We start from the raw sequence: 118,471 nt of genomic DNA on the forward strand, positions 1-118,471 counted from the left end.
GTTGATTGTTAATTCCATTAGAAAGCTGGGATCCAGCTGTAATCATTCACTGAGACACAGGTAAGTTAGATTTTCTTGTTATAAAATACAGTTTCACTGAATGAGAAGTTGATTTTCTAATATTAAATAGGCTTGATAGTAGCCTCATGTAAGTGTCCCATTAGCCAACATAAGCCATGGATATAATCCTCTTTTTGTTGCACTATTGCAGCACTTAATAATATTGCAGAGTTAAAAGCTGTGATGTGGCAAGTGACAATTGCTTGCCCAAATGGAAATCTTTTGACTTTGTCAATTCTTTCTTATTTTACTAGTAGACTAAAGCATTACAACAGTAACAGTAGCCTGAATGGAGCAACAATACTTATTAATGTTGAAGATCATTTGCTGCAGAGGGAGTTTTTTTGTTTACATCAGGAGAGCATGGGAGAGATGGGTTATCTCTTTGGCATGAAGGTGATGAGAAATGCAGTTGTAGTCATGTAGGTGAGATATGGATATCATGACTTTAAACAAATTAAGTAATTTTGGCTACTTCTGAGCTTATTTTTTTTAATTACACAGTTTACCAAGTAACAAAGAAAACAGTGAACTGTTTCTGCCCTCTCAAAACCCATTCATTGCTGCAGAGAAGAGACCACAGCAATTAGCAGCTGGCAAAGCATCACACTCAGCAGCTGCTGGTTTTTTAAGTGGTGTTTGTGGTTTCCCTGAATACAAAACAAGAAGGGGTTTTGCCATAGTTTAGAAGTTGTATTTTCAGGGAAGTGAATGTTTGGCAACTAAGATCCTGAAGCCCAGAGAGAAGGGAGGTTTGTCCTAAGCCACTGCAGCAGCACATGTGAAAGTCAGATGTAAAAGCCAAATCAACCAACTCCAGTATTGTGCTAAATGACCAGCTGAGCCCTCTTCCATCTAGTGTTTTCTTTTCCTTCCTGTAGCTGGTTCACAAATAAATACCTAGGCTAATGTTTTTACACACCGCATGTATATTTTAAGCACTATTTATTTCTGCTTTTAATATCACAGTAATTAGAGGTTTGTCTATCAATAGACAAAAGGGCTTATTTCTTGCTCCAGGGAGTTAAAAGTTGATAATAGTTAATAACAGTGAGAGGTTAGAATCAGTAAGCTAAGGTGGGTGAAAGCAAGGGACTGGGCTAAGACAGACCATGGTTCTTTTCTTAGCTCTGCCTTTGATGTGCTGAGTGATGCTGGATAAACCACATCTGCCCCTTGACAGCACATGTTTGTCTAGGTTGACAATGTTTGTAGGAGAGGATGCCCCTTCCCGTTACATGTTAATGAAGGGTTCATATCAATGAATTTAATTCTAGAGTGTCTACAGTGTCTACTTTTTGTCTGCCCATAAGAGAAGAACAAGATTTTGCCAGTATGTTTACCTCTGCCCTTTGGGGGCCTCCACTTCTCCTGGAAGCATCTGAAGGATGAAATAGGTGGGAAAATTTTGGCTCACATCAGCCTGAGAACCATGGACTCTGCTGTAGTACCAACAACTAGCAGTGGTCATGGCAGAAGTGAACAACTTGGCCAGGACACAGACCCAAGAGGGCTGTGTTTGCTCATGGGCTGTCAGGCTCTACCTGGCTTGTTTTTGAAGAGCCTTAAAAGATGAGTGTCAATACTATATTAATGTTATAGCTATATGTTACTTATTTTATTAAAAGAGGTCAGTTGTCTGAAGAAGGCAAAGTTAATTTTTATGTCCTCTGTTTTCTCTTGCTGACTCTCTCATAAGGACCTGGAGATCACCTTGACACTCTCACCATTGAACAAGAAGCAAGTCATTGCAAGGTTAGTGACTTGTAGCAATAGTTTTTCAGCTCCCTTTGCAGATGTGCAACAGTTTGAACAGCTGGTGCATGTGCAGCTTGGTAATGTGGCTTTGAATCAAGTGATACTGTTCCTTGGTCTTCCCAGGAGGCTTCCTTATCCCTCCTCTAGCGGAGCACTGGAATAGATGCAGCATGCTGAGGGGACTAGTGGAGCTTCCATCAACTTAAGAACAGACTGAACTGCCAGGAACAGTTTCTGCACAACTAAGCCTTTTTTAGGGCCAAAGAACAAAGCAAATCAGTGTTTCTCAGCCTGTGGGCCTCACAGTTCTGGTAGTCAGTAAGGAAACAGTAGGGAGTCCATGAAACAGACTCAGCAACCATAAAGTGGATTCACACCTCCTTATATCAACAAACAGAAAAGATAAGGGGAAAAAGCACTTACTAAATGAACACCTGAAGTTAAGCTTCATTATTTGTTTGGTTGTTTGTGGAAACCGTTGTACCCATACTTGTTTTTTCTTTTCCTCATAACACTGGGAGGATCCTTGGTGTTTGGGAAAAAAAAGTGCTGAGATGATGTTTTGATTAAAGTGTAAAAAAAAAAAAAGGAGAGAAAGGACTCTAAAGATTGTTACCAGCTCTGCTTTTTTATGATCCTGTATCCTCTGTGATTTCTACTTCTGTTCTCTTCTTTGTCATTTTTGCCACTACTTACGGCTCTCTTTCTTCCTGTCATAAAAAAAAAAAAAAGAGGATAAGTTGTAGGTGCAGCAAATACTCCGCAGCAATGTTTAGATCAGAGAAAGGAGCTCTTCCATCTCTCAAACTGTGAGGATAATTTAGCTTGCTTATACAGAATTGATAGAGCCACTGTTCAGAGGCTTGTGTTCTTTCTCTTATTTCTCACTATTCCATCTCAATTTCCCAAAATACTGTGCCTTCTTCCTGTAACTTGCCAGCTTTTTGAGCTCCAGGTTGCCTGCCCTCCTTGTGCCTCTAATACTTAGGATGCTTCTCCACTTCCTCTCCAGTTATTCCATTTGTTCTTGCATTTTCTTACTTCCCTGCCACTGCCTTTCCCCCCACCCTTTTCTTCCACACAAAAATACCTTTTCTGCTTTTAATGTAATTAAATTAGCAGAGCTGATTGAAATCTAGGTGAAGTAATTCCCTGAGCACTGTGTTTTTCAATGGATGCATTACTCAATGCACATTAGCCAGCCTCCTGTAGGCCTCAGTGAATGACAGAAATGAATATTTGATGAATGTATTCAACAACAATAGCATTATTCAAACACTTTACTCAATAAAGTACATTCAGCACACTCAGAAGCTAATGGTGCAATCAGGTTACTCTGTTTGCTCAGCAGAACATGTGCCCAACCCCAAGAGGAAAAACCAAGTCACTGATACATGTGAGGGAAACAGGGGGTGGGAAGTCTCTCCTGTCTCTCTTTGTGCCCCTCATGAGCAGGACAAAGTGTATGTGTGTGCTGGTGGGGGGTGTCTAAATCCCACTAGGGAATAAATGATGTATGTGATGAGGAAGAGAGATTACTTGCTCTATTTCCTGACTGGCAGATTTTGTTTTCATGCTTATCACTTGTACTTCAGCTAGAAATGAGAAAAACAAATCAACATATTTCTCATCTTCAGCTTTTGTTCAGACTGGGCTGTGTATGTGTGTATTGAGCAGAGGGCTGAAGTAAGTCTAACCTCAAATCCCTGCTTTTCACTTCTTGCTCGATTCAGTGTTTCCTTGAGCACTTGGTGCAAATAATCCATCTTCTACTGTTAAAGACTCAAATGCCTTCTTTGTAATTTCCAGTAGAGGCCAAGTCTCTTTTGTGGTCTTTATGTCCACAGTGCCAAAGAGATCCCCCTTTAACACTTTTGTAACTTTTTTAAAATTTTGAGTGATTTCATTTTTAGCCTCAACAGTGGACATTACCCTGATGCAAATTGATGTCATCTACATTTCCCACAATCTACTCAATTTCTTTAGCCAGCTTCCCTTCTTGACTCCCTCTGTTTCTTTCTGCACAGAATGAACCTCCTCCAGATGCTAAGGCTGAAATCTCTCCTTGGCTACGGGGATTTGGATCACACTTTTCCTCTCTTGTCCTTAGATTAGCCAGAATATAATTTTGCTAAAGCATCATGCCCTGACACCACTCAGCCTCTGCTGCCATGTGTACTGCCATTTCTTGAAGTGTTACAAAACCTCATACCACTGCCATATTTTTCCTACTGCCCAGCTGTCTGCTCACTAGATGATTTCTCTTTTTTTTGTAGCCTGAATCCTCACCTTGCTCTGAATTTCATACAGCCCACTTAATATATGTCTTCTCTAGCCTCAGCTAACTTGACTCATCAGTCTGTGCCTGTGCTGTCACATGAGGTCAATTTTCTCTTGTTTACCTGTTGAGTAACTCCTCATCTTTGAAGTCCATTTTATTTTTTCCATTCCATATGTTCTTTGCAATGCTTCAGTGAATTAATTGTATATTCAAAGGATACAAAAGCATCACATCCACATCTATAGCAACAGTGGTGCATAAAGCAAACATAACCTTTCCAAAGCACATTTGCAGCTCCTTTGAGCAGGGGAGCTGTGCTGGTTACAACCCAAACAATACTACAAAACAGGCTCTGTAGCCCTTTAGGCTTGAAGGTGAAGGTTGTTCTCTACAGCCATTTCTCATTATCAAGTAAAGGCTGCAAGTATAAAAAATATAACCAAATTTCTGCAGACCTCTGGCTGCAGAAGCACTGCTGGCTGTAAGACCGGCCCTGCAGTCCTTTGATAAATTTCAGTTTCTCTTCAACAGAGCACATAGACCAGGAACCATTTTCAGTTCTGTGGAATCCCTGATGCCTCATTACTAAACATCTAGGCAGCAGAATGTGTTGCTCTCTTTCAAATCAGCTTTGAAGGAATTTCATCCATCCAGTCTTCTGTCTGGTTAGAATTTGCCCCTTGCGCAGGATCCGTTGGAGATTTTAGTCCAATTCTTGATCCCTATTTTCTTTGGTCAGGACTTGTTTTCCTCCTTCATACTGTTCTTCTCAATGTGGGATTGGCAAAGAAAGTGTAAAGTTGTTCTTTTCTAATCCCTCTTGCTGCTCAGTTAAGGAAATAGCAGCTCAGCTTTGGGAAAAAGAGACCTTGAGGTAAATTGCTGAATCTATATTTAGGTATAACCATGGCCTGATTTCCACCAGTGTTGGTTCCCACTGATTTTTGTGCCTTGCTGGTGACCCAGCATATATTTCATTTCTGAAATTCACGTGGAGGCTCAGAACTGGTGTAACTCCAACCATTGATTGATAGGTGACATCAGGCTTTTTACATTAGAAAGGGACGGTGCAGTTATAGTGGCCATCAGCAAAAGCCCCCTTGCAGCTGTATTTGCTTTCCATGGAACGACAAAATTCAAAATTCCCTCCAATAGTCCTTGTGCACATCTTAAAGCCTTAGGAGAGGCCTCTTGAGGTTTTCCTTCAAATCTCCAGAGGACAGCTCATCCAAAAGATGCACACACTCGTGCTAACATTCACTCTTGCTCAGTGAATGCTTTCTTTTCTTGACTGTGATTTATTACATAGTGGTGTCTTCATGCTTGCTGTTCAGCTCCTTTGAGACTGTTGTGACTGTGTGTTACTTATTTAGAAAGCATTAAAGCCCTGAAGCTCATGTCTTCAAAAGTTTGATTTAAACTTCTGCTTGAACTCTGTTTGCAGACATGGAAGACAGGAATAGCTCTTTAATGAAAAAGTAACCACCCTGCCAAACATATTTAAAAGCATAGCAGCATATGTCTGAAAGGATATAAGCTGGTATTTCCCTGTTATCTTTTTTATCTGCAGCATAAAGAAGTAGCTTGGTAACCATTCTTTGCAGTATAAATCAGGAATATATTAATTTCTGCAGCTGTCCCTCAGCTCCTCAAGCTAGTGCTCAACTCTAATAGTAGCAGTGCAGGAATATCCAAATAACCTTGCTTCCCAGCAGAAGTCTGGCCATAGGCTGAGGTCATGAAGGGCTGCAGAACTGAGGGACAGCAAAAGAAGTACTGAGCTTTCCATCTGTGTTGAGCTTGACAGAATCACAGAATCATTTAGGTTGAAAAAGACCTCCAAGATTGAGTCCAGCCTTTGACCAATGTCCACAGACTGAGGTCATGAAGGGCTGCAGAACTGAGGGACAGCAAAAGAAGTACTGAGCTTTCCATCTGTGTTGAGCTTGACAGAATCACAGAATCATTTAGGTTGAAAAAGACCTCCAAGATTGAGTCCAGCCTTTGACCAATGTCCACCTTGTCAACTAGACCATGGCACTAAGTGCCCCATCCAGTTGTTTCTTGAACACCTTAAGGGATGGTGACTCCACCATCTCCCTGGGCAGCCTATTCCAATGCCTGAAAACATTTTCCATGAAGCTTTGTGATGCTGTGGCCTGATTACTACTCCAACTTGCCAGTAGATGAACTTGTTCATTACATTAGCAGTACTCACAGCTACAGCAGTGTCAGTGGGATTTGCATGTCCCACTGCAGCCACAGAGGGGTACATTTTCTCTCCTGCTAGGCAGAGCTTGCAGAAGCAGAATATGGGATGAGGACATTAAATGACAGACCACAAAGATCTGGAAACTTCTGATTTTCCTCCTCACCTCGTCTCCCAGCCACTCTGTGTTCTGGGAATACATCCACTTTTTGCTCTTACAGAACAAAGCAGCTTGATACCCTAAAAGACCCACTCAGACCTGGAGATGGGGCCAGGTGCAAAGGTGTACACTCTTGGTGGATACCTCAGGTCTTTTTACCTCAGGTCACTGCCAGTGGCTCCTTAGGTACCGCTTCCAGAAGAAGTGTTCCAGAGTTAGGACAGGGGAAGACTTATGCGGATAAGAAACTGTAACACACACACACACACACACACACACACACACACACACACACACATATATTTTGGAGTAATGATAAGAAATACAACAAATAAAATCCAATGAAGCAGAAAAAGATTTAAAGTACTGCACAAGTTTACCCAAAAGTTAGACCACAGACAAAAAGAAATTAATTTGCATTTTTGTAGTCAACTTATTATGGGACACTTGGCTCCTATACATAAACTTGAAAGTGAAATCTGGCTTGACTGTGTGTAGTATTTGCATAACTGACAGGGCTAAGCTGAGTGTACTTCAGTGGTAGTGTCAGCCTGAACTTGTGAGAGAAAGCTCTACCTGACAGTCAGGAGACCCTTGGGAAGAACAGGCACATTTCTCACAGAGCACAGCTCAACAGAATGATTAGACTTCAGCCTAATTGACAAAATGTATTTAAACAGCAAATAAATTTTGTTCAATAGCCTCAGAATGTATCAGAATTATTAAATTATCAGAAATAAGAACAGCTTGTTGTTCTTATTTAAATGCTTAATAATATTAAATTGCTTCTAAATGCTTAATAATTTTAAATTGTTTCAGCTACTGGTTATATTTCATGTCGAATGAATGTCTCATTTTTCTTCACCCAAGAGGAAGCATCTCTCTGATCTTGTGTTTCTTTGATACAGCATTTCCTTCTTTCCTTGAAGAGAAAAATGAGCTGGGCATTCCTACGTGATCTGCTGAGCGGAGTGAATAAATACTCAACAGGAATTGGAAGAATTTGGGTAGCTGTTGTGTTCATGTTCCGCTTACTGGTTTATGTTGCTGCCGCAGAAAACATCTGGAAACATGAACATGATGAATTTGAGTGCAATATCAAGCAGCCTGGTTGTGAAAATGTCTGCTTTGACCATTTCTTCCCTGTCTCTCAGATCAGACTTTGGGCTTTGCAATTAATCATGGTCTCCACCCCTTCACTCTTGGTTGTCTTTCATGTTGCTTACAGAGAGAACAGAGAGAAACACCACAACCAGAAACTTTACAGAAATCCAGGAAAGATAGATGGTGGATTGCTGTGCACTTACCTAATCAGCCTCATTTTAAAAACAGGACTTGAAATAGTTTTTCTTGTTCTGTTTTATAAGTTGTACAATGGATTCAAAATACCACGTCTTGTGAAATGTGACATAAAACCATGTCCCAATACTGTAGACTGTTATATTTCCAAGCCCACAGAGAAGATGATTTTCCTCTATTTTCTGGTGGCAACTTCATGCCTGTGCATAGTGTTAAATCTAAGTGAACTGAGTTATCTGATTTTCAAATACTCCACAAAATGTTACCTGAAGAGACAGATGAAGAAACAGCAAGGCTCAAAAAGCGATTGCTGCGAATCAGAACTCATCAGGTACAACAGAGCAGCAGCTGCAGGACTATGCCACAACAGCTCATCATCTTTGCCTCTGAATACGCAAGATGAACATGAAAAACATTCCCCGCTGACTTGAAAGAAGGCTGGAGACCACCCTCCCATTACACAAGCTGTTTTTGACAAATTGCTTTTCCAATCAGTGCTTTGCAGAACTGCAAGGATAGTTACATAGGAAATGCTGTTTCTCTATTAGTTCTCCATTAATTGAGCTGATACAATCGGTTACATTATGTATGTCCTACGCAGAATCATCAAGACCTTTTCATGTTGAAACAAGAGATGTAGAAGTCTTGAGAATTCCATGAAGCTTTAACATAAACACAGATGTTTATGATAAATCATGCAGAAACAATTGCTCAAACAGGTGTGTACTGAGTATTACACAGAATTGCTTTGGTACAAGCAAAAAGAGGCTTTTTATATGCAGAGATAAGAACCTGGGATTGATTAAGGCGAACAGCAAGGGGGTGTACAGCATTTGTCAGGTGGGTGGATCAGATCTGGTAACTGCTGAAATGGTAATGGGAAAGTGCTGGCATAGAGTGCTGGTGCCTTGAAGTGAGCTGGACAGTCATGAGTCCATTCCACTGGAGTACCATAAAACATCTCATAAAAGGAAAAAAGAGGACACATCTACTTTAGCCCATGTGATAAAGACAGATTTGGTTATTTAGCTGTTTGTGGAGCACCTCCTTCTGGAATTATTTGAGCCCTTACAGTTGTTAGAGTATTAATCATCAAAACGCATCCTTTAAGAAAGGCACTTGCTCAAACTTGTGCAAGCAGCATGTACAAGGGTATAGAGTTAACTCCTTGTCACCTGCACCAAGCAGCTCCCGTGTCATTAGACTTGTCTTCTGCTCTGTGGTAGTGGCACTTAAGTGCGTTTAATTAACAGATCATTCCCACTTCCCTAGGATCTGAGTAGAGGAATGCAGACTGCATAATATGACGGAACAGTAGCCAGTAGTCCCTAGTATTAAATAGCCTAGAATCTGGTCCCTATAGTAAAGGCTGAAAATATGCTACTCCTTCAATAGATTTCTCTGCTGTAGATGAACACAGGAAATCTAAAAATATGAGGAGCCTCCAGTAGAAACAAAGTAAAAAGGAATCATCTATTCCTTCCTCCTGAATTTCAAATTGTGTCTTAAACACAACACACCTCTGCTCTTTGTTATGTTGTCTGGGCTAACATGAAAGGGACAGAAATTAGCTAAGACATGTATTCTGTTGAACCTAGGCTTCTAAGATAATGGAAGTAGTGCGTTAAAAAACCCCTTAGGGTAGTGTTCTCTTTCTGTTGCTGGAATGAAAGACCTTTGGACATACATCTGGTACTGAGCCTTACCAAATGCACTATTTAGAGAAATACAACTAAAGTGGAGCTGCCTGAATGCTGAACTAATTTTATTGTTCATGCCAGGATAAGGAGGAAGAAACAGTAGCAAAAGCAGGTTAACTATTTTTTTTCACTCAGACCCCCTCCGGCTCCTCAGCTTTGATTACAAAGCATTACCTTTATGAGCAGCAGGTACAGAGCGAACTTTAGCAACTAATGAACAAGCTGTGAACTTTGATGGTGGTTTTCAAGGTGGGGTTTGTTGTTTGGGAGTTTTTTTTCCCCCTAAAATAACCCTACTTTTGTAAAATATGGAAAGACATTTGCTGCTGCTGAATTTAGCAGCAACAGCAGTCCCTCAGATACCAGCTTGCGGCCAGTTAGTTTTAAATCTTGAGTGATGCCGAGTCAGTGCTTTATATATAGAGACAAGGCGCTTTATACAAGTCAGAACATTTTCTGTTAAACCTCTACATACACAGAATGTGGCTCATGACAGGAATGCAGTCTGAAAGTCTTTTGCAGCTACTGGACAAAACCCACCAAAGGGTGCATGAAGCAAAACCACTGCCCATGAACCCTGTGAAACTGCGACTGCCACAGCTTAAGTAACTGAGAACAAACCCCAAAATTATCTTGGCCCATCTGGACCTTCATGCATCATTTTATTAAGACGAGGGCGACACAATCAAAGAAAAAAAATGCTTCTGAAATATCTGGGGTTTAATAACTGAGGACAGATTTTTTAAGAGCACATAAATGAAAAAATATTTATTCATTGTTTTTAAAGTAAGGTTTATTTGAGAGAAAATGAAGAGAAGCAAACACAGTTTAGCCAACACAGGTTTCTGATAAAACTAGTGCATTAGCTGCTCTCTTAATAAAAAAGTATATTAAGTCAGAGCTTGAAGGGTTTTAGAGCACCCCCTAAAGCTCTGTGGCTGGTCAGAGATTACCACTCAGACCAAAAATTTTCCCATCAAACAAGAACTCTAATTCTTTGGAATGTATATTCAGAGTTTTATTTTTAATTCTATCTTCCAACAGCCAAGAAATGATAAATAAATTCCAAAATCAACATTTTGAGTCTTGGAGGATACTTCAGTTTTAACAAAGCGAGTACCTTACACGAGAAATATTCTGAAAAATTATTATGGACCAACTCCACGTAACCCGACTCACTCGCAGCAAATCACCAAGTAGCCTTCACATCATGTCCTGCAAAATTTGAGTGTTTGACAGGGCTACTATGAAAAGGAAATGAGCATCACTTAACCTGAGAGAACAGAAACAAATTCATCTGCTTTCTGATCCCTTGCTCTTGGCAACCATTTCATCTTTTACTGCCTCCTTCCCTTTCCCCGCTTTTATATGCCTTTGTTCTCCAGTTTAAGTTTCACTCATCCATGCACCCCTGATGGCATTTGCCGTTACATTTTTGGTTCAAATGAGTTTACAGGTTTGGTCCCTAAACTTCTGAGTCACTCAGACAACATTTAAAAAAATTGAACTCAAGTGCTATGTTCCACAAGGATTTAAGCAATTGATAGGAAGCTGATCTGAGCCCATACTGTAGTGGAGAAATAGCATGATCACCACATGGACATTAGTACAAAAATATTTACCTCATTCCTATTCCAAAACATCCCTGCAAACATCGAAAGATCTGTGTCTTACATAGACTCTCATTTTCTTTAAAACCCAAGTAAGCTTCTTGCCTTGGGACAGAAGAGGTTTGAAAAAAAAGACACAGATAAAATATTTCCCTCTGTGCTGATAGTTTCTTCCCTATACTCCCTTCTCCAGTAGCAGTGGCCCCATTTCCCAACCCTTTAATTGTATCATCTCCATACCAAGGCTCCAGGCAGGGCTGAGAAAGCCATGAGCAGGAGCTTCTCCAGCTCGGGAGCCTAAACCCCAGCATAGCCTGTCCCTGCCCCTGTCCCTCCCTCCTCTGCACACAGATGGGAGCCCCAACCACCTAATTCTTTGGCACAGAAACTAATTGCAACAATTAGCCAACTACTTTCCCCTCACAACAACTGCTTCCAGTGTTATTTGTACAAGCATTGCTCACTTTCTATCCAACAGCCATAGACCAAATGTCCCAGTGTAATGCTCTAGAACCCACAGTCCCCCCATCGTGCTGAGAAGGACCACCCTGAAACATGTGGGGACAAACCTACTACCCTTATTTACACTGAATTAGGGCTCAGAAAATAGCAGATTTCTTTATAAACATAGCTGAGCACCAGAGGCTGACTGTCAATTTAAAGGCGTCTTTCAATCACAAAACCGCCCATAACTCTGCACCCAGATAGACTCTTCAATTTGGTTGCTTCCCCATCAGCAAGAACTGCTGCTTTAGTCAGCACATTCCTGATGGCAACAAGGGGCTTAAAAGAAAGCGCCTTTGCCTGAAAGCTCCACAGTTAATGGGTGACAATTCTAGAAGGCAGAGACCCAGAGGAAGGAGAAAGAAAAGGCAGAAAACAGAGAAGGACTGGGCAGTGGGGCCGACGGCCCCTTGGGGCACCCCCCAGGCTCAAGTGCTGCTGGTGCAGCTGGGCCCGGCCACGTCGGAGCCCCATCCCCGCAGCCCCCAGGGCAGGGGGGTGGCTTCAGGCCCCAGAGAAGCTGCCTATCCAGGCATGCTACGGCTGCTAGGGTGGGAGGCCTTCCGTATTACCCAAGGTAAAACACCTAAATGCAAATACCAGACTCGTTTCCTCGGGAGTTTTTGTAGGTGGCTTCACAAAGCAGACTGCCCTCTGCAGTCTGTGACATTTTAAATCAGACCCTGTCTTTGGTTCCCCATTTTAAGTTCAAAATACCTTTGTTTGTTTTTAAAAAGGAAATAAACCCCATACAAGCTTACCTGTTGGACAGGCTGTCTGTAACCACCTAAAAGGAAGTGTACCGTGAAGTACTAACTATATGGGTACAGCATGTGCTTTAATTGGATTGATTGGAATGAGACAGCATTAAATATTTTATTCTCAGAAATTCAGATCCAAATCAGAAATTACTTCCTGGGTATTTAGGACATTGGATTTTTTAATCCTTTTCTCTTTTTAAAAATAGCATTCTAGTATAGCACTGCGTAGCTTAAATAGTTGTATGCTATTCTCAGTCCAAGAACTGCAAATGATACAGTATCAATCATTGGGAATGTTGAAACTATTCAACTTACACAACACAAATACTCTTCTAAAGACTAACAGTTGCGAGGTCTGTTGACAGGGACTGCAGTGGTTAGGTACAGCTGAAAACAAGAGAATTCAGGCGAGCTCTGTGGATCCTCTCCAGAGGATCTCTGCCCTCTTCTCCCCTGCAGAAGTTCCCTCTACAAGCACCGTGGCTGGTATCCAACAGCAGCTCCATCGAGGGGGACCAGCGGCCTCTGGCAGGTACAACATGGCACTGTGTACTTGTAATGATTAAAATGATCACTCCTAGAGTCAAAATGCAAGGGTTTGTTTTGGTTTTATCATTCTCAGACTGCACCTTTCATTTACTAACGTGGCATAATTACGAGTTTAGTCACTTGGGAGAGATGGAAAGCGAGAGGAGCCGACGGGCTCTGTTCAAATGGAAGCACAGGCTTTCTGCGAAGGTAAGCAATTTAGCACCATGTAGCAAACCAAGGGCTGTGCCCGAGGTGAAATGCTGTTGCCTTTCCGCTGTTTCACACATAATCCTCACTCTTGCAACAAGTCACTTCATTTGGTTGTAGGAAGGTGCCCTCTGCACTGATATTCAGGAAAACTGTCAGAGATTCCAGGTGAATAGCTTACGAGCAATCAAGTGTAGCATTTAATGCAAAGCTTTACACAGCAAGACAAGTTTATAGAAAAAAAAAAAAATCAAGCCAATCTCACCCAAGATAAAGACTGTTTTATATTACTGAAGGTAGGTCACATCCAGTAATGAGAATAATCCAAGAAAAGTTTTTGGTACCACACAATCCAGCTGGCTGAGTCAAACATAACCACGCATGAAAACCAACACTGAAGATTCCTGGGTACTGACAGCTCCCACCAATGCATTCACACTTTTGGTTACTCAACAAACGGGATACCTGTCATTTCAGTTAGCAGCATACAGAGGAATTGCTCCGATCCCGGGCACTATAAGCAGCACCGCTTCTGAGGCTCGTTCCAGTGTGGAAAAGAGAGGTTGTGAGAGTGGTGCCACGTACAGTCAGCAAGAGGCAGAGGAGCGCAAAGGGAGCCTATGCCACCAACAGAGCACAACCACCGAGTTTAGCTGTAAGATCACAATCTCACTTCCCTTTCAGAAAGTGCCTTGTTTATTTAGTTTTTAATGGTATGGCGTAAGGACTCGTGTATTTTATAGATAGATACCAAACTGGTATTATCAAAATAAACCATCTGTTTTATAAACCCACTATTTACAAAAACGGTTTCTGAAGTTTTTTTGTTTTGTTTTGTTTTTTTAACAAAAATTAAACTATACACCAATCTAAGTTACAGAAACAAAAATAACCTTTATAAGATCACATGTATAAAACAAGAAATGAAATGTGTTTTTATTTAAGGCAATACTGGGCTACTTCACAAATCACCACCTCAAATATATACACTGCTCCACACTACTAATTTTCTATCACATTCACAACGGATTCTTTAATACCAAATATTGTTTTAAATCTTCGATGTAGCAAACTATTTTTATTCACATTTCCATTTTTATTATGGAATCATAAATGCTTTGTATCCAATTAAAAGCAATGAAAAATGTAGCTATAAGAAAACTATTATATTTGTGTTAACTACATATGAATATCATCCATAGATACTGGATGTTAAAATTTACAAAAATGAGAGTGTGTCAGTATGTTTAACCTATGAAATGTGATCTTATCCAGCTTTTCTTCTGTAAATAAATGTCTTATGCAAAATAAACTGGATATGGCAGACTTAGCTAGCTTTAGTTCAAAAGTTCTTAATTTAAAATGATTAAAGGACAGTTTTAAAAACTTGCTCACTTAGTTACAAATTAAAATTCCGAATATAAATGTGTCATTTAATAGTTTAGACTTACAGACTGCTGGTGGCAGCAAATGATTTACAATAATAAATATATACAAAAAAATGTATCTACAAATAAAGAAAACTGTTATACATGAGAAGTAACCTGGTGAAAGATACCAATCACAGACAACTCACAAAGATTTAGTTTATGGAAAGGACAATCTGATAGAAAGTTGAGGTCTTGATCAAGTATTTACAAAACTGAAGCAATTACTCTGTTCTTTAAGTCCCATAGGGATAAAAAACAAATAAAACATTTACATGACTCATGTCATGTTTTTTGCTAGATTAAATCACTTCAAAATAAAAGAGCTCCACAGTTACTAGCATGCTTGATGGCTTCCTATTCAAAATAAATTCTATTACAGGTCACGGTTAAACACATTAGGTTTTCAGTATTTTGATTCCCCTTCCTCAGTACCCAAAACAATTACTTTTGCAGCTATAACCTCTGGATTATCCTCCCAACGTCCTTCAAGCTTTCTCAAACTGACAACAGGTTTCATTTCCTGAAGCTGCTTCAGCATACACTCAGTGCAGTCTTTAAGAGTCTTGTCTAACACGATCTTTACATTATCACCACATGGAAGCCGTGATGGGTTGGCAAACGGTACAAGGGTTTCAGTTTCAGAACATGACCAAGTGACGTTATCACTTGCTACAGGGGCCTTCTCACTGGCTTTCCGTGAGTTCGAATGGGATCCTTTTTTGGTTCCGCTGCTATGGTAGTCTCTCTCAGAGTTTTTCTTTTGCTTCACAGCAGATTCTTCAAGAAACTTGAGGAACGACACTTCAAAACCCATTGGCTTGAACGAGCTCCAGTCAAAAGTGGCAGGTTGCTCTTCGGCCGTTTGAATGGCGACAGCAGTCTCTTCCTCCTTGTGCAGGCTACTCACGTCACTGGGCAGTGCTTCCTCTGTTTTCTCGGCTCTCTTTCTCTTACTCTGAGATACATTTTTCTCTTTATTTGCTCTTTTCAGGTTGTTTGATTTTTGCTTCTCTGAGGGGCAGGAGCTAGTCTCCTGCAAATCACTATTTACACTGGAAGAGATTTTTGCTTGATTTTCAGGAGTTGAACAATCCTCATTAATTAGTTTAGTAATGAATAGTTCTGTCAGTTCATCCACTTCATCCTTCTCACCTTTTTCAGTTTCCTTTTGTGGTAAGGTAGTTGTGCTTGAATCATTATTGCTCGCTATCAAACTCGGTTCAGGCTCTTTCACATCAGTCTTTTTATCAGTTTCCTCTTGCTCAGAAGAGGCTTCCTTTACTTGGGAGACAGAGTGTTTTTTAGATACAATAAGAAGATTCCTGTGCTGGGAAGTAAATGCTTTGGACAGCTTGTGACATTTATAATGCCTTATTATGTTGCTTTCACTTGTGACTACGGAAGAACATCCCTTTATCATACATGGATACTGAGTTATGAACCTGCTCGTACATTCTGATAAGGCATCGTTTCTGGTCTTTATTAAATATACATACTTTCCGCGTTTTAGTGAATAAGCCTTATTTTCCTGAACCTGTATTCCTTTTGAGTTTTTGTTTTCCAAGTTCAAGTTTTTCTTTCGTTTTGTTTTCACTGACAGCCTGTTGCCTTCTTTTCCTGATCTGTTTTTGAGTCCTCTCTGTTTAGACTTCAATGGTTTCTCCTGATTTGCTTTGCTTGAAATGTTTTCCTGGCCTGGTGTCAGTCTCCTGGGTCTTATCAGATGATCTTTATGCCTGTCATTATGTTTGTTAAAAATATGCCTCAAGAGGTTAGACCTGGTAGCATAAATACGGTCACAGCCTTCACAATCACACTTGAACATGCCATCATCTTCTACTTTGTTTGGCTTTATCTTAACACTGTGATCCGTCTCAAGATGCACAACATAGTTTAGATATGCTGTAAACGAACACTTACACTGAGACTGGTCACAAAAAAACCTTCCCACCTCTGGGGCTGATTTCATGTTTCCTATTTGCTCTGGGGTCATGTCATGAAGCTTCATATAATGCTGTATCAAGCTGGTAACTTCCTGGAAGATACGAGAGCAGTCACTCACCTCACACCTGAACTCTCTGACAGCAGGTTTGGTTTCCACCTCCTCACGTTCCTCTTTGCCTTGCTCATTTTCCTCCTCCACTTCAGCAGAGAAGGCAGGGAGGTCTGATTTGTGCACAGCTTGGTAATGAAGAATTAGGTTTTGTTGTATTGTGAAAGCTGCAAAGCAGCCCTGATGGACACACCGGTAAGGTCTGTATGGGCTGTATCTAGTGGGAAACTCCAAAGATTTTGTTACGGGCTTCCTACCATTCCTCTCCTCTTTTTCCTTCCTGTGCTTCCTAGCCTTGCGTACTTTGGCTTGCTCCTGCATACTATCAAAAGATGCTGCATTATGCTGCTCCAGTGGAACAGAAACCACCTGGGGAGGTTTTTCCAGTATTTCAGGAATATTATTTTCTGGTAGAAGTTTTTCCAATACCTTTACAGGCTCTGCAACTTCCTTTATCTGAGTTTCTTTGACCAATGGAGCTACAGTTTTGTTTTCTATTACTAGTGTCTGCACAGTTTTTATTTCAACAGGCTGTGGGACTGTGTTTACAGTTTCATTTTGAGATCTTCTGCCATAAGGCCTCTTAATTTTTAATTTTACCATCTCCTCTGTTGTAAAATGATGTACAAGCTGACAGTGTGCTCGGAGATTGGAGTTTCTTGTGAATGTTTTTGGACAGGTAGCTACAACACATTTGAATGGGGCATACTTTAGTTGATGTTTCTTTATTTCTAGTATCATTTCTGCAGTGTACTGATGGATCTTGCCATAGTGTTTAAATAATGCATCTTTTGTCATAGCACTGTAATTGCAGCCAGGATTCTGACATACAAAAGGCTTATTAACTCTATCACTAAATTGAATGTTACTTGCCTCTGGAGATATCTGGATGAGGGGTTTGTTTTCAACTGATAAAACAGGAACAGCTGGCGCTGGCTTATCTGCTGGAGGACACTGAGAAACAGTCTCAGAGATGGGAACAAGAGAATCATCTTCTAGCTTCAGTTTTTGCAAGCCTTCCAAAATTTCTGATATTTGAGTATCATCCTTTTGAGACATCTCAGACTGAGCAGAGCTACCCTTTGCAGCAGTAACATTCCCTGCGTGCACAGCAAACTGTGTAGTAGTGGGTAGTTTTACACTGTGTGCAGAACTTTCTGAAGAAGCCTGTGCGTTAGTTACTTGCAAGTTCAGTCCTGAAGCAGCAACAGTATCCTGAATTTCAGTTTTCACCTCAAGCATCTGTGAATTCATAGCAGTTTTAATTATTTCCAGGGTTTTTTCAAAGTTCTGCATAACACTGTCTTGTGAAATCTGTTCTTCTGAATTTGCCTGCACACAAGAATTTACAGCCATCATTTGGGAATCCCCATTTTCAGTTTTTACTGTTAAAGGGGGCAGAACTGTATGAGCCTCAAGATTTGTTTTAAAATTCTCTTTGATACTGGCCATGAATAACTGATTGTCAACATTATTGAGTTTCTGCGCAAGGTTTTCCACCACCGTTTGAGAGCCACAATTTGCCAGCAAGTTGGACTGAAAACTTTCTCCCTGTATTTGCATGTTTCCTTCAGTGCTTTTCGTTACAAGTCCCATCACTGCTGCATTATTTACTGCTACTTTCTGTGATGTATTGGGCACAACCAGGGGTGTAGGTGTTTTTCTCTTCCTCTTTGAAGAGCTGGTTCCCTTCTTATTCAAGTTGCTTGATCCCGAATTCTTGGGACTACTTATAACTGAAGCTCGTGAACTGTTCCCTGCAAAGTTTTGTGCTGCTGCAACAGTGTTAGAATATGAGCTAGGACACAAGCCATTTTCAATGGTCTTTAGCATTAAGTCCTCTGTTGCAAAAACAGGCAAACTCTTGCATTCGTTTAGTGGAGGAATTTTGGCATTGAGGGTCCTGTTTTGGTCTGTCAGCAGGGTACTGGGGTTACAGACTGTCTGCAGCAGAGGGGGCGCAGCCGAGTTGGGGAGAACAGCTGTGTTTATCTGAGTTGTACCAGAGACACAACTTGTTGTAACCACACGTGGAAGTACTTCTGTGTTATCAAAGGTACTCGGGATGCCTGCAGTTTCCAAGGCTTGTTTTATAATTTGATTACCTTCCTCATTCCCACTGGTATTAAAGTTAGTCACATTTGCCCGTGGAAACATAGTCTGCAGTGTGGAACGATTTTCAGCTGCAAGTATCTGGAGGAACGATGGATCTTTAAAACACGTCTCTGGATTGAAGGCAGACTCCTGGGGTTGCTGCAAGTTCAATGAATTTGAAGAAAGAATCATACTGGCAAGCAAAGATTGTCCATTAGCCTGCAGAGCTTCTGGAGAAATTTCTGATCCTTCAAGAGGCTTACAATAAGACCTCTTTGATAAGTGACCACCAAGTGATCTAGGATTAGTAAAAACTCTGAAACACCTACTACAGATAAATTTGCCATCTCTAATTATTGCTGGCCACTTTGCCCGCTTGTTATGTTTTGGCTTCCTTTCTTTCCCATTTGAGCCCCTGCCACGATCTTTTTTCACCTTTTCTGAAGCTGGATGTTGAGAACTAGTTTCACTGAAGTTACTTTCATTACTCAATCGTGAGGGAAACATTTGATCAACACTTTCCTCTTTTGGGAAAGCAGAACTAGTGTTTCCTTCTAGTTGCAAAGAAAAGCTATTTGTGTTATTTTCCAGTTGTGAGAAGACTGAATTTGGAGGATTCTCTGCTGATGAAGGAAAGAGAGACATCGGACCATTTTCTGCAGGCAAAGGAAGAAAAGGATCTGAACCACCATCAATATTCAGAGGCATAACTGTTTTTGCCAGATCGTCCAACTGGGAAGGTAAGGTTGCAGCAGACAAATTTTCCATTTGTGAACATAAAACACTCTCAGGCTCACTTTTAATACGAGTAGACAAATTTGGATTTATGACACTTTCCACTATAGGCAACATAGGATTCGCCAAATTTTCTACGTGGGTTGGGAAAAGAGTACTTGAGACATGTTGCACTTGACTGGAACAGGTGGGATTCAAATTTGATTTGTTCTGTGCAGTAAAAGCAGCACCACTGGGATTGCCCACTTGTGATGGCATAAGATATACAATCTTCCCATCATTCGGCACATTTTGCAGATTGCTGGATTTTCGTGGTTTCTTATTTTTACGCTGCATTTTAAAAGCAGCATATTCATCAGGGTGTGCTGCCTTCATGTGTTTGCCAATGCTCTGTGATGAATTGTATGTTCGAGTACACCCCTCAACCTGACAATTAAATTTCTGAATTGGGGCTGCTGGTGACACAGCTGGAACTAAAGAGCTATTTATGTTAGGCTGTGATGGAATAAACGTAATACTTTCTAAAGTTTTTAAAGGCAGGTTATATAGATTAGCTGCAGCTTTAATACTGTCTTCAATTTCAAGTTTGGAAATGGGTACACCGTTTCGATACCCTGTCTGATTCTGCATGCTGAATGGATTTACAGTGCTCACTTGTCTTTCTAAGTTTTTTGATTCAAGGGCTTCTGGTTTTAATGTGTCTGAGGTCACAGAAACAGTTTGAATATTCTGAGTCTGACTGAGACAGTCTTCTTCCTTTCTCTCTTGGAAAACTGGAGGACAAGAGTCAACTGATGGGCACAACTGCTGGACCCCAGGTTTAGTAGTATCTGCTTTACTGGCAGTAGCAGCCAATTTACCTCTTTTTACAAAGTTATCTCGGATCTTCTGGTTAACAACAGACAGCTTAATGCTGCCTGCTGGAACTGTCTCTTCTGTCTTCACTGAACCCATAGGAGACTGCTCTGAACCAGCATTAGACAGGGAATTGCTTTGCTGCAGTACACTCACTGATGCATTTACACTTTCATTCCCAACTGGTTCTGCTTTGATTTGGGTCCAGACATTTTCTCCTTCAATGAAACTACTTCGGTTTTCAGCTGGAGATGTCAATTCCTCTTTAACTGCAACTCCATCAGTACTTTCATTAGTTTTAGAAGGCAGACTAAGATCAGGCTGATTAGTTTGGTTTTCAGGCTGCTCTTCTTTTTCAGGCTGCTTGTTGTGGTCCTCAACATGCTTTTCCAGTTCATTCTGTGAGCGGTACACCTTCCCACAGCCCGTGACTCTGCAGGTATAGGTATTATAGTGTTGTGCTTCGTGATCATAGAGTAAATAGGCTTCAGAAAACACTCTGCCACATTTGGGAAACATACACTTAGCTCTGAAGACTTGATGCTCTCTCCTATGGGTCAGCAGTTCAGCATAACTGTTAAAGCCAGCCTTACATTTCATCTGTATGCAGATATAAGGCTTGCTGCCACAGTGCATTTGTAAATGATCATTCAGGTGAGTAACACTTACAAAATGTCGTCTACAGTACTGGCAAATCACTTTTTTGCTCTGCATTTCAAGAAAACGTTTAGCTTCTTCATTATCTTTATGGCCCTTTGCATGTGCTATTAGATTTTTAAAATATTTAAAGCCTTTTTGACAAAGTGTTACAGGGCAGGTGAATTCATTAACAGGGGGTGGCTTTTGAACTGGCACTATCTCAGGTATGTAAGGTTTATCTTTGTCATCATTTTCATCATCTGAGCCATCGTTATCATTAAACACAATGAAGTCTGTTGAATAGAGACTGTTCTTCTTGATGGGTCGCTGCTCCTGTTTGGATACAGAATTAGTTTTCTGATTCTCATTGGCAGTTGCTATTTTAGGAGGTCTTCCCAGTCTCCTCAGTGGTTTCATAGCAGCCAATCTCTCTTTGCTAGATTTTTTCACATGCAAAGTTACATGGGGAACAAAGTTTTCTTTAGAATTAAAATTTTGGGCACAAATAGGGCAACTGTAAATTCCATCTTTATAATGTTTTTGTGCATGCCTAACTATTCTATGACCTAGGAATTCTTTGTCGCATAACACACAATACTGCATGTAAGCTTGCCAGTTCCTAAATCTAGCTGATATGAACCCCCTCTCTCTGAGTTTTTTGATTTCTCTCTTTTTCTGCTTTTCATCTCTGATACCCCTAAGAAGGCTCGTAGCCTCATCGATGCCAGCGAGCCCATTCAGAGAAGTGTCTTTACTATCTTCTTGGCCATCCTCAACCTTCTCATAAACTTCACTATCGTTTAGTTCATCTATGGATGACACGATGGATGCCTCCTCTCCCATAAGTGCCAGACACTGACGCTTTAGAGTTTTCCAGTCCCAGAACTCTGGATCAAAAGGCCACTGAGTTTTCAGTACAAGTAAGAGCTCACAGCGCAAAGAATTTGGTATTGGAAGATTTTCTTCATCATACTTCTGGTCAGGCTGATTATATAGCATTTCAACAGCATAATACGCATCCACAGTGGGTTCCAGAAGAAATTCGCTCAGCTGACAAGCACGTTTGACCTCCAAATCATCTGGGAGCAAGCAGGAGATAGTCTTGCAAATAGATATCTTGACATCCGCATTTTCACTGGATTCCAAGCGCAGTGCTTTCACACACAGTTCAATGCAGGTTGCAAGTCCAGCACCATCAATCTGTAAAGCAAGACTAATTTTAGTAAGTCAGCTTATCTAACTCTTTCTATACTTTTAAGTAAAATATGTCATTATTCAATCCTCACTGTCAGAAAAAATACACCTGGGGTTCACAGTAATACTTTTTACCTTAAGAAACATAATGGATTTTCTTCAGATGCTATTGCTTAAGTTGCATAATTTGTCTTCATGCTACTAAAAAAATGTGGAAGTTTACATACAACTAAAAAGACAAATTAATTGTCTGTTCTGTCTAGTTTGAGGACTGTGGGACTGTATGTTAGAGATGTTTGGTTTATATTAGAGCAATATTGAGCCTTTTCCTTGGAATAAAGCCTGTCAGTTGTGCCACAGGTATTTGAGATGAGCTCCTATGAAACATCAGCTTAACACTGGGTAGATTTCAAACAGTAAAAATTGCTGCAGTTAAAGAAAAACGTGATCTTCAGAAAGATCTGTAATTCGGAGATCAGTTAAGGTAAAAGGTTATTATTTAAAAACATGTCACCTCAAAGTCAACTGACGTCAACTGAACACACGGCTTCAGTCCAACTGAAAGCAGTAAGTATAGTTAAGTTTCGTTAAATGTTCCATCATTTGAATGTTCTAAAGGTCATGTGGTCTTTACTCATTCATACCCTAAGGCAACACCATTTACATTTACATCCACCTTACAAGCTCTTTGTGCTGCCAGGGATGCACAAGAGAGGCTGCGGCATACATGAGAATAAAGTCCAGCAAATTTATGAATGTACAAGTCTACTACCTGCATGGTCTCCAATTTCTGCCAACAATTACATGATCAAATGCTCACTGGAGAAAAATCAATATGGCATGGAGCAGGCAGAGATCTTAATGTCACAAGACTCTGTGAAAGTTATTTTCCTCCCCCTCTCTTAATTCCAATCCTATTTCAGGTCTTTCGGGGGGGATTGGAGTGAGGAAGAATCTTTAAATTTAGAAGCCCATGATGAGCCATACAAGAACATTGAAAAAGGAAAACAGGAATTTTTATGCTTAGAATGAATATCCCAACTTACAGAAATCTTCGTAAGAGCTCAATTTAGCTATCAGTATTAAATATTGCAACTCCTAAAGAAACTAACAAAATTAGATGACAAGGTTAGCTGGGAGAGATGAGCAGGGTTTTAAACAACATTGGATCTAAGCCCACAAATGACAAGTATTTCACTTATCAAAATAAACTACATTCCTAAGTGGCAATTCAAAAGGTTTTGGGTTATTATTTTGGGGTTTTTTTGGTATAGTTTCTTTTTTATTTTCTAAACTTCCTGTAATTTTCCTTTTCTTTTATATTAATATACACCTTTCATTTCCTTTCTTCATAAGCCTATCCTCTCAATTTCCTGTAATTTTTGAAATATGGAAAATAATGGCGAGGAATGTTAGGGCCTGCTTACAGAAAATACCACATTTAGAGGACATGGGCAAACCTAGAGGTTATAACCTCACCTTTAGTGTTTTCTTCATCTCAGTTGTGGCATCCAGCTTTTCTGTTTAACCCCACTCTTTTTTTCCAAAGGAACCAAAGTTTTAATGATTCAAAATGAATCAACTAATAATGTACCTGCAAGAAGGAAGTTGCTATCGCCTTTCCTAAAACCAGTCAGGATTGCCCCAAAACTGATGCTACACAGAAAGACAGGATGTCGAAGAAGCTTTCATAAATTTTCCTGATTACATTTCCATTAAAAGTGCCAAAAATATTCTTTCAGGAGTATCCTTACCTCTGAATTAATAACTTTAATCAAGAAGAAAATGTGATAAACAGTCTTAGTTAACACAGAAAGTTGACGACATCTCTCTAGATACACTTGAATAGAAGGCTCTACCCTTTGCTGCAGTTTACTCCAGAAAAGAGTCAGTTCCCTAGAACAAGAGAACAATATTTCAGGGCCATCAATGCAACCACTAATCTGATCATAAGAAATGCAAGGCTAAGAACAGTTTCCATTTTGTCTTTGGGAGAGGAAAAAATCTGAAATTTATTCACACCTTATCTTAGAGAGAAAAGCTTTTATTAAAATACCCACACTATTAAGTATCTAAATTTCAAAATTATGACAATGACTCAATTCCAGAAGGACAGTTCAGAATAAAACCAGTATTATCACAATTTATGCTACATATTTACTCACAATGCGGTCTTGGAAAAAACAAAGTCTTGCACAGTAGTTTACTATTCACAGACTGGAACTGTACACTTCTGAACTCTTAGTAATTACTAACAGCTATAGAAAATTGGCTTTTCTCTGTGGTAGATACCACTTTTTCTAAAGCTGCTCTGCTTTAAGAGCTGAATATGACTGTTATTTAGTGAGAAATTAACCCCCAAAGCCAAACAGTATCACAGTATCAACATTATCTCACTTGTTCATTTGTCCTTAGGTGAGAATAACCAAGAGTACTAGTACCTTGTGGAATGCTGTAACCCCCAAAACTTTAGCAGAATCTCTTAAAGCAAAATCCTGCATTACCAGTTTTCTCCTGCTGCTGCACATAAAACAGAGATGCACAAAGCAAATTCTTCAGGAATTGTACAGGTTTGCTAGTTAGCAGAAGGAAATTCAAACCCTAACAGCTCAAATATCTGCCAACAAAGACCAGTTATTTGTTCCCACATTAATGAAAGCAAGCCCTAAACAGTATCTTCATCTACCTTATTACTGTGGTTATAGTAGTAGTAGTAAAGAGCTGCTTCCTTTGTAAGTTTGTTAGAAAAAGAAACACTGTGTTATTCCAGGACAGAAGGAACAGTACTTACACATTAAATGCTGACATAATGCTGACCAGTTGCCTGCAGATATTAAATTTCTTATTTCTACAGAAAAATTATTGACCAGCTATTGGTATTTACCTCATCATACAAACAACCTTCAAATTCATGTAATGGATGCTTATCTTGCAAATTCCACTTCTTTTCATTTTTAGCTTTCCAAGAGTCTTATCTCCTTTCTGTTTAGCTCACAGATTTTATCAGCTAAAGAAAGTTAACTTACGGCTTATGTATCTTCCCCAGACTAAGTTTTTGTTCTCAGATGAGATTCAAACTCACCAGGCACAGTACATCTCCCCTTGCTGCAGCTGGCGAGACAGAAATGCTGCACACAGGATCAGAGCACTTTTTTCATCTCCATCAGATTCAAGGTTACAGATCATTTCTAGAGCATCTTTGCAATCTACTTCTGCAATCTAGAAGGGAAGAAAGAGAAGCAGAACCAGACTAAGAAAGTGGTTTCATTTTCAGACATACAGTCACATTAGCCTTTGCAAGAAGACAACAATTCAGAACTTTAATTTAACAGTTGGATAGAGATGAGCTTGAAAGCAAATCAGTACATTTCTAGGCAGCATCAAAACTCATTATGCCACCAGACTGTTTTATTAAAGTGAATATAAACTTGTTTCTTCGACATATGAGTTATTTGTATCTAGTGTCCCAGTCACCTAAGAATTTTATAGTACATTAATTATTCATATATATCACATACATATGATAATAGTGATATGCAGACTTACAACTTTAAATTACAGCTTAACACAAAAAAGAAAATTACCTGGAATTTTAATTCAGTTTTCTTGTCACTGATGTTACTACTGCTTTAATACAACAAGCTGGGTGCTTAATGAATCTGAGGTTTAACATGAATGTTCTAGTACTTTTTAAAAAATGGAAGATATGAAGAAAAGGAAAGCTGTACAGTAAGAAGCAGGTCACCTGAATGCTGTTCTAGAAGAACACTACAGTCTGTACAACAGAATTTATTTGTTCAAGTACCAATGGAAGTACTTAGTTTTGTGGCAAATCAAAGGAAAAATCAGTTGCTCAGTACTCCTAGACAGCTGTACTGAATCACTGCACTTGCTGTAACTACTACTGTCTACTTTGATTCTCAGCAGACTGGTTTGATTACATCAATTAGTGCATCTGGCAGGACATGCTGGTACTTATTCTTTGACACCAGCAGTTGAAGAATAGCTTGACTATGACAACAGCACTGTTGGAAGTCTCTCTTGAAGAATCACAAGACCACCCAAAGCAAGAGACAGAAGTGCTCACCCAAACACCCAGCTGGTCTGGCACTCCGGGTGAGGCGGCAGCACAGCTGGGTTGGGCACCACGGTCTCCAGCGATCAAACTACAATTCTGAATAGCACAACTACTTATTTTTACACCTCTAAATTGACACTTTGTAAATATACCAACAGCCTTTCACTGAATGTCATTTGAGGTTTAATAGCCTCAAAGTCATCTTCTAAAGAAAACTATACTTCTCAAACGTGGAACAGTGTAACTGTAATAGCAATTTAGACTGAAGTTCTCCTTTGCTCAGTGCCCCATCTCAGACAAGGACTATCAATTAAAAGCTTAAAGGGAACTTTTTTTCCATAAAAAGCTTTTCCAGCCTCTCCCACTTCCTAATGGACCCTGTTTCCAGCAAAGGTTTGTGTAAGTCCAGCCATCAAGTTTGTCAGTCTAGCATTTCACATACTGCAGGTCTGAATTCTTCATATTATTGAAGGAAACTATTAGACTAATCCAAGCTGAAAATGAGCTCAAATGTTACTTTCCTGCCTATTCTGAATGGATATAAAAATTTCCACGCCAATAATATACTTCTTTTTTTCCTCTATTTTCTTACTGTTCTCACACTACAAAATGACTGTCCTCCTCAGTTCCTAAGTCCACCTTGACATGCTAAAACTTACCTGCCTTCTCTTGGTAATACATCATCTTTCCAAAATGGTTAGCAATACTGCAAAGAGTGCTGCAGCTGAAGCTGCAAATCTAAGCAATCTGAAGCTCAGAAATACCTGAATTAGGTTCTCTCTGATAACCCAGTCTGAACTTATCTGTACGTTATGGCATCCAAAGAAACAAGCCTAACCCATTCCTTTTGTCCAGGGGATTCACGGTTCATTCATTGAATGAGCCCATTCTGTGGGGGGGCTGAGTAATGAAGGAAGCCTATTTGCAGGGTCATAAATTCCAAGTTCCATTGTATGTCTCCAGCAAACAAAGATAAGATTGCACAGCCCTGTCAGCCCCTCCTGAGCCTGTTCTGACAGGGTCTGCGGCAGCCAGAGCTGGGAAACCAAGACTGATCCAATTCTACTGAGTATCTGAAGAACATCCTTGGTGAGAAGCTGTCATCTTAGAATTTAGTCTACACCTAGGGTAGGAAACTTTTCCAGCTCTAACCAGTGCACAGCTCTTACCCTTTAGGTTCAATTGCAATAGGCTTAATATTTAACATAAAAAGATGACAGCAACAAAAAGACAGCAGAGAGACACAGGCAGACAAGAGAAGTGACATTTGCAGTTAGTTTTCCTTCAAGAAGGAAAAAAAGCTCAGCTAAAACTCTGGAGTGGGATGAGAAATTAAGATGCCACCTGAAAGAATACAAAAGAGCAAAGCTGCCATCTCCTCTCTGACTTCTGTATTTAAATTAGAAGGATTTTATATTACAAACCAGATCAAATACCTGATTTCACCTTCAGTTGCACCCAGGCATTTGGGTTAAGTTACATTTATTCTTTGAACTGCAAGTGGCATCTAAAGGGCCCCATTCTATGTACTAGGTATGCATGAAAAGCAATATAGTTAAAGTAATAAGAATGGGAAAATGATTAACTTCACTTTACTAATGAGATCTGAGGCAGAGTTTTAAAATACTTCACACAAAATCAAACACAAAGTTGTGGCACAGCCAGAAAATGCCCACTAATGACCTAGTAAGACACTTTCATCAGTGTTTTGAGTCATTACTACTCAGCTTAAAAGTAACTTGAATGAAAAGAAAAAAAAGAATACCAAAAATATTTTAGATCATATTTTAAAAGAAAAATCTCTTTTACAGAACACCAGCTTATGATTAGTGACTTTACTATCATTAAAGAAAAAAGTCTAAGAAAAAAAATTCTTCATTATTTACTTACTTCTTCCATTAGCTTTTCATTTGGTGATCCTGAACAAAGACAGACCAGGTAGGTTTGTTTGAAATTGCCTTTTGCACTGATTTCTGGATGGTCAGAGCAGAGTTTTGCCAGGGCAGTAGCTTGTGTTAATTCCTTTGCTTTCATTAGGTGCTTAATACGCATATCCAGCAGGACAGGGCCTTCTGATACTAAAAATTCATTCACTTCAAAAAAAAAAAAAGCCAAAACATTATATGCATGTTACAGAGCTAACAGATGGCATTTACTCAGTCATGGTTGACTCCTAAAATTTACACAAATCAAAATAGATACAAAAGATATGAAGCAAAGATGAGGAAAAGCTTCTTGGTGAACTGTACTTCTTTATCATAAAAGCTCCCTGTCACAGACCTTTTATATACTTGCAGGTTTTAATTAATTCTAATTTCTTGGCAAAACAGCTGCACACGAAACAGACTGAGAGACCATATAAATATTAAAATATTTAGATACCATTTAATTATAGTTCTACAGAAAGACAACACAAAGCCACTGCTCTCACATCCTTTGAACATTTGCGCTATGCCTTCGCTAACAGTTGCCTTTTAAAGATCTTGCTATTAAAAGATTTATGTGACAAGTACAGAAGTTTCTGAACCTGTTTTTATTGGTGTGAAATGTTTCGTATTATACACACATAGTATACAGTCAAACACTTTAAAGTTCTTCAACCAAATAAGTTTCCTTATTTGAAAAAAGAGGCTTATCTTGTATACATTTGACTGTGCATAGTCTAAAACTCAAAAGAGATGGGTATTGAACTGTATTTTTCAGATATGCTCCCACCAGAGTTAAACTGTGTAGTCTACACTAAGCACCCAACTCTAGGTGCCTCATTGGAAGGCATAAGAATCCTACAAAAAGGAGGAACATGGATTAATGTTCCGATTCTTAAATATATATCTCAGGTCTCATCCAGATCTTCAAGATCAAAATTGTTTCAGCTTTGAAGCATGAGGTTTAGTACTACCTACAGAATATTTAAAGTCAGTTATAAAAACTAGACACATAGACAATCAATTTTGTTTAATCCTTTTGACATTAACACCTCCCTGTTTCCACAAGATAGATATATACTGCATTAAAAAATAATTTGGTTTTCAATTACCCTCACTTTAATAATACATTCTCACATCTTTTAAAAACAGCAGACTTTTTCTACTGTTTTTTGTTTCTTTTGTGAAAACCAGCAGATACATTATATGCTTTCAGTGTTAAGAGTAAAATCTTGATCCTTTCTAAATGTGATTTTTTCCAGTTTTGAGTATTTTCATCACCCCTTCCCAAAACCTTGTGGTCATCTGCAGTGCTCACTTTCTGACACATCCTGGTAGGAACTTTCATTATATTCCTTTCAATTTACTTGTCCTGAATTTCACCTGAATCATGCTGCCCATTCACTTAATTTATATTTTCTTGACTTTTCAAGTCCTGATTCGTCTTGATGAAGTAAGTACTTTCAACATGTAAAAAATGAATTCTCTCTCTAATATCTGAACTATTAGAATATGAAACATGAGGTTTGATGGAAGAAAAAAGCTCATCTCATTTTATTTTTTGTGTCTTCCTATCCCATTTAGTTTGATTCACTACTGTCTTTATTTCATGATTTCTCCTTCTTCTAGCTGCTTATACGGAACATTACTAAAAGTCCATCTTGAAATAAATCAGGTCAACCATTTTCTTTACCACTTGAGTGCACAAGACTTTAGGGCAAAAAATACTGCCTTTTCCAGAAACTGGGACTGTTAGACCCCATCATTATCTTTCACGCATTTTCAGATTTATGGTTGAATTATCATTTCAACCAACTTCTCAGTTGTTTATTCATACATATCCTTGTACCTTGTTACACATGATCAGCAATGGCTAACTGATGTGTAAGAATATTCAAATCAAATGAGCTCCTTCTTCCTCTCCTCATGATGATGAAGCTATGACCAGATTTGTATTTATGTAGGAACAAAGGAAAACCAGAGCACAATAACCGACAATTGGTAGACAGTAAACATTTTTTGTATTTATTAGGGGACATTCTTAGCAGCACATAAATGTTCCTTTAATGTCATTACCCATGCATTATAAAAAACGTTCCTACTCCTGCCAACCCACAAATGACCCTGTGACTAACCACATTCAATAGTCTAGCCTTGCTCTTCCTCCACCAGGTACCAATAATCCTTCGCTCACATTTAGTCCTGGATATAACATCGGAACATTTTACCTTATTTCTGTAACAAGATACAGGAAGACCTTAGACTTTAAGATATATTGGTAACCCAAGATGTTTCACTCTGATTTATTACTGTAATTGCTGCATTTAATACTGTAAACACTATGTTCTATCTGCTAGTTCTCAGTAATCCCCTTCCTTTGGTGTTTACTGCTTCAGCCAGCCTACCTTGCATAAGCATCAGCACATTTTCTGTTATCTTCTCAACAAGACACAGGAAGACCTCAGGGTTAGAGCTACATATTAGCTCTTAAGCCTTTATTCTAATCCCAGTGATAATAACCATTACGTTTAGCATCTGAAAGCTCATTCAAAACATGAATTTAAATTACATTTATTTTGTAACTGAACTACAGCTGACATTTTAAGACAAAACCCAGCACTGAAATTACAGGAGTAAGTTTATGGTGGGGAACAGTCTTAAGGATAAGATTCTGAGGTTATTGAGGGAGATTTTGTTTGTTTTTAAATATTTTATAAATATATTTTATCATGCAATACCCATTTCAAAAGTTATTGTGGACAAATTGTTAGTTTACCATAACAATTGTAATTCATAAAAATGCTTTGAGACACAAGTGCTCATCTAGAACAAGTCACTTAACCCCTATGAGCATAAAACTTGACATATTTAATGGGAATGACTCTTGGAAAAATTACTAAATGTCATTTTTGTGCAATGCTCCCTCAGCCATTAAAATTCATAAACATGTTTGTGCAAGGCATGTGCAAAATTCATATGAAATTACAGAATATGAGAGAAAATAAAGACGTGCAGATAACATCTGACAGGTGGTACTACAATCTACTAAGGCTAGCAAATTAACTTGGACAGACTGGGATCTAACCTTTTCAGACAGTTTCCCTGTTATCCCCTTGAGTCCAACAGCTGGCATGTCAGGTCCTACTACCAAGTAATTCCATGCCAAGTTCACAAGAAGGACTAGGAACTTTTATTACAGGTATTGCTCATACCATACATTGATTAAACCAGAGAAAACATAATCCATAGATTAGCAGCACACAAGTGCAGGAATAAGCTCCAAGCAGTAACAGGTTCTCTGTGGAAGACAGTCCACATTAATGCCATGTTTTAGCTGACTAGAAGACTTGAAGAGCACAAAGAGTATTTGCCTTACAAAGCACTCATAATCCTACTACCAGACCCTTCATCAGATGTAGGGTAGGCACAGATTTATCTACCACAGACCTTTACATCTTATCAACCTTGCTTTGGCCAAGGAGGATGAAGCCAGGAGGTGAATATACACATGGACAAACCATCTCAAAGAACTTCAGTTGCTAGTCAGGAAACTACTGTACTGGGTCTGGCTGGGGTAGGGTTAATTCTCTTCACAGTGGCTGGTAGGGGGCTGTGTTTTGGATTTGTGCTGAACGCAGTGATGATAATGTGGAGATGTTTTTGTTATTGCTGAGCAGGGCTTACACAGAGCCAAGGCCTGTTCTGATTTTTGTGCTGCCATGCTGGGGAGGAGCCTGGGCGTGCTTGGGAGGTTGGGAGGAGACACAGCTGGGACAGGTGACCCAAACTGACCAAAGGGACATTCCAGACCATGTGGCATAATGCTCAGTATAGAAGGCAGGGGAAGAAGGAGGAATGGGGCCAACGTTTGCAGCGATGGTGTTTGTCTTCCCAAGCCACCGTTAGGTGTGATGGGGCCCTGCTCTCCTGGAGATGGCTGAACACCCGCCTGCCCAGGGGAAGCACTGAATTCATTCCTTGCTTTGCTTGTGTGCCTGGCTTTTGCTTTCCCTATGGAACTGTCTCTATCTCAACTTTTGAGTTTTCTACCTTTACCCTTCCTATTCTCTCCTCGATGCTGCAGGTGGGGGAGTGAGTGAGTGGCTGAGTGGGGCTTGGCTGCTGGCTGGGGTTGAACCATGACATCTCTTTAGTCATCTTCAAGTGTTAGTCTACATATGCATTCACACTATGGGTGACTCTGAACTGACTCGATGCTTTCCATATCTACCAGGAGCTGGGACTCAGAATCCTTCACGCAAACAACGTCTCAGCACAATTCTGCTGAATGCAGCATCAATCCTGGATGCTTCTGTAGTGGCATAGTGTCTGGAGAAAGGGTAAAAGAAGTTCCAGATGGCTGCTTTGAATATACCCAGGAGGAAAACACTATTTTTTTTTCTCCTCTCAAAACTGAGGCTGCTGGTATCACTCAGCTTCTGGTGACAGGTGCTCTAATTACTGAAAATAGTTCCACGTTGGCTGTTAAATTCTGCCTGTTATCCACCTTGACAATCTCTGGATAATGATGGCTGTATCTGGATCCTCTTTTCAGTGACATATTCTTTAGATGCCTCCCTACTACATTTAAACTTATGAAAAATGCAAGAACCTAACTCTTGGCATCCAGGTTTAAATCTCTAAGGATAATTAGAATTAGATACCAAAAAAGCAGCAACAGCCTGGCTTTTCGTAGGGTTATCCTTTTCCTCTAGACAGTTCCTCCACTCACCCTCAGTATCAACTGAGGAGATACCAGTGACCATTTGAAGGATTATACCATCACTACAAGAAAATAATAACCTCGAGGATGGAAAAGCAGGATCATGCTGAAGAGCACAAGCCACATTGACAGAAACTGAGGATGGAAGTGCAGTGTTTTAAGACTGTATAGGCTATTGCATAACCCCAAACACTTCAACTTTCAGGAAACTTAATTTTCAGTTGTCATTAATTCAGATCAGCTTCAATTCTAGATTAGTATCAGTCCTGATCTCACATTAAGCTATCTGGTAGTTCAGGAGGAGGCCAGTAAGACAGAAGACCCACTATGATGTGAGAAAATTAAGACAACCTTACTAAGGTTTCCTTCTGTAACCAATTAATGAAGTGGAGAAATGTGGAAAATTCCTCTCTCCAAATACAAGTGCTTCTTGTCTATCATATGCAATCTTGAGAAAAAAAGAAGTCATGCAGGTCACCATACAAATGCAATGCAATGCAGTGTCCAATAGCAGTATGGAAACAGCTGATGAGTGCTACAGCAGGTGAACCATTTACTTCCAGCCTAGTCAGCAATTACAGCTAATAGTGTTTTCTTGAATTTAATGGTGTGGATAGGAGACCTTATTTTCATATAATACCTTTCCAGACTTCTTTCTGCTTTAGTACTGACTAGTTGTCCCCAGTATTTGAGGTGATGGAAACTGGTAGAGCTGTGCTCCACAGCAAAGAATGACACCAGTGTATCTCTGAAATACTATTTGAGAACACTGGTACTTTGCTATCCTCACGACTCAATAAGATTACGTAATTTTGGGTGATCTTTCAAGTCTAAAATGTCCACAGTGATACACAGACAAAACTCCAAATTTGATAAGACATTCTTTAAAGACACAGGAAACAGGTTTAGGTGGAAAAAGAAGAAAATTGATGTGAACAAGCAAGTAGTTTACAGCTCCTGAGCACACTTGTAAGAGGAATACTGCTGAGGAACCAGAATTCGAATCTGGAAGTTCCAGACCTAGTCACATAATTGTTGTGTGTCCTGCTGAGTAAAGACAAGGGACAGAGGCAAGAAACAACAAGACACGAGGAGCTGGGGGAATGATCTGTCCTTTCAGCACTGAACTGCTTGAGTGGAAGATTGCCTGAGTGCTCTTAAATTAATGTAGATTGATCCAGACCCAGGAAACTCAAAAGGAGTTCCTCAAGAAACCTCTCAGATGGGAGTCATATATAATGCTATCAAATTCAGATGTTCACTGAGGAGGCCCAAAAATGACAACCAAAGATGATCCAGTTGCAGCAAATAAATTATCTTTGGAGTCGCCAGTCAAGAACAAACCACATTCCTCAGCTAATTAGGAATCCAAATACTCATTTCCAGGCTATTCTTCCATACAGACTAGCACTGTGGGAACAAGCACAGTCACAAACGACAACGCTTATGTTTCACTAGCAGAGGAAGAGAGATACATTGTCTTCAGAAACAACTCAAGTTGTAGGTTTCAGCATTAAATAGTTCCCAAGAGAAGATTCTCTTTTATTTTCTGCACAGAATTTGGTAACTTAAGCCAGGCTTCCCAACTTTTATGATCAGATATGGCAATGCCAATGTTTGTCACCCAAGCTGGTGACAAATCAAGGGGACGGAGAATATTTCCAACATGAAAAGATCTTGTATGTGCACACCAGCTCAAATTTGTATCTACTGCATGCATGTAGTTTCTGCAGTACAGTTCAAGACAAATTTTGCTGTTTTATATCATAGTACTGTATGAACATCTTGTAGTAATGCAGCAATACTCATCAGCAAGGAAATCCATGACAGGTATGCTGTTCTTAACACTGCTTCAAAGAACTGTATATCCACCCCCTACTTTTTTTGCACTTCTTAGTGCATGAATCCTTACTGAATCCTTACATTAAATTCATCAGAAAACTGAGCTGTGTCCAAAGCAGTCAGAAGTAAGGCAATTACTTTAATGACGTGGCACTCAAGAGAATAGTCTCCCTAACATCTTACGTAGTGAGTACTTCCTGCTCATATTTAGGTGGAACCCATGCAACAGACCATTCTCAAAACTAGGAGAGCAAGAGAATAACCCAGTTCAGACAAGCCTGCATTTCCTTGTCTGTAATCAGAAGCAAACAGCTGCGCTGTGTGGTCAGAAAACACAAACTTTTCTCACACTATGTCTGAAGTTTGTACAGTTTGAAAATAAAGGAATTCAAAAGGCTATTCTTCCCCAAGTGCAGGACCCTGCATTTGCCTCTGTTGAATTTCAGAAGGTTCTTCTCTGCCCCTCTCTTCAACCTGTCAAGGTCCTTCTGAAGGGCTGCACAGCCCTCTGGGGTACTGGCCACTCCTCCAGCTTTGTGTCACCAGCAAACTTGCTGGGGAGGCACTCTACTGGCTCTTGGATCAGAGATTCCCTGAGGGCTGATCTTTTCAGTGAAGACTGATGCAAAGAAGGCATTCAGTAATTCTGCCTTCTCTGCATCACCTGTTACCAGGGTCCTCCCTCTATTTAGTAACAGGCCCACATTACCCTTTGTTTACTTTTTGTAATTATGTATCTGAAAAACCCTTTCTTGTTGTTCTTGACATCCTTGGCCAGATTTAATTCCAGATGGGCCTTGGCCTTCCTTGTCTCCTTTCAATTTACTCTGACAACCTCCCTACATTCACTTCAAGTGGCCAAACCCTGCTTCCATCTCCTGTGTATTTCCTGCTTATGCTTGAGTAGTGACCAGAGTTCTTTATTCATCCATGCATGTTTCTTGCCCCCTCTGCCTGATTTCTTGCTCATCAGGATGTATCATTTTTGAGCCTGGAAGAAGTGATCCTTGAGTATCAACCAGTTCTACTGGACCCCTCCTCCCTGCAGGACCTGTTCCCATAGGATTCTTACAAGAAGTTCCTTAAGGATGCTAAAGTTAGCTCTCCTGAAGTCCATGGTCACAATCTTACTTATTGCCCTGTGTCCCCTCATCCAATACTGAACTCATGAGCAAGTTCTTAAAAGACTCAAATATAATGCAAATAAATATTAATTAAACCTCTCTCTTACAAGTACCTTACTGTTACAATGGCTGCAGGGTAGTTGAGAGTAAACTAGTAAAGGAGTACTCTGTGGGACTCTAAGGACTACATACAAATCCAAAGTCTGTATTAGGTGCATAATAAGTAATTAAAAGAAGGAATGAAATGCAAATCTTGTGGAAGAGTAAGCATAACTTTTGGGGGGGGGGGAAAAAAATCAATCACATTATACATTTACTGGACTTATCCAAGGGAGCTGTGGTAATTTGAAAAAAGGAGATCCAATTTATTTTCTAAAGAAGTCCATCAAATCCCTAAAGATGCCAAACTCTCTTGGCAGTAAAAAGAAGATCCTTGTACAGATAAATTATCAGTTAATAGAAAAAGAACAAAAAACCCCAAACAAACTCTCAGTGGGTTTCTTTAGGATCTGTACCAGGGACAGCCTATGTCCAGGACTTTTATAAACATTTGGAAAAGAGCAGAGAACCATGGCAAAATATGCTGACAAAAGCAGGGTAGTAAAACCATGCCAACAGTCCACAACACAGCATAACAGATAAAATTAAAATGTTGATTAACCCCCCAAAAGTATTTTCATGGGGGGAAAAAAATGCAAGCCTAACATGCAGGTGTGGTAGGGGGAAATCCTAACACTGAAATAGGTACTAGTCTTCAAGAAAATGTCTTGCTTAGTCCTGATTTAAGAAAACACTAGTTCAATGTGCAGTCAAGAAGCAAGGCTAATGTTAGGAAATACTGTGAAAGGAATGCAGAAAGAAGCAGAAAATCATATTGACTGCTGAATAAACCTTTGGTTCCCCATACAAAGAATGGGGTAGTAAAGCTTGAAGACATATGTAAGACACTACAGAAGAGTGAAGATGAGACATTTTCCTGGGTTGCAGTGTATTCTATTACCATCCTCATGAGCTGCTGAAACCAGGTGGGGCAGTGTTTCCTTGCCTCCTCCCTCTGGACTATCTTCTGTTAATGAGCCCATCAATGCCTGGCCTCATGCCTCATTACCCCATTGTGAGATGCTCCACCCAGAATGAGGAACCAAGCATCCCATCGTGGATATAATCTGAGATTCCGAAAACCACAGACACCCCTTCCACTGGATTCCCAGAGGACAGCAGCTACATAGCCACCACTGGACCTCCAAGGAAGAGCAGACCCTTCTACAGGATCACCACTTCGACAGAACCACATCCACCACTTCAGGAGGACTGCAGCCACCATCTTATCAGACTGCTACTGACACCCTAACAGGGTGTCAGGTTGTATCCTGACTCTGTCAGTTTAAACCAGTGTTTTCTGCCTTTATTTTTTTTAAAATTTCCTTATTAAATTGTTATTCTGACTTGGTGCCTCCTGCTGGTTTGTTTTCAAACTAGTATAGACATGATAGCAGTCTATCGAATCAGGTCTTGTGATGCATTCATTAAAAGACACTTGAATAGTTAACTTGTCAATAGATAGAAAATATCATATGAAATAAGCAGGAAAAGGAGGCAGACAGTAAGAGGAACTACTTCACTTGATGTAAGAACTGTGCAACTGCCACAGATGCTTACATGTAATGCTTTATACAGATTCTAAAACCATTTAGGCAAAGAATCAAAAAAACAACTAAAATTTATTCACACAAGGATACCACTTCTTTGGTGAATTGCAATCACCAAAACGAAAATAACATATCAGGGCACTATCCTTGTAAGCTTCTGCTGATCATATATTCTTCCCTATGCAACTACTGTTAGCCATTCTCAGAACTCAGGTCTAAATGAAACTTCAGTAAAGGCCCTCTTACCATTTGCATTTTGTAACTGAGTAAATGATATTCTCATTTAAAAAAAATATGCAGCTTTAATTTTTTTTATGTCAAATACATTTTGTATATTAGTATTGAACTTGCCCCATTGTAAATTAGCCTGTATGTAAACTCCCTTCACATGGCTTATAAAGAAAATGGCAAGAGAATTCAAGGCATTATTGCAATTTATGTAAAATACCAACATTAAATTATTTGTATGTTCCCATGAACATACTGTCTTATTAATTCAGAAAATGCCACAAGCACATTTATTTATATACTTCATAAATTATCACAAACTATATTGAACAAAAAACTTCCATATATCATAACACTATTTCAGTGTATGATAAAAATGAAGTATATATTATCCCAACCATAATGTTAAATTTTACCTTTATCTGGGTCCAACTGCTCCTGGGAAAGAATAGCACACAATACTGGGTTCTTCCACACTCCCTTCTCTTGTGTAAGTGTTGTTAAAATGTGCAGTTCCTGGCTGCCATTTTCCATCAAGTTTTTATGAGCCACCTGAACAATATATTTTACAAAACAAAGTATTGTTTAAACAAGACATAAGTAATGTGTCTTTCATACTCCTTTATACCTTATGTTGTCAAAATAACACCTGATCAAATAGAGAGTTAAATGTATAACAAAACAATCTTAAAATTCAGCCTATATAGGTTTTACTTCTGCCTCTGTTGCCTAAGATTTAAGATGAAAAACCAAAACAACTGAGTGCCTCAAACTCACCTTGAGATTTATTAACAGGCTACTTCTGAAATTTCTGAAACTAAATTTTGAAATAGGCCTCTCTTTTAAAAATGGATGAGTAATTTCTCTGGTCCACATATTGGCCTGGTATCAGGTGCCTAAACTTTATCTTCTCAAGCTCTTCAGCAGCTCAATTTCTATGTACTGGAGACACGGAAAAAAATACTTTTATAATGTCGAAAGATTTTAGCTGTTAAGATCTCACTGCACGGTTCTATGCAAATACGATGAAACAGGCTGGAGTCTTAAAATCCATTAAAATATCTTCCACTACATTTATATGCTAGAATAAATTCTGTGAGCAGATGTACACTTGGGAGCAAACTCAATACCTACAAAAATCTCGGGATTAAGTAGCAATACACAACTTACACTGGTCCTTAAAAAAAAAAAAATCAAGAAATGGCTCATTTTTCTTTTACTTTTCCACCTGCTCTCAAGGCTGTGGAATCTCTCAGCATCAAACACATCTCTTCAGAATTGATTTCTATAAGGCAATTGCTAGTCAAAATCCATTCTAAAATAATCAGCCTTTCATCTGCCTACATTATTTAGGCTGAGAATCCTGAGGTAACTGTATCTGGTCTTTTTCATTATTATTCTTTTCTCCTCCCCCCTCCTTTCTTTTTTTAAAACTGTGGATGGGACCTCCCACTACATATTTCTGATAAATACTGAGGAGCAGAACTTGTTCCAACACCCTCCTTTAAAGCAGAGCTCTAACCTTAACCAGCCAGTGCCCTGAGAGATCTAACAAACCTTCAGTATCAACTGGCCTTTCATTCATAACTTTCAAACATACAGCCATATATAGTAAAGAATGACTTATATGATAATATTTCATTTCTAAGAGTGTTAATAGTCAACTGTATTTTAAAACATGAATTTTCTTTCAATAATCTGTAAATTTTTTTTCTCCACAGCTGCTGCATGCAGAAAAATGATATTACCTTCAGCAATTACTGCAGAGTACATAGGATTCCCAGCTGAAGGCCTTGCTCCTTACAGACATGCTACATACTCAATATCCCTAGGTTTCCAAAACATTCTGAAAACTTATTAAGTCTTCATTTCATGAATCAAACTCACCTGTACAAAAGTCTGAAATTCTTCCCATTTATCTTCAGGTAAATCCAGAGGCAGACACAGTAGAAGTTCAATACAGCTTCTGGAAGTCAAAAAGGAGTATTATTTGAGGCAATTTTTGACTTCTAAATTATATAATCAACAATTCTTTATTCTAATATCAAAATAGTTGTTTGAAACATCAGCCATAAAACAGTTTGCTTCCTTGAACACATAAAGAAAAAGAGGTCATGAACACTCTTGGAGATACTGTAAAAGCAAATTCTCTAAAAGACACCATAAAAAAAAATTATCATTGAATCCAACCCTGTAAAAGCCTGTGCAAATTGATGCACTTTCAGATTGCATGCAGATCAAGAGTAGCAAAGTGCTTCAAGCCAGGAATGTTGGCTTGTCCTAGGTCAGGAATCCTTCTTGCCTCAATTCCAACAACCAGATATTCTCCTTACATACAACATCCACTGTGAGGAAGGTAGGTGCTGAGACCTGGACTCAGAAACCATTTAGGCAATGAAAAGTTAATAACATACAGACTGGTTTTAGTAACCAAAAAAACATACTCACAGTGCTAAACGTTCAAGCACAAAGGCTACGTTTTCACACTCAGAGGTAAGGTAAGGTCGTGCTTTAACATAACTTCGGATAGCCACCGTGTACACCTCCAACAGAGGCAGGGGATCTTCTGATGTTTTCCACTTTTCTGCATATTCCAACAAAGTCTATTTAAGAAAAGGAAAAAACAACCCAAAAATCAGGAACAAATGTAAGTTTAAAATTTTGTATTTCTCACTAGTAGATCTTCTTAATATAAATTAAGTATTCTCAAAGCATGCTTTTTTCCTTAAAACTTACTGTTTCATTAACAACTGACACTTAGACTCCACACACAATCATTCCTTAATCTTATAAAAATGTTATGACTGACACTTCCTCCCTGTGGTAACATCATTTGATTCATTTTACATTCCTATTTTCCAAATACAGAAGCCTGAAGAGCATATCATAGTTAAGGGACTGAAAACTCATTTTTAGACATTCACTTCTACAGTTCAGCTTCTAAAGCAAGTAAATTTGAAAGCATGTGTCTTTATTTTAACTTCTCTCCTTTCAGGAACAGTTTAACATTTCCCCTGCGTTGCCACCTTGAAGATAAAGGTATCTTCAGGACATTGCTTTTTACATGGCTCTGAAAGGAATATATTCTCTACATTTTAAAGACACCACTGACACACCGAAAGCTCATTAGTCAAAAAATTGTTTTCCTACTTGCTGCATTAATACCTACAGCGATTTCAAAATAAAACTCATGAGAGTGACAAACACCACCAACCAAAGTACAAAAGACTTCTGTTCATTTCAGTCAAGGCCAGGGGACTCAGACACACATTTAGGCAGATTAGATAGCAAGGTTCTCCAGTTAACATCCAAACCATATCCCCCTTGGATCTCTCCTATCATGCCTAGGGTAGGTAGCTTGATGGATTGCAAACAATTCCTATACTATGGCAGGTTGCATGGAGTCTATCATATTACAACGATCAATTTTGCTGTTTGCCTCTTGAGGGGCACGACACACTGAAAGCTGAGAGTAAAAAAGAGCAATTTTGGTTGCCTGACACCCTGCTAAAAGCAGGGCCATTAGAATATATTGTTTGGAGGAGTATGTTGATGGAGCTGTGAGTATCCTGAAGAACAGAGACTTTACAGCCTTTTTGGGCAACCTGTTTCTTGCCCAAAAAGAAAGTGTTCAGACTCTCATTTATTATGATTTTCCTCCACCAGTACCTAGAAGCAGTCCCACAGGTTCACTTCCCTCAATAGAGGGATTAAGCCCTCTCAAACCGGTGCTAGCACAGCTGAGGGCATAGCAGATGCTCAGCCAGGGCACACTGGAGGCTGCTCAGGACAGCTGGGTTGGTCCCAAGACTCTACTGGTGCATGGGGCTACTCCCTCCCACCCCCCAGCTTTGTGCTCACCTTAGCTGAACTACGTATCAGTGCATTCCCCCTGGATGCTGAGCACCCTCCCAACAGTCTCTCTGACCTCCCTTACCTTGCTTGCTCCCACCAAATCACTATGATTCGCTAAAGTGCTGAAAATGTGCTCTGTCCCCTCATTCAGTTACTAATAAAGAAGTTAAGAGAATATTTGCTCCAGTATTGAGCTTTGATAGGAGGCCACAAGTAGCTGGCCGCCATCTGGACTTTGTACTACTAAGTCTTTGGGACCCATACTTCAGCCAGTGGACTACTTCATAGATTTGTTTATAAGAATATGATGGGAAATGAAATACTAGGACCTGCTGATGTCTGGCAGAAAAACATCTGCTGCTATCCCCCTTGTCTGCAGAACCACCTACTTCATCACAGAAGAAAATCAAGTTTGTCAGTGTGAAAGCATGCTACAGAGCTCATACCATCAAGGACATTTAGCAAAAGTCACAGTTCTCCTTTTTATTAAGGTCAGCTGTAATTAAACCAATTTTGACAACATTGGCTCAATTCTGACAAGGTTTGTTCTGGTAAGGCAAAGCAGAGCCCTCTGAGCAACAAAGCTCTTCTGCTACAGAGTCCCTCACATACCTGAATAAGAAACAGAACAAAGTGGTTCTCAACTAACATCAAATGTTGAAATTTTATTTTTAATATGTAAGTACAACTATCTAAAAGAACTTGCTATGTCTGGGATACAATGCAACTCAAATGATAAAATGGGACTTGGTGCAAGTTTATGTATTATAAAGTAGGAAAACCAAATGTTAGCTGTTCTGGAAAGGCAAGTCAATCATATTACAAAGCAACAAGACAAAACAAAACTAGGTTCACGCCTGCCTTCAAATCTGCTAAGCTAAGCTTAAGTTAAATTCAGCAGTCTATCTATGTTAGCTGTCTGTACTGAGTTAGCCAGTGGTAGTATTAAGAATATACTTAAAATTCTTATATTTGGCAATGTCCAAATAAACCCTCTCAATAAAAAATGTCAACTATACTAAACTGAATCAGAAATCTGTTTTGTGTGGTCATTTGCAGTTACAATACCATCACCAGGCTATACATTGTTCACACAAAACACAAACCAAAAGGTATCTCATTCAAGGACATAACAGGTAAGAAACATGCAGGTTTTGTCAAACTGCTGCATTAAAGCCTGGTTTGGTTTTAAATGCACCTTAAAAGAAGTTACATACTCTATCTCTCTCCTGCAGCAGAAGATGCTTCTGAGCCATCTAGTGCTTTCCACTGGAACCTTGAGCCTGAGTGGAATATTGTCTGTTTTACTGTAACACTCAATTTGATGCCCTCCTAAGAGCAGCAAAAAAGCACCACAGATCATAGCAGAGAAATCAAGGAAGTCAGTGAAACAGAGCTGAAGCATGAAAGAAGCAACGGAGGAGGACTGGATAAACAAGGTAACCATATTAGCAAACACTGTTTCAATACCACTTGGCAATTTTGCTCAACGCACTAGAACAATGAGATCAGAACAAAGCACTAACCTTCAAAGAATCTTGAAAGAAACTCCACTGAAAAGCCTCCCTTTGTCCTAATACTCTCATAACCAGAAGTACTATGATTTCCATTACTGACTTGTCACATGTGACAAGTTTAAGGATGCTAGTGGCAAAACAGTAAAATTGAACAAAAAACAGCCCAGGAAAGTATACTTTATATTCTTCACTCTTTGGGTCTTGAAGCAATGTTTTGGATGGAAAACGTAGTAACTTCTTCCCTTTGTCTAGCTATATAAGTACTCACATTAAAAGAGTGAATAGCATAAGCTTCCCTTTATGTGAATGCCACAGACTTGCAGAAGAGACGCTCTCCTCAAACTGATCTTGTTTCTTGTTAAGAATTCACTAGAGCAATCAATACTGCACCTTCCACAGTATAGTACTGCAGAAAATTTAAAATAAAAAGCATGGTGATATAATCCTTTTTCCTTATGGAATAAACTTTTTCTTCTTTTAAGTGCTTTGGAATGACTTGCATTTTTGTACTGGAGAAAACACCACTCAACTGCTTTTTGTTAAAAGAGTATTACAGCTTAACCAATTTCACACTTGCTTAAAAGACAATTTCCCTGTAAAGGGAAAATGTGAAAACAAGTTGCTGGTGAGACTGAATAAAAGAGGGACAAACATGGTAATCTGAAATTCAGCATAGCTTACTGTTCATATTGATTCATAGATATACTGGGAAAATTCTTTGCATTAGTTTGGAATGCTACCTAGCTCACACAGTCAGCTTTGTAATTGGAGATAAATAGTTAAAACTAACACTGTCACCCAGAATTACTTTCCTTTCTGATTAATTTGAAAAACCATACTTCTCTGTTTAGACTGAATATATTTTAAAAAAAACCCCAAACCAAACCACAACAATAACCAACCTCCCAAGTGGTAGCTAACGTATCAGACCAAGACAGTTTTACCCAGCTTTTATCCAGATTGTCCAGACTTGCTACAACTGGCCTGGAAGCCAAACAGCTAAATCTGGCCAAGTAACTTCTGTCAGTAAGGTAAGCTGATATTTAGGAAATTGATCTGTGAAGTCATGAATCCGGTTTAATATTTGAAACACCAGGTTACTTGACGTAAATTTCATTTTCAATACAGCCCACCTACTTTTACTCATCTCCTCTTCAAAGCACCACAGCAAACAAGATTAATGCAAGCTTTGGCAAATGAAGGACATTTCAAACTTAGCTACCAAGCCAGGACAACATATCCTGGAAGTGTCTCAAAGTGTTGAGGACAAGAAGGAAGAAGAAGGGGTAAGAAAAGAGAAGGAGGCAGGAAGATATAACTAAACAATTGGTCATCTGAGAAGCCTGACTGAAGAGTATCAAGAATATTCTCACCTGTCATTGCAAAGATGAGAACCTAAAGAAGAAACGGACAGCCTCAAGATCTTAAGAGACACTGCTTCATAACATGACAAGTGACCACTGAGACCTGTCACAACCAGATTAGCAGATCTCAAGTTTCATGGTAGGTGGTCAGCATGCTAAAGAACCTCCAGCTAGGCAGTACCACCATCCAATCTCCACATGGGGGGATACTGAAGACTGCTGACCCATTATGACAGAACCCAGCTGGAATTCTCCCAGATAAACAGGAACTTTGCAGAAATACCATGTACTCATTAGTAACAGAAAATTTGATGAGAGAATTATAAAAGCACTGGCAGAAACTATGACAGTCATATGAAGACCACTATGATCCACATTCAGATTATTAAGAATAAACTGAATCAAATAAAATCTCATTTTTAAGATATGAAGTTTAGTAGCAGTTAGTCAAAATAATCAGCAGATTGGCAAATTCTCAGAATACACCATCTAACAAAAAGTATTTGGTGTGTTGGTGACCTGTTACTACGATCTTTTAAAAGCAGCAAACACACTGTATAAAGCAAGAAGAGAAGTTTGCACTATAACATACCGGCACTAATTTCAGCATTAAATAGTACTATTTTTATCTCATATATATAGATCAGCCACTTCCAAGCCATTACATGAACTATATTAAGCATTTACACCCACCAAACCCTTCAAAAATATTTGTTAGAACGACACATTTCCTTGTCTGGATGTCTCTAGACTATACGGCACTGCCATTATACAAAGAAAATTAAATTCATTCTGCTTTGCTTAATGAAACAGTGTTGTGCTCTGCTTACAACCATAAAAAGAAAGAATTTTACCCCCAGCCCTGGGCCTCATTAAGTTATTTATCTCCCTAGTTGGGACATGCTTGTTAATCAAGCCAAGTACTGTATTCAGAGCACAGCCGCGAGTTTTGTTCCTCTGTGAGACTGAAATGGGCATTTTATTTTAGCAGCAGCTTACACAATCAAGAATCCTCCAAAAGTGGAATAATCTTGATCTGTACAATAAAAATAAATATTATATCTGTGATTTAAACTCTGGAAAATGTATAGCCACAAGTAACATTCAGATAATTTTCAATCTTTATCAGAACCCTTACAAGAATGTTGCTGTAGCAACCCACCCACCAGAGGATGCTTTACTGAACAATTTTCTTTGCTAAAACTAGCCCTACAACAACAAAGCAATGCTAAAATATGTTTTATATTAAAAGGCACCATTATTTACTGTTAATAGGAGTTACACATGTATGGTCCACACCTACATGTTTCTTCAGCTCTGAAGAACAGATTCCTACCCTGAACACACCTGAATAAGGGTAAGCTTACTTAAATTTATGTAAGGACATGCCTGGGACTGTCATTTTCATTCCCTGCCACACCCAAGGGACTAAGAGGCTGGAAAAGTGACAGACAGTGGTCACATAGGTAAGCTGCACCTCTCAAACTACTCCAGTAAGTAGCAAAACCTTTATTTCAGTGACTTTCTTTGAGCACATCCACACAGGAGAAAAGTCCAAACAACAAGCTTGATACAATCATATTATCTGGAGATGAGCCTTAGGGAGCTGCACACAAAGACTGGTGGAAGGAGCTCCCTCCATGAAATAAACTCCACAGTGCAGAGGTAGCAAAGCAATGACCGAGCTCCACGCACCCAGGCAGGTAGCACTTCTCAGTGAGATCCCTCTGCCACTTGCTGTTCACATGGAGCATTCCCACAGAGGCAGGGCTTCCCTTGACACAACAACGCCCTTCATTCCTCCAGTACCTGTCAACAACTGATACAAAAGAGCAACTGCTTTCAGAGGAACCATCAATGGTCTGATGCAAGAAAACAGGTCAAGCTTTTTTCAAAGCTGGTAAAGAATGGCTACAGCTCTGCTATCACCAACAGAAGTTTCAAAGGAAAGTGAGGGTTCCAGTCAAGAAAGAGGGTAACTGAAGAAAATCAGTGAAGCAAGTCTCCCATATGAACCACACACATGATTTAAAAACATTTTTCTTGGCTTAAGATTCTCTCCTGTAAAGGCAACAGGCATGTTCTAATAACCAGAGCCACTCAACAAATCGTATCATTAGATGGATCATAAAGAAATTAAAATGAATTGGAGATCCTGAGTTTGGTACCATCATACAGAGAAAGATGCAGAGAGATGCCATACACCCTAATGAACCCGGCAACATAACCACTTGATTCAGATCAAGTTCCACTGACTACTCTGGACTGGTTTAGAATTGGATGCTTAGGATTAACGGGACTGAAAGGATGAAGACATATACCATAATTTGATCCAGAATAAGGCGTCCCTCAGGATTTTATCTTGGGACCAGTGCTTTCCAGTATCTTCATCAGTGACCCAGACACTGAGATCAAGTGCACCCTCCGTAAGTTCGCAGACGATACAAAGCTGAACGGTGTAGTTAACACAACAGAAGGAAAGGATACTATCCAGAGGGACTTGGACAAGCTTGAGAACTTGTCTACAAGAACATCATGAAGTTCAACAAGTCCAAGTGCAAGGTGCTGCACCTGGATCAGGGTAACCCCAGATGTGAGAACAAACTGGGAGAACTCACTGAGAGCAGCACTGAGGAAAAGACTTGGTTGTTCTCATGGATAAAAAGCCGAACATAAGACAGTAAGGTGTGCTCACAGCCCAGAGAGCTGTCTGCATCATGGGCTGCATCAAAAGATGGGTGGCCAGCCGGTCAAGGGAAGGGATTCTCCCCCTCTACTCTGTCTTCATGAGACCCAAGCTGGAGTTCTGCATCCAGCTCTGGAGTCCTCAGCACAAGAGAGACATGGACCTGTTTGAGCAGGTCCAGAGGAGGCCACATAGATGATCAGAGGAATGGAGCACCACTGCTACAAATAAAGGCTGAGAGGTTGATCAGCATAGAGAAAAAAAGACTTTGGAGAGACCTCACAGTGGCCTTCCCAGTATCTTTAGGGGCCTCATTAAAAGGAGGGGGTGGGAAATTTCATATGGGCAGATAGTGACAGGACAAGGGGCAATGGTTTTAACTGAAAGTAGGCAAGTTTAGATTAGATGTTAGAAAGAAATTCTTTACTCAGAAGGTGGTGACGAGAGATGTCTCATCCCAAGTACTGCTCAAGGGTGGGCTGGATGGATCGTGGGCAGCCTGATCTAGTGAATGGCATTCCTGTCCATAGCCTGAAACTAGATGATCTTTAAGGTCCCTTCCAAACCAAACCATTCTATGACTTATTCAATGACTTATGTACAATCAGGTTCCTCAGGTGTCATGAACCTGATTTTCACTTAAGAACGATTTTGATCTCCCCATACCTGTCTTATGGTGAGACAATACATGAAAATGATCTGTGGTATCTTCTTCCTCCCTACAAGATTATAACCTAGAAAAATTAAAAAGCAGGGGAAGAGATATAACCATGACTTCTTTCAGTATTTGAATATCTGAAGTTTGTCTATTTAAGCCTGCAAGTTTACTAGACTATTAAGGAAAAATCTCAAACAATTATTCTTGCCAAAGTTAGTTCAAAAACATTTAACTGCCAAAACCTTTTGTTTCCCTTTTCCAAAAAGTACACAAAAAAGTGTTTCTTGTCAAAATCATACATCATTTTTCAGACACTTTGAAAAGCAGACAATTCTCTTAATTTAGCTTGTAACAACAGAGATCCACACATCACAATGAATTAAGTCAATGGTCAGTCCACAACCTGAAAGACAGGGACCGACACTTTTTGAAGGAATAAATCACTTTGCCATGGCAATACTATTATCTGACAATAAGACATGGGGACCGAGATATGATTTAAACAGATGTTTTTTGTGAACAGTTGTCTTCTACATTAGATCATGTTAGAAACTCAGATCTAGTGCCAGACATTGCCTTTTAAAAACATACAACAAAAGTGAAAGGAAGCATTTTGTACTACCACCTACTGTTTCTCCCACATATGTACTGCTCAAGTACTACTCATCATCTATAAGACGTTTTATTTTTCCAGGCAAACTGAGGAAAAACAAGGCAGTATGTATTTCCCTCAGGTTATGAAATATATTGTCTGTGGTCAGCTAAAGAACAGCACAAAAAGAGAATGGTAATTCTAATATTGACCTTTAAAAGCTCCACGTTACTATCTGCCTGCAATTATTTCAACTCTTGCTTCCTCAAATTTCTTGTGTAATACTTCAGATGAGCAAGAACTACCTTTCAAATACACACAGTTGTATTTTAAGAGTGTAATGCACAATAATAGTCTCACTCCTGCTTGTCAATGCCCAAGTTACTAACACATGCAATGATGAGCCATGAGAAGTAGGCAAAGCCAGACACTGCAGCAGTAAGGGTATGAAAATACTGATCATGTCTATTGAAAGTCTTCCTGGGCTATCTGACTGCTGCTGAATGTGAAGCACACTGACAATGCAGTCAGGCTGACCCGTGAAGAAAACAGAACAGATGCCTCCTGGTTTTGTATTACCAGCACAATCCTCTCTTTGTATTACAAAACTGAAGTGTAGCCCTGAAGGTAAGCTATAAGACTCTAACCATTTAAACTTAAACTGAAATTAAAATGGAAATGTATCCCAATATCCTGTACCCTACACAATTACTCGTTTCTGAACTGCCATCTTTCTGCTTTTGACACTTTAAAAGTAATTTTACTGAAGCTTAGACAAGTGAGATTTACTATATCTCTCATAAAAAATGTTTTCCCCGTCATGATTCTGGACTCTGTTTTTGTCGCCTTTTGCACTGATCTCCACACCTTGCAGATAATCACTGAATGAAGACATGGACTTAGAAGTCTGACTAGTAGGCCCAGATAATTTCTCTCTGCTGTATTCCTTCTCCAACAAAGGAGCTGTCTACTATTCAATTACCAAAATAACCATATTTGTAAGGTTTAAGACACCCCACCCCCATACTAATTCCAAGGGTCTATAATCCTAAATCAGTTTTCACTTCCAAAACTGGAACTGCTTCTCCCTGAAATAGTATTTCCCATGCATACACTTCACACTGTTGACCTTTTAGGTATGGTAGTCACAAGCTACAACTAACTGCTTACATTTAAGTATTACTCAAAAGAAAACAGAACAAGATTTGAAACTGCTGGTTAAGCTTTCCTTTACCAGGGGAGTTAAGAGCACCATGAAATATTCAGCAAAGTTCTTGCAGTATTCATGGTTCCACAAGGACTGCTGTTCAGTACTGGAACATGCACACAGACACCACTCTCTGCTTGAACTTGAGAAATCTCCACCAGTTACATCTTGCCAGTAGGTAAGCTCGCTGACAACTCCTGCATCTGGGACCAGTATCTTAGGGAAAATATTGAGGAATCGCGTATGTGCAGCACTCCATCGCAGAAGCACGCACAGCAACTGTGCACAAGCACAGTTCCCAGATGGTATCACACTAAGGGTGTGCACACATCCTGATCCTAGGGAAACCAAGTATTTTGAGATCTCTCTAAAATTTTGGCAGCTAGGCCTTCAGATACAGAAACTTCTAAAAACATTTCATATATAGGTTTATGCAGCTGCTTTGAGATATCTGAGATGAACATGTTTCTTTAAAAAATGAATACACTGGTGCTTTTTAATATCAATTAATTCACTGCTGAAATACTTACATGAGATACATATGAACAAAAAGGTTTTTTTAAAAAGTCTGTGAATTATATTCTAACTGCAATGTAAAAATAAAGCTGTTATAAATAAATTTATTGTACATGCAAAAATTCCTCAGATCAAGAACAGAACAATAGAGTGAGAAATAAAACACCTTTATAAAAAGGAGTCAAAAAGTGCTGAATGGCCACTCAGACACTGCTTTCCAGGAATAAAGACAACAGAATGAAATGCCCTCTAGTATTTTTAGGATAGCCAGGAAGAAATCTCTCCAATTGCATGCAGAGGTGACAAGCCCTTGAATGGCAACAGAGCATGGGTACTGGAGAGAGAGCAAGTGCTAGAAATTGCAGGTCAGCTTAGTTCCTGCAAAGAGCCGGAATCGTAAGAGATGAAACACAAGGAATATGATGACTTGATGCGGATTCTCAATCAAGTAGCTGGGTATAGTCACGATGTTGATGCTATCTTCTGATTCAACAATAGCAGAATAAAAAGTGTTGGTTTGTTTGGTGTTTTTTCTGGGAAACACACCTATTATGCTGTTTCTGGCTGGGGCTAAACATCCATCTCATTCAAGACAAGTTCATTTTTGAAAGCTGTATTTTTCAGAGTAAAACTGTGAGCCTGAAGCATAATCTCACTAACTACTACAGCCATTAGAGAACTGAGTATGTGATAAAGGTAGCATTGTTCAAATTCCTGGAAAGCTGATAATAGTCTACTTTCAAGGTCAATTTATGTTAGTTTAGAAACTAAGCTGGGCCTCTGGCCTTGAGGTTTTTGTGCAATTCCAGCCCTGTGCCAATATCATTACCGAATCAAACGAAAAGTCACTAACTGAACTGGTAAAATAGAAATAAACCTGCAAGTAAGTGAACAGATCACTCCCACATAGAACAGTAGTCCTGGTTTGCAATTGTAAAATCATCCCTGCCCCAACAACTCGATGCAAAAGAACTCAATTAGAATATGACTAGGAGGATAGCACACATGACCAATGCACTGGGCAGTCATGTCCTCACAGCATCTAAAAAGGAGTTGGTTCAGGAAGCATTTCCAGACCACCAGAACTTAAGTAAACACAGCAACGTTGCCTGTGATACCTCTATCCTGTAAGGAAAATGAAGAGAGTGGTTCAGAATACCTTAATAGCAAGTGTTCTTTTTACCTAAGTATTTGAAATACTAAAAATATATTAGAAATCCAAATTTAGACATATCTGCAGTCAAAAAGCTTTCATACCAATGCATTAGTACCACATGATATCTTTGTGAAGTCCCTCAGCAAAGTTACATCCTAAAGGGACACAAAAAAAAAAAAATCTTTACAGTGTTAAACTACAATTATTCTCAGCCTTGACGATCTACAGCTTCTAGAGACGAAAACTATCTTTTACTTTTGTGATTTCTCTCCTTGCTTTCTCTCCTCCTTGTTGTTCAGTGTTTTACCAGAAGATGGAGAACAAGCCTTTCATCACATAAAAAGCCAACTGCAGCAACTTTTTTTTTTAAAAACTCTGAGGTTAAGGTTCCCATGAAAGGTTCCCACCTTAATTTGAGGAAACTAGAGGCAGCTAAGGAATTGCTCGGACGCAACCAGCATTTATGTTCACTTTGTACAAGGACAAACTACCCAACTAAGATGTCAAACGAACAGAATATTCAAGTAAAAACTTGAACAGTTCTTGAACTAGTTCTGCATGTCAAAAACTCCTTACTTCTACTATGTCTAATTTAAACCAAATCTACCTCAGATTGCCCATGAGACTTTACCACTTAAGGCATTAGAAACAAATACTGTAACAGAGGATTTTTAAAGCATTTAAGAGTAAACAGAACCTTTTTCAATAGAAACCTCATCTCTTGCCCATTTAAAAAAGTACAGGGGAAAAGGAGGGAAGGAAAAAATATGAGTATCTACTGCTTTCACTGAGGTAAGACAACCTTCTGATCAAGACATTCTCCCACATCACCACGATCATAATTCATCTTTATTTTCCTTTCACCTTTGTCCCCAACAGAAAAACTCAAACACAAATGACCTGTTTCCATTTTGTTTTTCAACTGGGATACCCTACAGGCAATTTTACAGATTTTTAGGTTAGGACAAAACTTACACAGAAAAACACAGATATTTCGAACTTGTCCACAAGGATCAGACAGAACAGCACCCATCTGAAATACTGCTGTTATCACAGATTTGCCATAATAAAATCAACAAAATCAGTTTTTATTTATTTAGAACTGTACACAGAGAGGTAATTTTACATCAAAACAACACAGCACTGTACTTCTAAATAATTTCCAAAGCAGTTTAATGATGCAAATTAAAACTGGCACTACTTAGCTGATTCAGTATTTGTTCACCAAGGCTTAGCACTGTTACCTTGATTTTGTAGCTACACAAGCGCTGCAAGAATATTAGCTCTTACATGTTTGTAATTACAATACAAAACAATCCAAACAGCAAAACTCCAGCAGGTGCATAGTATCAGACTGCATATACAAAACTGTGGATGATAATCTAATGCAATTGTATTTTCTACAGGACAAGTACTATTTAAATTATGGTTATGATCAAAGAACATCAATCTCAATTTTCACTTTTAAAACCTATCAAGATTTTAAGTTGTTGATATCCTATTTTTACTTGAATGTGTCTTCTGAATTGTTTCACAATAAAGTTGTTAAGCAAAGTATAGCTCTAGAAAGCCAAGAAGCCCTTGGCTGAAGAATCAGATGATGATGCTGGAATTCTAATGGAGATATTGACTTGTGCCCAGAAGAGAGGACTCAAGCCAGACTCTTAATTCCATCAATTAGTACAAGATTGTATTTAAGCAATTGTTTTCATTCTCAATTTCTGCAGGCATGGTGCAGAGCTATCCAATTTTTTTTCCCCATTACTACTCCTCCACTGACAGGCTGCAGTTTCAGTCTTTGCTGTTTTTTTCCTCTCCCTTCACACAGAAAACTCCAGTTGCTTTCACACTTTGCAAAGCCATCCTAACATCACTGGCTTCTCTACCCTGCAGCTGAAAGTAAGGGAAAGTCATGTCAAGATCAGCAAGCACTGAATCAGTGAGTCAAGAGACTCATTCAGAGATGAAGTTCAAAACCAGAATTCGAATTTGCCAGTTAGGTTCTGGTCTACAAAAAGCTCACGATGACTATACCACGCCAGTGCAACAGGGAGTGGGTAACACAGCAAAAAAGGAGGTTCTGAGAACCCAAGTCTCTAGAGAACCCATCACAGGTGGTCATACTTCAGACTGGCATTTAGCTGGTTCCATTAACTGGATACCCATTAGCAGCTGAAATAGACTGTCTGCAACAGCTTCTGGAGCACAGCTTCTGGTTTACATCCAAAAGACATTAAAATTTCTACAATGTAAAAAGAAGTGTGGTAACAGGGATGATCAGATCACTTTCAAAGCAAACCCATGTCTGACCCAGAGTATTAGCATATAGGAACTCACTCTTTTAGTTCACATGTATCTTCAAAAACTCTTCTTTCAAACACTGTCTCATTCATCTACTGAAAAGAAAATTCCAGAACACTAAAGCAAGTTTTGGTAGACTGTATGAGCAGGTATGTTTTCATACTCCTGTCTGTATTACAGTGTTTCTCCTTCCACGGGCAAAAAAAGCCCACCCATGTTCTGCTCACCCATGTATTTGAAGTACCACCTACAAGGTAGCACTGATTTTTATTACTGGTACCTTCAGTACCCAGATACACAGGTATGCCCTCCATGATATACACAACCATCACTTAATAAGAACTGATGTTTTTTGGTGTTATCTAAACAAAAAAACCCATGAGCTCAAATACCTTCAAGTACTAGTTTCCTGAAGAGTTTTAAAGGAAATCCATAAAAATGCTGCAAAAGTCTCTCCACCTACAAGCCTTTTTTTAATAAACATTCTCCCCTCACCATCCTCTTAATATTTTTTATTCTCAGAACAACCACGTAAATCTAAAATATTGCTTATCAGACCAGAATACAAGGAAATAACTGATCTATAACTGCACTTTTTTTTTTTTTTTTTTTGGTGGCAAAACTGGAAAAATTAACCATACACATCTAGGTTTTATGCTCAAGCTCCACCAGAAAAGGAAAAGGAGCTGCATAGAAACAGCAAAAATCAAGATATGCAGTAAGTCATGCCTCTGTTCATATTTAAGGAAAGCTATCCTCCCTGGAGACTTTGTAGAGACAACAGTTAAGTTCAGAACACACAGAGAGAAAAGGTAATTGTTAAAGAACTGATACTACTTGCTGACTAATTTTGATTTGTTAGAAAGAATGAGAATACTTTTGCAATCCAGTAAACATAACCAACTACCCTGCAATGAATGATTCATCTTCTCAGTCTGTTCAACCACTACACATTCATACATATATTCAGTAGCTTATATCCTAACTACATATTATGTAGTTTATTATGCAAAATAAGTTGAATATCATTCCACAAAAATTAGAAAATATTAAACTTGATCAAAGACAGAAAGTTAGTAAGAATTACCATTACTTTTTAACTCTTGCCTAAAAAGATTCTCCTCAAATAACCACATCTATTCAGATCTCTGTTGTGGATTTTTTTTTTAATAAAACTCATTGCAGCTCCAGTTATCATTAATATGCAATTACTAAACAGATTTCAATGATTCTGAAAATTCAAGAGGGCACTGAGTATTTGAACTCCCCCCTCCTCTCCCTACATATATTTACACCACCTAAGGCATTAATGACCTTGATGACTTCTTACAACTACTTGCTGTGACTCTCATGGTTGTACATCTCTAGCAGAATTAAGACTAATTGTGGGAAGAATCCATGTGATAATCTTAAGGGTGAGTTTCTTTATCAACTTTTTGAGGATTTTTTAAACTACTGTTACAATTCAATTTTTAAGAAAATTAGCACCCTGACTCTTTGGCACGCAAACATAAAAAGTTAACCATGCCTCTAATCTAACTATTTCTACTTCACTAGGCAGATAAAGTAACAACAACTACATCTCAAGTTTGTTCTCTAATGCATATAACTGAGTAGCAGGGAAGTACAACTGCCCACAATTTACAGATACGAAACCAAGAGACATAACTATGCTGTTGGAAAATGTATTTCTATTTTTAAGGCAAAGTCTATGTTGGAGGAAGGTTTGAAAAAAAGCACCTCAGCAGATACAGAAGCAGAAATAGAAGAATAGCTTGTGGGGCTCCACTACAACTCTCATAGTAATTATGTCATCTACCATCACCAGAAAGTTTTTTAAAAAAACCCACAGGAAGAGGAGACTACTGAAAGTTAATTACCAAACACAGAATCTTCTCTTAATTGATAGAGAGATGTTTCTCTCCCCAAATGTAAGTTAAAAGGCACAAGCAATTTGCATGTTTTTCATCTGGGCATGCTGAACGTACTGAAGAGCTCAGTTTGCTAATTATTAAACTGAAAGAGGCAAAACAAAAGAGAAATTACCTTGGCGCTATTCGTCCCATTATTTTTTAGGCACTATTTTGCTTAGAATTCAAAATCCAGCTAGTTTTAGAAAAAGACCTAGAAAAACCTAGAAAATTAATGGAGAGCGTCTGGTTACATCCATGAACTATTTCAGAACAAATAAGTTACTTAAAACACCAGTAAATAACTTCATTAAGTCTCATGCTTTGTCACATACAGTAATAGAAATTACCTTTCTTTAGGATTGCCTTTAATCTTTCAACATTTTGCATTTAACAGGCTCTTTCTGATCAGGTCATTAGTATCTAATTTCTCTCTTGCATCCTAATATAAGAAGTGAACTTGCTATAGTTCTAGGCTACATTTCTCTCTATTCAGATTTTCAATAATGTCTCAATTCAATGTTGTCATCCCAACATTCATATTTTCATCTGTTTAGTTAAAAACAGCATTCAGCAGTTGGCTATTAAACAACCATTTCATGAATGTGGCGGGATGTTCATTACAGTAAACTTTCATCCACTGCCAGGAAATCTAATTTACCTATTCTTTTAATTATCAGACTGGCACATGGGCAGATTAAAAATAGGAAGATAGCCAGAAATAACTATGTCTAATCTGGAAATGTGTACATTTCCTGCAGCATTGGTGACTTGAACCTGCTCTCTCATCAAGTGAAATGAGACATTACAGTATTTCTGTAGTTCAACTGCATTACATTTTTGTATTAGCTGTCTTTATCAGGTGAATGTAACTTCTCCCACTGTAACTTCAAAGCTTTTTAATTCTGATGATAACTTAATTGATAATCTTCATCCTCAGTAGAAAGGTTACTCAATTGCCATTTTAAGCTTGTCTACTCAGTGCAGTCAAATTGGCATCCCAAAGGATGCCTTCCCTCTGATCGGTATTTCCGGTAAAAACAAGGCAACATCTACCACACTGTGTCTAATAACCACTGGTGTCCTTTTACCACTGTCAAAGTAATGCCACTGTGTCCACATGTGGGAAAGGAGAGGAGCCGAGGCCATACCTTCTCCTGAATATGTTGGCAAACCTGAGCAGAACTCTTGAGTTCCTACGATCACACTGACATGGTGACCAAGTCTGGCTGGGTACCCAAAAGCAGGTTCAGTTGCTACACAAGTTTCAACGAAAACATTATGCAAGTTCCCAGTCTGTAGAATGGGAATAATGAAGTTTTACCATCTTCACTATTACAGATTCATAAACAGAAGTTACCTTTTATCCCTGCAAGTCTCTTCATAAGAGCAACCCTCCAATGATTAAAGAAAAAATGAAGTTCAGATTGTGTCTTTTGTGATTCTGAACATTAATCTCTTCTTGTACCCATCCTTGCTTGCGTTCATTGTGTTATAAAACAGTGTATTATCACAGGCTTCTGAAACAAGCACTCTAAGACAGGACTACAGCATTGGTGGATAGGGGCAGAGCAACCTGGACTTACGTAGTGTTTGACAAGATCCTGCACTGACATGCTTGTCTCCAAATTGGAGAGGCATGGATTTGAAGGACGGACCACGCTGTGGATAAAGAACGGGCTGGATGGCTGCATGCAAAGAGTTGTGGTCGACAGCTCATTGTCCACAATGACCAGTGGTGCCCCTCAGCGGTCAGTACCGGGGCTGCTTCAACATCTCTGCTGGTGACATGGAGAGTGGGACCAAGCGCACCCTCAGCAAATTTGCTGACCACACCAAGCTGTGTGGTGCAGTCAACATGCTGGAGGGAAGGGACGCCACCCAAATGGACCCTGACAGGCTGGAGATGTGGACTGTGCAAACCTCACGGAGTTCAACAAAGAGGTGCAAGGTTCCACACCTGGGTCGGGGCAATCCCACACACACCTACAGGCTGGGCAGAGAAGTGACTGCGAGCAGCCCTGCAGAGAAAGACTTGGGAGTGAGGGTTGAAATAAAACTCAACATGAGCCGGCAGTGTGTGCTCGCAGCCCAGAAAGCCAGATGGAATCCTGGGCTGCATCAAAAGAAGCATGGCCAGCAGGTCGACGGAGGTGATTCTTCCCCTTTACTCTCTTCTTGTGGGACCCCATCTACAGTGCTTCATCCAGTTCTGGGTTCTCTGCAAGTTCAGAGCACAGCCATGAAGACAAGAGGACTGGAGCACGTTCTCTATGATGACAGGCTGAGAAAGTTGGGGCTGTTCAGCCTGGAGAAGACAAGGTTGTGTGGAGACCTCACAGCAAACTCCCAGTATCTGAAGGGGGCCTACAGGGAAGCCAGAGAGACTCATCATCAGGAACAGTTGTGATAGCACAAGGAGTAATGGGTACAAGTTGAAAGAGGGGAAGTTTAGGTTAAATATTAGGAAGAAATTCTTTACTGTGAGGGTGATGAGACACTGGAACAGGTTGCCCAGGCAGGACACCCCAAACCTGGCAGTGTTCAAAGCCAATTTGAATAAGGCCGTGAGCAACCTGGTATAGTAGGAGGTGTCCCTGTCCACAGCAAGGAGGCTTAGGACTAGATAATCTTTAAGTTTCATTCCAACCCCTTAACATTCTATGATTCTATGAATCACAATACTGAGGAACTCCTTATTCATTATTTGATTTAATGCCTGATCACTGAAAATACTTTACCAATACACCAAAACAATATTTGGTCTGTTAGATACACGAATACCAAACAGGATTTGTCTATGCAACAGAACCCATTCTCTCAATCATTCTGAAAAACAGAAGAGAAATCCTTCTAAATTCTGTGTTTTTTGATATACAGGACACTGAAAATGCTACACCATACTCACTACCAGGTCAAACGAAATCTGTTCTATTCACCCCAAAAGACAGCAGAGAGTTACAAAATAAAGACTGGTCTTTATCCTAAAGAATTTTACTTCATGGAGTTCAGGTTCTCAAAGCAACAAATGCACGCATCCAGCAGTTAGGAGAGAATGAACACTAGGAGTCAGTGTTTGAAGATGGATGGAGCTTTGGTAGTTGTCCACGGTACATGAGTTCCTATAAGGACAAAGAACTGTATGACTAGGTCAGAATGAGTAGCAATCAAGTGAGAGCTACATTAGTTAGCACAGGATTTTCCTGTTTCTCTTATGAAACATCAATTTACTTTACCTTCATACAGGAAATCATAAAGCTAGAAATACTGTATGCCAGAAGACTGTATAACAGTTACAGGGAGAAGACATTTGATCAAACTATTTTTACCAAAAAAAGGCACATGTTTTTGCAAGTTTAGTCCAACTTCCTACTGGATCAGGTCTATTGTCAGAGAACAATTTTATAAAGCTCCACTGTCTTTTTGATGTTACATATACCTTCTTTCTGAAAGTCTTTGTTCTGTCAAGTACTAGGTGTTATTAGATTAACTCTTCACAAATGAAAGCAGTGCAGTTCATCCTTAGAGATGAAAGATCTGAGAAATAATACCATGGAGTTGTCTTTAACACATATTTGAAAAGATAAACAGAAAAAAATATTTCATACCTCAAAAAAAAAGACTTGCATACTCCCTAAAACACGAGACATTAAGTTCTTAACCTATGCAAAAGCACAGACCTAATAAAATGGGAAATGCTATCTCAAAAGATAGTTTCAAGCCATACTGTTTACCTGTTAAACTTAAATTTGCAAACTGTTGTACACCATCATTGTAAAGAATCTGGTGGCCTAAGAACGTCATGCTAGTTTCCTTCATGAAAACTATGTAACTATACACACTATATTACAACTGCCCATGGAGGCCTTTAAAAAACACTAATGAAAAATTTTTGATAGGTATAAATCAATGCCTGGAGCACTATTTCTTGAAGATATGCTCCCAACATACGTGAATTTTAAATAGCTTCTTTGCCTTGTATGTCAGTTTAGGTAATGTACCACACAGAAGAAACAACAGGCTGATGTCTTGTAACTGTTCTAGTTTGATCCGTAACTTAAAGAAGTCTTATGTGGAAACAACGTACAACAAAGTATGTCTGCAATAAGCCTAGAGTACAAGAAAATGATGATATTTAAATGGCAGAGTAAATGGAAAAGGCTCAATGAAACTCCCTAATTCTTAAGTCATGATGGAAGCAAAGATCCCCCAGAAGAGCACTTTTTCTTTTTTTTGCTTCCTTCCCTCAAGACCTGCGGTTTATGAAGCATTCCTTCTCTATCAAAATAATAATTTTAAAAAATTTAAAATATATAGAAAATGGACTGAACATTTAGATAGATATCTAAGGTCATTATTATGAAAGTGAGACATACAATGTAGATATTTTGATAGAATGAGATGCCTTACTGGACGTTAATGTTAACATACATACACTCCTTGTACAGCCCTGCACAATGCTTTCTATAGTCAATATGCCATGTTTTTTAAACAGTGACTCTTCAATAATTGCAGTTTTAGAAAGCAACCTGAACTTTATTTATATACAGTGTTCAAAAGTGGGGAATAAAGTTTGGATTTGTGGGAAAAGGTAAAGGCAGGAACGTATGTGTCAGTACAGAAAGTACCCAATACATTTAGTTATGCCAGCATAGATGTGCAGCTACTGCTTACAGCCAACTACTGCAAGTAAACAGGAATCTACAGGGAGGTCTTTAGAGGGTTTTTTAAAGGGATGAAGGACTATGTAAAGCAGAATGCCTCTTAATCTTTGAATGGGCAACAAGACTCAAGGATATTATGCAGAACTGTATCCACATGTCATAACCTGTAAGTATTAACTTTTCACTAGAAGTGTTTCTTAGAGAAATGGTGGTTTGCTGGTAGAAGGGCTTTTCTCCCTAAGTTCGGTAAAAGCGTCAAGTAACTTTAACTCAGCAAAACGTGCATCAGGGTAACTATGAAACTAAGTATCTATTTGCTGAACTCACATGGAAAGATGAGGTTTTGTCAACATGCCGAAGTTTTGTTAATTTTTATCCCTCCATCTACATTTTTATCTTCTTAACTACCTTAATTTCTTATGCTTCAGAAAACTATCACTCTTCTCTTGAATATTTGTACTTGAAAAGAGAAATGTTTTAACTTAATACTTAGATAGACTGTCACCTCCTTACCAAATTCTTAGTAGATTGCTACCTGCCCGGCAGATAAGGACTTCAAAAATCCCATACATTCCAAGGATATAGCAACAAAGCAAAAGGAAAGGGCAAAATAAGAAAAATTTAACATCAAGAAGTGCAAAAACTGTTCTCAAAAGGAAAAAGCAGAAAAGAACTGAAAATAGCACTGAAAATATAAGAGGTGCTTCCAACAGAAAGGGAATATGCTACTTTTCATATCTACATGGGATATAATAAATCACAGTAGTCTTAAGCTCCAACAAGATATTAAGTTATACTGCAAGGGTGGGGGGAAGAAGTTATTGAAGGCAAAGAACATGGAACTGAAATGTATTATGCAGGGACTTCTTTTGCATCTTTTTTAATGGGTATTTTTAAGGACAGATTAAACAAACATTCGTAGCTATGGCTTACCAATAATCAGTGTTGGTCTGGAACCCTGGTCTACCTGGCTTATTTCAATACAGGAAATTTATTAATAAAACCCTATAGTACAGATCTCAGAAGTTCTAACAAAGACCAGCTCCAATCTAGCATAATGCTGGGCTTGATGCTATTATTGAGGACAAGGATTAGAACATTTATGCTCATTGATTAGATTTACCCAAAACAGGGATGGTGTTTTCTTTGAAATGTTTTTCATACACATTTTATCCGGATATGTACACATCCACTGTTTCATTTGAAAGCAAGACAATTTCCCTAACTCCATATAGTTTAGCTTAAAAAAACCCAAAACGAAACAGGGGGTTTCGCTTCTATCCCCCTCCCCAGTCAAAGGGATAAAGTTTGACATGGCAGGTCTTACAGTGATGAAGTAGCACAAAAATGCCTGAGGCAGCTGAAAGTCTGCATGACTTGACGCAGTGGTGACAGGTGTTTCTCTTCATGCCATGCACTTGGGAATCTGTGAGGTGAACTCTATTTTAGCAGATTCCTTGCGATTTCTGGCAGCTGTACATCTCCCTGAACAGCAGAACATCTGGAGGTCACCGATATGAAAGCAAAATTAGAAGTATTAGAAGTTATGATGGGAATCTTGCACTCATGGTAATGTATTTCGAAAGAAGTAGGAACTGTGAGACCAGAAGCAACACAGAATGGTAGAGGCAAATGTGTAAAGACAGAAACAGCTAACAGAAACTTTTAAGTGTTACCTCAGTGTAAAAATCACTCACTGGACTCAAGAGAAAACACCTTTTACTTGAAGTAGAAGCCATGGAATTCACGCATACTCAAAAGAAGAGACAAAGTCTTTGTTAGACAGGGAATAATTGAACTGAAAGCTCAAAAAGTATCCACCTTACCAACAGTTACATTCCACCAGTTTGTGCCTATATTATGTAACATCGCTGTTGAGCCAAACAAAATCTAAGGTGGACATCTACCTGTACACTCAGCAAGGAGTTTGATGAAAGTTGTCTGGAGTAAGAAATCAGATGTGATATTAAGAAAAAGAGGAAACATCTTCTACTTGTATTAAAAGGACACCTGATGTTTCCCTGGTGGTGTTTCTCATCATCAGTGAACGCTAATCTTATGGTCACACCACAACTGCAGGTGTTCAACAAAATAGCAAAAAAACATCCTTCAAAGGTTATTGAGGTCTTTATAAACAGAATTACTCCTGGTAAGGGATCATACTCTAACTCCTGCAGGAAAAAATAAAGCAGCCTACTGAAACACTTCCTTGTCATTAGATTAAGACAGACTCTGTGTTTGGATAAATCCAGAAAATATAAGTAAAAGGTTTAAGAAAGGCTTTATTTCAAATTTTATGGATCGAACTGAAGATCATTTCTGTAATCTTGGGTCTGAAGAGGAAGTTGAGACTAAAAGTGAAGAAGGCAATGACAGCTGAAGAGGATGACAGCACCAGAAAGTTGTCAAGTCTGTAAGATATAAAAACTGAATGCCAATTATAGTAAGATTAACAGGGGAATTTATAAGAGAAAACATAAGACTAACCTCCAATAGAAACAAGTAACTAGCGAAAACTTGTTCTACACAGTGCTTAAAAATATGTAATAATAATAATAATAATAATAGAGGTTTTTATGTAGAGATATGCAGGCCTGCTTTTACGAGGGACCTCTTAGATTATGTATCCCCCAATTATTATCAAGATCTACTCTAGCATGACAGCACACCCCAAAAAAATAGGGTAGGACCTTAAAGTCCTAATATTTCACTAGAACCTCAACACACAGCAAAAACCAGCTGAAAACAGTAGGAACAAACTATGCAACCAGAGCAGTTAAAAACAAGGTTTCTTTGAAAGAAATTTTGGGGTTTCTTTTGAAACGCCCCAAAATTTTCATTACCCACCCCCCCCACCAAATTTTTCTATCATCATTATACCTTTTCTGCTAATATTAAGAAGAATCTAGGTTACTGCTGGGTAAACTGCCTACATTAGAAGGATATTAATGTGTCTACTAACAGCCAAGCGCACTTCTAACACATTTTAACACAATCTTTCTCCTAACAGGCAGGCATGACAAGACAACCAAGAAATGAACAAAAAGCGCAGGCAAAGTTATTGAGGAAAGGCTACACAACAATCCACATAGTATCTTATGCTTATAATATAGGCCACTTTATGTTGACAACTTGTACATTAGTAGAACAAACCTAACCACCTCACAGTTTTGGAGAATTTGTACCACAAACTACAGCAGGAGAGAAAAAAACCCAACCCTTAGAAGCAGATTCAGGAAAGAGATGAAGTGTCAAAATAACAAAGGAGGGAAGACTAAAAGATAAAACACGTCAACTACAGAAAAACAGTCAGAAGAGGTAGAAGCACCACAAAGATTTCACAACTAGCAAGTGACAAAAGAAAATTTGTTACAAGCCTGCAATCTGGTGTAGGAAAAAAAAAAAAAGGGGTATACTGGGTAATGACAACTGGAAGGGTACACAGCCCATAGTGAGGAGCTCTGATATAACCACCAGCAGCACATTCACCTAGCCTTCAAGCAAAAAAAACCAAACATACATTTTGGTCTTCTACAAATGAATATAAACAACTCGTCACCTTTAAGAGCCAAGTTGGAAAGTAGTCTAATCAGCCACCACATGGTGACAACAACAGCAATCTTCTTTGGACCATTCTGAATTCTTGCAATATTTACACTTGCAATTTTTAGTCACTACAAGCTGAAGATAACTTGCTTTGTCTGCCACAGCCTGTACACATATAGTTTGTGAAAACACAACCATTTGTCAAGGATTTGCTCATTATCAAATTGCAATGGAAGAGCACAAATCACAATTAAAATATCATTTTACATATATCCATTTGGATGGGAATTCCACTGGTTAACAATAAAAATAATGCTCTCTATTGCATGCTGACAATGGAGAACTGAACTACAATCACACAGATCTGGTACAGGATTAAGGTCCAGTCTATAATCCCCTTAAAATTTAAGAATAATTGCACCATTTCACAGAGCGATCAGCAGCAACACACAAACGTATTTATAGCTAATGAAATGCCACATATAAAATAGATCAAAGTAAGCTTTATTCTTACAAGAGAAGAAAACAGTTCTATAACATTCTCTGTCTATCCTGTTTTTCTGTGTTTTTAATAGTTGTTCTACACTGTTGGATTATAAACAATAACATATTTCAAACTGAGGTATTTCCAAACCAGATAAAGGACTTGGCTGTACAGCTCCCACTTCATTTAATAAGCACAGAATACTTAAATCCCTTATTTGCCTTTGAACCTAAGGATCTTTCCATGGTTTACTGCACATTCTTTAGCTTATTTCTTGAACACTGTTACCCACTTCATTAAAAAAGATAAAAGTTTACTTATGGCCACAACCTAGGTGGTTGCTGGGCTTCAGAGTGACTACTTGGCAAAACAAAACAAGGACACCAGACCTTCCAAGATCTGTGCAGTTATTACATGTGTAGAAACTAAGCATGAAGAAAAAAAAAAAGCAGGCAAAATCATACTGAGAGAAATACTAAAATATTTCTTCATAACTGAGCTTCTAGACCCAAGATATAAATAAGTGACATATATTCAATTTGTATATATAATATAATAATAATAACAACTCTGAGTTTTGTGTATTTGACCAATCATTTTTTCATGCATATATTTTCAAGGACTTTATTCTAGAAATCATGGCCAATACCTTTAAACTGTTATTTAAAAGAGATTTACTGTTATTTAAAAGAGATTTCTGAGATGGCCTTTATATTACATGGTTTTTCTACAACCTGTGTCATGCAGTCTAAACTAACTAGCTCAGTCTACTCTCTGAATCATTAACACTGTTTCTTGTTAGCCCAAATGAAGGATTAAAACTGTAGAAGAGGCTGGATAAGTATTCTGGAAGCACAGGTGAACAGATTTTAAAGAATACCTGCTGAACCAGTACAAAAATACTTGCCTAACAACACTTATTAATACATTAAGCATCTGTTTAGACCCCTGTCCAAAATTTGAAAAGCAGGATCTTTCAACATTGAATGGCATGTCTCAACTCTCAGTTTTACACATCAGCCTTCAGCCTGCAAAAACAGATACGGCTGTACTATAAATCTTGGTATGAAAGGAACAGTAACTCATTTCAAACCAGCACGGCTTCTAAGTCAGTTTCTACACAACTGATTTGTTCAGTGAGGCTTGTTTTTAAAAGGTGCATGGTTAAGAAAACTAGTACACTTGGGCCTTACAACAGACTTTTGTAACAGTCATTAAAGTAATAAGAAGAATATTCATACTTGTTAAACTTTAAATCAATCAATCTACTCTTGAAGCCACTCAATAAGAACACGCAACCATAATTTCAGTGATAAATCTGCTTTAGACATCAGTAATCTACTCTGTACATGTCAAGGATGGTGCCTTCATTCCCACCTACCCAACACTACTTCAGTTCAATGAACAGCTCATTCACAAGTCGAGCCAGAGCCAGGAAAGGCAGATTTACACCTCTCAGAGTATGAAGTTAGGAAAGCAGGCACAAAGGCAAAATAGACCGAGAACACACTGATCTGAACCAACATAAACCAATCTTTCTGTACATCTACATGGACATTCTAACCAGGAACATTATGATCAATTTGGACCAGAGAAAAAAGAACTTGACATATGAATCCTGTATATACAAAATAAAATAAAAACACACTTAAAATACTTAGTAGCAAATCTTCCTGGTTAGTAGAAAGTAGAGCCCAGTTTCATCCAGAAGGGACAGATGTGAAATTAGCATGCTACAGTGGCTACCAAGAATCAACTCTTTAAGAAACCAGATACAAAATCACAAATAAAACACATTTCAAACCAACCATGTGAATTCACTCTTACCCAATGCACCTTTTAACAATTTGCCTGATGGTCCATGAATGGGTGACAGTAATGTGTAAACAAACACTATCACTTTTATCAGACAGACTATTAAACACAATAAAGCTACAGAAGTAGTGGTTTCTGTGGCCTAGAATATTTGAGAATTTGTTTTATACATTGGGACACAACTAATGCCATCCAAGAAAGGATACCCAAGAGAAATCAGGGCCATGTATAGACACGGACATGACTAAAATGGAGCAATCTGCTTTTTTAGCAGTCTGTGGAGCTAGCACCATAAAGTTTGTTTAGGAAGGGATACTCAGCAGGGTCACCAGCTCAGAAGAAACACCTGCAAACAAACCCCGCGTTAGGGCCAGCCCAAGCTCCGGGAAGCAGGCCTTTTCCCGACGGCACAGTAATTACACACAATGGTGCTTCAAACAGTGCCGGCTCGGGAGCCCACTCCCGAGGTGGGATTGCACTCCCTTGACAGGGCGAGAAAACGGGGAGCAGCACCACTGACCTACAGACCTGTCACCACCAGCGGCGACTTTGTATAGTCCACCACCACCTTCACCACCTTCTCCTTCCCAGGATGGCAGAAACTCCGCTATCCCTCCAGGGTACGAGATAGGGAAGGGAGCGGGGGGAGGAAGGGGGCATAGAGCAGGAGCCCCGCGTCGAGGGAGCAGAGACGGACTTCCAGCTCCTGCCCGGCCCCTCGGCGGAGCAGCGGAGCCCCCACCTCCCGGACCACCGCCTCCCTCCCTTCGCCCCCAGGGGAGGAGGGGTGTCAGAGGGATGGGGACGGGGGGGCCCCCGGTCCGCCACCGCCAGGAACAAAGGGCCCTTCGATAAGCCGAGCCGCAGAGCACAACAAAGGGGCCTGGAGACCGCGAGAACCGAGGCGGGGGGAGGCGAAGCGGGGGATGGGGATTACGGGCCGGGCCGGAGCGGCAGCGGGGGCCGCTCCACCTCAGCCCACAGCGAGCGGCGGCGGCGTCGATTGCCCAGCCCGGTCCCGAGCACCGAGTCCCCGCTCCCCCCTCCCGGGCCAGCCGCCGCATCGGGCCGCCGGCTGCGGGTTCCCCGCGGCGGGGGCGGCGCTGGTCCCGCCCGGCCCCCGCGCTCCGGCCCGGCCGAGCTCACACACACACACACACACCCCGCGGGGGAGGGGAGGGAGCGGGCGGGGGCAGGGCACGGGAGGAAGGGAAGGGAAAAGGGAAGAGGCGGCCTGACCTGGCAGAGCTGCTTGCAGTACTCGGTGGCCGCCTGCACGGCCGGCTCGCGGCTCTCCCGCAGCCCCGTCTCCAGCTCCAGCAGCCGCTCCCGTAGGCGCCGCAGCTCCAGGAGGTCGCCGCCCGGGCCGCCGCTCTCCCGCTCGGCCTCCTCGTCCGCCATCTTCGCACCCCGCTCCGTCGCGTACGCAGCCCCCCCGCCCCCCTTTCCTCCCTCCCTGCCTCCCTCGGCTCCCCCCGCTCCGCTCCCGGGTCACGTGATTACACAATGCCACGTTCCAGGGACGGGGGGTCACGTGCGGAGGAGATGGAGACGCGCGGGAGCGCGCGGCGCGCGCGCGCGCGCACCGCCCGCCGTCCCCCCGCGGCGCAAAGGACTGGGGCCGGGGAGGGGGCGGGGCCCCCGCGCCTCACGTGACGCGACGCCACGCGCGCCGGGGCGCGCCCCCGCGCGGCCACGTGACGGGGCCCTCCCCCGCCCGCGCGGCGACGCGTTTTGGCGGCAAAACGGCCGCAAATGGCGGCGGCCTCGGGGGGCAGTGAGGACGGGCTGGGCTGGTCAGTTTTTGCCGCTGTCCCTCGAGTTCAGAATCACGGAGTCAGTTGGGTTGGGAAAGACCTTTCAGATCATCGAGTCCAACCTATGACCGAACACCACCACATCAACTAGACCATGGCACTAAGGGCCTCATCCAGTCTCACCTCCCACCTGAGAGCACCATGTGGCACGAACCACTGCTGGGCCAGCCAGGGCTGACACCACTGGAGTTTTGTGAAGTGTTGATTACCTCACCTTTCTTCCTCTGCAGGAAGTGTGTTAGCCTCAAGGATGCCACTGAGTTGTCTTCTTCATACCTAGATGGTCCTGCTTTTATTATAATTGGACATGGAAAGTGCAGCTTGGCTCTTCAAACGAAGCAGTTGAGATCTGGAGGTTCTGGAGGGCTTTGTTGCCCTTGCAGTCCTGTTGCTGGGCCAAGCACTCTCTCACACAATGGTGATGTTCTCACAACAGTGCAAAGCTCCAGTGATGGACGCTGTCCTTCCCTGCATCTACTAAAAAAGCCGAGGAGTCTCTTTCATCTGTCACCGGTGTTGGAAATAGTGGAGATGGGCTTGAGGCATTGATTCTGATGAGAAGAAAAATATGGATCTGATGGACACTGAACTGGCATGGATACATGTTTTGCAGTCTTCTAGGCTGCGTGGGTTGATGTGGGTTGATGGCTTCACACTCTGCACATTACCAGTGCTCATTGAGGAAGTGAGGAGGAAATGTGTTACAGCAGCGAAAGCCCTGCCTGAACTGAACTGAATCATTTCTCATAGACAGCCAGCACTGTCTTAAACTGGGCATTTCACATAATCTGAAAAACGAGGAACACTGGTACTTTGCATGAACTTAAAATGAGTGTAACAGTCTTTTGGATGGAAAAGACTACCATCAGGCCCCTAAATATGCCTTTCAGTGTTGCTCTGACCCAGGTTTAACTCGATATCCTATACCCTTGACCTTATCTTGTTTGACCATTGGATTGATTTGATGTTCATGTTCTCTTTTTTTTTTTTGGTCACAAAGGGCAAATGATGCTACCTACTTCTTGCATACAGCTGAAAACTGAGGCATATGGTGAAATGAACGCTAAATCAGAGCTGGGAAGAAAAGAGGTTCCTTCAAGACTGCAGAAATGTTAGTCTGCAAGTGTAGACGTTCACAGTGATAGCACTGAATATGCAACATTTTGGAGGCAGGCCTGGGAATCTGGTCCAAAAATGACCACATTTGGGTCATAGCAGTGAACCCAAAGTGGTGTGTTTCTAGTTTTCCATACAAGCATCCAAGTAGATATCTTATTTGCGACTTGTAAGCCAGAAACCTTTTCAGTTTCTTGACTCTTACTGCACGGGAAATCCATTCTGTTGCAAGCAGAAAAAGAGAAAACTTTCAGCTTTTCCATTTAAGGCTTAATGTAGTACCAGGAAAATCTATTTTGTTTGCGTGTATCCGTCGCTACCAAACTGCCTATAACACCAGTACCAATCAGTCTTGCAAATGCTAAAAACAATGGCATGAAGACCTATTTATTCTTTCTCAATCACTTAATATATCTGCAGGAACTAAAATACCTTCTCCTCTGGTTATCTCTGGTTAACTCTGTCCTGTACTGTGCTGTTTCCAATTATTTTCACTTAAGGGTAAACCACAATAGCCCAACTGATGGTCCATCCTTGTTTTAGCTTGCTGTATTGTTTCTGCCTTGACCAGAGAGTGTTCTGAATTGAGCCCAGGCCAGGAAGGAAGGAGAAAGGGAATGTGGGTTTCTTGCTCATGCCAAAGGTTAGCACTTGGAGAGGGTAGAGTAAGTGTTGTTTGTTTTGTTCTCCTCAGGGTCAAGCAGAAAGCAGCCCATCCTTCAGTTGTGCTACCCTGAAGAGGACTTGGACTTAAGCCTCCAGGGGCCTTGTGCAGGGGAGGAATCCTGTCTTTAATCATGACTCACAGGCAGTTAATTGCTAAGCTTATATCTAAGAGACCAAGGAAGGAATTATTACATAGAAGGAATGACCACAAACAGTGGTGAGTAACTAAGGAGTTACATTTTTCTTATTTGACAACAGTGAGAATATGATGACAGCAACTGAGTCAAGCATGGCAATGGCCTGAGAGAGAGGAAAAGAATAAAGAGTAACTACAAGGCTGTATTATTCATCCTGTATTTGACTCCTGACAGAAGATACACTGTGGTAGATAGAGCTCATGGAAGAGAAGAGGTGGTGCTTGATGGTGACAGGAGAAAGAGACTGTGCACAGAAGAGGTTCAGATACCTGATTTCTTCATGGACATGATGTGGGGCAGACTATGTGGCAGTGGAAGTATGCGAATATAAGAGAGAGGAGGCTTACATTGCAGTGTAAATATAGTCAAGTAACCCACTTGCTGTTAAAATGGAAAATACAGAGAAGAAAGAAGCAGATGAGGAAGATGTGTGTATGGGAAAGGACATTAAATCCCATGAAGGGTGAAAAGAATTAACCCAATCAAAACAGTCCAAGGAACAAAGATGGAAGACTGGAAGGGAAAGGACCTGACTTTTACACCAGTTCAAGGGCAGAATTTTTTGTTAAGAGAAGCTCAAAGACTTATTACTTGGGTGTGCTCAAAATAAAGATTTAAGATAAGGGCTTGTGGCAGTAAGGATTCATCACCATCAGGAATTTCTTTGGGGTTCAATTACCCTCTTCCCTGTTCTCTTATTCTTGCTGCTTCCTTGACTGATTCATTATTTCCACAGTGTGGTGTTTTCCTAGCTCCATGCTTCAATTCTCATGTCTCAAATAAAGCTGTCATTTAGAGGAGGCACATCAGATACTCTGTATGTTTTGGGATGAAGGACCTGGTTAGAAATGCGTAAGAGAGAAAGGAGTCTTTGTGACCTAAACTTCCCTGTATGTGGGTTATTTACCTATCAGTTGTTTGAAATAGCTTTGAAAATAGAAAAAATTTAATTTAGTCACCCACTATTTGGTTTTAGGTACTGGAAGAGGGAAGTTGAGCAAATAGCAAGAAAAGTATCAGGGGTTAGGATGATGACAGCAAAGAGAGAGAGTTGGAATAGTGATGACAGTGTAGCTTAGACTGTATGTAGCTGATAATTGGGAGGAGGACTAACTCTTCCTGGGAGAATGTCATGTTAGCAAGAAACAGCTGTGATATTTGTATATCATTGGAGTCCTGGCAAGAAAACTAGATCTCTTAGGGATAACAGAAGATATGACAGAATAAAAATTAGGATGGGATCACACAAATACTAGAACACTCATGGTGTTTGGGAAGCAAAGGGGATTAATGGAGGATTAGAATTTGCAGTGTGATAGATATTGAAGTAACAAACAGCGACGGGACAGATAAAGCAGAACTGGTTTGAGTCCATGTTGGGAAAATGTGTCAAAGAGCTTCTGTTAGAGAGAATGAAGATGTGATGGAGATGTTTGGCTTCAAGTCTGGGGAGAAATAGTTTTTGGAAGATTAAGTAGGAAGAATACTACTTGGAACAAAAGTAGGTTGATAACTAAGGTTCTTAATTTCAAAGGTCAAACTTCAAAAAATTAAGGGAATGAGCTGGTGATGACAAATGCATCTAGGTGGTTGAGGACTTGCATGTAGAAAAAGTTTGGCAGCTGCCAAATCTCTCTGAAAAAACATATCTGTAATTCAAATATCAAACAAGAGTGACAGTCAGTTCCAGCTTGATAAATAGCCACTTCAAAAGGGTTATTGAGAACAATCAAAAGCTTGAAAGGAATGGAACAAAATGATTACTTGAAAAATATTAAGAAGGGTAAGAATAAAGTGAGAATTTTGAGAAGCTCAGCTTCCTTTACAAAGGAAGTTAAAGCAGGGGCTAATGAGAAAGAAGATATGAAAATGAATGTTTCCACATTTGAGATGAAAGCAAAAAACCTATCACATACCCATCTGAAACGTCAGAAGATCTTTATTCATCCAGAAATTTCCATTAATGATGTAGGGGAAAAAAATGAGCTATAATAATGGAATGTGCTGATGATACAAATAGTGAGACAATTTCCATATAAGAAGGATCAAGACTAGATGACCTTCAGAACCTTAATAACAGATTGGATTGATTTTAATAATACAACATGCAAGAAGACTAACAGCAGTACTTTCTGCTGGGGGAGAACCTCATTAGTTGGAAGTAACAGTGGGTAGGAAGTGCTCATTGTGTTAGTTGAGGATGGCCAACTCATAAATATATTCCAGCTGCAAAAAAAGTTACTAAAATCACGTGTCATGCCAGGTCAGCTATTTCCATTAGATATTGCAGATAAAAACACTGGTCTCATCTCATCTGAAACAATTTATGCGATTCTGGTCACTATTATTCAGGAAAGATGAAATCGCACTGCAGGAGGTACAGAGAAGGACTCAAAGAAGGATCAGTAATATGGAGAATCTATTTTGTGAGAGGAGAATAAAAATGGTTCATTTAGCTTAGTGAAACAAAAGGTGAAAAGAAGTATCATTTCAGTCTGGAAACAGTAAAAGTGAGCATTAGTTAGGACAAAAGCTTTTCAAGCTGAAGGATGGTAGTGTGAGAAGAAAAACGGGTTAACTGATTATTGGGTATGTTGAAACAGATATAGCTACCATGTTAGAAAATAAATAGTGCTGTTTCTGAGGCACGTAAGTGTTCCTTCACAAGGTTACAAAAGAAACTTCATGAAAATGGTAAAATACTAGATTTGCACAAAGGGATCTGATAATGAAAATTAATTGCAAATAAAACATAAACTCCAAAAGAGGCAAGAAAATGAATCTTGTGTGGTCACATCTTCCTTAATTATACTGATGGCTTCTGTCAGGGCTGGGGCCACATTCACCTATATTCAAAATCATTGATGTAGGTCTATATATTGCTCAGTAATCAACATGACCTATATGTCTGACAGCAAGAAAAGAAACAACTGAGCAGAGCCTGGTCTGTAGGTTGTCTTTGCATAGACTGGGGGGAGAAATGGAGAAAGTTTTCGCAATATCTATTTTCAGGTTGCAGAAAGGAGCAAATTAACGATGAGGGAGGACAGCACATTTGAAAATACAGCCTGGGTTATGGCTTGAGCTGTTTTTTCAGAAGGAAATCTTACAAAATATTTTTGGAGCTACCTTAAAAGCAAGGGAGTGGATATGTTCTCATTTTACGTAATTTAATACAAACCACAGTGCTAATACCTGTAATTAATGGTGCCTTTCTACCTTTCCAATTGTGTTTCCTGTTTATCATTTTCCTTTGTTCGCTTCCCAGTGCGCACTGCCTGAATCCTCAATGGTTTTATTCTCATTGAGAGAATCTAGCAGAGTTCTAGCTATACTTTAAAAAATTATTAAGAGAAAGAAAGGGTGTTCTGGAGATGGGTGTATTTTCCTGTCGTTGAACTCTTCTTCATTCCCTTCCCCATTGGGCAAGATTTGGCTTTTCAATTAGGAGGATTCCACTGAAACGTTTTTGGTTTGGTTTTGGGGGTTGTTTTTTTTTTTGGTGGTTACTTTAATTTTGTGTCTAAGAACTGAATCTTTTTGATGAGTGTGGAAGAAAGGGATTGGGCATCAGGATAGGGCAGTTCTTGTGAACAAGTTGGGGAAGGAGAAGAGAGAGTATATTTAAAATAAAACTGAATATCCTGCTATTAGGTAAAGGAAGAACTTATGTAGGTGTAAGGTCAGTTAAAAGAAGGTTTTGTTTTTCATGTTGATCTGCATTCTGCATTCCTGACTCTTCATGATTTAGCTGTTTTAGAACCAGTTTATTACCTAGTAGTGACACCCAGCTCTTTGCAGTGATAAAGTGCAGTGATAAAGTGTAAAACTGCTTCTCAAGAACATGTTTTGCAGCAACACATTTATTTAAAAAAAAAAAGTTTTGTTGAATTTTTCAGCAAATTAATATTGAAAACCTTTGGTAAAATATAGATCCCTGTGTCAATAGATGGAAAAAATGGTTCAACCTGCAAAAGGCAGGAGGGGGAGTTAGAGGAGTGGACTTTAAGAATGGGTAGTGTAAATGTTCTGTAATCCCTTACCATTCTCTGACTGATGAAGAACTACATATACTGCCTGTTACAGTAATATTGATTGCAATCAGATGATAAAATCATTGCACAAAAGAAGAAACCACTGCAGTGAAAATGAAAAGATGGAAATTTAATGAATTCTTGATTTAAAAATGATTTTTTGGAATAAAATCAAAACCTCATTCTTATAGCTGAGAGTTAGTCATGGGAATAACAAAATGCTGAAAAAATATAACCAGTTTAAAATTTGTTTCAAACTATGTATTTATCTTCAGCAGCCATCCCACACTTTTCATCTACATTCCTTATGCTACAAATTTTCCTCACTCAGAGCCTTAGATTTACTTACAATTAATCCACTGGTATAGTGATGGAGATTCTTGCTGGAATGCATTAACTTCCTCTGTTAAATCCCCCCTCAAGCAAACCTCTTGAAAAATATTTCCTTTGTCTAGGATACACAGTTTAGTAGCTCCTTTCTTATAGTGAGATAACAATTCTTTTGCAGTGATTTATGCATACTATTCAAATACAAAACCTGCATTAAATTATGTTACATTAAAAGATCTGAGACGTTCATGCCATTCCTTAGGCACCATTGTGCAAGGAAAAATGTAGGTCTGATCACGTTGCAGTTCAAGCCCATCCTTATAGACACAGCGAATCATTGTGATGTGGACTTGCAATGATGTAGCAACACTGACTTACTAACTTCTGGCTTACAGAGACCAAATAGACTTTCAGACTCTCTGATGACCATGTACACCTTTAGTATTCTTATTAATTTTACAAACAAATTTGTTGTGCGGCGTTTCAAAAGAAGCAGGCTCAGGACTTCTGGAAGGAAGATTTCACAGCCTCTAAAATAGCCTATTTAAATGCTTCACAATCTGAACTGTTTGATTGGATTCATAATACTCGACTTAAATCCCTGCTGGAAATTCATCTGATCTTTGTTCTTCCTCTAGTTGTCACGGTGGAACAATAGCCACCAAATCTTTTATGGCAGCTTACTACATTTTTGAGTGCTACTATAATATCTCTCCTTGAGCTCTTTATTTCTCAATTTACTGCCCTATTTCTAAGCCACATAAACCTCATTCCTTCAGCTTCCCTCACAGCTGGTATTTCCTACTTTCCTTGCTGTCATATGTGTCCCTCACCCTCAGCGATGGACTGCAATTTTTATTTCTTGGAGCACAGTGTCCGGTGCCCAACCCAGTTCTGCACTTGCTGGGACTTTGCCAGAGCTGACTTAAGTGGAATGATTTTCTTTGTGTCATCTGCTACATTGTTGGCTCTAGTTTGTGATCTCCCCCATTGTTTCCTGCCTACACAGTCGTTTCCTATTCTATATTTAACTTTCTGCCCTCATTATATTTCTCTTTCCAAAGTGTTGTCTGGTTTGTATTTTGTCTGATTGATTTAGGCTGATTCTTCAACGCCCATTTTTAGTGCTGTTTCCATCCTTCAAAGCACTTTGCCACTTTACCCAAGCTGATGTCACTGCCAAACCGTGTCAATGCCCTCACATGCCATCACCCAGGCTGTTAATGGATGTGGGGTATAAAACTGTTCCCAGGATGATGTAGTGTGGCACTTCTCTTGAGAAAGCTTCCCAGAATGACAACAAACCATCAATTACTGCACTTGGAGAAAAGTTTTACAAATGTTGTGCACCTACAGGATTGCTACTTAACTCTGGAATGCACTGATGTGGCTTACTTAGTAAAATGCTGTGTGGAACAATGTCAGAAGCTTGTCATTGTCATGATGCATCATATCTGCTATTTGCACTTATTTGTTAAAGCAATTATCCTGTCCGAGAATGATATTAGCATTAATTGATACAATTCTTCTCATGACTAACCCATTTCAACTGTCTTTTGATAATTATCATAATCTTCCAGGTATTTACAAATTTTATATTTAATAATTTGTTCCATTTCAGGGGATAAAAGGTTGTCAATATAAAATGCTCTAAATGTTCTGTTCTCTCTTTTAAAAATAAGTATTGCATTTATACTTTTCTAGGGTTTGAACCTTCCTTGCTTGCTGTTAACTTCTTGAAAATCATCATTAATGATTCAAACATTACTTCAGTTAGTTCTCTGAACATTCATGGTTAATTTTGTCACAGCCCACTAATTTAACCACCTCTAACTTTTTTCCCCCCTAAGTATCGTGGGATCAAGGTTTGGACTCGTTAAGCTTGTACTTGACAATAGCAATACCATTCTGCAACATGTGTGCTTAGTGTCAAAAAAATTGTTGTAATCAGCAAAGCGTGTGTGCTTACGTACACTCCGCTCAGCCAACGTGTAAGTACATGATTAAATGCCTCTGAAATCGCTGGGACTTGCGACATTACCCAAGTTAATGAGACTTCACACCGCGGCTGCTCTGCAAACAACTGCAGACTGCTCGCTTGGGGATCTAGTGCGATCCCCTGCCCTGAAATGTGTTTGAATATCTACTGGCTGTTGGATATTATCTCTATCTCTGCACGCCGGGATGGCTGGGAAGGGCGTGTTGGTAGGGCGGGAGCGCAGAGGTGAACGGAGTCACGGCTGGGTGTGGCGAGGTGTTGAACCCAGGGCGTGTGCCAGCCTTGCCTCAAGCACCGAGTCCTGTCCTTGGCCGCCGGCGGATCGGTCGTGTGAGCTCCACCCCGAGCAGGGAAGCATGTGCAGAGGCGCCTAAAATGTGCTGATCCTGAGTACAGCAGCAATCCAGTGGCACCGGGATGTTGTTGTGACTCACTCTGATGACAAGCCTTGCTTATCAGCTGAACACAGTAATTCAGATGTGGCAGCACGCTGCCGGGTCTCTACTTCTTTTGTGACTGAACTGGTGTGTTGATATGGGGCCTTATCACTGCGGTGGGTATCCCGGTGCTGTTTGGTGCCTGCAGAATGCCTCTAGATCCTCTGTTGATACCTGCCTTGGCCTTTTTAAACCTGCTTTCAGAACCTTGGTGTCTGTACTGATGCTCTGACAAAACTAGTGGTTGAAATAGGAGATAGAGTAAATTTAGGTGAGCTGCTAAAAGGTGAGGTTTTGGTAATTTAGGGCTTGTTTTGAGCCTTATTTGGCCAAATGTAAGAATCTGAAATGCTGATGTACATGCTTACATCTGAGATAACATCTAGGTTTCCCTTATAACCAAGGAGAGTGGCCAATTTATCTTGGCCTGAGACAGTTGTCAAAAATAGGTCTAAGTGTGCCTTTTTTCCCCTCTTCTGATTCTGAGGGAATCTAGAAAGACATTTCAGCTGTCTTTCTGACATTGCAGTTGCCTGTGTCTGATGAGACAAATCTCAGGCTCATTCAGGTAAACTTTGAAGATTATATGTAGCCATACCTTCAAAGATACATTCCAAATATGGTAAATAATGAAAGTATCAGTTCATATCCATTCACGCTTTTTTCCCCCCCTCATTTCCTTCCCCACTCTTTCCTCTGCATTCAATTTTATTTTGTTAGACTTTAATTTGCTAGACTGATGAATCACTTTCTCCATGGTTAGCGCTTGCTCATTCCTCATTTGTAGCTGGCACTGATCACAACTTTGTATGTAGAATTTGGTTGAGTGGGAGGGAAAGCATGTGCATGGGATTCATATTTCTTCTTGGAAACATGTGCTAGACCACCACCCAGATACTTGTGACCCCACTACTGGTTCACAGACAGCAGGATGAGTAACTCCAGCATAAACTGATGGTAATCACAGAGGACCCTTTTGTACACCCCAGGAAACTGAACCCACCACTCACTACGTTCCCTGTCCTGCCTGTTTGCACCGAGCAATTCTGCAAGTTGTGCTCTGAGGAATACTAATCGTATGTTTGTGAGTACTAATTCATGATTTACTTAATATAGCTTTTTAAAGCGTACTGCTAAGAATGTCAGTCTGAAAAAGTTCCCAAGAATGTTTCTTCCTCTGTTTTCACTGCACATTAAAGCAGCACTGGTGGAAGACCTAAAGCAAACGCCAGGAAGCTGTCAAAACGCAAAGGTATTGGCACTGAGCTTTACTGTTCCCTGTCAGAATGAGCTGATTTCACACACACGACCCTTTAAACCAATAAATCAATGGTAAACTTGTGACCTTATCTGCTGTAATGAATCACTTGTATTGCCATGTTCTGCAGCATATCAAACAGCAGCAAATCTGGTTTCACTGGCCAGTGCACTCTGCCTGGTTCAGTGCTGCAGTGAAGCTCTGTTTAAATTAAAATTGTATGTTTCAGCTTGACAAGGCATATCAAATGTTAACATTTGTTCCTTAGTCATACTTTGCTTGGTAGTATTTTGTCCTAGCCAGTAGAAGTAGCAAAGCTCTACTATCTCTGAATTTCCCCCCTAATATTTAGATACGCGTTTTTAAATGTTTTTAAAAAAACTACCAAAACAACTGTAAAGGATATTAGCAGGAAAAAAAATTACAGTCAATTAACAAGTGGTGACATTCAAATGTTTTTATTAGCTTGATAGCCAGAAGGTCTGACTGCCTTCTTAGAGTAGCATGTAGTGCACTCTCAGATATAAACATCGTGAAGCTGGAGCTGAAGGTTTGCTTTAAAGATTGTGTGTGGCACTTGCCAGCATGATTTTTTGCCAGTCTGTATCTGCCTCTACCAAAGACTCTACAAGCTGAAGGACCTCAATACATATTTCTACGAATTCAAACCCAATATTGTTTAAATGCATTTTGTGTTAGTCTGTGGACTTCTCTACGCCTATCAGACTCTAAGTCCCGGTGAAGTTACTTCTACCTGTGAATAACCCTGGGAAGGTGATTATGTTCCTGAAAGTCTGCTGCACTTGCAGCACCATCCTTTCAAATGATGCAGAGCATTCCCTTCTCAGTATCAAGCAAGCAGAGTGTTTGTCTGTAGTTGTTATACTATGTCTAGGAGCCCACATCATGGATAAAAATAATTTGCATAGAAGGATAGCCTTTGCTTCAGAGAATTTTAAGCTAAATACCACAAAAACAGGAGATTACAAAGAGACAGACAAAGAGAAAGAATCTAGGAGGCAATTAGCAGGTAAAATCAATCCTCACTTTCCTCCCCTTTCTAACCTCCTGGATATGCTGTGGGAAGTTACAGAGAACTTCTACTTACAGCATGTCTCTCAGATTGTCTAACTGCAAAAGAAAAAGCGTGATTATATCCATTCCAGCATATTAGACAAAACATTACAGATGCTTTGGACTGGATTCATCTAGTCCATTGTGAATATCTTAAAAAACAGATATGACTATCTAAGCCAGCTTTCTTGACCTGTGTATAACCAGTGGAGAGAAAGAAGCAATTGTAGGGCATTTTATTCTAAGGTGAGAGCTAGGACAGAGTAGTTGAATGGCACCCTGAAAATGCCTGTGTCCTTCAACTGACTGCCAGAGCAACCAGCATGGACATTGGCCATATGCACTGCAGATGTCTAAAGCTGAGGGGATTTGAATCCCACTGTGGTAGCTTTCTCCTTCTGTGCACTCATGCAAGGGTAAAATATCAATAATCTATGCTTCTTGACAGCTTACTACTGAAGAGCACACAGAATGTTGCATGAACAAAGTAACTCCTGAACGCTGAAGCAGGGAGTGATCCCCTGAAGCATTTCCTACAGTATTTCTCATGTCTGAAAAGAGGACACATACACCATCTACACCATCTGAACAGGAGACTTTGTTCAGTCATTTCTCAGCTCTTTTATTTTGTGTTCTAAACTTACCTTAAGAAATAGTGTGGATCACAAAATAATATAAAATAGCAGCTTTTAAATTTTTACTCGCTTTCAGACTGCCTTCCCTGCCTTTTCCCTCCTCCCAAATTTACAGCTTAGACCTTTATAGATAGATATAGATATAGATGTAGATGTAGATATAGATATAGATATAGATAGACTTAGATAGACATTTAGCCTAAATTTGAGATGTAAATTTAATGGATTGCTGGTCCCTGAGGACAGCCATGTAATATTGCTGGCAGCAAATGGCTACTGTTCTGCCTTGTGAGAATGGCTAAATTTCAACAATGTGGGAAAGCAACTCCAAATATCCAGCCTTCAAAGCACTGTAAGTTCTATTTTGAAGTGTTATTATGTAAATGTAAGCCCTTTTTATTTCTGATAGACAACTGTACGGAGGTGGGCAACACTGGCCTGCTTTCCAATGTGGCATTAATTATAACGCTCTAGCCCATTTTCCATGTGCTGAGTCACACCAATAGCCAAATACTATGTATAATTTCCTTTATTAGTTGCTCTGATAATCTCTGGCAAATATGAAACAAATGCTGTGCACAGTTCCTCCAAAGGGCAGGTGGCTGTATGAAGGGATTGCTTAGACATAATCAGAAGAGACCACTGCGAGTGTGGGAAATGACCTGCTGCACTATGTAGACCTAAGGCCTCATCTGAAAATTTTGGTGAAGCCCAGAACATCAGTTTGACATCTGATGTCTTAAGCAAAATGCCCAAGTGGGCTGAACAGAAAGAGTTTAGGGGAATGTCTTTACTCCCCCAAAGCCACTATGCGATGGTGAGCTCTCCAGGGCAGGGGACCATTACCTGCTTGTTCTCTGTGTGGGTTTCTTAGGTGCTGCTGCAATATCGAACCTAAGTATGGTGAATTTTTTATTCAGCCAGATTACCTGGCAGCCAGTTTTCTCTGTGCAGGGACAGCAGAGAGGGTAACAGCAACCTGGTAACAATCCGCTTGGTAATGTGATAGAAATAACCTGTTTTCTTTAGAAACCTTTTTCCAGCTAAGTTTCTATGTCAATGCTTTTTTTTTTTCTTATCAGCACTATAGGCTACATCTTGCTTGCTGCAGTTTGATTGGAATTTGAGGAATTTGGGCATTTTTTCTGCTTTCATTTGTAAAAGGCAAGAAATACAGTTCTGCAAAATGTGAAAGTAATTAATAATATAAACCTCTACTAATAGAAGAGGTGATACAGTGAGCATATGAAAGCATTCCGATTTGCAGCTAGAAAAGGATAATAGCTAATTGTCTGAACAATTATTACTGTATAAGATAATGAGAGTTGCTGAAATAGCTAGTTGTATAAATGAGACATCCTGCATTATTGATCAGGCATCTTTGTTTTAGATGCGCTGGAGGTATACATTTCACTTTCAGATGGCTATTTATCAAGTCTAAACCTCACATGCAATGATCCACTCATATGGTTTGGGGTGTGTAGGGGTGTGTTTTGTGTGGGTTTTTTTCAAGAAAAAGACATAAATGTTGAAATATGTTAAAAGTAAGGCAGCATTACCCATCTCTCATGGGCTACCCTTATGGGGCTACCCTTGTGATGCAGGAACATATTCATTGACATAATCATTTTGATCAGCAGTCTATGTAGTCCAGTGGTTTACCTCTGATAATAAATCAATTATTAGTAATTACTGTTTCAGGAGTCTAACAAACCTGGTTACTTCAACTCAGCAGTGTTATACATCACTGGAGCGGACCTTCCTGACCTTGTGATCTCGTTAGTCATCATATGAGGTGGACTTACTTTTATTTAGTAAAAGTAGAGAAAAAGAATATTGAAATGCAATCTCTAAAGCCCTTGAAGTTAACCTACATGTTAATGACATTTTGTTTGCTGTCCCACAATGCTGTGAGAATTGTAATATTATCTATTCTAAATTTGCTCAAAGGAATTGGATTTCAAATAAGCCTATTCATAAAAGAAGCATGAAAACAGAGTGAAACAGGAGTCATCATCCTATTAGTACTGTAAGTTGCCTAATAACAAGCAATGATTAAACATTTTGACCTTGAAAATTGCAGTAAGAAAGGGGAAAAAAATATATCTATTCCTTATAATCTTACTGATTTTCTTCAGTGGCACAGTTTTTACTTAGCTTGCATGAAGTAATGTTTATTGCACATATTTCTGAAGTGCCATAGTCTGTAATATTAATTCCATTAAAAACCAGAAAAAAATATGTATTAGTGGACCTGCTTTACGCTACGGTTTTAGAACAGGAGAGGCTTTTCAGTCAATTATTTATGTGCAATAAGTACTGAAAGACTTATTATCTCAGAATAATCAATGTTTGGCTGAAGCTTGAGAACACTAATAGCTAATCTTAAAAGTCTCAATCCAGTGTAATTTGAAATAATGGCAGAACTCCCATCAATTTTAAACAAAGGAGGCTGAGGCCAAGAAGTATTGCTTTGAGAGATAATTTTAGATAATCAGTTGAAAGCATCTGTAAAAGAGCAGAAAATTTGACTTTCACTCCTGCATAATACAGTATGAAGTATTTTAGCAGAGAGGAGCTCCTAATGGTATGTATCTGTATTTTCTGTTGCCTTGGGGGGCCTTTTTTACATATATATGTGTATGTGTGTGTGTGTGTAATTACACACACATATATATGCACTGAGCTGGTGTTACTGTCTCTAGGAATAAACAGATGGCAGCTGAAAAAATTAGGATCAAACTGAGGAGTAGGGAGACTCAGTGAAATACTGAAATAACTGCCCATCTTTTTAAATAACACTCAAGTTACTTCTTTTGTTCCTTGAATCCCCAGCAAATTTTTTCTCTCCAGGAAATGCTTTCACTCCTTCTGGTTGTTCTCTCTCTTCAACAACCCTGATAATTTCCTTAGGTCAGTGCAGAGCGACTTGTAGTATGCGGGATCCTCTCTCCCAACATCTGGAAGATAGCATAAGAAATGAAGGAAGTGACACCCAAAATGCATAAGATAGTGCCAGTGCTTCAGGATGCCTTCTGGTGCAAGGTCTGGTGCAGGCTTGCACTTGTGGGTGCTGTATCAGCCTGTAGGGCAGGGCTGGACAAAGATGTCAAGGAGGTATTTAAAGATTGCAAGGGAGAAGGAAAGAGGAGTTTCTGACATTTGGTGAGCATTCCATTCTCTCAGATGAAGGACTGCTCTTTTCTAATTTTGCATAAATGATGAAGGGTGGATTTTGGCTGCATTTGGAGGAAGTTCTGAAATGTAATTTTATTACTGAAAAAAAATCCTCCAAAACACAACCTGCTTGTCCATCCAAGCTAAAAATGTTATCAAAACTTCATTTTAAAGGTTTTTTCTTCTCGTTTGCTTGTCTGCAGGGATTAGGAAGACCAATAAAGAAGGCAGGGATGAACACAGCAGTAATTAAAAACCAAAAGTTAGGTGTGCTCTCTACAGTCTTTTCTGCTGGGGTATGGTATAGTAAACCTTGTATTAACCTTATTAAAATTAGGCAGATTCTGTTTAATAGTGCTAATATGTAACCACACTGGGAGGGTGTGTTTCTGTTTATTGATAGAGTGGACTTATTTTTGAATAGAAGCATTTGTTTTCTGAAGCAAAGGAGCCCTTCCCCAGTCTTTTACAGACAGTACTGGGTGTCAGTGCTGAGTGGCAAAGTAGAAAAGCTTTCCTCTAGCAAGGAAGAGGCAGCATCAGGAAGCAGCCGGCAGATAAGCAGATATCGCTAAGTAGGGAAGTAGGACAGATACCCTGAGACAGCATCTGGCAGAGCAAGGGAAGAGACATAAACTCTCCTTTCCAGAGAAAGCCAGAGGAGGAGCTGTAGGGACCCAGCTCCTAGAAAGGAGCCAGAAGTTCTGAAACTCCATAGGATTTAAGTTCTGAGCTCACACTGATTTCAGCCTTAACAAGCACTATATTTAGTGTCACATATGTTCCTTAATAGAGTCTCAGTTCAATTTAGGAACATACTGGCCTCGAAGAAACTTGAAAATTTTAGCAATTTGTTGCATTTTTCCAACACAGAATGGCAAAATACTGATCTTGGCAAAGCATATTCGATGGTCCAGTCTGGGGTACATATTTACCCCTATTTTTATCCATATGCTTGTATAGACCATAAAGTCATTATATCAGTGTGGCAAAAATACTTCAGAGTATCGCCAAGTGATTTAATGAACTAGAGGGTGCCCTATCCCCCTCCAAAACAGTGAGCCACATTCCCTCATTTCTCATTCACTCACACATTAAGACAGATTTGACCAAGTATTTTTAGTTGGAGATTTGGAGCGGCTAAAGTAAGAAATCCTCTTAATAAATATAGGAGCTTTTTTTAAACTATCTTTTATACCAGTGTAATTCCATCGACTTCACAAGATTTATTCCTAATACATTCTGATAGGGAAAGAGTACCAGGTTGCAGGCACTTTTATTTTTCTTTTTCACTGTGGGGATAATGTTGCCACTGTGCTTGAATCCTTCTAATGAAATAAACATTTTGCGTAGCTTTTGCTTTTTACTAGTAGATGATTTGCTACAATACATAGGTGAGTATTAAATATACAATATGAGTTTTACTTATTTTCCTGATTATGAAGACAGTTTTCTAGCTTTTGTGAAGCATTACAGGTCATCCTGGATTTCCCATAGGACTGCAAGCTGAGGTGAGTATGAAATGGGCAGGACAGAGACATTCTATAAACTTCAGCAATTTTCATCAATTTGCTTTGAATGACAAGAAATATTAAGCTTCTGTCTTCCAGGGAAGCACTTCTCAATAAACTGTGTTTACCAATAGCTCTCACATTTCAGCTGTATGCTTTTGTTATTAAATGAAGCAAAAATTGTAGGGAGAGAGACCTTTTTTTTTTTAATTTATCTTTTATTAGACCAGCGCACATTGTTGAAAAAAGCCAGACAAGCTTACAGGTGCAGAAATCTGTCTTCAATTGCAAAACAAAAGCCATTTTCAAGCCAAGTGTAGGCTGGGGACAATTGTCTTGAGTTTAACTTTGTTACAGTGATGAGTTGAACAAATGGAAGAGAAAAAGGTGTCTGACACCTTGAAGCAGATGAGGTTGTTAGTGAAGGCAGAGGTGATAAAGGTTTGCGATAAATGTGTCTGAAATAGCAAATGGAGTCTGGGGGTGTTGCTGTTATTAAAAAGAGAGTCAGGGCGAAGGAGAAGAAAACAGCAGAAATCTACAGAGGTGCAATTCACCAAATCCAACTATACAATAAACATTTTGTAAGAGACCGATTGTTTTGCAAATAAAAGCCTCATTTTCATAGGAACATGAGAAGCTGCAGGGGGTCTCTTTCAGTATCCCATCTTCAATGTGTGACACAAAGGAGGTGCTTAAAAGGTAATTTTAAGCCTTTGGATGTTTTGGAATTTTTTGAAGCTATAAAACATTTGTAAATCTCTCTGGGTAGGACAGTGAGCAGTCTAAGGTAGCTACCCTGGGCTCTCAATGATGAAAAATAGGCACACGGTAAAAGTGGCATAATCTTGTACTGAAATAGATGTTTAGGGCTGTTTCTCTCCACTCTTGGTAAGGGCAATCCAGAGTGAGTGACTAGGGTTTGGGCAGTTAACTTCTGACATCTGAAGTGAACCTCTCTCAAGTCTCCCACACTTGGAAACAGAGCAGGGTCTTGAGCACCAACCCAAGGCTGTCTGCATTTCCAGGGGCTGTTCCCAAGAGGGTGGGAATGAATGTTGTCCTCCCCTTTGAGAAGAGGAAGGGAAGCCCTGCTGGACTGCTTGGCCTCAGTGCCAGAAGGCAGAGTAAGACCCGTCTTATTTAGCCAGCATCAACAGAGACTCTGTCACTTGAAACTGAGGACTTAGAAGTCTCTATGCCTTGAAAGCTGCGCTCTGATGCAGTTTTCAGAAGCACCTCCATTGCATTAGTTTTATTCTAAAAACAAGATAAGATCCTCCCAGAAATCTTAACTTTATAAAGGTGATTCTTCTATATTTCTATGCTTATCCATGCATTCATTTTCTGGGCATTAAATTCAAGTTGAGGATTCACGAACTAACATCTCTTCTAAATGTTTGCATGTGTCACTGTTGTTCTTTACTTTGTATTCTCTGCTAAAACAACGCCGTTTCTATAGTAGTGTTTTATGACGGTTTTTAAAATAATTGTCGGGGTTTGACGCTGTGTTTTTGTCGCTGGCCACGTGGTCCCCGCCAGCGCCGCACGGGCGGCCCCGGCCCCGGGAGGGCTCCGGCTGCGCGCCCCCCGGCAGCCCCTGCCAGGATGGGCCCCGGCAGCCGCCTCACCACCCCTCGGGAGAAAAAAAAGGAAACTTCCCGCGGTTTTTCCTTTCTCTGCTATGTCATCACAGAGGGGTTACCCACTTGTCTAATTGGGCAGACAGTATGTCCATCGCCAGAGGTTTCAGGGAGTGCCTCTGCTGGACACAGTAGAAGTTTTGGGGAGCTTTTCTGTCAGAAGCAGCCTCCGTGTCTTCCTCCATCCACACTAGAAGTCCAGGTTGTGTTAAACTTACACAATAATATTCCCCAGTTTAAAAAGAAGTGTTAGAAAACATTAGTATTTTGTTCTTTTTTGAAAATGAGCTTCTGTTCACTGAAAACTGCAGCAAAAAAATGGATGTTCAGTGTTTGAGTTCCCCAGGAAACTCATACATCACTGACTTTGTGCTCTCAATCTGACCTTTCTTTCATTATATAAGACAAAAAAATAATCCTTATGAAAGTCAGGTTGAAGATAAGATCAGCATGGTGGGCTGGTAATTACATAAAGTGATGTTCAGTCATTAGAGGAAATGTACAGTTGATCCAACGGCTTAGATGTGGGTGAGGAATATGATCTAGCTTTTACTGGTATAAAAGAAAGATGCAACTTTTTCATACATCAGTTTTGGGAACTTACATCCAAGCATCAAGGACAGCTCATCTTCAAACATCGTCCTGCAGTTTCTCTGATTTGTTCTTGTCGAACAAGGAAGGTAATATATTTTTATTTTTTCATTACTGTTACAGAGGGACAATTGCATATGTTTTGACGTTCTCTTTTCCTTCTTTCAAAAAGTTTTCTTCTCCTTCCATTCTGTCGAAGTTTTTGCTTTGAACATTAATTTAAAAGTTGCTTTGGAACTAAAACATCAGTGCTTAGGGTTAAGCTAACTTTGTAAGTAAGAGAAAATGAGGGTCTAGAAATAGATTGCAGCTAAACGTTGATAATTTTTGATTTCTGATTGGGTCCCAAACTTCTTAATTAGTAACTTTGTGTTTTTCTCCTGCTCAATGGTGGCAATTGCTGTCAAATATCAAACATTACACAACCTATGGTATTAGCACATCTCTTGGAGTCCTTAACACAAAAAGACAAGATATTGTAAATAATGAGGTGAGATTTTACTTCACGGGAAAGATTTAAAATTACTATCTTTCCAAAGAACTCCTGAAATTCAGGCATTATATATTGTTCCAGTAGCTTAAGAAAGATAATATTTAATAGAACAAAGTAGAAGCTTCCTTGGAGTTGATGGTGAGATGAGTGGTGAGAACATTAACTGGATTAACAGCATGGCCACAGTCAGAAAATTTAAGTAAGACCATCAGACAAAACAGCTGTTGCCTTGGAAAAGAAGAGAAGATCACATCTGCGGTTTGTTGGCAGGCCTCTTTGGTGGTTTTGGTATGAGCCTGACAATCTGACTCAATAGAGGAAGTGCAAAACTGCAATTTCAATTTGCCTTTTGGTTAATGTAATGTAAAAAACTTCCCTCTGGGATTCCCTTGAGACCTTGCAGTGTACCAAATTATAGCATTATGTCTTCTTGGAAGAATTAGGATGAAGGATGCCACAGTGCCTTCAGCAAAAAACATGAAACAATCTGTCTAGGGTTGGGTGTTATTCCTGTGGCTGGCTTCTTTTATTGCAGCCACTGGAGCATTTAGGCTACCAAAAGGCTTGGGATGATGTAGAAACAGATCATTTGGAAAAGTCTGTTTCAGTGCAGGAAAGTCTGCCAGCAGTCACACCCCCTCTGAGGGATTGCAAAGAGGATATACAGAAGACAATCTTTTAAAGAGCGCTTTATTTTCTGGAGGGAGGGATCCAGCCAATCCACTCAGTGTGGCTCCATAGATGCTGTGAGCTCAGTTCAGTTCCCAAAATGTTTGGCAGGACCACAAGAGGTTGTGGATCTAAATAGTGTGAAGGACCACCTTTCTCCTGCAGACACAGCTTACTCTTGTTGAAGGAACAGGTCACAGAAGGCTGGCACCTGCTTCTCAGGAACCTGACAGCCATGTTCAATGCTTCCGAAGCTTTCAGTAAAAGTGCAAGCAGAGACGGATAACCACAGGCTGCATAGAGCCTGTATGCATACCTGCATACATACATTGAACTGGCTTTTGGATACCTCTTCTGAGTGCTTATTTCCAGTGCTTCCAAAATTGTTGCCATTGTTTTTTCTTCCTGATCATTATTGGCCACTTTTAATTCCTTTATCCTCTGTTTTCTGCCCGGGTGAACTGACTCACTGGACAGGTGGGAGGGAGGAGGTGAAGTTACTTGTACCCAGCACCCAGCCTTACCACCTGGTAACTGCCACCATATCAACCTCTTAGCCATTCTGCTTAGCTGGCTTTCAGATCATTCTCTTTCCTCTGTTTCTTTTTCTCTCATAATTACGAAGATGCTTGTTTTTCCATTGCCTTTGTTCATTGCACTGGAAAGCATTGCATATGAGTCTTGCTCATAAACTTTGTTTCTTTCCACTTTAGTAACTGCTGTGAGGCAGGGGCCATGTTCTTTTCATCCTGGCTTTGGCCTCAGCCTTCAAAAATATGTGTATTTGTGTTTCCAGACAGATCATGGATTGCTATGGGAAGTATGCAGCTGTCACATTGACCATTTTTTCTGTATTTCTACATCTTCTTCATACTTTCCCAGATGAAGAGTTTCTCATGCAGGGTAAGCTGCTTTCAGCATTCAGAAATAGAACTATTATAAAGACTATTAATTAAATTTCCATGTTTTATAAATGTGGTCATAAATTTTATCATTCAGTTGCATTTATTGACAAGGAGGGTGTAATAAATCAAGATAATTTCACTATGAGCATGCTTCCTATTTCTTCCCTAAACGTAATTTCTCCAAGCCAAGGATGTCCCAGATGACCATGCCCTCAAGTTGTTGTGGGTAACCTTAATCCTTGAAACACTATCGAATAGAAACATTTGGTTTCTTCTACTACTGCAATATCTATGACAATGTAACATTAGGAACAGCAGAACCACACCTTCTCTTCATAACGTGCGGAAGGTTTTTCCTCTGTAGAGCCCCGAATATGGGATGCTGGTGGTGTAGCATTCTATAAAAGAAGCATGTTAGATTTTAAGGGTATTTTGGAGGTCGCAGGGGTTTTTGTTTAGCCTCAAATAAAATATAGAAAAATGTGATCTAGAAAAATCTTGGTATCATCAAACATTTAAAAAACTCTCAATAACATCTTACCTGAAAATAGGCAATGTTTAAGAATCACTACAAATCCTGTTGGTGCTTTTAACTATGTACAGCTAGTAGGAAGTTTTCTAGGGATAGCTAATGCTGTAGACATAGAAACAAACCTTCAGAATTAACAACAAAACTGAAAAGAAAACCAGAAGAGATACAGTAGTGCTTGTGGTTTATATGGAAAGCCACAGCCTAGTTTTACAGCTGGTGCATGTTGCAGTTGAAAAAACCTAAAGAGGAGAGCTTTGGTGGCTGTGCTTTTCTGTTGTGCAGACATCAAGCAGCAGAGTGTGACTTTTGCTTCCTCTTATGGCCTGTACTTTCCCTTTCTTTTTGAAAATGAAAATACAGCTGGAAACCAAGTAAAATTCTCTTCCTTATATTTTTATGGCAGGTTGTCCAGAGTGCAAACTAGGGGAGAACAGATTCTTTTCCAAGCCAGGAGCACCCATTTACCAGTGCACTGGGTGCTGTTTCTCCCGTGCCTATCCCACTCCAGTGAGGTCTAAGAAGACCATGCTTGTTCCAAAAGACATTACATCAGAAGCAACATGCTGTGTAGCGAAGGCTTTTACCAAGGTGAGGGTGAGAATGAGATCTGCTTAAGCTTCATTAAGGATGCAATATTAAGCTGAAGCAGTGAATAATAAAGAATACGGTTTTGCTGGAGAACACTGGAGAACAATTTGAGGGAAGTATCCTTGGCATTTATTTCCTTTGTGCTTTGGTTCTTTCTTTTTTCTAAAGAGGAAATTAAAGCATCAATGAGTAGCAAGTCTGATATTCAGCTGGGATGAGGAAATTGGTGCAGTGCCACTGAATTCTATGATACTACTTTGTCTCATGATACTTGCAGCTCTGGTGGTTGACTTGGCCCAGTATTTTCAGTCTCCTGGATGTGCACCCTCCCCTTAAGTGCTGTGCAGTGTGTATTTGATTTTAATAAGTAAATTGCCTTGTTTCTTTCCTGCACAGACAGGAGTTCTCTGGGAAGGTGTCTGGTCAATACTATCAATTACATATATGGGAATGAGGGACCAAAACCATCTGTGCTTGTTAGATTAATTGGGATTGTGTTTTACTTTTAATAGTATAACCAAGAGGGAACTATAAAAGTGTGCAAGTACTGTGAGAACTTAACATTCATCTGGAAGTTTCTTTTAAAGAGAGATTCTTCTAAATCTGGTTGTTTTGGGAATGATTCTGCTCCAAGTAAAGAAACCTCAGGTGTTACGTTATAAATGTTGAACTAGTTGAAACAAGCTAAGGTGTCTATCCTAAGGTGACCTGAATCAGGCTTATTAAATGTGTCAACTAGAGGTTCAGCTGAGTTACCCACTCACAGATTTGGTGCATTTGAAATACCTCAGGGTACTGAAGTCGTATGCCTGTGGCTGGCAGACACAGAACCCATGAAAGAGCTTCTAGAGTGACAGCTGGAGGCTTGGTGAGATCCCCAATGACCCCTGGAATGGCAATTGACAGCTCAGTGGGTGCAGCTGAAGAGAGCACTGGGGCTCCATTGGCTGTGATGAAAGCCAGATACCTGCCTTTAAACTATGCTGAACCCATCCTGACTCTTCACCTGAGGAGAACATAGATCTTATTCTACATTGACAGTGCTATACTTGCCCATAGGCAGCAGCTAGAATTTGGTTGAGGTTAAGTATAAAGGTGACTCATTGTGTTTGTGGCCTTTGTTTTTGTAATTCCCGTGTGATGTATTTTAAGGACACTTTCTGATTTTCCATAGATTGGTTGCTTGACACTTTTGGAAAATTAGACACTTTAAGAAGTGTCCAAATTAAAGAACAGCAAATTATGTCACTATGCATGTCACTACTGAAAACCTTCACTTTACAGCTCCAAAAAGAGCGATGATGCAGCTTCATAGGTTGGTGTTGAGGTCATTCTAGTACAGGTACCCCAAAGGTCCTGTGTACTTTGTGGTTAAGAAAAAGTTTTCAGACATATTTTACTTGACAATGCTGTTTTTACTGTGCAGCTAATCCTAATTATTTGTTATATGTGTGTGCTTTCTTTTTTTAAGATTACCCTTAAGGACAATGTGAAGATAGAGAACCATACAGATTGTCACTGCAGTACCTGCTACTATCATAAATCCTAAAGCCTGTCCCTTTGTTAATGATCAAGGACAACGGTGAATGGAACATTTGTTTTTCTGCTTTTATAGCGCCACAGCGTAAAACCTTATGTTTTCTGGTAAAGACACTGGGTAGACCTTTGGATAAGATAGATGGCTATTTTATTTCCTCTTTGCTTCTTCATGCATTTAAGTAAGTTTAATTATTTCCATTACGGATAAAATACAGCACTTGCATGACCAAACACTCGATCTATTTTTAAAATAAACTGTCAGTTAAATCATCAGTGTTTATTGAGGAAAAATGGTGATTTATTAGCTTAACAGACAAATAAAGATTCTGATGCAATTAAAATTTCTAGGTTTTTTTTATGGGAGAGAGAGGGAAGAAGGAAGGGAGGGATGGGAAGCTGAACAGAACAAGAATTATTTTCCCCTTATTCTCTTAGTGATCAGATTTTTTAAGATGCAACATATTGTTTCTCCTGCTTCTCTTCCATTTTTATTTTACCTTATGGGCAGAAAGTATAGCAGTGTATCATCTATGCACAGTACTCTGTCTTTCTGTGCCATCTTTTATTTTTCTCTGAATTTAATCTCCTCCCATGTAGATAGGCAAATGATGCAAAATCAAACATTATAAAGAATTTTTGTACATTTTCATGTAGCAATGGTGGAATAGAGAAGTCATACAACAGTATTAGCTGTTTAAGCTGCTTACCTTTTGTTTGTCTTCAGGAAGGCATAGGGCTTTAGTAATTCCCAAATGCCTTGTGCTAGACCAATGTATACAAATGGAAAGTCGGGAATGTGTTAGGTGAGAAGAGGACCACAGAACACGTACTTATAACACCTGACATTAGTATCAAAAACTTGTTCAGTTGTAGTGGGTTGCATTGGGGTCTCTGGGGGAAGTGCTTGCAGGTCTGAAGCCTGCCCATGGGAACTGAAGTGAATGCATTCCCTTGCTCTTCATCCTAATTTTTGGGGTGATAACTTCATCCTTGCTACGGTCACTGGCTACAAGGGTTTAAATGTGCTGACTCAAAAAGCCTCAGATGTATTTGTGGGGGATTTTCCTGCAGTAGAAGCTGTGAGGATAGCAGCAAGGGATTCCAATGGGGATAGGGAAGACTTACAGGAGTGAAGCTGTGAACGTGGCTGGGACATGGCCATGGCTGATACCTGTGCCGATGCCAAATGACTGAAGTAGTTGAGTCGGGTCCCCAGAGCTAAGTTGTGATGGGGCACTTGAGGAGCTGAAGATCGGCTTCTAATGGTCGTTTAACTCTTCTTCGGCTTCTAATTATCACCCACCCTTCTGCCTCTTGGAGTGCAAATTCAGTGTTGTTTCCTAAGAATACAATCATGAGGCTTTGTGGGGAAGAAAAGACTTTTCATATGTGGAGGAGATGAGGTTCTTAGAGAAGCCAGTATTCAGTGTATGTTCAGTAAACCTTACTAGCCTGATCTCCATGCCTTAACTCCCTCCTATGTCCTAACTTCTCCGTGCGGTTCCTGGGAGATGTTTTGCCTGACTTGGTCTTGAAAAAAACCGAATCTGCCAAGGAGACTGATTTCGTTGCTTCACTGTTCTTACTACGCTGGAAAATTTCAATTTTCTGGAAAGCTTTTCCCTTAGTGTTTTATCTAAGTCTCATTTGTTTCCATGTTACTTTTGGTCAGAGGAGAGAAAGTTCACTAGGGTGGTCTTTTAGGATTAGTTTAGTAACACCAGCAGCACAGGTTTTCAGGATGAGAAGTCTAATTTCTCATTCTGGATCATCACTCAAAACATTATGGGAATACATGTCAAGCAGCTGCTGTAGCTGACTCACAATTCGAAGCTGCTGTACAGTTTTATTAAACGTGATTGATGTGGCTACTTTTGCAGGAAAGACAGGTCCTACCTGGGATTCCTGGGCAATGAGAGAGGAGTGATTTGAAGCTGCAGCATGATTACCTTCGAGAATGGGAATGGTACTGAATTTTTTCTTAACTTTGACAGGACTGAAAGGGAGAGCGGGGAAACACATTTCCTGAAGTTTGCTTGCAGGAGTGAGGTGCCTTTTTGTGTTGCCAACCTTCTTGAATGACATCTTACTCAAGTGATCTCCTCCGGCAGTATGGAGTACTATGCTTGTGCTGCCCACAATAGCAGCAAAATAAACTTTTGTTTGTAACTTCTGAATCAACTTCCATATTTCGCATTGTAAAACCATAGAAGTACCAATTAGAGTGAAATCCATGCTTTAAAAAAAAAAACCAAAACCAAACATGCTCTAGCCCTGTGTCCTGCTAGGATGCCTGGCGTTTTTTCAGCAGCTTTTCCCCTCTTGCTTGTACCAAGCCTTTTAGTTGTGAGCTCCTCAACTCATGGATCCCCCCTCCCCCTCAGGCGACCTCAGGCACCAAGAGCTTGCAAAGTGTGTATTGTGAGGCTGTGTGGAATGGGGCAGCATCTGCCTCTTTAAGTTACCTGGCTCTAACTTTTCAGTTTAGAAATAGCATCACATAACAAGGGATAGGGTAAGCACGCAGATAAACAAACTTATCAGCAGGTGGTAAAGGAAACAAGAAGACAGAAACCAGACTTCTTCAGCCACTGGTTGATGGGCCATTAGGGCTGGCCCTCGGGCACCGCGGCGGGGGGGCATCCTGGGCTTCCTAAGCGATGGGAAGGGGGAATGAGGCTGCTCTCGGTGCCATGGGTGTTTGGGGAGTGGGCAAAACTTTGTATCCCATGTGTGAGTGCTGCAAGGCCTGAGTGCTAGCAACTGCAGATGGAACCCATAGATCTTGGTGACAACAACTAGAGAGATTAATATGCCAGAGACCAGCATGATAAGGTCAGGGCAGACCTTATCAATCTCTACAACTACCTAAATGGAGGTTGTAGCCAGGTGGGGGTCTGTCTCTTCTCCCAAGAAACAGGTGATAGGACATGAGGTAGTGGCCTTAAGTTGCAGCAGGGGAGGTTTAGATTGAATACTAGGAAACATTTCTTCACAGAAAGGGTTGTTAAGTGGTTAAAGGGTTGGAACAGGCTGCCCAGAGAGTGGTGGAGTCACCAGCCCTGGAGGTATTTAAAAGATGCCTAAATGTGACACTTAGGGACGTGATTAAGTAGTGGACTTGGCAGGGCTGGGTTAATGGTTAGATTAGATGATCTTAAAGATCTTTTCTATCTGAAATGATTCTATCATTCTAAAAGGGAACAGTCATAATCTGGGATGAAATTATTTTCTGCTAGACACAAGGGTTGTCCCAGTTGGAGGGACAGTGGATAGGTCAAGTTGTCAGCAACTGGAGGGACCAGGATGTATATTTATGTGGGAGAGCTCTAAATATTAGCACCTGTAAATACCAAAATGTGCTTATTTTTCCCACAGTTAATTTAATCCTGTATGCACAGGTATGTGTAATTGTATGACAAATTTTAAGCTGGACTAATTTATGAGCAGGAAGAAGTCTGAATCTGGAAGAACTCAAGGTCTGAGGTCATGCTGGATAAGGCGGCACAGGGTCTGGGCATGGGTGGACAGAGAAGCTGTGCTAATATTCAAGGAATCCTTGAATGTGGAGAGGTTTATGACACAAATGTGTGGTCCACACATTTTCTTGCTAGAAAACTTCAAGCTGGACTGTCTGGAGAGTAGGAGGAGACCCACTTACTGGGTAAGGGAGCCAGGCATGGGTATTAGAGGGCTTTACAAGCTGGGCTGATATTCAAGGATCTGTGAATGTAACTGCACTTGTGAATCTAGAAAGCGAGGACATGTTCTCATAGAGGATTTAAATCCTTGTCATGTGGAGAGGAAGAGGGTGAGGGTTGTTGGTGTTTATGTGTGGCTGAAGGCAGTGGTCTGTTGGGTAATCTCCATGTGCACGGTTGTTCTCTGTGCACTTCTCTTGGACAGATGCTTAGCTTTGCTGCTGGACAAACCTGCACACAAGGACAGGAGCTGTGTCCAACAGACTGGGGTGGAGAGTTCTTATGTGCCCACAGCTGGGCTGCACCAGTCAGCCTGGAGAGATCCCTGGGTCCTGGAGTCCACCAGATTCAGCAGCCAACCTTTACATCTTTAGCATGTATTATCCAAATACATTTTTTTTGGTCATTGTAGCTGTCACAATGAGGTCAGAATGTGTTTGTTTATATTTGAAAGTAAGTGCAAAAACCCAGGCCATAGTTGGAAGAATGGTAATGGTAGGTCAGTGGGCCCACTTACAGTCAGGACTAGGAAAAACAATGCTACATGTTTTTAGGAAGCTAATACAATTGACCATAATAGAGAATAAATGGGATATGAATAGGAATATATACTGGAAGTCTATCTAGGTTTATATTTGTAGGGATTAAATACCATATTTACAGTAAAAAACAGGAAAAACGACGATACAGTTTCCTTGTATTATAAAATGGCTGAAGTAGAGGCTTGATTGGTCATATATATTCAAGAGGGCATGGACAGACAATGTCATAAAATCAGAAGAAAAACTAATCCCTTGTTTACACAGATAGCCAATGTACATGTTCTATATTTTAGGAACAGTGTATTTATGCATGGAGATAAAATGAAGCCTTTATCAGTGTGGTTTAAAAGTAACAATGAATCAGTCAGACTGATACTGTGGATTAAAGATGCTGAAGACCAAGCAGGCTGAAGATAAAAATGATGTGTTTTTGCTGTCACAGTGACCTATATTGTATTGGTTTAACACAGACTGGTTTTTGGTGGGGGCAGGAGAAAAGCTGCTCAAAACGTCTCTGTCTGGCACAGACCCAATCGCTGAGGCTCTGACGCTGGGCAGGTTACCAGCCCAATGAGAGGAGCTGGTAATGCCCCTGTGATGACATATTTAAGGAAGGAAAAACTGCGGGAAGCTCTCCTTCTTCTCCTGAGGGGTGATGAGGTGGCTGTCAGGACCCATCCTGGTGGGGGCTGCCGGGGCCTGTGCAGCCAGAGCCCTGCTGAGGCCGGGACTGTGCGGCTGGGGCCTTTCTGAGGCCGGGGCTGGCCGTGCGGTGCTGGCAAGGACCATGTGGCCAGCAGAGAGAGATATGGTGAGCAATTCCCAGATGTGGAGCCCAGATGAGATCAACCTCTCAACTGCAACTTACAGACACCAACTTTCTTCCAAGTCAGAGAAAAGGAAAAGTGAGGACACGTGAGGAGAACCAACATGGTGGCACCGAGGTCAGTGAAAGAAAAGGAGAGGGAAGAACTGCTCCAAGCGCCGGAGCTGAGATTCTCCTGCAAGCCGTGGTGAGGACTATAATACAACAAACTGTTTCCCTGTAATTCATGAGGAGCACAGGGGGGTGCAGAGATCCGTGTGCAGCCCATGAGGAAGAGTACTCACGCTGGAGCGCATGGATACTGAAAAGCTGTAATCTAGTGAGGAACTCAGACAGAGAGAGATGAACCTTGCTTTTAGAGCTAGAGGAAGAGAGCCTTCGCTTCCAAACTAGAACAGCTCATCCTTGAAAGACTAAACCCCATGAACTAAAGTGAGCCCTGCTAGGGAGTTCTGGGAGGACTGCTTGGCCTGTGGGAGGGACTCACGCTGCAGCAGGTTCGGGCGGGACTGCTGCTTGTGGAAGTTAAAACCACACTAGGAAGGTTCACAGAGAGCTATCTCCTGTGGGAAGGATCCCACGGCACAGCAGAAGAAACTCTTTTCCTTAAACAAACTGAAGAAAGACTTTTAAGAAGTGAAATACTGACCAAAACCCCATGTTTTGTTTCCTTGTGTGGTTGGTAGAAAGAGGGAGGGACTGGGAAAGAAAGGTGTTCTGAAGGTTTGCTTTGGTTCTCATTAGCCTTTTTACTTTTAATTCTGCTAATAATAAATCTTTATACTGTTTAAGTCTTGAACCTGTTTTGCCTTAAAGTGGTTTTTTTTTTTTCAATAACCCTTATCTCAATTCATGAAAATGAAGTTTTCAATTCCCCCTCCTCTGCTCAGGTATAGCAGAGGAAAATAAGTAGATGATTTTCTCATGGGTGCCTGGCGCTTTGCCAGTGTCAAACCACGACATATATAAACTTATATCACCATAGTCCTAATAACAACTTCATTTTGTGAAGTGAGGCTTGATTTCCTGACTATCTGTGCCACGTCTCATTGAAGATCCATTTTGCTCAGCAAACCCCTCTCTCTCCTGCCTGGTGGTCCTGTCAGGTGCCCTCCCAAGCTGCTGCAGAGCCATTATCCAGAGCCAGGGCTTCTGTTTGTCCATCCAGCATGTTTTCTTAGGGGTGCTACCAACTTCTTTTTAGCCAAATCCCAATTTTTGTATTCTGCCATTAGTAAGTGTTCATTTTCACAGATCTGCTAAGACCTTCCAAGGGCTGAGGTCATTACCCATCATCCAAAAATGCTCAAAACTGACCAGAGGGTTAAACAGTTGCTGAGGAGCAGCTATCAGACACCTGTGTGGACAGACAGACAGTGTGAGGGCCTCCCTAATTCCAGGTGCCAGGCTGAAAAACCTTCCAATGATTCAAGGTACTGTGATTTCCAGTCCACAGCTGGTGAGAGCAGAAGGGTGTCTTCTTGGCAGAAAGATAAAGCTTTCAAGCTGTGAGGATTTTAATGAATTGACATTTCAGTCCAGATCTCTTACTCGAGCAAGCCTGAGAAGCTCCAAGTGAGCAGTCCTTTTCTCTCCCTGTCACCCTACCTAAAAGGTGTATTTTAATAATGGTGAGGGGGAAAGACATTATCCCAGGGCTTGTTTTGGAAAAGCAAGGCCTATGTGTCTCCCTTTTTCAGCTGGGCAAAAGCTCCTTACTAACTTGAAATTCACTTAGATATATTCATATATAGCAGGAGTCTCTTGCAGTGGAGGGAAGGGCATCAATGAAGATTGCCATGAAAAAAGATTGATTTGAAGATGATGCCAGGAAACTTGTAAACTCACTTGGTGATGAAATAAAACTAACAGTTAATCAGGTGTCTGTTAGAGCAGGTGTCTGGAGGATTTTGCCATTCAAGGGGTTTCCCTGTTGCTCTGCAGTTTCCCATGTCTCTGACATATGTTAACCCAGCACTTGGCCTGCTGTCAGGTTGGAGTAAGATGCCATCTCATTATCTGCACACTTGTAAGCAGCAAATCTAGCAGTTACTGCTCTGCCAAACCGTTCTGGATGTGGAGGTATGAGAGAAACCACTATTCTTTTGGTTGAAGCAAACAAAAAGCCAGGAAACTTGCTTTGGGAGAAGACTTCAGCTCAGTGTAATGTCTTGAGAACTTGGGGTTTATTGATTTGATAATTTGCTTTTAAAACAATCTTTCTCCATAATTTTGATGGTCTAAAAGCATAAGAAACATCTTTCAGGTCAAGTCAATCATCCTTCTAGCCCAAGCACTCAGTTTCTGACTCTGACAGTATGAGATGCTGTTTATGGGAGCAAAAGAGTCTGGCCATTTCTTGCAGTTGGTTTCCCTTGTGCCGCTCTCACAGTAACACAGAATCACTCCCTCGTGTGCCAGTATCCACACTGGTTTACTGGGGGTGCTAGGGGTTACACCTCTGCTTTGTTCTTTTTGTATCTATCCATGCACTTACTTTGTATTAATATGTCCACTCTGGTTTGAACCTGCTGATATTATGTGCCTTCATAACTTCCTGTCACAATAAGTTGAAGAAGTATGAAAAGTACTTACTCTATTTTAAGCTGATTTCCTAGATACTGCCTTAATTATTTTGTAATACTCAACTGTTCCTGTTCTCAGCATTGTCCTCTCTGTTACAAAGACCCCAGCATTTTTAGGGTTTTCCTTGGAGGCAGCCGCTTGATCATTTTGGTTGTTTTTTCCATACCTGCTTTAACTCTACTTCACCCTTCCTGAGATGCAGAGAGCAGACCCCGACCTGTGCTCCAGTGTGGTTATACTGAAGTTACGTGTAGCAGCAAAATGATGCCCTCTGTCTTCTTCTGGTACCCTTTTTCAGGATACTGGTTTAGCTCTTATTGATGCAAATGTTACTAATGGTCATGCAATTACCCATCTCTTTTAAACATTAACTTAGAGACTTGTAAGACCCGGGATTTGTAAATAATGACTCTTAAGATCTTTTTTCTTACATGCTGCTTCCAGTTCTGCATTCAGCATCATCTGTGGTTTGGCTTATTTTTCCCTAAAAGCATTAATTTATATTTATATACTCTGAAGTTTATCTGACACCTGTTAGACCATTTTGGTTTGTTTGGTCTTTCTGGGGTTCTTTACATCAGCATAAACGTTAGCTGTCTGAAAGAGTTTCGTACAATCTATGAATTTGGAAATGTCACAGAGGATTTCCTGCTCTAGTTTTCTGATTAATATGTTGAGTAAAACTGATTCTTGAAAATAAAAGGTCCAAGTTAGCCTTACCCTTTGTTTCCTATCCTTTAGCTAGCTTTTACTTTGTAAAAGAAACCTTTTTTCCAACCTTGTGGCAACTTAAGCATCTTTAAAAAATCTCTTTAAGCATTATTTTGGCATGTCTCTGTTTTTTGCAGTATTATAATAGTAAAACACCCCAACTCTTAGTATCCAGTTCAAGCTGTCTCAAGCTGCTGCTTGACAGAGATTGAGCAATCTCCTGGTGGTTGCTAGGACTGCCTTTACCCAGCTGCTGGGTTTGGAGTCAGGCCTCCTTACAGCAGTCAGTTTCCACTTCTTGAAAACTTTGTTAGGGTGTTTTCTTTTGGATCAAGCCTAGCTATAGTTTGGCTCAGAGACAGCAAGGTTTGGACTTCCTACACCTCTGCATGGAAACAGCCTGGAAAAGAGTCAGTCCAGAAATAAAACCACTACTCCAGTCACAGCTTCTATCCTTGTTTCTCCTACTTTCAGAAATGACGATAGTAAGTCACTGCTAGCCTGTATGAACATGGTAACTTCTACCATGTGGTCACAGCTACAGGAATCAGTGTTCAAAGAGGAAAAGCCAACACACTCTATTTCCCTGTGTGGGTTTTTTTCTTTCCACTTTATTCCCCTTCATCATTGTCTGCCCATCTTCTTCATAGTGATACTCTAGTGAGTGCAAAGGCCCATCAGGTGTTATCCTCAGCAGACAGGGATGGAGAATGTTATTCCTTGTTCTCACTCCTTAACACAAGTGTATGCTTCTTAATTTAAGTAAGGTAAGGCCACATGAAGGCATGAGGGGAGAAAGATTTTTCTTTCCCCTGCAGGTTTTTGAGTTAGCTTGATTTGGAATAACTATGTTTTTACACGTGTTTGTTATTTTACTTCTTTTATGTCTTTGTACTAAGCAGTTCGTAATGTTCCTTTCATGCAAATATACTCCCAGAGGAGGATACAACAGCAAAGCAATTCTGAAAAGTCACCAAATAAATAAAAAGGCAAAACACTGAGCTGCGTGTTATTGGAAGACATAAGGGTGCACAGTTGCCTGAGAGCCCAGGGGAAACAGCTCCAGTTGATGGGGCCTCCAAGCACAAGAGCTGGAGGTAGAAGTCTGAAAGAGCTCTAAGCTAATGTTTAAAAGAGATGGGTAATTGCATGGCCATTAGTAACATTTGCAGCCATAAATGCAAAGATAATGGGAAGCATAAACAAATCCATTGCTCAAGAAGTAAGTTGGCCCTGTAGGCATTAGAAGGAATGGTTTTTTTATTGCTTTTTGGTCAGATCAAATACTTGTTTGTGATAGGTTTTATTATTTTTTTTTCATTTCCTTGGGCATGAGGCATTAACCATTGCTGGGGCAATGATACTGGGTTTCATAGTGAAACAATATTCCTAATAAGGATCTCTTCTAGTTTCTTAACATTACTGAATATTTTCTGTCCCAAGCAGAAGAGAAAACATAATTTTGCTCTAGATGTGTTATCTAGCAGTGGGGAGACTGAAAACCAGCAGAGTTTTCAGAATAATAAACATGGAGACAGCATGACGCTATTTACTATAACAACTTGCCTTTCTGTGTTCTTAAGTTTCCCCATCTTTAGGCAGCATCAGCCCAGTGGCTTTTTGTTGGTGCCATGGATGCAATAGATTTCTCTGAAGTGCCTGGGAAGAGAAAGCTGGTGACAATATTAATGAGTCTCGTGATTATGCTCTGGATCCATCCAGCAGTTTTGTTGCGGATCATCTCAAGGAGGAATTGAGTTCCTGGCTGTTGATCTGGGTGTAAGGGCTCTACAGGCACAAGGTGATGACCACAGAACAACATATCTCAGCGTCCGATGTGATTCTGGGTGTCCATGTGGCTGTGAGCCATAGTGTGGGTGATTAGGAAGTTTTTTCCTTTTTAGCTGCTTGATTAGAGAATGGCTATGGGACAAAGATAATGCTGGGATTCTTACATGAGGAATGTGTTGGATAGAACACAATGCCTTTGTTGTATACATAATCTCTGTTGAGAAATGATTATGTATTTGAACTGTGCTTTGTAGTTTCTAAAACCCAATTCACAATCAGTGTTTTGATACTTAGAGTTAAAACTCTGCCCTTGATGTTTCCTATTTCTTCTGTTTTCTATTACACTGTACTACTAAGCATCAAAAACATTGTTTCTGTTTTCTTCCACAGGAAGAAAAAAAGTTGTTCTGCTTTTCTTATTTTAAAACCTTGTTTCAATGGGCTGGGCAGAAAATCTTGTGCATGGTACATAGCAGTTTTAAGACTGATAACCACTCCACCCACTTGGACCTCTTCAGGTAACATAAAATAGACCTTACAGGAAGAGGGACAAGGTCTGTATCTGATAAGAGTCCTCTGAGCAGACTGCTATGAAAAAAGACCAGAAGATTGCTCCTTGAGAGCCTCTCCCTGCCCTCAAGCCTTGGTTTGAACAACAGTGCCCAGGCTGGGAGAACAAGGCTGTACAGGCAGCGCTGTTGTAACTCCACTATTTTCTTTTTAGGCCTCATAAGCTACATGTTATCATATATCATAGATCCAGAGAGCAACATGAGCCTCTCCAGAAAACCAGCAACCAAGCACCCCTAAAAGCTGTCTGTAGCTGGGTGCTAAGAGTCCGCCAGGCTGTTCTGAGGAGTGTACCCCACATGCAGCTGGGGATCTTCTCTAAACAAAGGACACATCTCTAGGGACATGAATATATGTATATAAACCATATAATATACAAATATATAACATGTAATATATGTTTATGTTAGATATTTATTAAATACTCTATTTTTTTTTTATGTGATACTTGAATACTACAGACATTCACTACAATAGGAAGATTAAGCCCCATCAATTTCTCTTTGCTGTGAAGTTGCCCTGTATAATAGCTGGAGAAGATCACATTTTAACTTGGGTATTCTCAGACCTCCCCCCTTTTTACCTGCAGGCACCTGTCCCCTGACCTAAATCCTCACCAGAAGGAAACGTATCCTGTTGCCATCATACTCCAAATGGAACTAAACTGCAGCAGAGCAAAGAGTCCTGAGCACATCACCACAAACACCGTGACCAGCAGTCCAGGCAGCACAGCCTGAGAAACGCAAGCACCTTTGGGTGAGTGAGGCCAGAACACCACCACCACCAGCCACATTCTCAGCAAGAGGCAGCAACACTGGTTTCCCAAGGCAGATTTAAAAAATTGAAGAGGAAACTAAAATTCATAGCTAGACTTCACAGCAAAAACTACAGACTTGGCAGCGACACTGGTTGCCCAGAATATCACAGCTTTTCCCGATGAGCTTTTTTGTTGCTTGTACTCTGTCTTTACACAGCAGAGGCCATGGCTCTGCCATCTCTCCTCTTCCAATTTTTTCTTTGTACCACAGAGGTGCAAACTGTGTTTTCCTTTGAAGGTGTTAACTGGTGAAACTCAGCAAATACTGCCTGCCTGAAGCGTGCTGTGTTCTTTCAGACCTGCAGAGATACTCGTCTGCTCCAGAGCTCACCTCTCATTCCCGGGCATGCCAGCTGGTGTGTAAAAGCAGCTGTCTCTCTGCAAACCCGACCCTACTCGCACTCCCAGACCCTTACGGCTACACCCCCACAAATACTGCTACCGCTGTGCCGGGCTCTTCTTATCTATAAGAGATGTCAATCTGTCTTTATTCTTAATGAGGCGGTGGAAGTGCAGGGCGGCTCAGGTGGGAAGGGGCCCCAGGGGGTCTCCAGCCCAGCCTCCTCTCAGCCGCTCAGCTGTGAGACGCGGTGGATTTAATGATGCTGCCTGGCGGTAGGACGGGGCTGAGCTTTAAGGAAGGAATACAAAGGCAGAAATGCTTTAAAGAGCTTTTTGTGTGTGCGGGTGTTGCACAACCAGGGCGTTGTGTCTGTGTAGACCCAAGGTCAAATTAATACATCTCACTTTTTCTCTCCCTGTTGGGTCCATATTGGGTAGGAAAAACACAAGACGCATCAAATTGTTTCCTGCCAACCTGTATTAATGTCGATGTAGACTGAGATGCCGACATATGACTTGGATTCTCCTAATTGGAATGCTGCTTTCAGATCTCCTGTTCCACATCCTACATGCATATTCAGTTTCGTCTCAGAGGAAAGCTCCTCTCTCCTCAGAAACTGTTTTTTTATCTTTCCAGATTTGTTTCCTTGGAACTTTGAAAGCATGAATATATTACAGAAGCATTACCAACAATCCAAAGGCTTTGGACGCTTTGTGTTTTAATTTTCCTTTGCTGCAGTTCCCGGTGTGAGTATTTATGGCCCTTGAATGCCATCCAGTGGTGGAAAAGCAGGGCATCTCCGAGCCTGCTGAGAAACAGCCTCCAGACACGGCAAGTTCACACGGAAAATTATTTTTACATTAAGAGCTTATCATTCTCATGCCCTATTTGTAGTGAAATCAGAAACCATAAAAATATATTTTATATGGCAGGGCACAGCGACAGAAAAGCCATCTGGCGTTTCACAGTTCTTTAAAATGTGAGACAGAAATAGACTGCATTTATAATTTGAATTATAATTGGCTTTAAAGCTCAAGCTTCAAACAACTGCAAGGGCTGACTTTTTCATCTTCATCATGATTTTTTAAGGCAGAATTTTCTCTTGGGGTTTGCTTGCTCAAGAGAACTAAAATGTGAGCTGCCATGGAGGGAGACAGCTTTGTTAACTATTTCCATGCAGGGCTTTGGAACAGCTGGGTGTTTTGGAAATTTGACATGCAGAGATTGCAAAATATGCCTTGTTGAGAGTACATTGTTACTTAAGTAACAGCACTTTCTGCCTTTCCTATGGTGTGGATTCAGTAAGTATTTGATTCTACGCAATTACAAAAACACAGACTGACGATAACAATGAAGACAGTTCAGCCTGTCAAATAAACAGCAGGTTTGTTTGGAAGTCAGAAATATATTTTGAAGGTTTTTTTTAATTAAAAAATCCAAAACAACAAACATATAGAATAAGAGCAGCTCTTCAAATAGTTATCATGGCTCAGTTCTGAAATCACAATTTAAAAAGTCACATTTTCACTGTTTTCTCTTCTCACACAGTTTCTGCTTTGTCCCACCACTGCCATTTAATGAGGGCAATATAGAATGAACAAAGAGGAAATGGCTGGAAAAACAGAAGAAAAAAATTTCAAAAAGCCACTCTAAAACAATAACAAAACCCCAACAATTCCTCGTTTTCTTATTTATTCTAACATGTAAGAGCCTCTTCTTTTTCCCTATCTCCACAAAACTGAATTTTTGTTCCTTTAAAATTCATTACATTTGGGGAAGTTTTTTTTATTTAAAATGGTTTCTGCCCAGTCACTTCTGATTTTCAGTGAGATTATTGCCAAGCCATGACTTCTTGCCCTCCAGTGGGATTCCCCACTTGCACCCTGAGGTGTGACTGGTTATGGTGCCTGGTGCTAAACAACCACAATAAAGGTCAGCCTTTGTCCCGAAGCCTCAGGCTTCCACGTGTACCATCCTCAGCAATTGCCCTGCAAGGATTTGGGATGCAGAGATGAATGGATATTCATGATTTTCCACCTAACAATTCCCTTCTCCCTGGCTACTATCAGACAGTACCAGAGGACATTCCAGCTACTTGGACATTCATACTGGTGACCTGTTGGCACACACAGGACACTGTGTCAGTTTATGCCACATAGCACAAATCCCAGATCTGGTTCAACAGAGAACACTTGGGACTTTTCCAGTATGGTTCCTGTCTTGGAAGAAAAGTTTAGAGAGGGATCAGAGAACTCCTGAGCTCACCTTAGGAGCTGGAAGCAAGGACTTGTGGTGTTAGGTGGCTGAGTGTCTGTACTTTTTGTGTACAGGTCCTGAGCTTCTAAAATATAGTACTCAAATATCTCCTGAATCCCAAACACTGTTTATAATTATGTTTGGCATTGGCCTTTATGGCTGCTCAGTCCTTAGCTGTTAGCACAAAATGAATTTTCATTTAATCCTGACTGTTTAAACAATTTGCATGTTTGCGATGGCTGCTACGGGTTGGGGACTATGGGATCAGAAATGCCGCTGAATTCCCTAGGTGAAATTTTCAGGGAAACTATTGCAACAAGAGTGGCATACCTTTTGGGATTCAAATTTCAAGTGTGCCTGTCACTGAACACTAATCCCAGGAAAGAGGTATCACTCAGCTCTGTTGGTGTTACTTTTCTTTACTCTTTGCTCTGACAGACATATTCCTACTACCTTTTCCATAAGGATCTCGCATACACTTCTCCTGATGAGGCAAGTTGCATCCCTCTTTTATCTGCCACATCTCTCAAGAACAAAGTTCTCTTAGAAACCAGGATTCATAGCAGTTCTCCAAGTGCTGAAAAATAAGCACAGATCAAGCCTCAAAAATTAAGAACTTAGTGTAAAAGTAATTAAATTATTAACAGTGATAATTAACAATAGATTGTAAGTTTATTTGCTTGCTAGTTTACAGCCCTTAGCGATACCACAGTTTTAAGCTTCCCTGCCTTCCTTGTACCCTTGCACCCAAGTGGAGAGAGACAAGCAGTGACTGGCAGGGCTGCCTGTGGTCCTTCCACCATCTCCCTCAGCTCCTCACTTCAGGCTGTCCAGGGGGTTCAGTATCTCACTCCAGTTTTGGTGTTAGCCACTAATTCCAAGTAGAAGGGTAAAGGGAGGTGATTCAAGAAGCAGAGAGGGAATGCGAGTGCTACACTGAGTTAATCCTGACACAGGTACCACGTGTGTGGGTGTTTATGCCTGCCTGGACAATGCCCTGCAGCCACACGTCCTGCTGGTGCTCAGGATGGTGGCAACACCAGCAGGAAGCACAGGTCTCCGATCCCAGCAGAGTCGACCACTGCTGGTGCCAAACAAGGGGTTTTCTGCCAGTCCTGCACAACTAGAGCCCATGGTTCTCATGTCTGAAGAAGCTGATGGATACATTGTGCAGCCATATCGAGACCCAGGCTATTCTAGCACCACACAGGTGTGTTTTCTGCCTTTCAACTGGGCTTCCGCCTGGAGCCTCTCCTCAGATTTCTGAGTCTGGGTAGTGTTCTGCTGTTTGAAGTGTTCCTCTCTATTTGCATGTAGAGCAGTTAAAATCTTGTTGTCAGCAGCACAGAAATGAGTTTGGGTGCTGGGTGGAGATAATTTCCTCACAAGACATCACAATTTTCACCAGGACCTATCCTTTCAGTTCTGTCTTACTTTGGTTTCTGTCATGGGGGTGCAAATATTCCTGTTGACAGTCTGTGTCTGTCTGCTGGCTCCTCTCTACTTTGCGGTGGCATATCCTGTGTCTGCCAGCAGATGCCATCAAAGCTAGTCAAACATCAGAAGCTACACAGAATCATAGACTCATAGAATATCCTGATTTGGAAGGGACCCACAAGAATCATCAAAGGTCAGCTCCTGGCCTGGCACAGGACCATCCCCAAGAGTCACACCATGTGCTTGAAAACATTCTCCAAATGTTTCTAGAACTCTGTCAGGCTTGGTGCTGTGACCACTTCCCTGAGGGTCTTGTTTCAATGCCAAACCACCCTCTGAGAGAATAATCTTTCCCTAATATCCAGCTTAAACCTCCCCTGACACAACTTCAGGCCACTCCCTCAGGTCCTTGTAACTGGTCACCAGAGAGAGGAGATCAGTGCCTGCCCCTCCACTTCACCTCATGAGGAAGTACATACTTGTGGGGGAGGACAGTTCTGATTCTTTTGCACTTTCTCTGCTTTTCTCCACATCAAGGTCAGAAAGGGGAAGAAGTGATCAAGGATAGACTAAAAATAATTGAAAGAATGGGTTAAAGAACATATAAGTTTGTTGTCAGACTGAACACGTCTGATTGAACAAGTATGGAAAGAACTAGTCAAAGCCACCTCTGTGTAATTAACAACTATCACAGAAAATTAGTGTGGGGAGACTTAATGTGCCTGCATTTAGAAAAGTGAAATATGGCTTGAATCATGTCATTCCTAAGAAAGAAAAACCTTCTACAGGCCTAGCCAAACTAACTCTTACACCTGACAAGATGTAGGACACACTTTTAAGCAATCAATCTGTATACACCTCCTCAAGTAAAAGGAAACAGCATAGATTTGTTGAAAATGAATTGTGACAAAACCCCCCTAGTTTCATTCTTTGACAAAGTAACGGCCTATGAAGGGAAGCGAGAAGTGTAATTTACCTTGCATTGAAATCAGATTTCTGATACAGCTATTGGATACATTATTTTAACATTATGTCTGGGTTTGGAAAAAAAATTTAATCCCTAGTGCACAACTAGCTGAAAAACTGTTCATAAACACTTTTCAAGGATTCACTATCGAAGACACATAAAGATGGCCCTATGAGACAAGACCTAAGGGCAGCTCTAATCCTTATTTTTATTGATGACTTGGATGATAAACTAGTTGGGATATTTGCAAATTTTGTGGATGGTATTAAGTGGTTGGTGGGTTTATGTACCTTGGAAGAGAAGAATTCACATGGATTTGATAAATTGGGAAAATGTCCCAAAATCAAGGACATTAAATAAAAACAAAGGCAAGTGAAAGCTCAATACTTAGGAAGTGTAATGCAAAGCAGATATTACAAAGTATATTATCTATATAACAGCATTGTGGCAGCCAAATAGAAGTCTCTTGTCACAAGCTTCATGGAGTAAAACTGGAATTGCTAACCTAAAAACCCCCAAAAACCAGAAGGCCAAATGGCACCTTGTAGTGAATTGGCTGGACAATAGTCTGTAAGAGAAAAAGGTATTTACCTGGCTCTGTTCAGCTCTGGGGGGAGAAGGTGTTTGTGGGCAGACTGTGTCTCATCAGGGGTGCAGGACACATGAGCTGTGAAGGAAAGCTGAGGATGTGGACTTGTTTAGCCCAGGAAAGAGATGACTGGAGGGAATGTAATTGTCTCCTAGAAGCCAGAAAATTCTTATATTTACATCTGTAGATAGGGTGGTGGGATAGGACAAGAAAAAAATTCAATGATGTACAACCTGGAAGATTTAGGTAAAAAATGAGGGAGAAGACTTTTTGGGTACAAAGGCAGCCAGAGCAGGCTGCTTCAGTCATTACTGAGGGGGACTGAGCATACCCCTGACAGTGGCCAAGGTGCTTGGGGCAGCAGCTGTGTGGGCTAGAGGAGATCTTCTCTTACCTGGGAGCTGTACAGCCCTATCCCACCTGTGCTCCTAGAAGCAATTACTGAATTCACCGAATTTCCTTCAGTTGCACTTCAGTTTTTTTAATGTCCCATTCACATGAACCCAACCTAAGCAAACCAAAGAGGTTTTGTTGCTCTTCTGTAGACTGACCTTTTCCATCCTTATGGCAATGCAACTCAGCTTTTCTCATGAAGACTACCTGTGGTATATTAGCTGAGTACATGGCTGGGGTGGATGGAGAGCAGATAAAAAATGGGGATTGCAAAGTAAATCCAACCCAGAAGGAGAGAGAAGACTGACTCCAGTTGGTGCCGAGTGGAAGTTTGGCCCTGGTGCTTTGGGAATGCTTTTGGGAAACAGGAGCTTTGTATGTCAGTAGGTTAAAGAGGGTTGTCATCAAAGATCCCAAGGAGCAGGAGGATCTGAACTTAAACAGTTCCATAGGACAATAAGCCAAATCAAATTGCATTCTGGAAGGGTATTTCCTGCTGTAGAAGATGACCACACCATTTTTCATTTAATGTCTTTGCCAAAAGGAATTCAGGGCTGAAATAGCTTCAGAGTTCATTCCATCAAGGATGGATGGGAACACTTGCATGAGAAGTTACTGTTTTCTGGCTGCCTGTTAAATTTTTAACTAGGAAACTTTTCCTGGAAAGTGCATCAATACTTTTGTCTAGAAATCTCCTTCACAGTCTCTCCAACAAATGCTGCCTGTCAATGTTCTACTGCAGTGCAAACCAAGGGAAAGTTTAGGCGACACTTCATGAAGACATTTACTTTCCTTTTCCTTCTACAGCCACAAAGGAAGCCTAGACTTCAATTTTCTGGGGACTCTGCCAGTTTTATAAACACATTTTCACAGTGTTTCTACCACTTGTTAATGGAAACTCTTTTCAAGGAATTGTTAAGATCTGACAAATAAACATTAGCAATTTAACACTGAGGTTGATTGGGAGGACTGCTGTTTCCAGATGCCCAGAGCATGAGTGGTTGATGGCCATACTGCTGGTTTGTGTTGAAAATCTGCTGAAATAGATTAATTTGTCTAATTTTCCTCCAAGGGAGGGATTAAATATTTGGGCTTCAGGAAACATGTTCAAGTCTGTCATTGCTGTCCTTTTAAATTTTGACTGGTTGCAGCTGCCACTGCACTGGGCAGCCATGTAGGAGGAAGAGGAGAATGCACATAGTTGCATGGGTAAGCCTCAGAATATTTTGAAGCCTGTGCTAAATGTGTTGATCACTGCAAGACAAAGTTTATGTCAGGCATGTGGAGGGATAAATTCTTGCTCCTTGCAAAGAGAGGGAACCTGAAGGTTGTAACTCTTTGCTGCCTTGTGTGCTGTGATTTCATTTAAACCTTTGCAGAAAAGCTCAGAAAAGTGACACATCTGGAACGTTCCTCTGGGTTGCTAGTAAATGGACCTGAATTTTTTCCTATGTCAGTTCTGTGACTCAGGGATGCAGAGAGACAAACCTAGATCTTTCCCACTGTCATGTATATACATGACAGCACTTACCTTCCCGTACCAGTACATGGGTTGAGAAGCACTGGGCTTCAAGCTGGCACCAGTGCACACGGTCAAATCATTTGGATTTTGGAAGAAACGCCTTTTCTGAGGTGGGCAAAGAAACAGGCAAACTAGACTAAGGTGGCATGTGGTGTTAGTAAAAGAGATGGTATGACATGGTGCTTGGTGGACAATACCAAGGCAGAGACACTGGTATCCCATCTTTTGCTATGTGTGTGGGTACGCTCCCTCTTACCTCAGACTGGCTCTGCTACACAGTATATGTGGAGTGAGGAGGGAGACAGACTCAAATGAGAAGGGCTGTCACTATTGTCCAAGTTAGTCCTCGACCTGCTGGATGCCTGGATTGCCACCACTGCTAGCTGAGCAGGGAGTCACTTGTGTTCTCCTTTCCTGGTCAGTGCCTGATAGGGATATTTGAGAATACCACCTGACGATAAGTGGTTATTTTATGTACAGGCCTTATGTACTTAACTGAAAAACAACTTTTCCATGCATGTTTATGAGGCATATGGAAAACAACTGGCTGTAAAGCCTGGAGCTCAGATGTATGCAAGACTTCTCTTGCAGCTAAAGGTCTTTTTTTTTTTTTTTTTTTCCTGGTAAACACATCCTTTCTTAAGTTGTATGATTCCTGTAATACACCTCCTAGAATAAGAGTTGCTGAAGAGTGCTCTGATAGTTACATGTGCGCTGTGTGGGGCATTTCAAACTTGTAAGTACTTCTTGTAATAGGCACCCAGCTGAAGAGAAATAATAAGAAAGCCTGTCATTCTGAAGTGTTTATTGAATGTAGGCTGGTTTCTTGTCTTCTATTCCTGTTGACCTGAGGTGAAGTTGATGATCTTTTTCACTTGCAATTCATGGGCCTCAGGCTCCCTGTGCACTGAGATCTGCAGAAAAACAGGCATCTGGAGAAAAAGTAATTGTCTGTGCAGTGAGCCTTTGATGCTGACCTTGACCTTTCCATTGTTAGGTGTGAGATAGTAGTATTTTCTTCAAACACTGCTTCTTGTTTGAATTTTGCTGGAAACTGTGTGAAGTCCAATGACTTTGGCACTGATGAATGAAAATATTTCTCTTCGCCAGGAGTGGAATTTTGAAAATCACCTCTATAACCAGTACAGAGAAACAAGTCCCTGTACAGGGGGTCATTTGTGCCCTTGTGTTGTGAACAAGATTACATGAGTCACTCAGGTGCCTCACTTCTGGGTGGCCAAAACTAGGTGAAACAAATCCCACCTGAGTGTTTCCTACAGCAGGAATTGCTAACTGGTCAGATGAACCTGAAAGTGCTGCCACCATCACATATCATGATGGTAGAGCAGCATCTGCCCTGCTGAGCAGTGCTGAACTTGCTAGTTTGGCCTCTGCAGTGGCACTGCCTGAGGCCTGAGGCAGAGAGAAGGACATTGAAGAAGAGGAGGTTGTTGATGGTGCCTCAAGGAGAAGGCTGATGGGTTAGGAGATGGAGATTACTGAGAATCTTGGGAGGCAAACCCTGGATGAGGGTTCAGGTAGGAAGTGACAGTGAAGCCTGCTGTTAAATACCTTCTTTTGCAGTGCATGGTTTCCTCCAGTGAACAGCAAATATCTATCTACAGCCAACCTTTCTGGCTCGCTTTCCATATATTTTTGAGCAGCCAAAGTTTACTCAGCAATTATTCACATTAAGCAGATTGGAAGTTTGCTGTCAGCAAATGCTCTCAGCAGAAGCTGGAGTATAAGTGCCTCCTTCCAGGGCTGAGCTGAGAAGGGGTCTCAGGAGGTCTGTGAAGCAAATGCAGCATAGCAGCAATCTGCACAATGGAAGCCTTTGAAACACATGACATTTGGAGGGAAACTTTTCATACTGTAATGTCCAAATAGCTGCAATGTGCTTATGGGCAAGAAAAAACCAGAATATGAAGGAAGGTTTGTCAGGTGGTAAGGGTTCAGAGGCTGTTGCAAAGAATAGGGCATTTTTTTTTCTCTTTGTTGGTGGTAGATGGGATGAAAAGCAACATGAGTCAATTGCAGCAAATGAGGAGATTCAGGTTAGATAGTGAATAAAGCTTTCTGTTGCTGAAGGAAATGAAGCAGGGAAATTGGCTGTCTGAGGAAGATGAGGTATCTCCATCACTGGAGAACTCTGAGAACAGATTGAACAAATATTTGTCAGAAGTGACATAGCTGTAGGTGACCCTGCCTTGAGGGTAGGGAACGGATGAGGCCCTTCCAGCCTTATGATCTGCTGCTTTCTGAGGTGGATTATCTACTTCAGACAAGTCTGTTGGAATAAACACCACAATAATGTGCTTGTCAGACTGTTAGACCACTGGGAGTATAAACAGTCAGCCTAACAGACATGAGTTTAATGCCTCACAATTAATTGAAGTTAATTTCCTAAAATGAAGCAAGGGATTTTGGAATCTATTTAGGAAGCCTATTCTAAAAAGTCTGAGTGTAACACTTGCTGCTTCTGATGTTGCAGACTGGCTCATATGGCACTCCGTGTGAATTACAGCATCTTCCTGGTACTACCTGGTGCACGATGCCTCTTCCTTGCGTGCTCTCTGTGCTTCCCTTGCTGTCTCTCCCTCTCTCACTATGAGCCTAAGGTGACATGACGTATGTCTTTTACAGAAGCCAACTGGACCAAAGCTGTGTCCAGGGTGGTCAGCTGGCTGGGCAAGTACCATTCCCAGTATCCAATCAGCTTCTGCCCACTCAGCATCTGCTCCCCACAGTTTCCCATGGTGTGTGAAATGCAGTTTGGTCACAGATGGCCAAGATGCCAGATGGCCTTTGGCCACCAAAATCTGTGCTTGACAGCATCTGCTGGGAAATGACAACAAGGCTGCTCTCCAGTGAACACGGTGATTACTGGGATGACAGAAGTGGTGGTAAAATCGGCAACTGTCACCATCACTACACCCTAGGTGTCAGTATAGGTACACGTGTTGGAGGAAGAACGGGGTTCCAGGGTATGCCAGCACCGTATCTGCAAATGATTTTGTGTGTGAATTTGTCAGTGACTGGTGGGGTCTCAGTCTAAGAAGAAATTGTGATTGCCATAACCACGGCTTTGCTTGGAGGGATGTCCAGTCCCAACAGCTCCAAAAGAGTCAGACGTACTGCTTACATGGGAGGGGGTGGTGGGGCCTGGGCTGGGACAGGGGGAGCAAGCTGGAGAGGCAGCAGATGACAGCATGACTTGTGGCCTCCGCGGTAAGGATGAACTTGCTGATGGTTAGCACCTACTGTGGAGCAGGGGGGATAGGTTACTGAAGTGAGCCTTCAGAAGAGAGCAGTTACCTGGATCTGTGTGGGGATTGAGGCTGGGCATTGGTGAACTGCCACTACAAAGCTGCTGGCTACTCTGCTCTGAGCCCAGGACCACGAAGATCCACATCCCCAGGTGAGCAGCCTGGCATTCTCCTAAATCAGAAGTACAGGGTAGTCCCAACAGGGTACTTGTGTTGTCCTTAATGATCAAGACATAGTAGATTTACAACTGACGGCAACAGCTCTCATCAATGGGCTGTATTTCTGGTGTGTGAAAGACAGGCTGGTGCTGGTGCTGGGACTCCAGCTCCTAAAATAGCCCTGGGACATCTGCAGTACAGATGACCGAGAGAATTGTGGCATGACCCCTCTGTCTGGGGTAAGCAAGGATCTCCTGCTGCTTTTCTCTCCCATTTTGAGCAGGTGGGGAGGCTGACACAGTAAGATCAGAAGTCTGTGGGTAGGCACGAGCCTCTGACTGGAGATGAGACAAGGATTGGAACTAGCTGGAACGTTAAAACCATCTGTGGGGTAGCTTCTGTGACTGACATTACCCTGTCTGTGATAGTGCATGATCACACCCTGCATTCATGACCACATCAAGTGTCGATGTGGTCCTGAAGACCTGGCAGAGCCAGGTGAAGTCATGGACCTGGAGACAAATCCCCAATCCATGCTGCTCCCCAAAGCACTGGTGCATCTCTCTTGTGCAGCTGAGAAAACTGGGCTGCTCTTGGAGAGCAGCAGGCTGTATCTCACCCATGGATTCATGGCTATTGTCAAGACAAGGAGCTTCGCCCATGTTTGCATTTCCTGCATTACCTACAGACCAAAAGATATTTTTATACAGTTCATTAACAAATATTTCAAGAACACAGATACACTATCAGATTAAAAAATACCCTCAATAAAAATGGCGTTAACACAGCCCCACATGTATCACATGAGCTTGTGAGCAGAGAAGCTGTACTGTCTTACCTTTCAACAATTATTTCTAAGCCTCTCTTTTTTTGTGTGTGCATGTGCAGAAACTTAATCTTATCTCCAGGTTTTGGAATTAGGTGACCTGCAAGACTGGCTTTGTTTGCATTCCTTTTCTCCAGCATGCTCATGTATTAACTACAAAAAGGTGTCTATTTCTTTCATCTGAACAAATTTTTTCACCTTTATTTCCTTGGATAGCCTTGCTGTTTCTAGCACCCTGTTGTTCTACACATGACAAACTTGAAAATGTGCAGTAGAATATAGTTTTATGTGTTTCAAAGACAGACCACTAAGCAAGTGCTTAGTGGGAAAAAGAAGAGAACCATCTCTCCCTAAGAAATGGGCTTTTCACAGAGAGTGTGGGGTATTTTTAAAAGACTTTATTTTTAAAAGGTCAAAGTAGAAAATTTATTCTTGCATGACCATGTTTCAGTGTTCAAGTGTAGTTGATATGCAGTTGCCTGCAGGAGTCCAAGCTCCCTTGGGAGACATTGAAAATCTAGGGCCTAACCCCACTGCCCATAGGTAGGCATCTACTGACACCTGAGGTGCCCTAAAGTATCCTGCTGTTGCTTTGCAGGTCTGTGAGGCCTGTGTCATGCCTGGGTCCAGGTGTATCTTCCAGGATGAAGTGAATTACAGCCCCTGACTCCAAAGGCTCTGCTGGACAAATCTCTCTTGGATGTAAAGGGAGCAGACAAACCCAGCACACACAAAGGTACTTCTGTACATCTAAATTTTGTGTCTTCATAAGCAGCCATATCCTGTCCCATCTGTCTCCATTCCAGACAGTCTCTGATATCCCCCTTGTGCTCCCAATCTCAGCCTCATTAAGCTGGAGGTATGACGCAGCCTTGATGATTTGGTATTTCAATACATTTTGTATCTGCTGGCAATGAGCAACTGAGCTGTCTTCTTTTTTAGGCAGAAGGGTAAGTGAAATGATCATAACTTTCTTTTTTGCCTTTAGAGAACAAAGCATTCATGAACTGAACACCAAAAAGCTTTGAATCCCAAGAAAGCCAAGTACTAAATTTCTTGTGCTAGCAATAAAATTAGCTTATTGTAAGGCAAAATGTAACAATTACATCAGCAGGAATTCAAAAGATAAGTGGCAAAACTACTTTAGAGCCAAAGAGAGGTCTTACATCTATGGAAGTATTTGATTTTTGCTTTTAATTAATGTGGCTTCTCAAGATGCTCACTTGTCAATCACCTTACAAAGAATGGTAGATAGGTTTAAAAGATCATGAAATGGTGGGTTACCAGGAAAAATGGAAAGACTTATGTGAAGAACTATGTGACTAGCAGACCTGATGATCTGTGGAAACAACTTGTGTTTTAAGTTGGTTAAAAGGCAGAAAACTACGATTGGAAAGTATTCAGCGTAAACTAACAGGGAACAATAGAGCATGGAGACAGTTCATCAACCTAAGTGAAAGCCTATAGGAAAGATTCATCTCCAGAGCACCCCTGGCTCTTTCCTTTTACTTAGCTCAAATTTCCCTTTAAAAATAATGATTTTCTGCCACTTTCAATGAACATTTTAAACAGGATCTGTTTGATTTTTAGGCTTGTGCATGTTCATTTTTGGTAACATTTTGGCAGGTTATGTATCTAACAAATGATGTTTGAAGCCTCTTTGTGAAATACACCCTCCTAATAAACAGAACTGACTAGTTAACTTAATAAACAGTAGCTTTCCTTTTCCAGACTAAACTCCCCTCGGGGTACTATAGCTCTGACGCAGACACTTGTCTGCACTACAAAGCAAGCTGGGTGTTTAGGAGTATTTCTGAAGATGACTGTCTCATGGCCATCCTGAGAAATGGAATTTCTCATGGTCATCCTGAGAAATGGAATTTCAGGTGTGAGTGCCAGGCAGTAAGCTACTGCCTTCCCACTGCCTGTCCCAGCTCAGAGCGGTGACATGCATGACACCGATGTGCTCCAGGGGCTGGCAGCTGTTCTTTTGAACCCAGGGGTGTGCCTGGTGGGGTTGGTCACTGGCTGCCTCTTCAAATCAAACTCTTCTGTGATGCTGTTAAAAATATGTGATATCAATTGCAATGGGGAAAACAAAGTCAAACTCAGTATAGGTAAAACTGCCTTTTCTCTAGCTTATAGTACATGAGACACCAGGATGCATAGACCTCTATCAAACTTCCTTGGGATTCCCAGCCCCATGGCAAAGTCCATTGCAGCTGGATGAATGTGGAACAGTTTTTGGCAGGAGGTTCACTTCCAAACCTTTGTTTTCCCTGCAACGTATCATCTCCACCCTGCAATCACGCTCTTGAGCAGAGGAAGACAATAGTCAGCAACTGTGAATTAAATGCAGACCTGAGCTGTGTCAGTGCTCAAGCAGAGCATCCCCGGTGAGTGCTGTGGAGGTGGCAGTGCAGTGCCTGTCTGCTCCCTGACAGCCCAATATCAGGGCTGGGGCCAGGGCCGGGCAGCCCTCCCTGCCTCCTGCACTGAGGGTCTGTGGGGGGGGGCATGACATTCCCTCTGCCTCCAGCTGCTGGCCTGCCAAGGAGGCAAGACTTTTTATTAGGGAAGCACTCCTTTTAGCTCGTATGACAGCAGCCTGTGTGTTTCATGCTGCTGATGGCAGCTCTGTCCCTCATGGTGCACATATATATATGTGAAAGCATAATACATTTCACTTGTCACTTCTTCTTCAGTTTGCTTGGCACTTTCCCCTGTCGTTATGATGACAGAAGGGTTGATCTCACAGTGCCACCAAGTGCAGAATGCCTTGCAGAGATACTAAATTGCTGAGAAATACAGTGCAGAAATGTAAGGAGCAAATTAGAAGGCACATCAGCCCTCATCCCAGTTATGCTCTACCTCTGCAGCTGTTTACCATCCTGCTTCTCATGTTTGTTGTGGCTTTTGGTTAAAGTTTGAGGAATGTACATTCTAATCTCTGTGTTGCTGCAAAAGTCAAACTGATCCACTGGGTCTAAGATAATGGTTCACAGTAGAATATTAATCCAACATTATAGTGGAGGAATGTGTGAAAGAGGGAGAAAATCGAGAGGATCAAGAAAAAATCACTCATCTAAGGTAATCAGCATTCAGGCATTATTGGTTACTGTAACTCCAAAATGCAGATTATAAGGCAAGTTTTCAAACAGCCTTCAAAAATGGCTTCAAATTTTGCACACCAAGAGACTCATTCAAAGGTAGTTGAGGACAGTATGAGGTCTAACACTGGCTTTTTTGACTTTGGATCCAGTTTCCAAAATTTTATGGGTGTACAATATATAAAACATTAACATGATGAAGAGATCACCACACTCCAGAACTCCTCAGAACTTTGTCCTCTCAAAAGCATTCTCCTTTAGAAGGTACCTTACAAGCTGTTTCTTTAATATGGAAATAAGTGTAATCTCCAAAGAGAGTGCAACTGGCCCAGTGTGCTGTTAGTCATTGCGGTTGACTTGGGGTGTCCGTGTCAGACTGTTGTCCCAAATGTAGGCTCGTTACCTGGTGCATGGCACCCATTGACACACCAAGGCGAGGTATTTCAGTTTTTCATTCTAGTTTGTGCAAAGTAGGGAGCTAGGTGGTAACCCACAAAAGGCTGGCTCACCAGGCATCAAAACTTTACACTATTTATATGTTTTGATAAACAAAGGCATCAGCATTCATTGGTTGCAGATTACATAATGTTTTTTGAAATTAGTACTCAAATCCCTATTTGCTAGTTATATCTCTTGTTTCTCATGCTAATTAGCCTGCATGTGCAGTTTTTCCCACCATTTGAGTCTGGGGTCCGTTTTGAGTAAGTGGTCAATGAGTCAGTGGTTGCAATCTCCCACTGCCAGAATTGCCTTTCCCCCAGTTAATGGTTATTTCTGCTGACTTCACTCCTGGTGGCTACCAGACAGACAGCCCATTCATCTTGGGATTGTCTTCCCTCTTCCTTAAAACAAAAGACTAGCCAAGCATACAATGCTCACAATACAGTTTCTTAATCACAACTGTTCATCTATAGCTACTTAAAAG

At 40.5% G+C, this 118,471-nt stretch overlaps 3 protein-coding genes and 1 long non-coding RNA gene across 4 annotated transcripts; 3 read left to right on the plus strand and 1 right to left on the minus strand.

Annotated features, from left to right (window-relative positions):
• The first annotated feature begins 1,735 nt into the window (after positions 1-1,735).
• On the plus strand, positions 1,736-10,501 carry GJB7 (gap junction protein beta 7). The gene is made up of 2 exons (XM_019288360.3): positions 1,736-1,815; positions 7,377-10,501. Exon 2 carries the CDS (start codon positions 7,404-7,406, stop codon positions 8,196-8,198), a length of 795 nt encoding a protein of 264 aa, XP_019143905.1. The 5' UTR covers positions 1,736-1,815; positions 7,377-7,403; the 3' UTR covers positions 8,199-10,501.
• A 3,585-nt stretch (positions 10,502-14,086) lies between these two features.
• ZNF292 (zinc finger protein 292) lies at positions 14,087-67,357 on the minus strand. Its single transcript, XM_039568262.1, has 8 exons — positions 67,160-67,357; positions 40,098-40,252; positions 39,537-39,615; positions 38,066-38,201; positions 28,049-28,251; positions 25,163-25,299; positions 23,835-23,976; positions 14,087-22,086 (listed from the first exon to the last, which is right to left on the minus strand). The coding sequence occupies exons 1-8, from the start codon at positions 67,319-67,321 to the stop codon at positions 14,914-14,916; spliced, it is 8,187 nt and encodes a 2,728-aa protein (XP_039424196.1). The 5' UTR covers positions 67,322-67,357; the 3' UTR covers positions 14,087-14,913.
• A 19,032-nt stretch (positions 67,358-86,389) lies between these two features.
• CGA (glycoprotein hormones, alpha polypeptide) lies at positions 86,390-91,472 on the plus strand. Its single transcript, XM_010404527.3, has 4 exons — positions 86,390-86,494; positions 88,364-88,470; positions 89,408-89,592; positions 91,064-91,472. The coding sequence occupies exons 2-4, from the start codon at positions 88,371-88,373 to the stop codon at positions 91,139-91,141; spliced, it is 363 nt and encodes a 120-aa protein (XP_010402829.1). The 5' UTR covers positions 86,390-86,494; positions 88,364-88,370; the 3' UTR covers positions 91,142-91,472.
• Positions 91,473-99,580: 8,108 nt separating this feature from the next.
• Positions 99,581-104,356, plus strand: LOC120411607. The gene is made up of 3 exons (XR_005604044.1): positions 99,581-101,806; positions 102,448-102,614; positions 103,655-104,356. It is a non-coding gene; the product is annotated as an uncharacterized LOC120411607 (long non-coding RNA).
• The last annotated feature ends 14,115 nt before the right edge of the window (positions 104,357-118,471 follow it).

This window comes from Corvus cornix, chromosome 3 (assembly GCF_000738735.6).
Source record: "Corvus cornix cornix isolate S_Up_H32 chromosome 3, ASM73873v5, whole genome shotgun sequence".
In the NCBI taxonomy this organism is placed as follows: Eukaryota; Metazoa; Chordata; class Aves; order Passeriformes; family Corvidae; genus Corvus; species Corvus cornix.

What these genes read in the sequence shown, in the direction of transcription:
- GJB7 (XM_019288360.3), top strand. Translation starts at nt 7,404, where the DNA reads ATGAGCTGGGCATTCCTACGTGATCTGCTGAGCGGAGTGAATAAATAC.
- ZNF292 (XM_039568262.1), bottom strand. Translation starts at nt 67,321, where the DNA reads ATGGCGGACGAGGAGGCCGAGCGGGAGAGCGGCGGCCCGGGCGGCGAC. An exon ending in ACTGCAAGCAGCTCTGCCAG is followed by an intron (nt 40,253 to 67,159) that starts GTCAGGCCGCCT and finishes TTTCTTAAATAG; the next exon opens with ACTTTGTTGGAATATGCAGA. An exon ending in TTAAAGTTATTAATTCAGAG is followed by an intron (nt 22,087 to 23,834) that starts GTAAGGATACTC and finishes CTTGCTTTACAG; the next exon opens with ATTGATGGTGCTGGACTTGC.
- CGA (XM_010404527.3), top strand. Translation starts at nt 88,371, where the DNA reads ATGGATTGCTATGGGAAGTATGCAGCTGTCACATTGACCATTTTTTCT. An exon ending in TGAAGAGTTTCTCATGCAGG is followed by an intron (nt 88,471 to 89,407) that starts GTAAGCTGCTTT and finishes TTTTTATGGCAG; the next exon opens with GTTGTCCAGAGTGCAAACTA. An exon ending in TAGCGAAGGCTTTTACCAAG is followed by an intron (nt 89,593 to 91,063) that starts GTGAGGGTGAGA and finishes TCTTTTTTTAAG; the next exon opens with ATTACCCTTAAGGACAATGT.